We start from the raw sequence: 144,179 nt of genomic DNA on the forward strand, positions 1-144,179 counted from the left end.
GGGGGTGTTTCGCAGCATCCCTGGCCTCCACCCACTAGATGCCAGTGGAAATCCTCTCTTCTGCCGTTCATGACAACTAAAAATGTCACCAGACGTTGCTAAGTGTCTCTGGAGCACAAAATCACCCCCAGCTGAAAACCACTGAGTTAAAATAGAACTTATGCACAATAGACAAAAATAGTTTGTCCCTCCATGCATCTTAACACTGACAATTTAAAGAGAATAAAATTATTTTTGCTACCTAATTATACTGAAAACACTGTATAAATTATTAATAATACAAACATCTTGATATTGGTTATTATATATATGTAGTATATCCATTTCATTACAATTTAAACAAGGATCTGATTTATTAAAATTCTACAACATTTAGAAAATCATTGAGTAGAGCCATTTAATTAAGATATTAAAACGTCCAAAGGTGTGCGTGTGTGTGTGTGTGTGTGTTTGAGACAGAGTCTTGCTCTGTCACACAGACTGGAATGTGGTGGCACAATCATGGCTCACTGCAGCCTCAATCTCCCTGGGCTCAGGTGATCCTCCTGCCTCAGCCTCCTGAGTTGCTGGGACCACAGGTGCATGCCACCAAGCCTGGCTAATTTTTGTATTTTTTGTAGAGAGGGGGTTTCGCCATGTTGTCCAGGCCTGTCTTGAACTCTTGGACTCAAGCAATCTACTTACCTACCCCTCCCAAAGTGCTGGGATTACAGGCGTGAGCCACCACACCCGGTTGCAAAAAGTGTGAAGTTTTAAAATCTTATATGAAGTTTCTATGTTCAATTATTAAAAGTTTTAATTGATTTCTTTTAATGTGTTACAGCCAGATACATTTTTGAAAATCCAATAAAAATATACAGAATAATGTCACATTTGAGATGGTTTTACAGTTTACTAATTTTAGGAGCTATATATTTACTAAATTTCTGTTTGTGATAATGAAACAAAATAACCAGGGTCAATTTTAAAAGAAACATTTGTTATCTCCACCTCTTGCTTTATTGCAGGTGAGTGGAGCCTGCATGTGCTCACATATTTATATAAATCTAGTGAACTTAACAAGGGATCTTGCATGAATCAAAAGAACGACACGTGTTTTCTTTTCATGTGATCTCATATTCTATTTGCCCCAGAGTGGTAGATCAATAGTTATATGCTCAGAAAGTGCTTTTCAAGAGTGTTGTGGAGTATAAAAAACACGGAGAAATCAATTTCGTTTTCCCATCTCAGGAGACTCAGTGCCCTTTTGTGTGGCTCATGGCAACAGTAATCTGAACTTTTAAATCTACATGCTCTAAACTCGGAACATTTGGAAGTAAATAGTAACATATTCAGAATGATTGAAACTGCTTTATTTGTCATCATTACCATGGTTACTAATAAATTATGAAGCTCCCATATGTGAAATTGCCGAAATGAGCATTTTATGAAGCAATTTACACATATATGAAGGCTCTGGAAACTTACTACTTAAAATTTGTACATTAAGACAAGCACTATATTTGTGCAAGACTTTGAAAAGTGTAAGAAAATATGGTATGTTGAGAGGCAAGAACCCTAGTATCTAGTTGTATTTTCCATTTATTTTACTGAGATCTCCATCAAACTATTTAGCAATGAATTTGTTACAGTATGTAACCAATATAAATAAGATTTATGAATCAAAAAACAAAGAATTGCAAATTATATCCAAGATCTTCTTCTTTGATTAAACAACAAAATAGATAATATAATTGAAATGAGAAAATTAATATACGTATTAGAAAATATAAAGAGAACATAGCAACAAAAGTAGATATTTTGTGGGAAATATTCTATAAAGTCCATGAGAATACTAGAAAATCTTAACAGAATATTTTCTTGGAAATTGTGAACAGCCGAAATGGACTCAGAAAGAGGTATAAAACCTGAAATAAATGATCATGTAAGAAGTGAAAAAGTTTTGAAGAACTCTTCCTCTAAAACACACATGGTCCAGATTCTTCATCTGTAAACTCTTTATTTCTTATACATTATACGTATTTCTAAACATAGACAATGTTAGAAATCTTTCTGTATGATTTTCAAGACGGTAAAGGCTAGGAAAAAAAAACTTTCAAGAATCAGCACTTGAAAAGGAACCTACGTGATATTCTTTTAAGAAAATAGGTTTAAAAACCAGAGGGGAAAAACCAGGAATTAATTCCAGCAGCATGCTAAAAATAAATTTTTAAAATGTTTTATCTAAGAATTGAATCAATGTGAGAAATGTATTAATGTAGTACACCAAATGGTAAAAGTTTTAATAGTGTAAAGGCAGTTGATAAAATGCAACACCAATTACTGAGGAAAATAATTTTTTGTAATTACAAATATAATGCTTTTATCCCATGACACATCATTTTTAAAGCCACTTGCCAGATGCTATGGAGTAGCAGCATTCCCATTAGAGGAAAGAAGACGACAATGGTGCATCTTATTCCCATCATTATATTACTTTGTTCTGATAGTGCCACTGCAATGAGAAAAAACAACATCCCACAAGAACATAGAAAGAGATCCAAGGCTAAGGAAGGCACATTCTAACTATGAAAATATATTAGCATTGGTCATCCATTCTGGTAGTAGTATGGATGTTTTCTGCTTTTTTTTTTTGCTTCTCTATATTGTCTATACAGAATTTCTATTGCTTTTTTCAATCATTTTTAAAATGAGAAAACAAATATTGAGAAATCATAATGAAATAAGAAGAGATTATCTTCCCTTTTCAGATGAATGGCTTACATTGACTAAAACTCAATATTTCACTGTCTTCGATTCTAGTTACACAGATGACTAAAAGCTTATGAAGAAATTGGTCACTTTTAAGAAATGCAAGACTAAAGGAAAGCTGAAGCAGACTTCTATGTTTCTACTCTAGCAGCTGAGGCAGGAGGGTTGCTTGAGCCCAGGAGATCGCGGCTGCACTGAGCTAAGATGGTGCCACTGCACTCCAGCCTGGGCGTCACAGCAAGATCCTGTCTCTATAAAAACAACAATAACAAACAACAACAAAACACAGTTAAGTTCAACGAAGATGACAAAGCTGCATAATAGCATGACCCCAGTTTTGTTTTTAAGAAGAAATATACATATATTTACACACAAAAGAAAGCACAAGGCAGAAAGGTATATTCCAAATATTTAGAAAACATTAACATTGGTCATTCGTTGACACTGGTGGAATTACAGGTGATTTCTACTTTTCTCCTTGTGCTTCTTTGTATTTTCTAAAAAGAATTTCTATTGCTCTTTTTAAAAAGATGATGCAACAAACATTGAGAAACCATCATTCAAAAGAGATTGTCTTCTCAAATGAATGACTTACACTAAGACCCAGTGTTCTATTGTCTTCAACCCTAGTTACATAGATGACTAAGTAAAAGCCAAAGAAAGCCACTTGATACTTTTATGAAGTGTAAGGCTAAAGGAAAACTGAAGCAGATTTCTTATTTCTCATTTATTTGTTTATTTTTGAGATGGAGTCTCGCTCTGTTGCCCTGGCTGGAGGGCAGTGGTGCAATCTCGGCTCACTGCAGCCTCCGCCTCCCGGGTTCAAGCAGTTCTCTGCCTCAGCCTCCCGAGTAGCTGGGACTACAGGCGCCTGCCACCACGCCCGGCTGATTATTTGTACTTTTAGTAGGGATGGGATTTCACCATCTTGGCCAGGCTAGTCTTGAACTCATGACCTCATGATCCACCTGCGTTGGCCTCCCAAAGTGCTGGGATTACAGTTGTGAGCCACTGTGCCTGGCCGCTGAAGTAGGTTTCTATGTCCTTAGCATAGCTTTCTTCCTTGATGTAAGTAAAATGCTTTGTTATAATCTCTATGTGTATTGACTTTTCCTTCCCATGATGACTTTATCTAGTTTAACGTTTCCCAAGATGACTTCATCTAGTCTAGTTTTATTTTTTTCAGATATTAGCTAGGTGAACTCTTCCTTCTGGAAATTTCCACTGCACCTAATACAATGACATTGCTAGGATGGCTGCACTAACTTGTGGCTGCCTCTCCTTTTAGTACAGCTTTTCCTGACTCCGTGTCCTTGAAACTGAGGTGAAAGAGATGAGAAAAAGCTTCCTCAGCTGGATTTAGCTGATGGACGTGGGTCCTTTACAATAAAATACCACCCTTACAAGGAAGGAGAAATGATGTGTTTCTCAAAGTGCTGCAGAAGTCTCATTGTTGATATTTTCCTCATTGTTGCTTTGGAAATTCAGTGTTTCTATTTAATACCAGAGTCACCCAATCTAATTCTGCCATTCATGATTTTTGAGGAACAGGGTGGAATTTGGGGACTGAATTTATGAAGAGGCAGAACGGTAGAGAGGAAAGCCCTGACATCAACCTCTGGGCGGGGCATTGATTGGCATCTGTGGAATGCCCACCGGGGAAAGATTCTTTTACACTCTTATCTTAATTCTCAGAGCATCTCTGAGGTTTTGTTGCAACTTCAGCATTCTTTTTTAACTTTTATTTTAGGTTCAGGGGTACATGTGCAAGTGTGTTATATAGGTAAATTGTGTGTCATGGGAGTTTGGCGTACAGATTATTTTGTCACCCAGATAATAAGCATAGTATTCGATAGGTAGTTTTTCGATCCTCTCCCTCCTCCCACCCTCTACCGTCAAGTAGGTCCCTGTGTCTGTCGTTCCCTTCTTTGTGTCCATGTGTACTCAAGGTTTAGCTCCCACTTATCAGTGAGACTATGTGGTATTTGGTCAATTCCAGTTTTGACCAATGATGACCAGAGACACAGAGCAGTTGGGTGTAGTGGAGACAGGGTTCAAGTGTAAGTCAACCCAGCTGGTAAAGTGACACCCATCCCACTCATCCCATTGCTGCCAATGACTTCAACGCTGGAGCCTCAGTTCCCTCCCATGTGAGATGATGATAACAACAATTGTGAAGTGTCTGAGGATTAGAGAAATCACCCAGTGAAGGTACTTCAGAGTCGGTAACTTTTAATTACTGTTGTGTTGCTGTACTGACCAATGTAGCCAGTAGCCACTTGTGCCTACTTAAATTAAATTAAACAAAAATTCCATTTCTCAGCAACACTAGCTCCATTTCCGGTACTCAATGGCCTCCTACCTCTACTACCTATCATATTGGATGGCACAGATACAGAGCATTCCCATTGACACAGAATGTCCCTTGGACAGTGCTGCTGTGTATCATTAATTTTGATTTAATTCAAGTGCCAGACCTCAGGGGTAAACACAATCATTCCCTATGTGTGAATGTGCAGGTACATGTGCAGTTTTGTTATATAGGTAAATTGTGTGTCACGGGAGTTTGGCGTACAGATTATTTTGTCATCCAGATAACAAGCATAGTATTCCATAGGTAGTTTTTCGATCCTCTCCCTCCTCCCACCCTCTACCCTCAAGTAGGTGAGAGGAAGCTCTGAAGCTCTCCTGGGATGCTCACCCGCTGTGGTGAGAGTCAGGTGAGGCCCTTCGCTGAAGGGCACCCTTTGTTTACCAGAGAGAAAGGAGTCACGTTTGCTTCCTGAATGAAGATAGTCTGTCTATGAACCAGGTATCTCAGCCTCGAAAAGGTGAGAAGTGCATGCCAAGGAAACCTCTAGACAGGACTCAATTCTTCCCATCATACACCTAACCAGAGAATTGCAGAAGGGGTCAGGGGAGAATTCCAACTTTGAGTCAGCAAAGGAGACATTCTTTTGAGGTAGAGTCAGGGTGGGGAAAACAACTAATCCGTTTTCCAAACAGGTTTTCATAAATAACTGACAGGAGATGGGCTGTTTTTATGGAAGTATTAACCCAAATGATGGGTGTTAATCATTAAACCTTTTAGGTGGTGGCTCGCTTGTTTCTCTGATATTCTAATCCGGGTCACAGAATGGCTAAGGCAGATTTAAGTGCAGCGTGGATTTTTTTTTCTCACTTTGCCTTGTGTTTTCCACCCTGAAAGAATGTTGTGGCTGCTCTTTTTTCTGGTGACTGCTATTCATGCTGAACTCTGTCAACCAGGTATGTAGCCTTGAAACTTACAAACAGATGAACAGTTTTCTACATGTTTGACAAGTCGTTGACTGAAAGAACTCTTTATTTTTCTAAATCTGCAGACATGTTGTGGCTTGAAAGTTGGGGTGGTGAGTGTTTAATGAGTTTGAAAGAAAATATTAAACCGTCTAAGATGATTTAGGTTAAACTTCCAGGAGTATTTGGGGCAGTTTAATTGTAGTTCTGTGTTCCATTAGTTTGAGTTGCATTACATATTAGGATTTTTCAGACTCTGTTTTGGCAGATCTTAATTATCATATACTGCTCTTTCTTTTTTCTTTCTGGCAGGTGCAGCAAATGCTTTTAAAGTGAGACTTAGTATCAGAACAGCTCTGGGAGATAAAGCAGTAAGTGGAGCACCTGAGTGTTCTTTTAAAATTTTGTTTGCTAATAACACTGTGCTTTCTCTAATAATGGGCCTGTCTGCATAGTTACCTTAATCTTGAATAAATTATTTCTAAAGACCTCAAATCTGATCTTCTCTTAAAGATAGATTATAGAATAATATGAATTTTTAATAAAGTAGGTTCGCCTAAAGTATTTAATCGGTGGTGTATGCTAGACAATATGTGAAGTTTTGTGCCACACAAAACAACTTAAAAAACCAGCATCTCAACTCGGGATAGTGAAGCCAAGTGGCCTGAGTCAGTCGCTCAGGTCTAGACTGGGTCTACTCCTCACCGTTGTGGTCATTTGAATTTTGTTAGCCTCGATTTTCTACTCATTGAAAAGAAGGGATGGTTCTACCCACATAAAGTCTTTCATAGCACAAAAAATTTCCAATTCGAACATGAAGTTTCTTCAATTATTCTCAATTATCAAAGTAACATATGAAATATATGCTTATGAAATAGAAGTTTAAAAACTAGTCATAGGGCCCATGTGGCTATAGGAATGGTGAAGATCATTGAATTAAAAAGACAGTATTGTCTAATTCTAGTTTCAGTTTCCCAGTGTGGTCTGCAAAATTTTTTCCCCAATAGAAGTTGGTGTTAAGATGTCTCAGGCTGGAAACAGAAAAAAGAGTGCTAAAGAAACTTAGAGGTATTCTGTTTGCAGGCTAATTCATCAATTTGTTATTTTATTATTTACTCAATGGGTAATGATTGTTACAACAGCCAGCATTTATTGAGAACTTATCTTACTTTCTAGTTGGGGCTCTTCTAAGCACCTTACTCCTATCAAATCATGTAGCCCTCACAACAGTGCTTTGAGGAAGGTAGTAGTACAGGTATTCATATTCCCACTGAATGGATGGGAAAACTGAGGTTCAAAGAAATTAAGTGACATGCTCAATATTTCAGGTCATCAAGTGGCAGAAGTGAGATTTGAGCCCAGGCAGTCTGAGTGCAGAATACATTGTCTCTACTAGTGTGCATGGTTGGCCATCCCAGTATCCTCTAATAGCAGGTACCACGCTGAATGCTGGGATGTAATGGTGATTAAGGCTTGACTTTACCCTTGTGGAGCTTATAGTAGTAGTAGAATTGGTCATCTATTAAATATTCAGTAAACCAAATGCAAATGTGCAGTCTTGACAAGTATTACGGGAAGAAGTACAAGGGCACTTCGACTTTGTCAAGGGCCACAATACCTGGCACTTACTGTGACGTCTGAAGCATGAGTTGAAGTGAACCAGGAAATGAAAGAAGGAAAGGCAGAGGGAACAGCATTTGCAAAGGTTTATCACAGGAAGGATCTTGGTGAGAGTAAAGGTTAGAAAGAGGGCAGAAATATCTGGAATTGGGGCAATGAGGAGGAACATGGCAGGTGATAAGCTTAGAGAGAGAGGAGCGGAAGGCCAAGGAATATGTGGGCTGTGTTAGGGAGTTTCGTTTTGAGATGTAGGGAGTGTTCAAGAGCATCAAATGCTGTTGAAAGGCCAAGCCAGAAAGCGACTGAAAAATGCTGATTGTGTTAGACAACGTGGAGGTCGATGGTGATTTTAGAAAGAGCTCTTTTCATGGAGTGGAGTTGCTGGAAGACAGGTAGTGGGAAGTTAAAAAATAAATGAGTGGTGAACATGTTGAAACAGATATGTGGACAACTCCTGGGAGAATTTTGGCTGTGAAGGGCAGGAAAGAGACAGCAGTAGGTAGAAGAAAGGAAGACTGAGTAAAGTGGTTTGTTTTTGCTGTTGCGTTAATGGGAAAGCGTTGAGCTTGTTAAAAGACAATGAACAGACTCCAGTCAGAGTTAAATACACAGAAAGGAGGGGAGCTGATATTGTTTAGATCTGAGAAGGGCAGAGGAGAAGCATTCCTAATATAAGTGACGGAAATGACCACTGATAGGCATAGTTCTGTCTGGCACTTCAGGAGAGGAGGTGGCTAAGACGTGTCTATGGAGGAAGTGTTGTATCTTGATGTCAGGAGGATGGGAGAGTTGAAATTGATGAGATATATCTATAAATTATGAAGCAAAACCATTTAATGAGAGTGAGGTTTGAAGGAAAACTTTGGAAAAAATGGTAAAAAAAAAAAAAGCATTGGCCATCAGTTCTCTCTCTAGAGAGAGGTTTGAAATAGTTATGTGACCCATGAGAAAGAGAACTGGTGGTAAAACCTTAGGGATTACCAGGCAATTTGGGGATAGGTCATCATGAATTTAGAGTTCAACCAGCTAACCTTGTTTTGTAATTTTCTCTAGTTATGCCAATAACTTACCTAAAATATGAGGTTAGCCATGGTTTGAGTGTTCTTAGATGTGTGCAAAAAGCAAGGTGAGCTGGGGCATTTAAGGTCCTGGCACGTGTTATTGAAATGAGGAACCAAGGAATCTGAACTGGTAGATAAATATATGCAATTAACTTGTACCACCTGGTCTGTGAAGCCACACGTGGAATATAAAGATGTGTTCAGTTTCACATTGAGCACCTATTATGTGACATTAAAATGCAGTATTTAACATCTGCGTGTGAGAAAAGTGATTTTTCCATTTCCATTTTCTGTTGTTGTTGTTGTTGTTGTTGTTGTTGGAGACAGGGTCTCACTCTGTCATCCAGGCTGGAGTGCGGTGGCATGATCTTGGCTCACTGCAACCTCCACTTCCCAGGTTCAAGCAATCTTCCTGCCTTAGCCTCCTGAGTAGCTGGGACCACAGGCACATGCCACCACGCCCGGCTAATTTTTTTTTTGGTAGAGATGGTGTTTCACTATGTTGCCCAGGCTAGTCTTGAGCTCCTGGGCTCAAGTGATCCACCCATCTTGACCTTCAAAGTGTTACAGGCTTGAGCCTCCACTCCTGTCCCCCTTTTCTGTTCTTTATGGTAGCATCTTACAGCAGAGTTCTATAAAGTGGTACTGAAGGAGAAAACGGTGAAGTGGAAGAAGCAACTGAAGAAAGTTTAAGGTTCTATGTTACAGAGGCCAAGGCAGGAGGATCGCTTAAGGCCACACATTTGAGACCAGCCTGGACAGCAAGACCCCATCCCTCCTCCTTTCCAAAAAAAGAATATGTTATGAAAATATTTAGGAGAAAGGAAAAAGTACAGCACAGTCATAAACCTTATCCAGAGAAGATAACTGAGTAATACAGTTTTTGTTGTTGTTATTTAGGAGTCATTTGTTTTTACTTACTATCCTCACTGCCACCAAAGAGGAGAAAGGCAGTAACGGAAAAATATGTTTCCCTATCCCAGAGTGAAACTCCAATCCTGACAATGTCCTTGTGATATACCAACCCACACCATCACCAAGTTCTTCCCCTCAGCTTTTGCCACTTTCTCCCTTCCTGCTTCTGCTTTAGTTGCTACCTTCCTTGGTGGTCCTTAAACAGCTCAGTTTTGTGTTTTTTTTTTTTGCCTCACGCTTTTTGCATTTGCTGCATTAAGGAGCAGAGTGAGTCAAATATACTATATTAATTTGCTAGGGTTGCCATAACGGAGTAACACAGACTGGGTGCCTTACACAACGGAAATTTATTTTCTCTCAGTTCTGGAAGTCAAGATGTCATAGGGTTGGTTCCTTCTGAGGGCTGTGAGGGAAGGATCTGTTCCAGGCCTCTCTCTTTGGCCTGTATGTAGATGGCCGTCTTTTCTCTGTGTCTTCATATCATCTTCCCTCTGTGTCCAGATTTCCTCTTCTGAGGACATCAATCATAGTGGATTAGGGCCCACTCCAACAACTTCATTTTAACTTAATCACCACTGCAAAGACCCTGTCTCCAAATAGAGTTAAATTCTGAGGTATTGCAAGTTAGGACTTCAACATGAAATTTTTTTGGTGAGGACAAAATTCAGCCCATAATATGCACACACATTCAAGTTTCTGGCTATGAAAATTTTTTAAAAATTGTACTAATGTTAATAAAGGCAACTGGGAGGGAGTTTATGAGGGAAAAGAGAAAGGGAGGAAGGAAATGAAAATGGACTATATATGACCAGGGTGAAATGTCCAAATGCCCTATTTGTTGGCTGGCTACTGATGCTGCAGGTTCTTAGGAAGATAGTGCAACAGCAGATACACCAAACTTAGAATGTCCAAGAAACCCTACCCCAAACATCATGGGGATATAATTTATCGTGGTCTCCAGTATCTAATGTATGAGAAAGTGGTGTGTGTGTGTGTGTGTGTGTGTGTGTGTGTAGCGAGAGAGAGAGAGGGAGAACCACTGTGGGTACATTTAGAACCAGTGGACCATATTTGCCCGCATACACTTTGTTTTCCTTCTCTTTCAGTATGCCTGGGATACCAGTGAAGAATATCTCTTCAAAGCGATGGTAGCTTTCTCCATGAGAAAAGTTCCCAACAGAGAAGCAACAGAGTAAGCAAATAATGAGAAATCTTAACTGATTATTTACAGTATTATTTGAGATAGTGCATTATTTCAAACCTTGATCTTGAAAATAATTTATTAAGCTAATTTTTCGAAGGGATTCACATTTTTACTAAACTTAAAAATAACTTTTATAATCTAACTCATAGTTTATATCATGTTCCTACAATGCTCTTTGTTTGATAGGTAATATGAAGATAAATATCCCTCAAAATTGCAGGTATATATCCTAAGCTTTCTACATTCCTGTTGTGTGTGTGTATATACATATATGTATATATAATTTTTCTTGCAGATCGATACCAAAGAATTTTACTCTTATTTTGAAAATAACCTAAGTGTGTATAAGTTCTTTCCACTCTTGGTATTTATCATAGTACCTTGTTTATTTTCTTAAAAGCACTTAATATGACTTTTAATAATTTTATATTTTTGTCTATTCTTCTGGAGGAATCTTCTCTATGATGTTTCCTTCTTTCTCTATTTGTGGTGAGGGTAACATTCCTGGTCTGTCTCTATTCCCTTCTTCACTCCTCTGCTTGAGAGGTAAAATGACTTATGTGATTGGTGAGCTGCAAGGAGAACCTGGGCGTGGGTTCCTTTCTTCTTATGAGGTAGCCGTCCCCAAATGATAGCAGGCATCTCTCGTGCAACTCCCTAGCTAAGTACAGAACCAGGCCCTGCATGCACAGGTACATACACCCTAAGGCTGTACTTGCGGTTTGCAGCTGAGGAGCGTTTAGATTAGTAGGTGCCATGTTATTTGGGGGGTTAAATATTGTGTATGTTACTCCAGTACAGGACAATACCTGCCTCAGTTATGCTCTACTTGAGACAATGGAGGTGAATATATTTATTTCAGGATTTTTTTTAAATTAGGAAGAAAATTTGCCTGCTGATTAAAGTCATATCCTCCAAACTAGCCTTTTATTTTGGTCTTCCATCTGTACAATGTTTTGTCTTCATTCTATAATAATTCAAGGCCCAGTATAGATGATTACTATTAATTGGTCTCCCTCACATCCATAATATCTGATGCATGGGATATGAATATAAAGAATGAAACAGAAGAGTGGAGTTTGAGGGAGCAGAATGAACACATACATATTTGTGTATACCCACATGTGTATTTTTAATATATATATTTTAAATAGCATATTAACATGATTTAAAAAATGAAAAGAAGGTATATAATAAAACAAAGCTTTGCCCTAAGTTCTACTCCTGTTTTGTAGATCTTAAAATTATATATATTGTACTTCATGCCATTAAACTGCAGCATTCTTTCACAACTATTTATAATAACTTTTTTCAATAAAAATAAGGTGATTACATTACAAAAAATTGAACAGAAAAAAAATAAGAAGAAAAGCCACTGGTTATCTCACAATGGTAACCCTTAAATATTCTCTTTGTATTTTCTTCTAGCCCTTCTTGTAAGCAAGTTTTATACATTGCTGTGTTCATAGCACTGTTAGTTCCTTTAAATGATCACATTTCACCTAGTACATGACTAAGTTAAATTAAGTGTTTCCATTCTTAGGAAAATTTAATTTAAATATATAACATTTCAGATTGATTCTTGGGAGTTTACTTTAAAATATCTTCCTTCAGAATCTGGAGCATTGTAGGAGTCTATGAATATCTGATCTAGTTTATTTGAAAGGTTGTTTGACTTACAGCTGGGCACTGAGGCTGGGTGCAGTGGCTCACACCTCCAATCCCAAAACTTTGGGAGGCCGAGGCAGGTAGATCACTTGAGCCCAGGAGTTCGAAACCAGCCTGGGCAACATGGGCAACCTGGTGAAACCTCATCTCTACAAAAAATGCAAAAATTAGCTAAGCATGGTGGCACACACCTATAGTCCCAGCTACTTGGGAGGCTGAGATCACTTGAGCCCAGGAGTTTGAGGCTGCGGTGAACTATGATGGTGCCACTGCACTCCAGCCTGGGTGACAGAGTGAGACTCTGTCTCAAAAAAAAAAAAAAAAAAAAAAAAAAGAATTGGGTACACTGGATATATATTGGGTTGGTGCAAAAGTAATTGTAGTTTTTGCCATTGAAAGTAATGGCACCTTCAACAAAAGTAGAAGCTTTTGTTGCCAGTGTCAGTTGTAAAAATCAAAACTGCAAAACTAGACTGAGGATCTGTACACATTTTTCTGTAAAGAGTCAGGCAGTATGAGTCCTGGTGATACTGCTATCAAGGGGATGAATTGACAAGCGAGATGTGTTTAAGATGCAATTCAGCTGCTGGCCTGGATTCCACATGCACTGCCATGTTGGAAGCTGCACCCCTACATGAAGAGCTATGGAAAGGGCACCACATAATGCAAGATTGGATTGAAATAGCTTTGCGGAGAGGCTGCTTCTCTTCAGTGTGGCAGGTGGATGGAAGACACCAGTAGCTTGGCATATGGGTTAAGTTTTAAAGCTGCCTTCCAGAAATCTTTTGGTGCCAATGTGGGCAGACTGAAGGAGTGTGGCAAATATTCCTTTCCAGGATAGCTTCAGGATTCAAGTTTTGGGGACTGGCTGTTTATTGTCTCCCCCTGCCCACCATTGTTTATCCACTAATATTGCAGAAAACTGTAAAGTACAAAGAATAAACCAAATCACATGAATTAAAAACAAAGATATTCAAGTAATTAACAGAATAATGAATAGTCTCACTTTCATCCCACCTTTTACCCAGGGCGATATCTACAACATCTCTTACATCAAGTTTGATCACCACCAATGATACAAAGCTCATTGTCTCCTGAGCATGCCTCTTCCTATTTGGAAACATACAATTGGCGTATACTTACAGTAGAAGCTTGCTTGGCTATGAAAAAGGAAGTGATGTCTAGTTGGAGAGCTGATCTGGTCCAGTTACCATTACCGCAGGCAGGCAATGGAAGAGAAGCCAGGGATTCCCTAAGAGGATCAGAGAGGATTAGGGTGTGGGCTTGCAGAGAGGGCTGTGGCATTTCCACTCCCTTAGGACTTGAACAGGGCTGGAAATGGGTTCCTGTGCAGATTCCCCAGTGCAGCCAGCCAGGGTGTTGACAACTGAGTTCATGCTGATGAGTTGGTCCCCATTCCTTACGAGTGATGATGTGTTTGGAGTGATATTTTTGTTTGCATCCCTGCCCACCTCAAGTCAGGTAGAGAAGTGCTCATAGAGGATACATTTGTCTTTAAGAAGGGAGACTGGCATATTATTTTCTGGAGGGATGCTCCCCAACTTACAGACATTCTCAGGACCCCCTCAAGTTGCCACTACAGTAGCAGTAGCTGGAGTTCTAGAGAATATGATGGTGTCCCTAGCAACTGAGAGTGTGCCTGGAACAGAAACTGGTGGCTACCTCTTAGCCAGAGAAGTCTCATAGTGGAAGGCTGGCTTGAGCGCCTGTAACTGGGGAGAGAGAGAGAGCAGTTTTCTGAGCAGTCTGTACTTGAATGTATTCCTGGGGCCAAGCAGAGGCTTTGGAAGGGAACAGGATGGAGTCATTGCCTGTTAGGCCCACGTCCTTAAGTGAGACAGGGCAAAACAAGGCAGCAGAGTGAGGCTGGAGGTGTACACCCCTGGAGGCAGAGCCGAGATGGGGTGGAGGAAGTCGGTCAGAGCATGTCACCCATGTCGGGAAGATGCAGTGCAGAGGTCCTGGGAGGGGCCCCTGAAGGCCCGACAGGAGCATTCTGAGTGGAGAGCATCTGGATTCCCACCACCACAGAGGACCCTTCACAGCAGGGGGAACCACAAGGGCCCTGGTTCAGGAAGAAGAATTTGGCCTTTCCTTGTCTATCTCACACCCCCATCATCTTGCTTTCCTGTCCCTAAGCGAGGAGAATGAAGCATGGGGGAGGGGAGCACAGGCAGGGAGGGAGTGGAGCCCGGAGCAAATGGCGGGAGCCTGCCACTCAGGTCCCTGCTCTGGCCAGAACTGCTTGAAGGAGAGCAGCTGTAGGTGAGAGGCAGGAAGGCAGCTTTGGTTAGACTGGCCTGGATGCCTTAGTAGCCGGAAGTGACAGGAAAGCCACACCATCTGCCCCAGATGCTGTCAATAGGCGAGGAAGAAGGAGCTGACAGAGTGCCCAAAAGGAACAGTGTGAGCAACATCAACCTCTTCCTTCACTGCTGTCCATGAGGCCAGCCTGTGGAACTATGTTGCTGTGGCTGAAGCCACAGGATCAAGTGACTTCTGCTGAAAGCCTGCTATGTGCTGGGCACTGAGATTCGAATGAGGGCTAAGACCAGGTCCCACGCTGCACCAGGCCCACACCCAAGAACCTAGCCCTGGTAGACATTGTAGAAAGATAGACCAAATGTGACAGCAACAAGACAACTCTTTCAAAATCATCATTCACAGTTTCTGATATTAAATGCTTTTTTTGCTATTGCTGTATTTTTTTTTAGAAGCAGAATGGGAGATAGATGGAAAAATGAAGTTAAGAGAAAGCTCTGGTTTCATTAGTTGAGGTTACTTGAGGTTTTCCTGGAACTTGGATTGAAGATGGCAACCAAGTGTTTTCAACTGTTTACAATGTGATTTAGGCCAGATTTACTAAAACAGTTTCACAGGAATTTTAAAATGTTGAAAGGAATTTCTAAGGAAGCTATAATCTAATCCAAAGTTTAGTCTAATTCGCAGGTCAACTGGAAAGTTAATATGCCTAGTTTATTCAAACATCAACTTTTAGGTAATTTATCATTTTTAGCAAGAAAGGTAAAGTCTAACTCAGGCAAGGCTTTCTCTTTCTGAGTTAAATGGTGTAGGACATGTAATGGATTTCTCCTTCTGCCTAATTATTCAAGGATAAGTCTTGTGATCTAAAAAGGAACAACGTGCTGTTGTATCCACGGTAAGGGGATTAACGGTCTTGTGCTTGTAAAACAGCAGCCCAGCGCCTATTTAGTCCTTTTGATTTCCAGAAACAAGAGCCAGATTCTTACCACTCTTTGGAAGCAATGGCCTGTCTGGCGCCATTGATGGAAAATGGCAGTGGAGCCAATTCTTAGAGAAACCTTCAGACCAGGGCTTTCCACACTTGAGGAAAAAGAGTAAACATTTTTACCTCTTTTTCATGATTTGCTGAAAGAAGTCACTTATGTATGAATTAATATAATTTCTTGGTAAAAAAGTTTGGTCAAAATGATTATTAAAGTGAATTCAAATAATTCCACCAGCCCACTGGCTGCTCTGAAAAGCCATATTTGCATTGTTTCTGGGTTTGGCTTCCAACTTGCTGCAGCCACACCTGCGCTTCTTGGACTCTACATTATTGCCAGTCCCCAAACTCTCGGTTTCTTCTTAGTCCACTGCATTGGTCACTGGTGTGCCCCCACCATATCAGATGCAACTGTGGACACCAGCTGCAAGATCATCACCAAGATCTTAGAAGAGAGAAGTTGTGGAGGAGGCAGAGGAGGGAAGAGATGGTCCCGGTAGTGGGAACGCTAATGAGGAAAATGGGAAGCAGGAGGCTGACAGTGAGGTAGAAGGATAGGAAGAATATGGGGAGGAAGAGGAAGAAGAAGAAGGTGATGGTGAGGAACAGGATGAAGATAAAGATGAGGCAGCTGAGGCTGCTATGGGAAAATGGGCAGTTGAAGATGCTGAGGATGACAATGTTGATACCAAGAAGCAGAAGACTGATGAAGATGACTAGACTGCAAAAAAGGAAAAGTTAAATTTAAAAAAAAAGGAAAAAGAGAAAAGGCCACCGTGATCCATTCACCCTGTCTCAGAATCTAAGTGAAGTCATCTTTAAGTAGAGAGACCTGCCAGGCAACGCCACCTTCAGGTGACAAGCACTCTTCAGCACCCAACCCAAACCACAATAATTTGCAACAGGGGAGGAAAAAAAAGAACCCAAACTTCCAAAGCCCAGCTTTTTTCCTTAAAAGTACTTTAAGATAAAAATTTGTTCCTATTTTTTATTTACATTGTTTATTTATTTATTTATTCATTTTGAGATGGAGTCTCACTCTGTCACCCAGGGTGGAGTGCAGTGGCGCTATCTTGGCTCACTGCAACCTCCACCTCCTTGGTTAAAGCAATTCTCCTGCCTCAGCCTCCCAAGTAGCTGGGATTACAGGCGCCTGCCACAACACCTGGCTAATTTTTGTATTTTTAGTAGAGACGGGGTTTCACCATGTTGGCCAGGCTGTCTCGAACTCCTGACCTCAGGTGATCTGCCTGCCTCAGCCTTGAGAGTCCTGGGATTACAGGCGTGAGCCACTGCGCCTGGCAATACTTTTTATTTTCATTGTATATTTTTGTACATATTGTTAGGGGTCAGCCATTTTTAATGCTCTCAAATGATCAAACCAGCCTTCAGAGCTTTCTCTGTCTTACTTCTGACTTTACTTGTGGTGTGACCATGTTCATGATACGGTTCAAAATAAAAACAAACATTGAAGAAAAGCAAAAACAACAACAACAACTCTTATTCCGAGTGTTCCAGTATCTTTTTTTATGTATGAACTTAGTGGTACTATAAGTTTGTATGAGATGGTTAAAAAGACCAAAGATAAAAGGTTTCTCACTCCCCTCCCTGCCTTTTTTTTTTTTTTTTTTTTGTCTGTGAAGTTGCTGTTTATTTTTTTGGCCTCTTTGATGTATGTGTGAAACAATATGATGAACAATAAATCGGAATTTTGTTTCACTGAGTTGCTCTAACAACAACAAAAAATAATTCCATTGGACTCATTCATATTTAAAATCTTGAAAATGGAGGATTTTTATTGAGTTGTGCTAATGGAATTTCAGTTTATTTATGACATCAAAATATGCTTTAAAAAGACATGTTTAGCTCAAGAAATGCTTGTTCGTTGATCAATTTTTCATTCGGTACAAATCTTGGAGGACATTCAATGTAGTCACATTTGGAAGAAAGGCTATGGAGAAGTCACATTAGTTGCACATAATCTGTAATTGGAAGAAATTTGTGTCCTTTGGTTCCTTAATACATAAATTACAGAACCATGTGCAGTCATTCTTCATGTTACTCCCTTTTTAGCACCAGCTTTCTGCCCTCACATTTACAGTTCTTCTTGGCTACTTCCATCTACAGTATATTCGGGATTCTTCTTTTACCAGAGTTCTGTGTGCTATTTTGTTGTCTGAGTATTTGTAGGTGAGTAGACAAAGTTTTGGGAAAGTAACCTCCTTCCTTCCCTGCCTCTCTTTTCTGTTATTACAGCCCTGGACCAATTTACTTCCTCAGTTTGTCTCTCTAGGAATGATGTCAGAGCACTGAGATGTTAACCTTTTCTCATCCATCCATTTTTCTCCCCAGTCACTTACTGAATGGTCCACGTGGGCCAAGCTTCAGGAATGCAGGGGCTTACAGCACAGGACAGACTTGGGCCTCATGTCCTCATGTCCTAGGGCACAGAGAAATCTGCTGCAAATGGACAAAATATTTGATAGTCTCCCTAGTGACCCTGCAACTGATCAAATAAAACAGGTACTCTGCTTGGAGATCATGAAGTTCAAATCAGGGCAGGGATTAGAGACCCTCCTGACAAAGAATGTAGACAAGCCATGTGAAATCTAGAAGCTCTTTATCCTCCCATGTCCTGGGTTTATTCTCACACAGGGCATGGAACTATGTGCAAATTCTGCCACCGTGGGGGTTACTGGCTTCCACTTTGGTATTTAATGCTCTGGTGGGCTTAAGACTCCAGTCTTAGTTTTCAGAAGTCTTAGCATCACTAAATTCCTGCATGGGATGGGGCACGGAATCTACATGCCGCTGTAGTAGGAACTCTTTTCCTAACCATATCCCTAACCATATTGGTGAATCAAGGTTAGCTCTTAGTAAACAGCTGTGAGTGAATGAAGCATGTTTAACATCCTGGCTCTTAAACCAGCGGCCTGTCTATTGAGGTGCAGTGGACACAAGAAAACCGTGCCCCCCATCCCCCCAATTTCTTTCTCTTTTTCACCTCAGTCCCACAGGAGGATGTTCCCATGGTGGACTTGGCACACAATGGCCAGAGTAGAAGCAGTTCCCTGTTGCTTGGGTGTTAGCTCTTGCTGGACCTCAGTTTCTTACCCTTGGGGAGGCCAAGACATCAGTTAGTTTCTGAAAGCATCATCCCAGTAAGTAGGAAGCACCAGCCCAGAGTGTGTCTCCATCTTCATATACAGCCTTTGCTGCCTTCAGAGCAGGGCTAGGCTTTCCCCGGCTCCCTTCCCACAACATTGCTACTGTGGGAAGTGGGCTTATTAATTTCTAGTTCAACTGCATGTATGTGACAAAATATAACACATCTGTAGAGTTATATATCTGTTGGTGACATTTGTTGAACATTAGGTTACTTTTTTGTTTGCTTAGAATCTTAAGAGGAGTTACATATTTGGGCAGAACCATCATGTATGAAGGACACAACATTCTCCTGTTGAAGAAGACCACAAACAGCCAAAACTACCTTTTCTCTTTATATCAATCTTAGAGAAATTATGCTTAAGACACTAGTACGAGGGAAATAATCATAATAAATAATTTTACATCTGAATGTATAACAGAAAGAATTTTTTAAAATTTCAGGTAACTATTAATACCATCCTTATGCTGGTGGGTACCAGTATCTTGCATTTGAATACAGCTTTCTTAATTTCAAAAAAAATTTTTAAATCTGTTATCTCCTTACCAGTGAAGCTAGTCAAGAGCATTAAAACACTGCCTAATTTTTATTTTTCTTGTAGATACTTTTACTGTGCCTAGGCAACTTTTAAAATAACTGCTTTGCTCTTATATGTATGTATATGTCTGTGTATTTAATTAAAAAAAAAGATTTACAAATAGTTACAAAGTTAATACAGAGAGGCCCTATGTACCAGTGGTTCTCAACACTTGGTGGGGGGATTCCCCCCAATTGCTCCAAAGGATATCTGGCAATTTTGGAGACATGTTGGTTTTCACAATTGGATATGCTACTGGCATCTAGTATATAGAGGCTAGGGATGCTGCTATATATCATACAAAACATAGACAGTCCCTGACAACCTAGAATTATCCAGGCTAAAATGTTAATAGTGCTTGGGTTGAGAAACCCCATTTCCCTGATGATATCATGTTAAATAACCACGGTAGATTTATCCCAACAAAGAAATTCACGTTGGTTCAATTTTTCAACTAATGTCCTTTTTCTATTTCAGAATTTATTTCTCCTTAGTCTGATCCACTCTGTGACACCTTCTCTGTCTTTCTTTGTTTTCATGACCTTGAAACTTTTGAAGAGATTTAGAAGTGTTTCTTACTTGGTACTGACCCTCCCCGCCCCGCCACCCATGGAGTATAAGGAAATGGGATCTGTTTGGGGGTTATATCTATGACTGTAGAGTGCTGTGGCATTTAAAGGGTGGGGAAGAGAGATAATCAGTGTGGCACATGGCTCAAGACAGTTCCCCATAACATTCCCACCAAAATGCCAACAGCACACCCCCGTTGACACACTAAGAACTCAAGCCTTTCCTAGAACTCATAGACAGTGAAATGACTTGTCTGAAGACCACCATTTGGCAGGTAGTAAATTTCAAAATAAAAGCTTTGTTTTTAGAGTTTCAGTCCAGGAACTTTTTCTGTCTAACAATAACTGTCTCCATTGAAAATGTAAGGTTTAATATTTTCAGCAAAAATGTTAATCTTTTGGAAATCTTTATTTCTAAGTAGATAAAATATTTTCAATTTATTTGCTGAGGGTAATGTATTAAAGTATGAGTTGCCACCCATTGGAAACTTGAACAAATTTAAAGAACTTGAATTCATGGTATAGTTCCATAGTGATGAGGACACAGGAAAGTAGTTGGGGCCATAGTTGTGTTGATGGAGTTGTATGCCCTCCCTTTTTTTTTTTCTTTGTAGCACTTACTCCACACCTCCACAGTGTATGCATTTATTTACTTGTTTATCTTTTGTCTCCACCTCCTTAGCAAGCTCCATGAGATAAAGGACTTCGCTTTGTTTACAGCTGTATTCTATGGCTCTCTAATGGGGAATACCATGAAATTCATGTTTGAACAGTATTTAAAGAGGCTTCATATGGAAAGAGTAATACAGGCAAAGTAACCAAATGACTCTTTACCCGATTTCCGGCCTTTTATGCCTGAAATTCTATTTGGTATTTGTTTAATTTATATAAATGTTATGTACTATGCATAATATTTACTTCTTATCTTTTCACTTGATGGTGTATTTTTGAAATTTATCTTTTTTTTTTTTTTTTTTTTTTTTTTTTTTTTTTTTTTGAGGCAGAGTCTCGCTCTGTCGCCCAGACTGGAGTGCAGTGGCGCAATCTCGGCTCACTGCAAGCTCCGCCTCCCGGTTCACGCCATTCTCCTGCCTCAGCCTCCCGAGTAGCTGGGACTACAGGCGCCCGCCACCTCGCCCGGCTAGTTTTTGTATTTTTAGTAGAGACGGGGTTTCACCATGTTAGCCAGGATGGTCTCGATCTCCTGACCTCGTGATCCGCCCGTCTCGGCCTCCCAAAGTGCTGGGATTACAGGCTTGAGCCACCGCGCCCGGCCAAAATTTATTCTTTTTTTTTTTTTTGAGACAGAGTCTTGTTCTGTTGCCCTGGCTACAGTGCAGTGGCACAATCTCAGCTCATTGCAACCTCCACTTCCTGGGTTCAAGCGATTCTCCTGCCTTAGCCTCCTGAGTAGCTGGGATTACAGGTGTGCGTCACCATGCCTAGCTAATTTTTGCATTTTTCATAGAGATGGGGTTTCACCATGCTGGCCAGACTGGTCTCAAACTCCTGACCTCGTGATCCGCCCCCCTCGGCCTCCCAAAGTGCTGGGATTACAGGCGTGAGCCACCGTGCCAGGCTGAGATTTATTCTTCTATTTAAAAAAATATGTAGCTCTAGCTCAGTGGTTGCCACCAGGGGGTGATTTTGTCCTTCAGAGGATATTTGCGAACACCTGTAGCTATTTTTGATTGTCACTACTGGAAGTAGTTCTGATACCTGGTAGATAGAGCTCAGATTTGCTGCTAAACAACCTGGAAAGCACAGAGTATCCTCACAACATATCTGGCATGATCATGCTGATGTTGTGAAACCCTGGGCTATTTCTTTCCTTTAATCTGTGGAACACTATTCCCTCAACAGCATACTATATTTACTTTATTCCTGTACTGATGAACATTTGCTTGTTTCAATTCTCTGCTATGATGATGAGTGCTGCAAAGAACATCCTCACCAGTGTCAGTGTATGTGTGCCACAGGGTTTCTGGTAGCTGCATTTTCTGTTCTAGGAATCATTCCAAATGCCATTCCAGAGTGGCTGGACTCCTTGCTTCTACAGCGTCACCTGGGATTCCAATTCCATGCGTCTTTACCAGCCCTTGGTATTATTAACTTTTAAATTGTTGCCAATTTGAAAAGTTTAAAATAGTAGCTCATTTGTAACAATTTTGCATTTCCTGATTGCTAGTAAGACCAGACCACAGGAATCATTCACACCCCAAGCATTCTAGAAAACTGGTGAAAATGTTTTCTGTCCGGCATGCGCCACTTCATTTGGTTTGTCCCTGCGTCTTTGATATGTATTACAAAACCGCACATTTTGGGGGACTAGGCTTGCCTGTTTCTGCCACTAGAGGTCACTGATCCTCGGTGGTTCTCCACCAGTATGACTTCTGACCTCTGTACCCTTCCAGGGAGTATCTGGCAACGCCTGGAGCCATTGTTGATAGTCAGGACTGTGAGTGTGCTGCTGGCACCTAGAGGTGAGAGGCCAGGCATGTTGCTAAGGCCCTGCAATGCACAGGACAGCGTCCCCTCCCCCCTGCCCCCCCCACCACCAACAAGAAAGCACCATCTGGCCCAAGTAATGGTGCCAAGCTGGAGAAACCATGGTGTTGTCTTTGAAAGAAAGCATATGACAATCTCTATAATAAAGACACCTATTATTATTAACAACAACAAATATTTTATTGCAGAAACTGGGGAAACTGGGGAGAAGCATGCCTTCTGTCCCCAGGGAGAAGGCAGGGGCGAATGCGCAAGGAAAAGGGAAGGGTTTTAAAGGACAGGAGAGGTGGGCCTGGGGCTCGCTGAGTGGAGCAGTGGAAAGTGCCCTGGTGGGGCCGGTGGCTGGTGTGGGGGTGGAACCACAGTCAGTAGGGTGAAGGCGCTGAGGGCTGGAGGCTCAGGAGGTGGTGGCAGGGGCCTGACTCTTGGAGCTGGGCAGCAGGCTGGGTGTGCTCAGAGGCTCATGGCCCCCTGGCGAAGCTCCTTCCAGGTGCAGGCAAGCCTGAGGCGTCAGGGCAGTGCTGCCCGCAGGCCCAGCGCTCCTGCGGTGGCTCGGTGACCGGGCGCCTGGCAGCCGCGCATCCTGCAGCATGGCAGGCGGCCGCCAGGGAGGATTGAGACAACGCTGCCTGGGAGTGGGGGCCTCTGCTCAGCGGCCTAGACCTGGGCACAAAGGAATGGGCCACTCCGTTTCTCATCACAGGCTTGAAGGCAGATGGCCTGGGCGTCCGGCTCCTCTCTGCTCTGGAGGGGTGATTTTCACAGTCACCAGGCTGCAGACAGGCTGGGGAGTGGCGGGCGGTCCAAAGCCACCGCTTCACGTAAGCCACGCGAGCCTCGGAGAAATCAGGCTGATGTTGCTCAGCAGCGGCGGCCTGTTGGGAAAGCACCTCCAGGCCTGGGGGACCATCTCCGGAGGTGGATGCGGGTGGGGACCATCTCTCTCCGGATGCGGATGCGGGGGTAGTCCCAGCTGGGAGGAGCGGTGGGGGGGGCCGGGTGCGGACCCAGTGCTTCCCTTGGAAGTAGGTGACCTTGCAGTTCTCCTGGACCTGGGGGCTGAGGAAGGGCCTGGACCGCAGGGCCCAGTGCTTCTGGGCGGGGCGCAGCTTTCTGGCCCAGAGCCAGCCCAGGAAGCAGCTCAGGTAGCTGCCTATGAGAGCAGGGCAGTGGGTGGGGCCTTTCAGTAGACACTGGGGTGCTAGAAATTTCCAAAATCTGCGGTCACGGTCCGAGATCAAATGTCAGTGCTCAGTGACCAGCGACCCTTGGCATCAAAATGTCGGAAAGTGCACGAGGCGCCGTGTGCTGGGTATGGTCTGGCCACCAAGTGTTGCATGGGGCGGGAAGCCACGGCCAGGCCAGAGCTTTGCGGCGCGCAGCTGCGGAACGGGTGGGTAGTGCCCCATGCTGTCTGGTGGACCAAGGAGGCTCAAGCCTCAATCCTTCCCACTCATGGTCCCAGACACTTAGCTCTGCGCAAAGGGGCCTGGCAGCTGCCTCTACTTTTTTGTACCTGACCTTTAAAGGCAGAACGTAGAAGAATTTCTGCCAGGTCCTGAAAACTGGAGATACCTGTTGACAGAAGGGTGCTCTCTTTGATCAGTGTGAAAATGATCACAATACACATGGATGCTCTAAACAAATCCTTTACTCATATCAGATCTTCTAGGATGGATGTTAATGTTGCTTTTTGCAATTTTGCTCTTAAGTAAACTGGGAAAGCCATCAGGTTTTGTTTTAGCACTGGCAATGTTGATTTTATGTGGACTTTCCTATAATTTCCAGCCTGAGTACATCCATGTATAGATTGTCTCTCTCTGAACACTGTCATTTCTCCCCTTTCACTTTTAATGGTAATACAGAGGAGAGTGAGTCACATTTCCAATTTGCAGTTGAAAAGTGTGTAACTGCCAAACAAAGAGTTCAAAGACTGCTGGTGAATTGATTATAGTGCTTAAGTTTGGAGGTTCGTTCAAGGCAATGTAAAATAAAGTGTTTTTGAGAACTTTTTCTTCAAAAGTACACACAGAAGGTGTCTTTTGTCTTGGCCCGGATGCTGGGGTGGAAGAGAGACAGTAGATGCAGATAGAGCAAGTATTGATCATAAGGGGAAGCAGATCCTCTCTGGGTCCGAGAGGTGAAAGACTGAATGGGCAGGGTACTAAAAAGAGTTTAACGAGAAAATACCAAAGGTTTCTATGATTCAGAGAGGGCCAAGCATTGGGGAAACAGGGGCTGACACCAACCGGTGATGGAGAATGAGATCCCTAATACTCTCCACTGACTATTATTTTTGGCAGATTCCCTATTATTCCCTATAAGGAATGATCCCCAAGTATAGGATTTTGAAACAATGGGAATTTCCTTTATAATTTTCTTCTTACTGAGATCATTCTTCTAATGGTAGAAATGACTTTTAAACATAGCTAAAATGTCTCTTAAGATAATAATAGCATCAGAGTGAATGGTTTAATACCATTTGTTGTGATATTCTTCTAATATATTTTTTCTTTCCACTGTCTGCAGAATTTCCCATGTCCTACTTTGCAATGTAACCCAGAGGGTATCATTCTGGTTTGTGGTTACAGACCCTTCAAAAAATCACACCCTTCCTGCTGTTGAGGTGCAAACAGCCATAAGGTAATCACCCTTAAATATACCTTCTATTGGTCGATCAACTTGCTGATTAATTCAACTGTTTTTAAAAGTAGATATTGTAGAGTTTTATCTGTTTCACACATGAATTATTTATTAAAATGTAAAAGATTTCATTTTGTTAATTTCTGTTAAAGATGAGTATAGATCAGTAGTTCTCATCCAGGGGCAATTTTGCTTCAAGGAGACATTTGGCAATATCTGGAGACATTTGGCAATGTCTGGAGACATTTTTATTGTCACAGCTGGAGGGGGTGGTGGTACCACCAGCAATGAGTAAGCAGAAGTTAGGGACCCAATGGCTTACCTTTTTCAGTCAATATATAGTCTTTACTTTAAAAAGATAATTTTTTTTTTTAAAAAAAAGGTAAAAACATGACTCTGATGCAAACTAAACATTATTACTATCAAAAATTTTATTATCTCATTAGTTAATGAGGGCACTAGTAAGATGTTAAAACCTTTTTCAAGGAGACTTCGAGGAACCACCCATATGTAGAAAATGAGGAATGGCAAAGTGCGTCTACAGAAAGATGCATCAGTCTGCTTTTCAGGCAGTAACCAATTATGTTCCACTAGACACAGTTCATTTGATTTTCTATGGACAAGAATCATTTACATTATGTTAGTTTTCAAGAACTTATGGATTTGCAAAATAGCTCAAAGACCATAAGAGATGGAATTGCCTAGAACAGTGCTTTCAGCAGGACAATCAGGAAAAAGTCCAGTACTCTGTTTTGCCCATTTCAAGTATTTTACTATTTTTCCCGACTTCTCGACAGTTTTTTTTTGTTGTTGTTGAGATGGAGTCTCGCTCTGTCCCCCAGACTGGAGTGCAGTGGCCGGATTTCAGCTCACTGCAAGCTCCGCCTCCCAGGTTTACGCCATTCTCCTGCCTCAGCCTCCCGAGTAGCTGGGACTACAGGCACCCGCCACCTCGCCCGGCTAGTTTTTTTTTTTTTTGTATTTTTTAGTAGAGACGGGATTTCACCGGGTTAGGCAGGATGGTCTCGATCTCCTGACCTCGTGATCCACCTGTCTCGGCTTCCCAAAGTGCTGGGATTACAGGCTTGAGCCACCGTGCCCAGCCTACTTCCTGACAGTTTTACTCCTTCCCTCTTATGATCGTAAGAAACTCAAAAGTGAAATGAATTCATGACTTTCAAGAATTAGTAGGATGCAACTTGTATTTCTTTCAATTACTGTGCATTTAGTATGTGTCAAAACTTCAAATACCACATTTGATTGATGTTGGGGAAAGGTCTACTCAAAAAATGAGCTCAGGAAATAAACTAGAACAAAACAAAGTAGCTCTCCCACAAAAGATTTACAAGTTACTGAAATACATATTATTATTTTTACCAAGGATAAATACCTACTGGAATAACTCATTAGCTCTCTGTAAAATGTTAACACTTAAGAAAATGAGTATATAATCAAATGTCAAAGGTTTTTGTGAACATGATCTGTTTCTTTTGCTGAAGCAAAGGCACTGAGGATTTATACCAATGGGAAATGATTGAATCTGCCCTAACAAGAAAGTTTGAACTAAATTGCTTCTTCACTTTTGCCACTAAGAATGCTGTTAAGACTCTCACCACTTAGGGAGTAAGAATTTAAAATATCATACTTCATGTGAAAAAAGATTTTATTCATGTCTTGTGATCTGTGAGGGCTACAAGGAAAAGGAAGGCACTGGGTTAAACCAGGCCTTCAGTTGATAGGAGAAGGAAGAGTGAGTGCTTAGGGTGAAGGTCCAGGAAGTATTAATACATGAATATGTTCACAACAAAATGTCTGTTTCAAGGGTCCTAGCAAGAGAATCTGTTAGGAAGTGGGGATAGCCAAGAGAATGAGAATTTATGTTAGGGAATTAGTAGGGCACATCAGGATTGGATGAAAATAAAGGAAACTATACTACAAGGAAGGATAGAGTGAAAAAAAGGAGATGGTGTTTAGAGAGCAAATAATAGGAATTTCAAGGCTGAAGAATCTAAGTGACTGGACAAAATAGTACTAGTTCCACCTAATATTTGCATACCACTTTTTGGTTCACAAGGAATGTTCTTATACATCTGTGGCATTTAATAATGACACCAACAATTTTTTTGTTTTCTTTTTAAGAGACTGGCTTTAAAGTCTGGCTTTGTTGCCCAGGCTAGAGTACAGTACCATGATAGTAGCTCACGCAGCCTTGAACTCCTGGGGTTCAAGTGATCCTCTTGTCTCAGCTTCCTGAGTAGCCAGGACTAGGGGGATGTGCCACTATGCCTGGCTAATTTTAATTTTTTTTTTTTTTTGTAGAGACAGGGTCTCACTATGTTGTCCAGGCTGCCCTTGAACTGGCCTCAGGCAATCCTCCTGTCTCAGACTCCCAAAGTGCTGGGATTACAGGCATGAACCACTGCACCCAGCCAACACCAATAATTTTTGAGTAATTATTATTATCTTTCCTTTATAAATGAAGAAACTGAGGCTCAGGGAGATTAATTTATTTGTTAAGGCCACCATGCTAGAAAGAGAAAGAGTGAGGACTTGAACCTAGGCATGCTGCCACCACATCCAGTGATTTTTCCTGTTTTCCAGAGTACACAAAGAACTAAAACAGACATCTCAGAATTGGTTGGTCATTCCTTTACACAAAGTGCGTAGGGTGAAGGTCCAGGAAGTACATGAATTTGTTCACAAAATGTCTATTTCAAAGGTCCTAGCAGGATAAACTATTTAGGAAGTGGGAATAGCCAACAGAATGAGAATTACAGAATTCTCATTTCAAGTAAGATAGTTGATATGGGCAAAACAGAGTACTGGACTTTTTACCAATACAGAGTATACATGGTATGAGGTAAAGAAGTGACCAACTAATTCCAAGATGTCTGTTTTAGTTCTTTTGTGAGGGCCTGGCCTAATTCAGCACCACTCTTAGCTGAAAGATATACATGATGCTTGATGCCAATTGGTGATTCCAGTGGTGTAGCAGATTTAATATGTGCCTGAGCTAGAACTTCCAGTCGGTCTGCGAGGTGATAGAATACATTCCAAGCCTAGAGTAAGCAAGTAACAAAGGGTTAACCAACTAGGAAGTTAGAATGAGAATGCAGAGCAACCTTTCATTTTTCTCTGAGTTATATCTTAGCAGTGGGTTTCATTATTTTGTGGAAAAGTTTGTGCTCTCAGATGATCAGTATTGGTTTATGACAAAATAAAATATTCCATTGTTGGATAAAAATCCCTTGTTGTAGATTATCTGGCTAGAGTTCACTTTCTCATCCATGAGTAATCATGCCTCAGCATAGATGTTTATTTACTAAAGGAGTCTTTCCTGATAGCCTGGTGCTGGCCTGCAGAGATTCTCAAGCCATACTATCAGGCTGTAGACTTGAGCTGTCCAGTACCGTAGCCACCAGCCAAATGTGGTTATTAAGCACCTGAAATGTGACTAATCCAAAGTTAGGTGTGCTCACAGTGTAAAACATAAACCAAATTTCAAAGACATTGTACAAAATAAAATGTGAAGCCCCAGCCTGAGCAATATAGCGAGACCCTGTCTACACACACACACACACACACACACACACACACACACAGAGCCAGGTGTGATGGCACACACCTGTAGTCCTAGCTACTCGGGAGGTTGATGCAGGAGGATTGCTTGAGCCCAGGAGTTTGAGGCTGCAAAGAGCCATGATTGTTCCTGTCTCAAAAAACAAACAAACAAAATGCAAAGTCAACTTGATACTGATTACATGTTGAAATTATGTTTTCTTGGATATATTGGACAAAAAATACATTGTTAAAATTAGTTTCATCTGTTTATTTTAGTGCAGCTACTAGAAACTTTTAAGTCACATGAAGCTCGCATTATGTTTCTGTTTTCCAAGGCTGCTCTAGAGGTAGACAAAAGCAGCTTGCGTAATGTGAATTCAGTAAAGGTCATAAAATATCTCCAAGGACTCTCCAGTTTACAGTTAGAAATTCACTTATTTGGTTTCAATTAAATAAGTCTTTGCTACCAACCTCTCCTTAACTGCCACCACCACTAAAAATGCAGATATTTCCTAGGAAAAGTAACGTTTTTCTAAGCTTTTGAACTCCTAAATCATTACTTGTCTTTAGTCCTATGGAACTACTTAAAGTTTGCTGAACAAGTCTTACTTTACCCTGTCTCCATTCCTGTGCTCACTACATACTTTGGTCTATAAACTCCTACTTGTCCCTCAAAACAGAGCTCAAAAATGGCCTCTACAGCAAAGCAGCTCTGACTTCTCACAGTGGTGTACTTGGCCCTTCCCTCTGCTCACACTGTGCCCATATTTGCCTCTTTCACAGAACATTTTGCACTGCACCGTGGTTGTGGATCTACTAATCTGTCACCCTTCTAGACCGTAAGCTCCTTGATATTTTAATTTCACGTTGTATCTCCAGCATCTAGTACAGTATTTGATATTTAGTAAGTTTTTGGCAAATGTTTGTTGAATTAAGGAAAAAAAAGATCAAGATCAAGTTGATGAATTTGAAGCCACTCCTGGTTCATGTTTTCTTTTTTGCTTCTGGTTTTCTTTACTTCTCCTATTCATCACCCATATTTTACATGTAATTTTACTTTTGGGTGCTGTGATATTTATGTAAGCCACCTTAAATAGAGCTTTGTCATTCTAATCTAGATGCTACTCACACAGGACAGGTGAAACCCAATTGGGGCTTAGCCCATGAGGATTTTGGGCTTTGCCCAGGAAAGAATCCAAGAGAGAGCCAGAAGTAGAAGAAAACAACTTTATTGAAGAGGCAGTATTACAGCTCCGGTGATGTTACTGCTCTGTGACTGCTCCTGCAGAGCAGGACTACCCTGTAGGCAGAGACTGGCAGCTCTGGGCAGTTTTGCAGTCATATTTATACCCATTTTTAATTACATGTAGATTAAGGAGCAATTTATGCAGAAATTTATAGGGAAGGGTAATAACTTTGGGGTCATCACGTCATTGCCATGGAAAGGGGTGGTAACTCCCAGGTGTTGCCATGGCAATGGTAAACTGACATGGCACACTGGTGGGCGTGTCTGATGGAAAGCTGCTTCCCCCACCCCCCGCCGGCTCTGTTTTAGTTCGTCCTCAATTTGGTCCAGGGCCAGAGCCCTACCTCCAGAGACGAATCCCTACTCCTACCTTACTACCTCTCAGGAAATAAAACATGGTGGACAGAGCTCAAAGCTCAGGACTTCTGGACATTCACAACATGGGGGCAGCAGTGGATACATGGGTATCCCTCTGGCAGCTAGCGTTGTAACTTAAGAGAAACTGTGGCATGATTGCCCTCAGCAAACTTTCTAGTCAACTTGAAGTCTCCTGCCAAGAGGATGCTTTGTTTATAGAGATGTTTATAATCATGGAGAAACAGGTTTGTACTTTGTCTTAATAGTTTTTTTTTTCTGTCTTACTTTGTTTATTTTTAATTATCATTGCATTTTAGAATGAACAAGAACCGGATCAACGGTGCTTTCTTTCTAAATGACCAAACTCTGGAATTTTTAAAAATCCCTTCCACACTTGCACCACCCATGGACCCATCTGTGCCCATCTGGATTATTATATTTGGTGTGATATTTTGCATCGTCATAGTTGCAATTACACTACTGATTTTATCAGGGATCCGGCAACGTAGAAGGTAAGATATTTAAAAGGAGTGATTGAAAGAGCATTTTCTTATTTCCTCATGACTTGGACAAGTCAGGAGAAGATTTTCCTCTGGCTGAAGATGATGCCTTAAATTTGAAACTTTGAAAAAATTGGTGATTTTCAAAAATATCACTGATGCGCTTGTCTTTAGATATATTTTAGAGTCCAATGTCCCTTACTTAACTAGGCTCCTTCCATGACTACCTTTCCCTCTATTCTGTACCACATAAATGTTTCATATCCAGGCTTGATTTTAATATCTGTGTTGTGATTTTGTAAGCTGGATATAAGGAGCTAAACAGACTTTTTGGGTAGGCAGAGTTAATCTTTGGTAGTCATCCATATCCAAATGCCGGCAGTTTCATAGTTCCATGCCTCCCTACCTTGGCTTACCTCTTGTTAGCCCAGTGCATGCAGACTACCATCTTGTCCCCGATGCCTCCCTCCCTTTGATGGACACTCATCCCTTGTGTGCCTATGATATTGAATAGAGCTGTGTTGCTCATGGCCTTAAATCAACTCGCAGCACCAGAATCACCTGGAATACTCGTTTAACATGTAGGTTCCTTGGCCCTATTGCAAACCCACTAAATTAGAATCTCTGAAGGGATGCATTTTAATAAATACTCAGGTTATTCTAATTCATTGAGTTTGAGAGCTTTCAATTTAATAATTTATAGGTAGAGTTTCACTTCTTGAGTTCATTTACCTAGATTCTGGGGGCACTTGCAAACTGCAATGCCTAAATTATTGATACTGCTTCAGGAGGGAATTTAAGACCTGTGGGGAAGTTACTGAGGTAGTGGAGAAGAAGAGAGACAGGATTTCTCAGCATGATTTTGTTAACCAGTACCTCTAATCCAGGGGGGAAGATGGAAAAATCCTCAGCTTTTCACTAGACTTTAATGCTTGTAAACCTTCCTTTCTGATACTAAGGAAGAAGAATTCTGGTAAGTGGTAATTACAGTGACATGCATTTGAAAGTAACAGGGACATGGTTTTTAAAAGTGTCGGTTCCTACATGGGACATGTGGGATGTGTTTGGCTAAGTATGTGTTTGACTAAATGCTTCTCTTGAAGTTTACTGCTTTCCGTATGTTTCACCGTAGTAACTAACAGAAGGTATAATTTTAAATATTGGGCTTTGTAATTTTATTCACAATGATAAGTAAAACGCTATGAATAAATATGGTTTATGTCTAGTCCTCAAATTAAATTCAAAGATTAGGATCCAGTTACACTTACCTGATTTTCTTTCTTTTTTTTTTTTTTTTTTTTGAGACGGAGTCTCGCCCTGTCGCCCAGGCTGGAGTGCTGTGGCCGGATCTCGGCTCACTGCAAGCTCCGCCTCCTGGGTTCACGCCATTCTCCTGCCTCAGCCTCCCGAGCAGCTGGGACTACAGGCGCCCACCACCTCGCCCGGCTAGTTTTTTGTATTTTTTAGTAGAGACGGGGTTTCACCGTGTTAGCCAGGATGGTCTCGATCTCCTGACCTCGTGATCCACCCGACTCGGCCTCCCAAAGTGCTGGGATTACAGGCTTGAGCCACCGCGCCCGGCCCTGATTTTCTTGATGATCTTGGCATGACATGTAATGTAAAGAGACTTGGTACAAGATGTTCGTTTTGGTTTTTCTTTTGAAAATATTGAGAAGTATTCTCATGCAATGCTTGAATACCTGTGTTTAATATTTTTGTTTTATATTAATCTTGAGATGCTGTGATTCTGTGTTCTAACAACTGTAACGTTAGCGAATTCATTCCGTCTACTTGGTTTCTAATTTCCTCACTAGTACAATGTAGGAGTTAGAAGAATGGACTCTGGAGATAGATTGCTTAGACCCAATGTATTTATCTCTTAGATTCTGCCCTTGTATATAATCCATTAACTGTATGGATAGCAGGAAGCACAATGAGTCAGGGAAACTGAGCTTAGGAGAATATAATTTGTGGTGCTAGAGTCAAGCTGGTCAAGTTTATCTTTACTGTTTGCGAATAGGTAACTTTTCTAGAGTGACAGTGAGGCGTACTGGAAATAATTAACTTGGTGGGATAAAAAGAGTTAATACATAGAGTGATTAGAGTGGTATCTGGCACACAGTGAGTGCTCAGTAAGTGTTAGCTGTTACTGTTATTTTATGATCTTGCCATTTGCTGGTCTTTCAGCTAGTTTGTGCTGGGATTAGCTATCTCTTTCCTTCTGAGCAGATTCTGCAGTAATATAATAGTTGAGTGTGTAGCATCATAATTTGTTGCCTGGGAGAAGTGAAGCTGTTGTCACAAACTTGCCTTCACAAATTTATTTCATGTTCAAACTGGGAAGCAGATGGACAAATCTCTTGTGTAAACCGGGAGAGCGTCAATAATTAGCAAATATAATCAGGAAAATTATGACAACCTTCTGAAGATAAATTGTTTGTTGTGTTTTAAGTTTGACACAATTTGTGGTGGGTTTCTCCTGGACAAAATGTTGTTTCAAATGTGAGGAGAAGGTGCAGTCTGAAGTGGGGAGAGCCCTGAAAATTGCGATGAAAGCCCTTTCTAATCATGGAAAAGATAGGAGTTGCCCCCAAAGCCTTTAGTTTCGAGGAAGATGGTCAAAGGAATGTTCAACAATCTAACCCATACATTAGATAATAATGACATAGCTTTTGTGGTACAGAATCTTTATTATTATTATTATTATTATACATTAAGTTCTAGGGTACATGTGCATAACGTGCAGGTTTGTTACATATGTATACTTGTGCCATGTTGGTGTGCTGCACCCATCAACTCGTCAGCACCCATCAACTCGTCATTTACATCAGGTAAAACTCAGAATGCAAACCCTCCCCCCTCCCCCCTCCCCATAATAGGCCCCAGTGTGTGATGTTCCCCTTCCCGAGTCCAAGTGATCTCATTGTTCAGTTCCCACCTATGAGTGAGACATGCGGTGTTTGGTTTTCTGTTCTTGCGATAGTTTGATGAGAATGATGGTTTCCAGCTGCATCCATGTCCCTACAAAGGACACAAACTCATCCCTTTTACGGCTGCATAGTATTCCATGGTGTATATGTGTGTGGTACAGAATCTTAAACTTAGAAGACCTGGAGGGACCATGGGATTATCTAAGTCACCATTCTGCTTCTATGGAGAAGAGTGCCAGAGTCATCTAATACACATATATATATTTAAACTTACTGTTGAGGAAATTTCTCAGCAAAGCTTTAAGAATTCTGTTATCTTTGCCAATAACACCATTATATTAGTTATTCAGGGACACTGAGCGGCAAGTATGCAACCAATGGAGCCCAGACTAGGTAAACTCAAATACCATCTATTCCCTTTACCTGTATAATCTAAGTTGAGTCACCTGATTTCCAGGGATCTCAGTTTCTCCATCTGCAACAGGGAGATGATGTTTCACAGGGCTTTCATGAGGACTGACTGACATAAATGTGTATAAAGTACCTAGGATATAGTGTGCAGTAAATAAACAGTAATTATTATTATCCAAGATCAGCTTAACCTATTGCTATGATTAAGAGGTGCTGGAAAGGATCTCTTTTCCACCAACATATTGTGGAAAATATCTTGGTATTTTCCATCATACTGTAGAAACTTCTCCAATTCACCAACTCATTGCTTGGATTTTATTAAATGCTTGTTTTATTTTATTAAGGTGTTATTAACAAATAAAAGTTGTATATATTTATGGCATATAAGGTGATGTTTTGATATATGTGTATATTATGAAATGGCTAAATCAAATAATTAACATATTCATCACTTCACATACTTATTTTAGGGGAGGAGATCACATACTTAATTTAGGGGGCAAGCATTTAAGACCTACTCTCTTAGCAGTTTTCAAGTATGCAGTACATAATTATTAACTATAGTCATCATGCTGTACAGTACATTGCCCAAACTTATTCCTTTTGTCTAAGAGAAACTTTGTGTCTTTGACCAACATCTCCCCCCACCCACGCCAGCTCCTGGCAACCACCATTCTACTCTCTGCTTGTATAAAGTCAACTTTTTTAGATTCCACAAATAAATGAGACCATGTGACATTTGTCTTTCTGTGCCTGGCTTACTTCATTTAGCATACTGTTCTTCAGGTTCATCCGTATTGTCACAAATGTCAGGATTTCCTTCTTTTTGAAGGCTGAATAGTATTTCATCATACCACATTTTCTTTATCCATTCATTCATTGATGGACACTTAGGTTGATTCCATACCTTGTTGTGAATAGTGCTGGGTTGAACGTAAAAGTGCAGAAATTTCTTTGATGTAATGGTTTCAATTCTTTTGGGTATATACTCAGAGTGGGATTGCTGGATCATATGGTAGTTTATTTTTTATTTTTTGAGGACTGCCATACTGTTTTCCATAATGGCTGTACTAATTTACATTCCCTGCAGTAGTGTACCAGGGTTCCCTTTCCTCCACATCCTCACCAACGCTTGCTATGTTTCGTCTTTTTGATAATAGGTATTCTAACAGCTATGAGGTGGTATCTTATTGTGGTTTTGATTTGCATTTCCCTGATGATAGTGGTGTTGAGCATTCTTTCATGTACCCATTGGCCATTTGTATGTCTTCTTTTGAAAATTTTCTATTCACATCCTTGCCCATTTTTAAATTGGGTTATTTGTTTTCTTGTTATTGAGTTGTTTGAGCTTCGTAGGTATTTTTGGATATTAACTCTTTTGCTGTGCAGAAACGTTTTATTTTGATGTAAATCCCATTTGTCTATTTTTGAATTTGTTTTTGTGCTTTTGGGGTCATTACCCAGACCAATGTCATGGAGCTTTTCTCCTATGTTTTCTTCTAGTAGTTTTACAGTTCAGGTCTTATGTTTAATTCTTTAATCTATTTTGAGTTAATTTTTGTATTTGGTGTGAGACAACAATCCAGTTTCATTCTTTTGCATCTAGATATCCAGTTTTCCTAACACCTTTTATTGAAGAGATTGTTCTTTCCTCATTGTGTGTTCTTGCCACCTTTGTTGAAGATCTGCTGGCCATAAATGCATGGATTTATTTCTATCCTTGCTGTTCTGTTCCATTGGTCTATGTGTCTGTTTTGATGCCACTACCATGCTGAATAAACACTTTTTTAAAATGCAAGTAATCCTATGAGGTCTACTGGTCACCACAATAGTAGTGAATTGGTTAACCAGCTCTCTGTCTAAAAAATACCCTGATTTGTAGCATTTGCCAGTTTCCCATCAAGGCTGAAAAATTCTGAATAAATACTCTGATTTGTAGCATTTGCCATTTTCCCATCAAGGCTGAAAAATTCTGAATATTTAGCAGTCAGCCCTTGAAAACCCATACCAGCCAGATCTAGCACACCATTACAGCTGCCACCTCTTCGTGAAATACCTACAAGAGGTTGCTTCTCTATTGCCCTCTAGTTGAGAATAGCAGTTTGTGGAAATGAGAGATTCGTTGAAGGAAAAAGCTTGGAAACGTGATTTTTAAAATTTGGGGCAACTATCAGGGAGCAGAACAAGTGGGAAGGCAACCAAGATGACCTGCATATACTTCACAATAATGTCTCTACTAGATTTAGTGTCTAGCCACAGCCTAGAAGTAGATGTGTTAGTTATATGGTCAGTTTTATGATGGTAGTGATAATGATGATGGTGATAGTGATAGTGATGGTGATGATGGTGATGGTGATGGTGATGAAGTTGATAATGTGATGTGTGTTTTAATAGAGCACTAAACTAAGACTCTTGGTTTTGGTTTCCAGTCTCTGGCATTTGTTAGCTGTGTCTTTGAGCAGGTCACATAAGGAAAATGATGACAATATTTTCTTAAATAGTGTAGTGATGAGAAGACAAAATCAGAGAATATACCTAGTGGTTTACATGCTAGAAAGTGCTATATCTATTAAAGTTACTAGCATGATCATAAAAAGCAGTTACAAAGTGCTAATTTTATATAACCTGAAACTTTGTGGTTTATAAGGAGAGTCATGGACACAGCACAATTTCAGATTTACATGTACATACTAGAATTGATATTGAATCCAGTATATAATAGACTGTTATAATGTTAGACCTTAGTTGGATCTAAGATCACAACTGGGTCTTAGGAAGGGACCTTAACAATGATTCAAATCCAACCCTCCAGAAACCAGAGCCCAGATAAGTAAAAATATTTTATTGTTTTATTGACCATCCATTCTGTGATAGGAGCTATAGTATGTATTGTAGATGAGACAAACATAAATAACATGGGTGGTCCTTGCCTAGAAGGAGATTATAATCTTATAGTAACAAAGCCAGGTCAAAGACTTAGGACATAGAACCCTAGCTAATGCTCCCAGCTGAGTAGAGTCATTACTACATTTGCGTGGTTTGTTTCTAGTCATACTTCTATTCTCATAAGGTCAATAGTAAATAAAAATGCATTTGGATTTCCACAAATCTTGTTTTTCACACAAGGGGATGTGGCTCAGTCAACACTTTTATATCCTGAAACTTCACATTCTTACAAAGTCTTAATTAAATGAATAGTCTTAAAAATAGAGCTGTAAATAAAATGAGAATGTCATAGCGAATATAGCAAGTGTTTTTCTTTGCTGTTCTTAAATATACATACCTGATAAAAATCTAATGTAAGTGTGTTGAGTAAAGCCTGGGGAGAGTAAATAGAGTTCTAGGTCAACTCCTTTCACCAATCTTGTTTCATTCTGAAAGACAAGTTACTCTACATATTTGAGTGTCAGTTCCTTCATCTGAAAAACAGGGATGAGGCACATAGTCGTGGTTGAGTGGTTAAAACAATGGATTTCAAAAACAGTGATAATAAACTATGCATAATATCGCAGTAAGAATTAAGTGAGATGATGTATACAAAACGCCTAGTCTGATTTCTACCATGTAATAAATACTTAATATTATCATTAGCATTATCATTGCTATTATATGGCACATGTAAAGCAACTTGCCTACAGTCACATGGTTAAAAAGTAATAGTAACAGGATTTAAAACCAGATAGGTTTGATTTCAAAGTCCATCAATCTCACTGTGCTACAATGCCCACTCAAATCATTCCAGTAACCCTATTTTCCCCCAGAATCATCCAGAGCGATTCTGAGGACAGTCTCAATTCCCCGGTAATTGATTCTGTCCCATTTGAAAATCATATTTGTCTGTCTTTTATTGTCTTTCTGGCTATTCTTGGATCTTGGCTCTTTAGCTTTATTTACTTATTTATTTATTGAGACAGAGTCTCGCTCTGTCACCCAGGCTGGAGTGCAGTGGCGCGATCTTGGCTCACTGCAAGCTCCACCTCCCAGGTTCACGCCATCCTCCTGCCTTAGCCTCCCGAGTTGCTGGGACTACAGGCGCCCGCCAACATGCCTGGCTAATTTTTTTGTATTTTTAGTAGAGACGGGGTTTCACCATGTCAGCCAGGATGATCTTGATTTCCTGACCTTGTGATCTGCCCACCTCAGCCTCCCAAGTGCTGGATTACAGGCGTGAGCCACCATGCCCGGCCTCTTTAGGTCTATTTTTTTTTTTTTTTTTTTTGAGACAGAGTCTTGCTCTCTTGCCCAGGCTGGAGTGCATTGGTGAGAACTCTGCTTACTGCAGCCTCCACCTCCCGGGTTCAAGCAATTCTGTTGCCTCAGCCTCCCGAGTATCTGGGACTATCCGAGATCTGCGCGGGCATGTGCCACCGCGCCCGGATAATTTTTGTATTTTTAGTAGAGATGGGGTTTCACCATATTGGCCAGCCTGGCCTCGAACTCCTGACCTCAGGTGATCCGCCCATCTCAGCCTTCCAAAGTGCTGGGATTACACGTGTGAGCCCCCATGCCCGGCGGTCAGCTCTATTTTGTTTGAAGGAGGACAGAAATACTCTTTCTGCTTTTGGCACCTTTACTTTATCTTATAACAGAGCAAACCCTGTTCCTCAACATCCCCTAGCTCTGAGGGCCACACCTGATACTTCTTTTCTCCCCTCTTTTGCCCCTCTTCTCTCTATATTTATGAGATATATGAGAGATATTCACTCTCAGGGCTCCTAGGAGCTCGTTCCAGGTATTTTAATCAGTTTTTTCATCCTCTTCCTGAATCCTCTGACATTGCAGGAATAGCATAAGTAATTAACACTTGATTTTAGTTTTCAGGAAAAAGAACTCATGTTTTTAGCAGAACATCAAATCAGTATGATCCAGAAAGATAGTTAAGTTTTATTATTCTTAGTAAAAGCAACGCACAGGTAGTGAATCAGTTTATTACAGCAAACACTATGAAACGTGACAAAGTGATACATTACTGTTAGATAACCTTTGAGCTGCTTATCATGTCCACCAAGCAGCAAGTTCCTGACACTGCAATTTGTGAAGTCCAGCAATGCCAGGACTCTGCAACTGCATCTAAGGTTGTAAAAGAACAATATGCACCTAATTTGTCACTGACACAGCTCAGTTTGATAAATTTCCACAGCAATTCCCCTTGGAATCTTTTTGTTTGAGATATTGTTGTTCTTCTAAAGAAGAAAAACTTGTCCTCATTTGTTTATATCTTCCTTTTTCGTTTTTCCCCATTCATTTGTGATGCCTGATGAATCATTTTTCCTTGTTGCTGGGAAGGGGGAAGCGAGATTCCTTGTAATGATCACGTACGTCTAGCTCTTTTGTCATTTTTCTTCTGACTCCATAAATACTTTTTTTTATTAACTGAAGAAACTGGACAATAGGCACCGGCAATCATTATTTCGAAGACTACTGTTGCATTGCCACCTACTTCAGAATGCTTCCTTTACTAAAATGTTTGTAATACAGGTTTCATACTTAACATATACAAATATCAGGGTAAAATTTGGCTGTCCACAATCTATTTATTGTTGTGGAAAATTATTCACTCCAAGCCCAGTGAGGAGTGATTTTGGGGGAATTTACGTGAGATAGCCATTTTTAATGATAATTTATAGACATTTGCTACTTACAGTTTCATCTTTAGAAGAAACATTCCTCTGTCTTATAAAGCATTAAAATGGGGGGAGGGAGGATGAGTGTATATGGCATTTTTCTGTTTCATTGAATTCATTTTAGGACAAGAACTGTATCTCTTCCATACACATAGTAGACACTCAAAATGTAGCTGTTAGTGAATGTTGGATAGTATGAATGGAAGTGATGTGATTGGTGGTTATAGAATGTCGACGTCCTTTGCTTTCTGGAGGATGTGGAAAATGACAATACACCTATCTACAGGAAGAGGAACCAAAGTGTTCTAATCCTCTGGTGGGTAATTTCACCTGGGAGGATCCTCTCATCACATTAAAATCTATGTCCACCCCAACCCATGCTGATTGCTGATTGCTGATGCTTGGCATGGCCGGTGCTGTGTCTTCACCCCAAGGATGGAAAAATATAGCAGCCTGTCTTTCACTAGGTCTCTAGGACCACAACTCCTGACTTTCAACCCAGCATTGGGCCAGAAGTTTTATTAATAAATGTTTAAAATGTGGCATCTGCAATTCAGTGATTGCCTGTTGTGTCTAATTGTGATATTTAATGGTGGCATCTGCAATGATAAAATACTTTCAAATGATGACATTGGGATCTACAGAATTGGAATTCTACTTTACCTTTGTTTTAAATGAACAACTATTTGAAATTATTTAATAAACCATCAGCAAAGCCTAAAATACAAGAGATATAAGAAATTTCTTGTGTGTAAAATTCCCTTCCTTCCTTCCTTCTTTCCTTCCTTCCTTCCTTCCTTCCTTCCTTCCTTATTTCTTGTGGTAAAGCCCATTCAAGGTCTACCTAGGGTTACTGCCTGAGTAACTTTACCTACAACGTTAGTCCATACATACATACATCTAATTGTTCAATCTACCATCTATCATCTGTCCATCCATCCATCCATCCATCCAGTCAGCCAGCCATTAATTTATCATCCAGCCAACCAGCAATTGAACTACATTCATTGATTATTTTATCCATCTGTCCATCTATCCTTCATCATTTGTTCAGCCACCCACCCATCTTCTACCCACCCATGTATTTATTATCCAGCCAGTCAGCCATTAATCTACTTTCATTGATTCATCCACCCATAGAGTTGAATGCCTACTCTGTGCTGAGTCCAGATCAGCTGTTTTGCAAAACATTTTTAAATTTGGATTTTTCTGATTAGGCTCCTCATTATGAGATTTAGGTCAAAACAAATCGGAGGGGTGGGGCTGGAACACAGGAAAAACATATATGTGATTTACTCAGTGTATGACATCAGGACAGACTTGTCAGTTTTTTTCATTGTTGGAAATTTTCACTAGATTTCTCTTTTGGCAAAATACAAGTGTCTTTTTAGAATTAATATGTTGCTTATGGGGGTGATATCTTGAGACCATGTGAATATCCTGTTCTCCAACCATCCCTCACGTAATGGTTTAGTATCCATTGATAATCCTCATCAGAATCAATTATTATTACAGTGGTGAGTTTCTGTTGCTATTACTCTTTCTATATTCATTGGCATTCTTCTATAAAAAAAGGGCTTTCTCTTTTCTCCCCTTTCTTCCACCATCTTCTTTAAAGCACATTCTCATGCAGGACTAATAAGAATTCCATCTCAGTCATCACTGGGGCATCTTCACCATCTCCTCACCTGTTAGAGACTCACCAAGGTCCTGAGGGACTCCCATAGTGGTGGGACTTTACCCTGGTCACCACTGCAGTGCCTAACATCTCAGCCAGATGATCTCTTTGTTTCTGCTATTTGGCATTTCCACAAATTCGTGGGACAAGAGAATCCTTTGCAAGTCCAGGAGCCTCATGCCTAACATCATTCCTCCATGGTGTCACCATGGAGTGGTGCTCCAGCATCCAACCTGTGATAAGCCTTAGGGAAACCCCTCCTTCTTTTGGTTGCCTAGAGGCACCCACCTCTCTTTTTTCTTTTTTTTTTTTTTTTTTTTTTTTTTCTTTGAGGCAGAGTCTTGCTCTGTCGCCCAGGCTGGAGTGCAGTGGCTGGAACTCAGCTCACTGCAAGCTCCGCCTCCCGGTTCCCACCATTCTCCTGCCTCAGCCTCCGGAGTAGCTGGGACTACAGGCGCCCGCCACCTCGCCCGGCTAGTTTTTTGCATTTTTTAGTAGAGACGGGGTTTCACAGTGTTAGCCAGGATGGTCTCGATCTCCTGACCTCATGATCCGCCCGTCTCGGCCTCCCAAAGTGCTGGGATTACAGGCTTGAGCCACCGCGCCCGGCCCTCTCTTTTTTCTTTTACTGCATGATATCAAGCATAATTGTCTCATTGTTTTAGTCTTTCACAAAAGACAGGAAAACCCTTTGAATTTGAGTCTACAGTTTTCCACACTCCAAAGAAATATTACAGATCTGCATATTACTTGGGTTGGAGTCAGCAAGGTCTACAAAGGGTGAAACTATGAGAAACTCAAAAATTTTTCCTGTCATATGGAATTTTTGGAGTGACCTGGAATTATAACTACAAGTTGTAAAGTAGTTAGGGAAAATGTGCTCTGAGTTCCAAAATTGTGACTTGCAAATTAACACAATTATTTTGTAATGAGTAGAGCCAAGCAGCAATTTCTGAAGTTTATGGTACCTATTTTCTACAAAGTAATGTTAATTTGCTTTCTGATAGCTCATTTCTATTTGTTTTTCACTCAACATTTTCAGACCATTAATTTGTCAAATCCCATGAGAAGAATTTATTACTTTTAACAATTCAATTGTTATTAAGTTGTTCTCCTAGAGATGGATTTTAAACTTGTGAATTTACTATACATTTTCTTCACATTACTTCATGCAATTTGTGTGTGTGAATGTCTGTGTATATATGTGCATATACACTCATATTCATTCATATACATATTCATCTATATTGATTTTAGTATTCTAAATAAGACCACTTGTTTTGATCACTATGTATATGTCATCTATACAGACTTCTCATCTTGATAGTATCTTTTCACCTCACCAACTCTTTATGGTCTTTGAAATTCGTTTGAAAATTACACAATATCATTAATTATTTCATTGTTCTAAATTTCCTATTCCCTTCCTGTTCTCCATGTTCGTACAGAAGACCATATGCAACCATGCTTATGGTCCTTCTAGAAGCCAATCACTCTTTTTTATGTGCTTTTAGAAAGAACAAAGAACCATCTGAAGTGGATGACGCTGAAGATAAGTGTGAAAACATGAACACAATTGAAAATGGCATCCCCTGTGATCCCCTGGACATGAAGGGAGGGCACATTAATGATGCCTTCATGACAGAGGATGAGAGGCTCACCCCTCTCTGAAGGGCTGTTGTTCTGCTTCCTCAAGAAATGAAACATTTGTTTCTGTGTGACTGCTGAGCGTCCTGAAATACCAAGAGCAGATCATATATTTTGTTTCACCATTCTTCTTTTGTAATAAATTTTGAATGTGCTTGAAACCGAAAAGCAATCAATTATACCCATGAACACCACTGAAATCATAAGCTATTGACGACTCAAAATATTCTAAAATATTTTTCTGGCAATATAGTGTATAAATGTGGTCATGTGGTTTTTGTAGTTACTGATTTAAGCATTTTTAGAAATAAGATCAGGACTATATATATATTTTCACACTTCCAAGACCTAAGGAAAAATAAATTTTCCAGTGGAGAATACGTATAACATGGTGTAGAAATCATTGAAAATGGATCCTTTTTGATGATCACTTATATCACTCTGTATATGACTAAGTAAACAAAAGTGAGAAGTAATTATTGTAAATGGATGGCTAAAAATGAAAGTATTGATATACAGGGTAGAATTTTATCCTGTTATCACACCAACAGTTGCTTATATATTTTCTGAATCTCAGCCCCTAATAGGATAATTCTATTTGTTGACCATTTCTACAATTTGTAAAAGTCCAATCTGTGCTAACTTAATAAAGTAATAATCATCTCTTTTTGATTGTATGACTGATTGCGGTCTGAAATTTATTTTCACACTGTGGAACATAGTCTTGTTTTTATTGGTTATCTTTAGTCTGCTCTACAGCCCTAGAAATGAATTATTTTTGTTATGTGTATCCTTGTTTGAAGACACCTTCTAGTTTTTAGGTTGATTCTATTTCCAGATAGGCCATGATAATTCTAAATTCTAAGAACAATGATTATACATTTATTAATGAAAATAAAATTTGCTACTCAATTTCCCACCACTATCACCCATAGTTAAAGTTACAGCAGTAGTCTCTAACTCACCTCCCTGCCTCCAGTGTGCCTCCTTGCATACAAACTCTAAGATAGGTAGCTGCATACAGCAGGTTTATTGGGGCATGTGCTCAGGAGGTACACCTTTAAGAAGTGAGGAAGGCAAAGTGTGGTGGACAGATGTTAAGGTGGCCCCCATCATTCCCATCTCTTGGTATTCATGCCTTCATATAATCCCCTCCCCTTCAGTGAGTATGGTACCTGTGGCTTGCTTCTAATGAATAGAATACAATAAAGGTGATGAGATGTCACACTCTTGCAGTTACTTTATATTATATCTGAGTCTGTCTTGCTAGCAGATTTGTTTTTGAGATCTTCTTGCTGTCTTGATTCACTAAGTGGCCATGTTGGGAAGCCCATGTGAAAGAAACTGTGGTCAGCTTCTAGGACAGAGGTGTCCAATCTTTTGGCTTCCCTGGGCCAAATTTGAAGAAGAATTGTCTGGGTCACACAAAATACACGAACACGATACCTGATGAGCTAAACAAAATTCGCCAAAAATGTTTACGAATCTGTGTTGTTCTACATTCAAAGCTGCCCTGGGCTGCAGGCAGCCCGCAGGCCACAGGTTAGACAAGCTTGCTCTAGGAATTGCTGGTGACCTCTAGGCACCAAGGACAGCCTCCAACCAACAGCCATCAAGAAGCTGGAGTCCTCAGTCTTACAACAAGGAAATGATTCTGACAACTGGAGTAAGCTTGGAAGCAGATTTTTCCCCATTCAAATCTCCGGATGAGAATGCAGTCTGACCTATGCTTTGCAGCCTGAGCAGAAGAACCAGTTAGGCTGTACCCAGACTCTTGACCATGGACACTGTGAGATGATAAACGTGTATTTTTTTAAGCTGTTAGGTTTGTGGCAGCAACAGGTAACAAATAGAGTAGGATTAGGCAGAGGGAGAAACAACCAGAAACATGGTTACACTAGAAGCCTCAGCTAATCTTTCTGGAAGCTCAGGAGCTGGGGCTATTCCTGATTGAGTTAAGGGAGCAGGGTCTTTGTATCTCCACATTGGCCAGGCATGCCTGTGGGTGCCTTCTGGGAGAGAGTCTATCCTTGAAAAAGGCAGTTCACTGTGGCTGGATGCAATTCCCATCGAAGGACTCAGCTGTGAGCCTTCAATAACCAATATTCTTAGCTGCTAGGAATGGGTGTTGGCTTAGAAGAGGGAGCCTAGAGGTCCCCCTAGAATATCTACCGGTCCATTGTCTGTGATACAGCCTGAATGAATGCCCCAAATGTAAACCTGGTCCTGTTAATTCCTAATACAGATACTTTTAAATGGCTTATCATTATCCTTAGGCTAAAGCCACACCCCTTAACACAGGGCCTGCTAAAGTTTGACACCCCCTCCACCTCCACCTCCCTCCCTATCTTCATCTCTCACAAGTTCTCTCTCTTTTCCATCCAGTCATACATAGATCTCTCACTTCCCAGCTTTTGAACAGGCTGTTTTCTCTACCCTACCTCTCAGCCACTCTTGTACCTTGTTCTTAGGGTCTTTCTTACGTAAACGTTTTGATCTCAGGAAGTCTTTGCCAGACGTCCAGGATATGTGCTGCTAGAACACCCGGATAATTATACTCATCTCACTGAACTATAATTATTATTTTTAAATATGTTTTCTATGGAGGAAGGGGACCACAAAGGCAAGAGTGTTTTAGGGCCCACAGAAGTCCTAATGCAGTCTTGTCTCCATAAACATTTTTGTAACCCACTTCACTTTGCCCTTGACCTCCAACCAGATATAATTAACTATTGCTTTGTAATTTATGTCTACACATTTTTGTTTATAATGATTATAACACTTCATTTTATTTATTTGTTTATATGTTTGTATCTTCACACTAAATATAATATTCTTAGAGGTAGTGTTCAAGTCACTTAGCATAGTGCCTTGTCTGTTTCCTTATTTTCTCCCTTCCTTCTTTCTTTCCTTTATCCTACAATGTTGAGCAAAACCAAACACAATTCATGCCCTTGTGCAGCTGAAAGTCTGTGTAGTCAGAGCTCAATGAATGTGTGCTAATAAACAAGCACATGAAGTGGTAGCTGTTGCAAGCTCATAGTTTTATCCCTTCTGGGAGCAAAGCCTGCCCCTCTCTCTGTAAGTGGAAGAGTTTGAATATGTGGGTAGAAGATTTTTGACTTGAACACCATTTTGACTTGGGAACCATATGCTATTTAATATTAGTAGGCTTCCTTATTGTTAGAAAAGGAATGAGATTTGACCTGTTGCTTGACAAGATGTGACTTACTAAATAATTATTCTCTATCTTACGCTCTTTTGAGTGGTATACTTAAGAAGAATAATTTGACTTTGCATAGAGAAGTCTTTAACTGGTGAAACATCAGCTGAATTCAATCAGTGTGTGCTAGGCAGCATAATCCAAGATATGCATTCTCAACAGGGTGTAAATTGTTCTTGGCCGGGAGAAAAAATTTGAGATATTACAGTGGTTTGCAGTTATATTCATTCATTCCCGCAATGCTGTAAAGAAATACCTGAGACTGGGTAATTTATAAAGAAAAGAGGCTTAATTGGCTCACAGCTCTGCAGGCTGTAAAGGAAGCATAGCCACTTCTGCTTCTGGGGAGGCCTCAGGAAGCTTCCAATCATGGTAGAAGGCAAAGGGGGAGCCAGGTGTCTCAAATGGCCGGAGCAGGAGAAAGAGAAACCAAGTGGGGAGGTGTTGCACACTTTTAAACAATCAGATCTCATGCTAACTCACTATCACGAGAACAGGACCAAGAGAATGGTGCTAATGATTTATGAGATATCCACTCTGATGTTCCAAGCACCTCCCACTAGGCTTCACCTCCAACATTGGAGACTACAATTCAATATGAAATTTGATGAGGACACAGGTCCAGATGATATCAGTAGTCCTCCAAATGATCACAGTATGTAAGCAGGTAAACAGTATATCTAAGATATTAAAATTTCATGGGATAACCATTAAGAAAAAGGTCTAAAAGGCCACAATAACAAAAAGAAGATTGAGAAACACTGATTCTAGATGTTTCTTATTTTGAAGGCATGAGACAAACCCATTTTGATCATGAGACCATTTTCTTCACTGTTTATTCTGGTGGGGAGGGAATTTATTCCACTGGGGGAAGGTCTGTTCCACTAAGTATCCTTATTGGAGAAGTTTTCTATGCTAGCAGAGACGTTCTGTAACCTTGACAATCAATGTAACAGCAAAATAGAGCTTATATCTCCTGCCTACTGCCTTTGACAAACACTCTGGGTAATTAGAGAGCAGTCAATCATCAACCACACCTCTCACTTTTAATTTACTGATCCTGTAATGTGCCATGAGGGAACACATTGTGAGGTGATATGTACTGGAAACAAAATGTTGTAAAGGAAGTGGAAATATAGCTGTCATTCCAGTTTCCAAGTTCCTAGCAAAAACTACTTGATGAAACTGGAAGGACAGAAATGTCTGAAAATCAATTCACTACAGAAAGAAAATGCACTGGGATGGTGATACCTGGACTTGCTTCACAGAAGAAATGCAAATGCAGATAACTTTTTTTGGTGTAGTTTCATCATCTATGTTTTTCACAAGAACTAACCATTAGAAAATATAATATAAAAGAATTAAGCAAGTTATTGCAATATAGAATGATAATGATCAGATTCCAGATACGAGTACCACTACACAGATTATGCACATTTATCATCATTCCTGGATGAGAAATAGGGAATAGGAGAGGACACAGATTAAAAACCAAAGAGCAAAAAGAAACGCAAAGTCCAAATTCTCAGTCCTTATTTCAATTCATGGGGTCCCTTAACATATATTTTGTTTCCCATTTTACATCTTATTTTCCTGTATAAAATATTCTCAAGTTTAGTTACCTCAATTACATAAGCAAATGCATGTTTTCTTTCCTTCCTTCTTCCCTTCCTTAAAAATGTATTGAATGTCCCACCACTTTACTGAAGACACCATGCTAGATTCAGATAATATAAATAGAGAAAGAATGTCCTATAAGGGACCAATTCATTAATTATGATAAAATTAAGTTGATTACTAAGAATATCATTATTTTAAAAAAATTTTGGCTTGAACGAATGAATAATTTTTAGCTGTTATTTATTGAGTCATTCTGCTCTTTATTTTCATAACATTGTTCTAAAAGGACTTTTATTCTGGGCACAGAATAAGAGCCGATTTATAATACATGACACTCATCTTTAAAAAATTATTATAACACAGTAGGGCCAGTAGGGGGATGCAAGTAGTTGGTGCAAGTCTTTATAGTGGTACTGGCCAGTAGGGGAGAGTTTGGCCAATAAAAAAATGACAATTGTGTCTCTAGATGTAATTTTTCCATAATTACCCCTTGATGTCACTTATATTTTTTGAAAACTGGTGAATACATAAATATGTGTGTGGGGTGTTGGATGAAAGAAGACATTTAATCAGATCCAGAGAAGGTACATTTTTCAACTGTCTGATGTCTTGTGACCCAATCTGGCAGTAGGATCCCAGAACAACAGAGCTAGGTCATACCCAAGGCCTTTGGAAAGGGTGGAACAAGAACTCTTGGGCATGGCATAGAGCAGAGGTGACCGACCACTAGCCACCACAGGCAAGCAAGCCTGGAAGGTGCCACTGTCCAGTGCCTTGCTACAGTGAACAGGTGGCCCTTATTTGCAAAATTTAGCAAAAGTTTAATTAAGATTCATGTCTTAATGGTTCTTGGAGTCCCCTGGACTCCATTTGTCATCCTAAGCCATTGGCTCATAGCCTGCCACATTTAATGATTTATGAAGTATTTGGCAATATTCAGTTTGTATCAAGGTTGCATTTGAAAACTTGTGAGGTAGAACCATGTAAAGTTACTGCTATGTAATCATTTTGACCCACAAAATGGCAATTTTGTATACTTCAAGCGATTAGTTTGCTGGTCAATCCTTTGGAATTTAGGAAAGATATTTCCCTATATAAATAGATTTATGCTGATACAGCCATCAGGCCAAATCACAGTAGCATATTATCTCACAATATATCTGAAATTTTGCACATCTATACATAAAATATTAGAATGCAAACTGTTATAATGCCAGCATAATGAAAACAAGCAGAAGAGAACACAATAAGAATCAGCTTTTATTGTATTTTGTCAGTGCTTAGGAAAAGCAGCATTTTAAATTTTTTTCATACTCTTCTGCCAAGAATCCAGATTTTTATGGGAAAACAAGAAAGTACATGGAACTAGTAAAGGAAACTTATAGGCATTCTGAAGACTTTTAAAGGATATTGACCCTGGTTAATTAAAAAATAGATCTACATTTGCTATTGGCTTCACCACCATCCACTTGCTCCTCAACTCTTTGCATTCTGACTTCCATTTCCACACCTTGAGAAAACTGTTTCCTCAAAGGTCACTGTAAATTTCTGGTTGTCAAGGTCACAGCTTTTTGGTCCTTATCTCCTAAATCTCTTTGAAGCATTGTACAGTGTAGGGCGCCCTGTCACCCTCTTTGACAGAATCTGCCTGTTTGGCTTCGGGGATATGACCTCATCCTTTTACTACTTCTTCAGTCTCTCGGACCATTTCTAAAGAAGCTAGGGAAAATGTTCAAAGAGAAAGAAGAAACAGGTGAAAAATTAGGAGTAACATTGTGTAAAGTGTAGTTGAGCTCTCAGTAGTGAAAGAAAGAACAGAATTGCATTTTGTGCATAATGAAGACAATAAAAAAAATATTTGGGGTTAATGGTTCTGTCTGCTGACTACCAATAGCTTGATTGCTATCCAGAGAAGCTTCGAAGTAAGAGAAAAAAAGTATGTAGGTAGTTATTTGAATATTAAATGACGGGTGCCTTCACATAGTGAAAAAGAGCATGAAGACCAGAGGAAAACATATCCACAATCCCTTATATGCAACTCTAAAATCCAAAAACCTCTAAAAACGATTTGGTGGCAACACTTGACCTGAGCAGACATAATGCTCTTTATCATCTTTGTTTATTATGTGTAATGGTCTTTATTTATTGTACTAAATGAGACCATCATATTATTGAATGCAGAAATATTCAAGTGTTTGGTGATAGGATGCTATCCCAGATCCCACTGGGAGTAGATGAGTATACAGCATATGTACAGCACTACCTTGCACTGCCTGAATTCTAATCCTAACACTACCATTTACTAACTGAGTGGCCCCAGGTGAGCAAGGCTTCATAAAAGTGGAGAGGAGGCAATCCAGTGAAAAGAACTAGCTCCCATTTGATATCAATAGACTATCTTTAGAAAGGAACTAATAGTTGTTCTATATGCCCAAAGAGTTATTGGGAGAATAGGATGCAATAATATTAAACCATAAAATTAGTAAAGAAAATGTGGTCTGTAAGTGAAATTTTTCTTTATTAAAATTGTTATTGGAAGTATTCAACCCGAGGCCATAAAGAAGTAAGGAAAGGGTTTACTTAAGGGAAATACTTTGCTATATGAATATATAATTGTTCCTGTGATGACTAAATATTAAGAAGTAGGATAATCTATCCATCTGGAAAAATGCAACCACACATTGATCTACTCTGCTAGGGAGTGTACACAATGTATCTATCTATTTGAATTTTCAACACAAAGAAATTAAACAAGACACTGCAAAACTCTACTAGTATAGTTGCAAAAACAAACTGCAGAGAGAGAGAGAGAGAGAGCACGTGCGAGAGAGATTGAAAAGCTAATTATACCAGTATTAACCTCCATCCAATCAGGTAATGATGACCATATTTTAAAATGATTACTTTTTTTTTCTGACCATGACTATCATTGTACCAGTTGACATTTATTGAATCAACTGGCTTCCCAATCAATTCAGTTAAAAAAAGTTTATCTGATGGATGGACAAACTATTTTGTTAAATTAACTAGTCAATATGGTAAATCTTTGTGGATTGGTCAAATTCTAATGCTACTTAGACTCTCTTATACTGAGGATTGGTGCCTCTGACTTATCTGCCAGGTATGTGGGGGATGAGTCACCTGTTCTATTTCTTCATTGCTTGGGGCTCCTGCAAGCAAGAACTCAAAGGTCCTTGAGAAGACAGGGCCATAAGCCAGCAGGGGAACAATCTATTGCTCTGATAAGCCTTTTGGCTTTCATCTGGGACAATTCCAGGTGACATAATGTGCTCTTGTGAGAGCTAAAGAAAATTTAAACCAATGAATGTAAGAACTAAAATCTGCTTGCTCAAAAGTGGTAGAGGTTTGCCAAAGTTAATATCTCTGCCGTCATTGCAAGAGCGATCAAGGCCCTTATTAAATTCCCATCACATATTATATTTATTTGCTAGATTATCATCTGCACAGCTATAAAGGGGGAATACCAAGGTTCATTTTAGTAGTGCAATGATTGCAGAAAGCCTCAGGTTACAGTTTTGAACACATTGCTTTGACACAGCACATTTCAATAGATCAGTAAACAAAACACAATTTACAAAACCTCCCCAGGATTATGCTAGAGTCCTTTTGTGGGGAGAGAGGTGGGAAGTTGAGGGTGTTGTGGAGGGTTAGAAATCAATGTACTTGGCAGTTTTTTTTCATAGTTTCACAGTTCTTTTTATCTTTGTGCTAAGAATTCAAATAGATACCTAATATATCTACTTATTGCCTTCTACCACCTTCCTGTGAGATCTATGTGTCTTCCCAGAAGGATAGGTTATCTAACGTCCAAGGTTTAGTCATTGAGGTATGAATATTTATATATAAAATAAAATATTTTTCCTAAATAAATCTTTTTTTTTTTCCTGTAGTTTGTGGACTCGGGTAGTTTCAATATTACTTTGTATAAATAACATAAAAATTGTGTTCATAGGTCTTATTTTATTCATTAATTCTTACTGTTTTTCATTATTTCATTTAACTCACTACAATTAGTAATACTTGCCTTATCCCTTTGGATGGATCCATCCAAAGGGATAAGGCAAGTATTACTAATTGCATTCAACAAAAGAAGAAACAGAGGCTAAGCGAATTTAAATATGTTGCCTGAAATCATACAGCATTTAAAAATGTTCACAGGTTGTGTTATAAGATTCGTAGTGATAGATTGTTTTTGTTCCTATTTGAAATTATGATTGTTTTATTTTTCCTTATGCCCATTTAAAAAATACTTTGTCATTGACATGATTTGGATGCTTGTCCCTTCCAAATATCATGTTGAAATATGATCCTCAGTGTTGGAAGTAGGACTTAGTAGGAGCTGTTTGGGTCATGGGGTCAGATCCCTCATGAATGGCTCGGTGCCTTCCCGCACGGTAATGAGTTCACGCAAGATCTGGTTATTAAAAAGAGCCTGGCACCTCTCCTCCTCCTCTTTCTTGCTCCCTCTCTTGCCATGTGACTCTCCTGCTCACCCTTCCCCTTCCACCATTTGGGTCGGGATCCAAAAAGCTTTTACTTCCTGAGATTCTGGCCAGAAGCAGATGCTGTTGCCATGCTTGCACAGTCTGCAGAACCATGAGCCAACAAAACCTCTTTTCTTTATAAATTACCCCGCCTCAGGTATTCCTTTATAGACATACAAAATGGACTAAGGCAGTCATCAACTCCTCTTCCTGGAATAACTTGAAGATATCATCTTCACCATAACAGGTGTATACTCAATGGAGAATAAGAACTGGGATTGGAACGTCTGCAAAACTTATGGCTGAATAATGTGCAGTGTGGTCGCCAGAGTGAGTATTGATCCAAACCAAACACAGAACCATGGACAATGGCATAGAGGGAAATCAGAATCTTAGACAATTTGGGTGTATTTCACAACTGGACATTTTAAAATGCGGATTATAGTTGTGCTTTAGCATTTACGTAGCACTCTGGTCAATTGTTTGTTGGCTACTCCTGTGCTATACCTTGATTTAAGCCATTTGTTGTTTATGCTTTTCTTTTCTTTTTTTCTTTTCTTTCATTTTTTTAAAATTTGAGTCAGAGTTTTGCTCTGGTTTCCCAGGCTAGAGTGCAATGGTGCAATCTCAGCTCATTGCACCCGCTTCCCGGATTCAAGTGATTCTCCTGCCTCAGCCTCCTGAGTAGCTGGGATTACAGGCACATGACACTATGCCCGGCTAATTTTTGTATTTTTAGTAGAGATGGGGTTTCACCATGTTGGCCAGGCTGGTCTTGAACTCCTGACCTCAGGTGATCCACCTGCCTCAGCCTGCCAAAGTGCTGGGATTACAGGCATGAGCCACAGTGCTCGGCTATTTATGCTTTTCTTGTGATTAACGCAGGGCATATTTCAGAGCCTCTGGCAAAACTATGTCTAGAACTACAACACTCCTTATCCTCCCGGTATTGAGCCAGGTTTCAGTAGAGAAAGAAAGCCCTGACATATCATGTTAAAACAGAAAAGCAGATCATATCATTCCTTTACTCAAACTTCTCCGTATCTCCTCATCTCTCCCAGGGTAGAAGCCAAAGTCTTTAAATGGTAACCAGCCCCCACACAATCTTTTCTCAACCCCTGTGAACCCCCTACTATTTTTCATTATAAAAGTTGTCATACATAAAGAGAAGTTGGATGAATAGTACGATGAATACCCATCTATCTACCAATTTGATCTAACAATTCAAAACTAACATTATAAAGGGCTTGGAGAGATTGGAGTCCTGGGAGGGTTGGGAATGAAAAGAGAGAGGACCTACCAGATCAGACTGTTGGAGATGGAATGCAAGGTGGGCTAGACTGCCTACTGAACTGAGTTGCTCACAAAGTGGGAGTGGGCATGGTGGAGGGGCGGGGGAGCAGGCCACACTGGGCTGTGCTCAGGGGTTATTCCCAGAGAAGCAGTTGAGTGGAGTCCTGGCAGCCCATGTCCTTGCCCTTGGTCAGGGCCAAACTCAAACCCTCCCCAGCAGAGCATCTATTCTACAAACCCTCCAGTGACGCAGATTACACAACATCCTTCAATAGTCTGCGTCAATGTTTCAAACTGTGAAGTGATTCTCCCTGAAGACTAAACATGAGGTTTCACTGTGTTCTTTCAGTACATGTCCTCCTGTTCTTTTCTTGTGAGAAACAGCTGTCTGGGCAATACCTCCTGTGTGTTGACATCAACAAATTTCAAGGCAAAAGTACTCTGTCATTTTCATCTATTTTTTAAAATGATAATTATTTTCTTCTTTAATAACCTTACTAGTTCTTCTGAACCTTTACCGCATCCCATAGAAAGAGGCAGGGGTTGCAATCGGAAACACACTGACAGATTAAACCCCAGTTCTCTTACTGGATGACACAGAGCTAGTTACTAACTTTGCTGAGGATTTGAAAAATAACTTCCTATAAGGTGGTTGTGAGCACTCAGTGAGGTAAGGTATATTTGTGCCCTAGACATAGTAAGTACTTGAAGTTTTAGTTATCCCCACTGTGTTGTTCTAGTCAGAGCTAATTACCTGGACTGATATTTTATGTTTTATTTATTTATTTCTGATTTCTTTTCTTTTCTTTTTTTTTTTTTTTGAGATGGAGTCTCACTCTGTCACCCAGGCTGGAGTGCAGTGGTGCAATCTCAGCTGACTGCAACCTCCGCCTCCCAGGTTCAAAGCGATTCTCGTGCCTCAGCCTCCCGAGTAGCTAGGATTACAGGTGTGCGCCACCATGCCTGGCTAATTTTTGTATTTTTAGTATATAGGGTTTCACCATATTGGCCAGGCTGGTTTCAAACTCTTGACGTCAAGTGATCTGCCCGCCTCAGCCTCTCAGAGTGCTGGGATTACAGGTGTGAGCCACTGTGCCTGGCCTATTTCTGGTTTCTTCTACTTGTTATGGAGACCACAGCTTATACATGCATATACGTGTCCCAAAGGACTAGATATTTTGTGCTTGAATGCCTTGGGAGCTTTGCTACTAGGAATAGGTGATTTACTATTCTCCTTGGCACCGACTGAGATGTGGGGAGGTGGAATCATGCACACATGTTAGTTCCTGAGAACACTATGTTCATAGCACTACGTAGATCAGAGCTCCTCAATCTTGGTACTTGACATTTGGGGCCAAATAATTCTTGGTTGTGGGAGGCTGTCATGCATACTGTATAATGTTTAGTAGTATCCCTGGTCTCTACCAACTAGATGCAGTAGTACCCTCCCCTCAGTGTGACAACCAAACATGTCTCCTGGGAGACAAAATCACCCTGGTTGAGAACCACTGTTCTATATCTCTGATATAGTGCTTTGAAGAGCACAAATTACTGCTATACCAACTGAGGTTGTCATCTGTGAGTCTGTGATCTCTAATTACTCTCTATCCTGAATATTCTGACCCTACTGAGAAAAACATGGCCTGTTACCAAGATAGAAGAGAGCACCAGTTGTCTCCTTTCAGTGAAAATCAAGAAGAAAAATGCAGTATAAGAAATTTAAGGGCAAACTATGTTTGTAATTCATGCCAGTTTGATGTCATCGTGGAACCAATGATTTTTATGCTTCCTTATGCTTTAACTGTCCCTCTCTTTCATGCCTCTGATCAGAATTCTCTCAAAAAGCCCTTTCTGACTACAAAGATTCTGGGCCTGAGGACAGATTGCTAAGGTTCAAATCCCAGTCCCATTGATTTCCAGCTGTGTGACCTTGATTCTGTGCCATGGTTTCCTCATCTAAAAAATGGGAATGATGCTATTACTCACCTCATAGGGTTTTGTGAGGATTTAGTAAGGGAGCACATATAAAGCAGTTAAACTCTGTTTGGCACATAATAAGCACTCAACAAAGTTTGGATATTATTATTGCGAGAAGTAGTAGTAGTCTCTATAATTCAGAGTCTCATCTCCATCAGAAAGCCTGCCGGACTCCTTGAGCCCACTTTGACCTCTTATATCTCTGAAACCATAAAAGGTCTTATGATTTTATAGATCAAAATTTATTCATATTATCTTTTATCTGAGCCATCTGAATAAAATGTCCCAATAACACAAGGATGTTTTAGCCATAAATTACATGTTCTACATGATTTGCATTTTCTCATCCACCTCATAACTCTACTGACTACATATGAAATAACCAGATAAGAGAGGACAAGAGGAGGAGGAAATTCTGATAAGAGAGGAGAGAGTTCCCTAAACCACTATCCAATTTTGTACACATATATAGACCCCCCCCAAATGGTGTTAACAACTACTTACCCAATTTATGAGGTGGTTCTATGACCTCTCATATCTTCCTCCACATCTCCCTTACTAACCACTTGCTTAGGTTCTATATACAGAGAAAACAAAGGAGTCCTTCAATCAAATAAACATTAGCATCCTTGGGTAAGGGACCAGTCTTACAGAATAACCTAGAGCAAAACGTCAAAGCCCCAATTAAGATCCCTTTTCTTACTATAGACCAGACCAGCAAGCTTCCCTCTGAGCCTCACCCTGGTCCTTCTACCTTTCCAGAGATCTGATGTCTCCAAAGTAGTTCCTAGCCTTGAAGCTTACAATTTCTCATGCACCACTGGTGTTAATAAGTTCTTATCTGGGATATTGTGTGTCATAGAGGGGCACAAATGGAAAGATAATTTTATACCTTGTAGAATAACTATCATATATTCTGCCATGCCATTCTGTCTTTGCAATCATTATTTTTTTCTCTCTCAGGACTTTAGGCATATTATTTTTGTGATGTCCTAATGTGATAACTTGTTAACAGGTGTGGCATGTCTAAGAACTCCCAGTCATAATCATCTTATCCTAATTCTCTTGATACATTGTTTGGGAAAAAATGCATCCAATATGGCTGCCAAAACAGCTTCTTGGTTTAGCCAGCATTCTGGCCTCTTTGCATGTGTCTGTGACTACTTGGCTATCTCATCTTTGCTGAAGTTAATAGCTGGTTATTAGGACCACACTTAATAAATAGCAGCTCCTCAAGGAATGGCATGGACTCTTGATAGCATTCTAACCTCTTGAGTTCAGAGCCCTCCAGATTGTGGAATAAATTAGTAATGCTAGAATTACCAGCCCTATGTTTTGCTGACCCACTTTAAAGAGTGTTTACATCTCCTGAATCTTGATCTATAATACTTATTTTTATAAGCCATTTTATATTTATATCCTAGAATACTATTATTTTATGGAATATTCCACTTTGATATCCCAATTAGAACAATATCCTACATCTCACCATCTAGGGATTCTGATAACTGCAGCTATGGGAAAATCAGTGCTAGCTTATGGCCACAGATGGGCCAGCATTGGGTAGGAGTGAAGAATTAATGTCATATTAAAATAAAAAGTAGAAGAATAAATTTCAGCATACATTTTTATAAAATAAAAATTATTAATGAAACCAACTGGAGGATTTCCATTGCTGTTACCTCGTTCCTTGACACCCACTTTCAGTCATCAATGAGCTTTGGCATCATGGTAGTTGCAACGTAAATATGGTTTTTTCATACAATGCTAGAGTGTCCTCATTTCTCTTGTTGCCTAAAACATTAATTGTGGGCTGAGATATCTGGCTCAGGGAAAAGACTAACCAGTGTTCAACACTTGGCTTGGCTACTTAGTAAATAATAGCATGACCTTGGGAGAAGCAGCAGCTTGATTGAGGTGAATTTCATTTATGCCCTCCCCATGCCCCCCCCCGTTTTTTTTTTTTTTTTTGAGATGGAGTCTCGCTCTGTCACCCAGGCTGGAGTGCAGTGGCGCGATCTTGGCTCACTGCAACCTCCACCTCCCGGTACAAGTGATTCTTCTGCCTCAGCCTCCTGAGTAGCTGGAACTAAGGGCGTGCACTACCATGCCTGGCTAATTTTTGTATGTTTAGTAGAGACAGGGTTTCACCATATTGTCCAGGCTGGTCTCAAACTCCTGACCTCAGGTGATCCACCCACCTCAGCCTCCCAAAGTGCTGGAATTACAAGCCTGAGCCACCGCCTGGGCCTTTCATTTTCTTTTTTCTTTCTTTTTTTTTTTTTTTTTTTGAGACGGAGTCTTGCTCTGTCGCCCAGGCTGGAGTGCAGTGGCCAGATCTCAGCTCACTGCAAGCTGCGCCTCCCGGGTTTACGCCATTCTCCTGCCTCAGCCTCCCGAGTAGCTGGGACTACAGGCACCCGCCACCTCACCCGGCTAGCTTTTTGTATTTTTTAGTAGAGACGGGGTTTCACCGTGTTAGCCAGGATGGTCTTGATCTCCTGACCTCGTGATCCGCCCGTCTCGGGCTCCCAAAGTGCTGGGATTACAGGCTTGAGCCACCGCGCCGGGCCTTTCATTTTCTTCATCTATAAGAAGGTAGTAACGATGCCGTTTTTACAGGGTCATTTGGTGGATTCAGTGACAACACATGTAAGGCATTTAGCCCAATGCCTGACTTATAGTAATCATGCTGTTTTTCTCTCACGTCTTTTACCAAAGTAACCTGAATCATAGCTTCCAAATCTCATTTTGTTCTAGAAAACTTTTCTACCTTTTTTTCAGTTGATACTAATCTCTATCCATCACATTCTGTGGATGGGCAAAAAAACAGACGAAGTATGCCATATGAAAATGAATTATGCTACACACAGGGTAGACAACTGAGCTTCTTTCCCTCTTCTTCCTCCTTACTGCTGAGTTGCTGAACAATGTTTGTATTCAATAAATATTTATTGTGTGTATCTGTTATGCACCAGCCACTTTTCTAAGCAGCTGAAGATACAGCAGTGAACAAAATAGAGAAAAGTTCCTGCCCTCTTGGAGCTTATATTTTAGTGGAGAGAGACAGATAATAAAGGAATACATTAGTAAAACATGTCATTATCAGTACAGTGTAGCAGATGGTGGTGTCATGAAAAAAAATAAAGGATGGATGTTGTATAATAGTGCCACTATATGTGTATGTAGTGGTGATAGGGAGGATAAATTTTAATTAGGTGATTGGGTAGCTTGAGCTTTACTCCTTGGCTCATTAAAAAAAAGAATCATAATATTTAAAAAAAAATTCAAGTCATCAGATTGGCAGGAGGCAAAAACAGTGTTTAGTAAAATTGGGACTTTATATCCTTGACCAGCATTCCTGGGACCACTGCTGGATTTAGTAAAGCTGGCTCTATTGAGTTATTGTTCCGTTAGTTCTCTGTGAGGTCTCTTCTTCCAACTTAATAGAAGGGACTCTATGAGTGAATAGGAAGGTTGAGGTTGGAGTCTGTAACTAGCTTTGACCAAGCCCCAATGATGGCTCAGACCAGACAAATCCCTTAGAAGATGAGGAGGGAGGCCGGGCGCGGTGGCTCAAGCCTGTAATCCCAGCACTTTGGGAGGCCGAGACGGGCGGATCACGAGGTCAGGAGATCGAGACCATCCTGGCTAATACGGTGAACCCTGTCTCTACTTAAAAATACAAAAAACTAGCCGCGACGAGGCGGGCGCCTGTAGTCCCAGCTACTCGGGAGGCTGAGGCAGGAGAAGGAGTAACCCGGGAGGCGGAGCTTGCAGTGAGCTGAGATCCGGCACTGCACTCCAGCCTGGGTGGCAGAGCAAGACTCCGTCTCAAAAAAAAAAAAAGAAGATGAGGAGGGAGGAATACAATGAGGTCTCCAAGATGAGCCTGCTAGCCTCAAGAAGACAACTACTGTTGAACATTTCCAGTTGGATCAGAAAACATGACTCTTATACACAATCCATAGACTGAGGTGGAGGCCAAGAAAATAAAGGTGTATTTTAAGATATTTAGAGTCAATTAGGAAGCATTGACCAAAGTATAAAATTCTTCGGTCACCCTCAGACTCTAGCTGAGATGCCAGAGCTGGTTCCACAATAAGTCTTCTATGCCTTAAATGCCCACCAATGTTGCAGCCTTGACCTGGATTGGGTCTAAGCCCTTGACTTTGACTATCTGTCATGTCAGCTGACTTTCCTGAACTGGCACCTGTCTCAATTTAACCACCCTATGCTTCTGAGATGTTTCTACTTCGCCATAAACCAGTGAGACTACGATGCTCTGGCCAAGATCCTGAAACTCCCGTTTCTCTTTACTGTTCATTCCACAGGTGGCTTTTTTTTTTTTTTTTTTAGTCCTGGGATACATGTGCAGAACGTGCAGGTTTGTTACATAGATATACATGTTCCATGGTGGTTTGCTGCACCTATCAACCCATTACCTAGGTTTTAAGGCCCACATGCATTAGGTATTTGTCCTAATGCTCTCCCTCCCCTTACCCCCCTACCTCCCGACAGGCCCCGGAGTGTGATACTCCCCTCCCTGTGTGCATGTGTTCTCATTGTTCAACATCCACTTATGAGTGAGAACATGTGGTGTTTTTTTTTGTTGTTGTTCCTGTGTTAGTTTTCTAAGAATGATGGCTTCCAGCTTCATCCATGTCCCTGCAAAGGACATGAACTCATTCTTTTTCATGGCTGCATAGTATTCCATGGTATATATGTGCCACATTTTCTTTATCCATTCTATCATTGATGGGAATTTGGGTTGGTTCCAAGTCTTTGCTATTGTGAATAGTGCTGCAGTAAACATACATGTGCATGTGTCTTTATAGTAGAATGATTTATAATCCTTTGGGTATATACCCAGTAATGGGATTGCTGGGTCAAATGGTATTTCTGGTTCTAGATCCTTGAGGAATTGCCACACTGTCTTTCACAATGGTTGAACTAATTTACACTCCCACCAGCGTGTAAAAGCGTTCCTATTTCTCCACAGCCTTGCTAGCACCTGTTGTTTCCTGACTTTTTAATGATCGCCATTCTAACTGGTGTGAAATGATATCGTATTGTGGTTTTGATTTGCATTTCTCTAATGACCAGTGATGATGAGCTTTTTTTCATATGTTTGTTGGCCACATAAATGTCTTCTTTTGAGAAGTGTCTGTTCATATCCTTTGCCCACTTTTTGATGGGGTTGTTTGTTTTTTCTTATAAATTTGTTTAGGCTCCTTGTAGATTCTGGATATTAGACCTTTGTCAGATGGATAGATTGGGAAAATTTTCTCCCATTCGGTAGATGCCTGTTCACTCTGAGGATGGTTTCTTTTGCTGTGCAGAAGCTCTTTAATTAGTTCTCATTTGTTGAGCTGGGCATGGTGGCTCACGCTTGTAATCCCAGCACTTTGGTAGGCTGAGGCGGGTGGATCACCTGAGGTCAGGAGTTTGAGACCAGCCTGGCCAACATAGTGAAACCCCATCTCTACTAAAAACATACAAAAAATTAGTTGGGCTTGGTGGTGGACACCTGTAATCCCAGCTACTAGGAGGCTGAGGCATTAGAATCGCTTGAACCTGGGAGGCGGAGGTTGCAGTGAGTCGAGATCGTGTCATTGGACTCCAGCCTGGGCAACAAGAGTGGAATTCCATCTCAAAAAGAAAAAAAAAATAGATCCCGTTTGTCAATTTTGGCTTTTGTTGCAATTGCTTTTGGTGTTTTAGTCATGAAATATTTTGCCATGCCTAAGACCTGAATGGTGTTGCCTAGGTTTTCTTCTAGGGTTTTTATGGTTTTGGGTTTTACATTTAAGTCTTTAATCCATCTTGAGTTAATTTTTGTAAAAGGTGTAAGGAAGGGGTTGGCTTTCTGTTTTCTGCATATGGCTAGTCAGTTTTCCCAGCACCATTTATTAAATAGGGAATCCTTTCCCCACTGCTTGTTTTTATCAGGTTTGTCAAAGATCAGATGGTTGTAGATGTGTGGTTTTATTTCTGAGGTCTCTGTTCACAGATGGCTCTTCTAAGGAGAGTTGTTTCAAGTAACTTTCCCCCCTATTTATCCTTCCAATTTCCCTCCTGAGGTCTAGACTTCAATAATTTTCAGTACACTGGGATTTTGAAGAGGTAAGATCTTTTCTTTTTAGTTTAGCTGAGAGACAATATTTGACTAACCATCTCTAGCTGAGAATTCTCAAATTTGTATCTCCATCCTTGACCTCTCTGCCAAACTCCAGATTTGCCTTCTCAACATCTACACTTGGGTTGCCAATAGATATCATAAACTTAACTAAACTTCCAGTCTTCCCTTTAAGCCTATTTTACCAGCAACCTCCTTCTAGTTGTTCAATCCAAAAACCCTAGAGTGTCTTTTACTCTTTCTTTCATAGCCTACATCCAATTCACCAGCAAATCTTGTTTGCTCTACTTTTAAAATGTTTTAAAAATCCAATCACGTCTCATCAACTCTACTGTTACCACCAAGCCACCATTATATTTCATTTGGATTATTGCAATAGCTTCCTCAGTGGTCTTTCTGCCTGTAGTCTTGTCCCACATGTGGTTTGTTTTTCATATAGTGGCCAGAGGGATTCCTTTTTTTTTTTTTTTGAGGCAGGGTCTCACTCCTGTCGCCCAGGCTGCAGTTCCATGGTGTGATCACGGCTCACTGCAACCTCAACTTCCTGGTTTCACATGATCCTACCACCTCAGCCTCCCAAGTAGCTGGGACTACAGCACATACCACCACACCTGGCTAATTTTTTGTAGTTTTAGTAGAGACGGGGTTTTGCCATGTTGCCCAGGCTGGTCTTGAACTCTTGGGTTCAAGAGACCCTCCCGCCGTGGCCTCCCAAAGTGTTGGGATTACAGGTGTGAGCCACTGTGCCTGGCCCAGGATTTCTTTTAAATGTAAGTGGTATTGTGTAACTCTTCTGTTCAAATTCTACCATGCATCCCATCTCACTTAGGATAAATGCTCATGTTTTGCTTCTAAAGTCTTAGATGTAAATTTATACTAGTGATTTCCTTGCTCTAGTGCTGCCTGATATTATGTACAGTGTAGGTATCAAAATAAATTAGGGTTACTGTGGCAAACACTGTACTATCATAAATTCAGGCCAGTAACAATCAGTATAACCTTCTTGGAATGCAATGTTTATTCTTACAGATTTGAACTCTGTCTATTGAAACTATTTATCAATTTGGTTAATGAAGATTATCTTTGCTGTATCTTTAGTGTTTGAAATGTTTGTTTTCTGGTGCCGTAAAGAAATAGTATTTGAACATAGATTTAATTTTTTTAGTAAGGCTATTTTTATACTTTCTGTAGAAAGGGTCCGCTTGCCAGTAGTTTTGTTACGAGAGTATACCGAACAAAGGAGATAGGGTTATAAATAACTTGACGCGTTTACCCTACTGTTGTGTCTGGTTTTTATTGGCTGGAACGGGACCTCACATTTTGTGTTTGTCTTGATTGGCTAGCAACTTAGAACTTTTTCAAAGAGGCAAAGGCAGAGGAGAACAAAGGAAGGAGGAAGTAACTTGTGGAATGTTGAGAAAGGTAAAAACCCCTTCAAATAAGGAACAGGAACAGGCTATGACCTAATGCTTGTTTGGAGCAGTATTAAGGATGCCAGGGCAAATAATTAGGTAAATTGTGGGAGCTAAGAGCATAAAGTACATTGATTTTTTTTTATTATGGCTAGCAGATATTTAAGAATGTTAACACAGGTTTTTGAATGAATTTTGCTTCTAAGAGAAGTTATTATTTATTCCTAATTAGACAGGGAGGAAAGTCTTTGAAGAGGAACCTCTACTTTTTACATTTAGGAAAAAAGGGACTGCTATGCAACTAAAAATGTAAACAGGAAAGAGCTTTAGCTTTTCTTTGGGCTGAAAGGCCAGCTTGTTATTTATTTTCTGTAAAGCACTTATAAATTCACTTTGTGTGATAAACATGTGGTCAAAATCAATTGTACTGAATGTAAATAGTTCTTGACCATGCAAAGTTTTGAATTTCTCTGTGCATTGTATTCCTAATACCCTTCCTTGTTCTGTCAGCAGTATTAATCAATAAGAAATTGAACAAAACATCCTTTCTTTTCTGATGTTTACCAAAGTTATCCACCCAACTTGGGGAACTGGAAGAGGTTTCTCCTATAGCTATTTGGCAACCTCACCATTTTGACTCAGTTGGAAGGATATAAAAAGTTGAACAGTAAGGGAAATATGGATTTCAAAGTCTATGTACTTTGCTCTAGCAGAATAAAGACCCACCCTCAGATTTCAGCCTATGAAAAGGGAGGTTTCTAGTTGAACTCCATGGTTATCTAGTTTCCATTTAGGTTTTAGCAGATAGCAGATCAGAAACAGGGAGGGGACTTGTGGAGGGCAGGGCTACTAAAAGTTGATACTGTGACTGTGAACTCAGAATGTGCAGAAACAGCAGAATTAATAGCAATAAAGCTGTTGAGCCATTTAATGTAAAGCCTTGAAGACATTGTCACATTATAGCTTAGCCAGTAAATATTATTTAAGATGATGACACTGAGTCATCTGAAAAATAACCCTAAAATAATGTCCAGGCAACATCCCGATCAGGATGGAATATATTGAAGAAAAATTTCTACCTAAAATGGTTTAAAAATGTATAACTGGTGTAATCAAAGCAGTACATTTTAATTTTGCTTATGCGGGCCTGCCTTTTCTCAGACTATGACAGATTGATGAGGACTTATTAGACATACATGAAGTTAGCAGATAACTGAACCCATGACTCTGTGGAGAGAAAAGGTCTCTTAAGAAATCTGGGATCGGCCGGGCGCGGTGGCTCAAGCCTGTAATCCCAGCACTTTGGGAGGCTGAGACGGGTGGATCACGAGGTCAGGAGATCGAGACCATCCTGGTCTACATGGTGAAACCCCGTCTCTACTAAAAAATACAAAAAACTAGCCGGGTGAGATGGCGGGCGCCTGTAGTCCCAGCTATTGGAGGCTGAGGCAGGAGAATGGCGTAAACCCGGGAGGCGGAGCTTGCAGTGAGCCGAGATCGCGCCACTGCACTCCAGCCTGGGCGACAGAGCTAGACTCTGTCTCAAAAAAAAAAAAAAAAAAAAAAAAGAAATCTGGATCAAAATGCAGCCCCATTGCCTATCAGTTGTGGAAGTTTGAATTAATCATAGGAACATTTGGTTTCCTTAATTATAAAATGGATATCACTATTTCTACCTGTAAAGTTGTTGTGAAGAGTTTATGTACCAGACCAGTACAAGCATATGCGACCAACAGATACAACATCTGTAAATATTGAGAGGGAGTCATTTACCTTTATGACTTTCCCCTTCTTCCTCAAGATAGCGTGACAGACTCAAGTTTTCTCTTCTCTGTATGTAGGAAGTTTTATACCAGGACCTGACCATGATTGGGTGATGAAAGCACACTGAGAGGTTCTCCATGGCTGGGCTCACATAGACTACTGGCTGACTCCCCTTTCCTTTCATGTATGACTCTACTTATTCCATTGGTGAGCTCCTCCATCCTGCTGTTTCAGCACAGACTAGCAGAATTCTCCTACAATGCAGGATCCTACAGTCCAAATAGACCTTTGAGTCAAACTCCCAGCCAATCTCTGTCTGCTGCAGTGTCTTTGAAAGATGACCTTGCAGAAGGCTTGATTAAACATTCCAGTGTGGAAGTTCCCTAATTATTACACAGCTCGTTTCATTTTCAGTGGCTTTTATTACTAGGCTTACAGCATCACTCTCTGTGTTCTTATGTATTAATTCATATAATATGACATCCCTATGAAATGGATATAAAACTATCATTGGCTTTGAAATAAATTAGGTGCAGGGACGATATTACCTGCCTAAAGTCACACAGCTAACAAGTGGCAGAGTAAATCCACCATGCTAAGTCTTCTTCTAAATGACAGTACCATGATAGAGGAAAGCTGTCTACCCTGTCTTCTCTTCCATATCTAAACCATTCTCCAAATTATATTATTTTAGATCCATCTGCTCTCTTATTTATTTTCCTCTGGATACTCTCTTGTGTGCCTCTAAAATTGTGGTTCACAGAAATGAATGTGATAGTCTAGATTATTTTGTATCTAATGCTTGTATTAACAAAGTCTAATATAGTATAAGATGTACTATAGGCCCAGTACTTTTTACTGGGCCTCCTAGTTGGATCTTGAAGCTCATACTAAGCTTTTATTCAACCAGCTAGACTGGGCTGCTACAGTAGCTCACTAACTAGTCTCCCTGTTTCCATCCTTACCCCTTTAGTGTCTGTTCTCTAAGCAGCAGCCAAAGCGACCCTGCTAAAGCTTCTACTAGATCACTTCTCTGCTTGAAGCCTTCCAGTGTCTTCCCATGTTGCTGAGAGTAAAGCTAAAGCCTCACAGTTAATTGTCTTTAAGACCCTCCTGGTGCGACCCTAGCTTCTTCCTGGACCTCACCTCCTGCCACTTTCCCCTGCACACTGAGCTCCAGTCACAAAGATCTCTGATGTTCTTGAAATCTGCCTGCATCCTTTACACTTGCTGCTCCCTCTGTCTAGGAAAACGTCTTCACCCAGAGATCCGCACAGCTTTCATCACTTCTCTCGGGTCTCTGCTCAAATGTCACCTTCTCAGAGAGGCCCTCCTTATAGAAAATCCCTCTCCCCACCCCATGATTCTCTATCCTCCATTTCTTACTTATAATAAGTCATGGCATTTATCACTCACTATTTTTGTCTTCCCTCTATTCTCACCTCATAATACAATATTTATTAGCTTATGTTCAATATCTAGAATAGTGTTTGGCATATAGTAGGTAGTCAATAAACAATGATTGAAGCAAGATTCTTTTTGTTTTGGACATGAATTGTTGTTTGTCAGAGGACTGCCTAATCCTGTACTGTGTGATTGTTTCAGGAGACATTTGGATCTAGTCATGACATTTTACATTTTGTTAAATCCCTTATTGAAAAGGAAGATACACTATGTCTCTGGATAAATTTTTTTTACTATTATATTCTATCAGAGAGGAGATAGGGCAGGCAGCATCTGACTTATTCCTAGTGAATTCCTAATGGACCAGAGATATATTTTTCCAAGTGCAAACCACATTCTAAAAATTTTACTTTATAGCTTTACTAGGTGTTAAAGTCAAACTTTCCTTTACCATTATGATATCCACCCCCTCCCCCAATCTTTTGAAACATAGAACATCTTTCCTGCATCTTTGGTCTTCTAATTTTTTCTGATTCTCCATTTTTTTCTCAAAGACAATACTTTCCTTTAGGCCAATTGTCTTTCTGGTCTCATCCCCTGGGTCTTCAGTGAATTCTTTCCATTCTTTTTTTTTTTTTTTTTTTTTTTTTTGAGACGGAGTCTCACTCTGTCGCCGGGGCTGGAGTGCAGTGGCCGGATCTCAGCTCACTGCAAGCTCTGCCTCCCGGTTTATGCCATTCTCCTGCCTCAGCCTCCCGGGTAGCTGGGACTACAGGCGCCCGCCACCTCGCCCGGCTAGTTTTTTTTTGTATTTTTTAGTAGAGACGGGGTTTCACAGTGTTAGCCAGGATGGTCTCGATCTCCTGACCTCGTGATCCGCCCGTCTCGGCCTCCCAAAGTGCTGGGATTACAGGCTTGAGCCACCGCGCCCGGCCGAATTCTTTCCATTCTCAGAATGGGCTCAGAGAGAATGCTTCTGGGGAACTATCAGAACATTGACATCTTCTCAAAAAAGTGTGAACAAAAATTCCAGTAATTCAGTCAGTGCTTGCAGTTGGCCATTCTGGGCTAGTTTTTCTACAGAATCACTGTAGACAATTCTCCCTTTTCCCTTGCTTCTCAAAGTTTCTTGGCTTCTAGCATTTTCCTGCCTCATTGCTATCCCAGGCTCCTTGTTCATTTATTCTTAGCTTTCAGATTTTATATCTTGCTTTCTCCATTTCAGTTTGATCAAGTTAATCGTATTTTCTGCCTCAGTGAATTGAATTTGGACTACTCCCATTTTTTCCACTAAATCCACGTGTTTCATTCGGGAACTTACCTGTGTAGAAATTTATTTCCGCTTTTATTACAGTAACATTTCAACTTTTTGTTCAGACACTCGTGTGCTGTCCTCTTTCTTGCCTGTTTTCTCTCCTAATATGTGCAAGAAGTGAGTGGATCTAGGCTTCCTGGAATGTGGGAGGAGCCTTTCTGAAATTTCTGCACTGATTTTTTTTTACCCTCATCTCACTTTCATTTAAAATTCTTTATTATTATTACTTGTATTTGTGAACTGCTTTATTTCTTAAAAGGAGAGTATATTTTGACACATCAAGGGAAGTAAGAGTCCACCTCTTTTTGATGCAGCATATCTAAATCTATCATCTTCACTGAGGCACAAGGCCCTCTGTCACACTTTATCTATGCCTCCATTATTGCTTTTAGACTGTTGACCACAACTTCGTTTAGAGCCTATACTCTAGAATCAGAGTACACAGAGCCATGTTCTGATTCCATCATTTGTTAGCTGAGTGAGATATAGCAATTTACTTAAACTTAGTTTCATAATTCATAAAATGGTGATAAATATTTGCCTATAGGTTTCTTGTCATGCTCAAATGAGATATTATAATGCAAAGCACTTTGAATAGTTACTTATAATTGTTTTTTTCCTATTCTACAATAATACACACAACTTTGGAATAAGGAAAAGCAATGGACATTTTTTTAAAGGCTTGATTATTGCAATGTCACCTGAACCTGGAAGACTTGTTTTTCTGGGTGAAGAAATATTTTCTCTGTGTCAAAGTTTCACAATCATCGTCAAGTAGGCCCTTGAACCCTGCCATTTAAAGTGCTCCTCTCTTTGATCTGTGGCACTCATACATACACTCTAGTAATGAGGACACTGAGCTCGCTTCTGAAATTTAACAAGATAACCACTAAAATCTCTTTGAATTCTATATTGTTGTGATCCCATGGCTACAGAGGATCAGGAGTTGACATAGACACTCTTTGGATTTCACACCGTATGGAGGCTTTCTTACTTCCACGTGACCTTGACTGAGTTTTGAATAGGTAAGTGAAAGAGAAGGAGGCACTCAAAGAAGTCAGCTATAGAACCAGTGTGAGAAACAGGAAATGAGCTTTTTTAAGTTTTGCAAAGGCAGATCAGGAGAGTTGACCTGCGGAGTGGAGAATAGTCATAATTTTAAAAAATGGCCATGGAAATTAAAACTGATCAGAAATATGAATTCCATAAAGACAAGGGCAAAGTCTTGTATTTGGAAGGGAAAATATTAGCCAAGTAGAGAGTCTGTGAATATGATCTTGAAATAAAAATAAATGAGAGATAACTGACTATTAATGAAATTGTCTGAAAACCATACAAACACCAACATTATTTTCATGATCCCTAATTCTAGACTCTTTGGTCACTGTAAAATTATAACATTTCCCATGTATCTTTAACAGCTTTCTAGGAAAACTAACCAAAAGTACCGGTTTTGATTTGGTCATAAAGTGACAGGAGAGGTAAGGTTCTCTAGGATTAAAGAATAACGTTTTCTTATTTGATTTACTTTAAAAAATTATTCTGAAATCTGTTACATATCTGTCCTCTCCAGGATGAACTTTATATTGGTTCAGCAGATTGTTTACTGTGCTCTTCTCTTTCTTTTTTTGGTCTTTCCTGCTCAGTGCCCAACCCAAGTTCAAAGGCTGATAAGAGAGAAAATCTCATGAGGAGGTTTTAGTCTAGGGAAAGTCATTCAGTGGATGTGATCTTGGCTCACAGGGGACGATGTCAGGCTCTTCCTGGCTCCTTCTCAGCCTGTTGCTGTAACTGCTGCTCAGTCCACCATGAGGAGCAGGCCAAGACATTTTGGACAAGTTTAACCACGAAGCCGAAGACCTGTTCTATCAAAGTTCACTTGCTTCTTGGAATTATAACACCAATATTACTGAAGAGAATGTCCAAAACATGGTGAGTTCTCATGGCTCTATTGGGCTATTTGTTGCCTCTTAAAAATTAGATTACTGCCCATGAAACTGAAAAGGGATGTCAAAGAAATGCTCTGATTGTGAGATTGGATGTTTGCCTCCATATTCCTGATTTTGGAGTCCCAGATAACTAAACTTAATTCACCCTGGGGTTCATTCAGAAAATTGTTGCAAAATAATTCACTGGTCTCAATCCAGATGCTTGGAAACAAGTGAATATTCTTTATAAAATTACCGCCATAATTCTCATCACAGTCAGGATTTCAAAGCATTTCATGGAAATTCCATAAGTTATTGAGTTAATAATTTTCTTTAGTCTACAATATCAATAGGAATATCTAAAGATTCTCTATAAATGATATATTAACTGAAAAATGCAACTGGAGGCTTAGTGAAAAACTAACCAGTAATTAAGCTAATCAGGGCTTGGGTGAGGCTGGACTTGGGAATTCCTTTTCTCTTTGTCACGGACCTCCAAGGGACTCCCAAAGGTCACAGAATCCAGGCAGAGCCCTCCAAAACAAAAACAAAACGAACAACAAAAAAACCATGATTAAACCAGTTCTGACAAATATCAGAATGCTCTGGGAAAGTCAGATGCTTTGTTAAACAAGTGCAAAGACTTAGGAATTTCTTCTCTCACAGATCCCAAAACAGTATCCTTACATATTTAAGTGCTGAGAAATAAACAACTTTATTTAAGAAAAGATTATATGTACTGACTCACTAAATTAAACACAGCATAGATTTATTTAATGAGACTTTCTGATGATCAAGTTTATCTTCTTTGGGGTTAACAATAAATGAACTTCTTAGAGTAAATAACTTGCTCTGTAATCCCCAGTTTTGGATATTTGCTGATGAATAACCCACTCTTAACTGAAAATAAGTAAAATATTTGAAATTACTGGCTGGGTGCGGTGGCTCACACTTGTAATCCCAGCACTTTGAGAGACTGAGGTGGGTGAATCATTTGAGCTTGGGAGTTTGAGACCAGCCTGGGCAACATAGCAAAACCCTGTCTCTACAAAAAATGCAAAAATTAGTTGGATGTGGTGGCACACGTGTATACTCCCAGCTACTCGGGAGGCAGAGGCAGGAGGATCACTTGAGTCCGTGAGGCAGAGGTTGTACTGAGCTGAAATCTTGACACTGCCTGGGAGACAGAGTGAGGCCCTATCAGAAAAAAAAAGAGAGAGAGAGAGAAAAAAATTACCATTAATATTTCTAAGACCACTTAATGCTTCAAATCTTGTGTTTGTGATATACTTTTTACCTCAAACAAGGTTTGCAAAATCTGAAAAAATTTCTTCCATAAAATAAATATTATAATATCCCATAAAGTAAATTTTGGCAGCTCAATATACAGACTAGTATTTGGAAAACGATTCAAACTATAACCAAAGCAGAATTTTGCCACCCAAAATATTGTTTCTAGTGGTAAACAATAACCGCTTAAGCCACTGAGGTTTGTTATTTGTTATTTAGTGTTACATAACAGAAGGTTATTTGTTATGTACTAAATAACAAACACAGTTGCTTGTTATGTAGTATTACATAACAAAAAACAAACAAAGTTGTTATGTAGTATTAGTGTAGCAATAAATAACTGATACGGGAACGGAAATTTGGGCTGCATGACATGTGAATGTTCATATCCTATCAGAGTAACATGATTGAGGATAATCTACCATTCCCATATTGTCCTATGGTGTAACTTTCAGAAGTCAGAATATCCTTGTCAGCCTATGGATTTGACCTAATGTGGTGATCCTTATGTCAAGCTCTGAGAATATACCTCAATAATAGAAGGCATCAAAACTTGATCAGTATAGTGTCATAAAGCTGCTGATGTAGAAGTGTGGAGAGGTCTATCAGATAGCGATATGGGAAAAAAAAGGCTTGGTTAAAACAGGTTTCCAAAGCTCTGTCCCTTTCTCTGCCATTGTGGTATGTGTGGTTGACTCCATTTCTCATGTTTTCTTATAAGACTTTCAGGATCAAGCAATTCCTGGCCAAAAAACAAAAGCAAAGATATGTTGTAGCTATTTCTTGGTGAGTTATCAGAAGCCATGAAGAGAGAGCATGAAGCCCATACTTTTTTTTTTTTTGAAGGGTCTCACTGTGTTGTCCAGGCTGGAATGGAGTGGCATGATCATGATTCATTGCAGCTTGACCTCCTGGGCTCAAATAATCCTCCCACCTCATTTAAATTTTTTTTTTTTTGTAGAGAAGAGACCTCACTTTGTCTCCCAGTCTGGTCTTGAACTCCTGGGCTCAAGCGATCCTCTTGCCTCAGCCTCCCAAAGTGCTGGGATGACAGGCATGAGCCACTGCACTTAGCCTACCACACTTACCCTTTGCGTGGTCTCCAGAGCTTCTTCAGCCCCCTGCTGCCAGGGCCCCTGGGGTCTTGGGCATGCCCCATTTCTGAACCTATTCCTGTCTCCAGGGATAGAGTCACAGTGAACTCAGCAGGATGATTCTAAACCGCTCTTCTGTATATACCCAAGGAAATTTCATCCCTGTCTTTAATGAGTCTGTCCCATGCCCCTTAATACACATGAACACCTACCCACAGGTACAAGTGGGGGAAGATCACTGTGCAGCACATAAAATAAAATTCAGGGGTGAGCCCTGTTTTTTCCCATGAGATAAAATTAGGAAAAAATTAAAATGTTCATACAGATGAAAAATTGTAAATGTTAAAATATTAAACCTCCCATCTAAAATAAAGAAAAAATAATTTCTTAAATTCCAAGCTTGAGTTATGGAATTCACATTCTTATAATTTACATTACCTATTTTGTTAAATGAAATGCGTTTTTTTTTTGTTTGTTGTTGTTTGTTTTTTTTTTAATATGCAAGTACCTGGCATATTTAGAAAGTAACCAAGGCAGTTTTTGTCTTTGAACCCAATGTGGTTTTGACAGCTCTATCTGGAAATTGAGCCAGCATATGGGAGCCAAAGGTGAAGGTTTTCCTGGGAGATTTTTGGGCTCGAAGGTACTGGATAGATGCTAAAGATTCCATTCAGGTTTTCATTTTCTGTCTTCATGGAACTCTCACACCTACAGGGGAAGAAATGGTTTAGAGGTTACCAAAAGTATATAGCCTGGTTTAGGCGATAGTGAGCTATAGAAAAAGAGAAAATAAGTTGTCAATACTTTAAATCTCAAACAACTTCTTACAAAAGGATTTTAATAGTTTAAATACAATTATCACAAGTTTGGTAAAGACCACCAGACCTATGGCCTAAGAATCATGTATTAATTTGTGCATATAGTTAGGGCCAAAAAGAGCAGAGTATCTTTTTGAATGTTTTAAAATATAATTTAGGATTTTACACCTCCAGTCCTTGAAATTACAAAGGATCTCTTTCAAGTTGGGAAAATGCTATCCATTGCAGTTATAGATGGGTTTAGAGAGTGTTTTAATTCCTTGTGATTATCTCAAACAGTGTGTGCCTTACTCCCGAAACTCCCTTGTATGGCTACAGAAATTGTTGCAGTTTTAGTTGCTTCTCTCCTGCTTTTGCCCAGAGGTAGTATGGAATGTCACCAGTTTTATCTGTAATGGTTTCTTTCAAGCCTGGGGCTATGTAAACTGCTATATATGTTTCATTCCATTCATCATTCAGCCTACATATAGCTATCAACAGCTAAATTATCTGATAGATATGCATGAACTGACTGATTCTTTGCATAACTGCTGAGCTGTCTGTTTTATTTAGGCTTGGGAGCTGTAGGGTAAGGATATGGAATAAATTGTAAATAATATTAAAAGAATAGCTTGGCAAGGAATAAAAACATCCTCAGGGGCCAAAATGCAAGGCAACACAAAGTGATTTTTTTGGTGTTATAATTATAACACATGTAGGATGATAGTGATAAATAAAATATAATTGGATAGCCTCAAAATTCCCACATGTTGTATGATAAACAATGTTCTAAGACTGAGGCCTTTGGGAGGTTGTGAGTTATTTCTTGTAGATAGAGAGTAAAATTATTCCTATAATTTGGTATGAAAGTTTTACCAGAAATTTTGCTTCACAGTAAATCATCTGGATTGGGTGAAACCAGGTAGGGATTGAGAAGTGAGTCAGGTGGGTTGCATAGATGAGTCTGTGCTGCAGACCAAATTCCTCTTCCCATAGCTCACGTCTTCCCACTCCTGCATGTTAGAGAGAAGACTAGACTGTGTCAAATACAATCTGTAGGATAATAGTTCAGAGCATTAGCTTCGGAAAGAAACACTGGGTTGATGCCCTGGTTCTTCTAATTTCTAGCTGTGTGACCTAGGGAAAGTTACCTGCTGTGTGCCTGATTTCCCTTATTTGCAAAGTTGAGACAATAACAACTCCCTCACAAGGTTGGTTGTTGTGAAGATTAATCAAAAAGCAGTTTCTGAGAGGTTGTGAGTGTTCAGTAAAGAGAGAAATTGCTTTCCTTTTTTTTTTTTTTTTGTTTTGAGACAGATTCTCATTCTGTCATTCAGGCTGGAGTGCAGTGGCACAATCATGGCTTACTGCGCCTCGACTTCCCCAAGCTCAGGCAGTCTTCCCACCTCAGCCTCCTGTGTATCTGGGACTACGCGTGCGAGCCACCACACCTGGCTGATTTTTGTATTATTCACAGAGATGGGGTCTCGCCATGTTGCCCAGACTTGTCTCAAACTTCTGGGCTCAAGCGATCTTCCGACCTCAACCTCTCAAAGTGCTGGGATTACAGGCATGAACCATCACACACAGCCTATTTTCCATTTTCACTGCCACTATTTTCTTTATCTCTTGTGTGGTTAATTACTGCCACTTCCGTGCATCACTTCCATCATGTCACATGTGTAGTCAAAACGCTCAGTGACCGCTTAATTCTCAGAGGGTAAAAGTGAAATTCCTTGGCCTGGAAAGTGCAATCATGCCTGAAGTTCTACCTGTGGGAGCTATACTAGTTGTCTATTGTGCAAAAAGTTACCACAAGCTTAGCAGATTAAAACAACACATATTTATTATCCCACATTATCTGTGGGCTAGGCGTCCAGGCACAGTTCAGCCGGATCTTCTGCTTCTAAGTCTCATATGGTTGCATTGAAGGTGCTGGCTAGAGCTATGGTCTCTTCTGAGGCTTGACTGGGGATGGATCTACTTCCACGCCAATGCAATTACTCAGAGGCCGTCTTTAATTATTTGCCATGTGGCCTTTTCCATAGGGTAGCTCACAACATGGCATCTTGCTGCAACAAGTCAGCAAAGGAGAGAGTCTTCTATCAAGATTAAAGTTAAAATCTTATGTAACATAAACATGAACATCCTGTCACCTGTGTTGCATGCTATTGGTTGAAAGTAAATCACAGGTCTGCTCATACTTATGGGGAGGGGATCACACAAGGGTGTGACCACCAAAGGCAGAGATCATGGGAGCATTCTTAGAGTCTGTCTGCCACAGGGCCAGGATCAAATGCTGGTGGCTGATTGCCAGCTCCACTGTTTATTTCTTTCAGCCCCCTTTCTGTATGTATAAAAAAGGAGAGAGAGTGATTTTCTACCTCATAGTGTTGTTAAGAAAATCAAATGAGGTAAATTATTTTGCAAAGTATTCTTTACTCATCTGACTCCTACCTACTTTCAGGTCTGTCTTAAGTTGCAACTTCTGCATGAGGGCTTGGCCAAATATAGTCACCTGCATGAATTTCCTCTTTTTTGTAACAGAAACTGCTTGGCCCACTCATGATTTATACATTACTAAATACTCTTATGTTTCATTAATGAAACATTTATAATGCCTATCTTACCTGTCTGATAAAATTGAAAGCAATCTAAGGACAAGAACTTTCCCCCTAACATAAAATATAAAATAAATCATAACATAATAATAAATAACAAATAAATAATAAATAACTAACATTTGTTGAATGATTAGGATGTGTTAGGCACTCTTGTAAGCATTTCATTTTTTGTTACTTCTTCGAATCCTTACAACAGTCCTTTGAGGTAAGTCCTATTATTACTTCCATTTTGCAGATAAGACAACTGTGGCTCAGAGAGGCTAAGGTACTTGAGTCCAGGAGCGGAATTCTTACTTTCCTCACACATTATCTCTGTTGTGTGGTCTAGAGCCGTACACTGTACCAAGTAGTTGCTCATTTTGGTCTTTGGTAAATGGAAATGAATTTGTACACTGAGAAAAGACTACACTAGAGTAGTTTGGAGAAGTACACTTTCCAACTGATGTTCAAGATTGGCAGCGGGAGGAGAGGGGGTGGGAAATGTGTCCTGGCATCATCACCTGCTTGATGATTCTTTTGCTGGTAGAAAATCACCATGGCTACCAATGGCCGTTTTCTGGGAAGCCTTTTTTGGGAATCCTAACTTAGATCAAAATCCCTGGGCTAAGTTATGGCAGCTAGGAGGTTACTGTGAACTGGTTCTCATTTCTTATGGCTTCCATTGTTATTAGGGGTCTGTATTCTCATTAAGTCCACTCTGAGCTCTACTGGATTCTCCTTTTAGAGCACTCATCTTTGAATCCTGGCCAACTCACCTACGTCACAGCACTAAGGCTACAAATTCCAGGGCCCCACAATGTGGATTATCTGTGAGAATTCACTTCCAGTTCTAGGGACAGGACCCTTGGGAAAACCAGGCAATAGGCCAGAGAGAGAGAGAGAGTGGTCAAAAGTGGCCTGGTCACTCTTAACCTAAACCTTGACCTTCAGCGGAGTAGAGGACTAAATCACTCAGGAAATATTAAATGTTTCACCAGATATTCTTTGGACTATATCTTCTGTTCTATCTGTTCAAGCAATGCCATTCCGACTTCAATTTTCTTTCATGTCATTTCAGAATGATGCTGGGGACAAATGGTCTGCCTTTTTAAAAGAACAGTCCACACTTGCCCAAATGTATCCACTACAAGAAATTCAGAATCTCACAGTCAAGCTTCAGTTGCAGGCTCTTCAGCAAAATGGGTCTTCAGTGCTCTCAGAAGACAAGAGCAAACGGGTATGTTTGTGAACATTTTAGCATTGATCCCAAGAGTTGAAATATTTGGGAAATATTAACCATAATATCACCCACAGCAGCTTCCTTTATTTGAAAAGGTAGTAATGCTGATGTTAGAAGAAGTTCTCTCTATGCCTAGGTAAGGTGACCATACAATTTATTATTCAAACTGGAATCTTTTTGAGAGTGAAAGACACTGGTAATAATTATATTTAAACACAGAGTTAAACTGAGATTGTCCCTGGCACTGTGGTGTGTATGGACACCCCCTAGTGTTAGGTCACCTTCCTGAAGGATCAGGCAGCCTGAAGAATACAGTTAGTTTGTGTCAGTGGTTCTCAACTGGGGATGCTTTAGCCCTCCGGGGAAATTTGACAATGTCTGGAGACGTTTTTGGTTGCCACAAATGTGGGATACTATTGACATCTAGTGGGTAGGGATGCTGCGGAACAGTTCACAATGCATGGGGTGGCCCCCAACAACAAAGAATGATCTTGTCCACAATGTCAACAGCAAACTTTTTTTCTATAAAGGAACAGATAAGAGTAAATATTTTCGGTTTTGTGTATTTAGGTATTGTCTGTGTTACAACTAGTCAACTGTGCTGTTGTATCAGGAAATCAGCTGTAGCTAATATGTAAATGAACAAGTATGGCTGTGTTCAAATAAAACTTTACAAAAACAAGCAGCAGACAGGATTTGGTCTGCAGAACATAGTTTGCAGACCTCTGATATAGCCTACTGAAATATTTTTAATCTAAAATATTTAGCTATTTAAAAAGAAAGTCTTCTTTCTCAGTTGCTTGTCCTCTGGAACTTTGTATGTTCTAATCTGTGTATATAAAAATAAAAGTGTATCAAAAAGGCAAAGATAAAACCATGTGAAATGTATCTTTCTACAAGTTAACATTTATTTTTCTGCATTCTTTTGATCCAATTATCCAACTAATTATCAATCCACTCTACCTCATCCATTCTGTTTCTCCATTTATCCCCCCACAAGGACACTGTGAGAAACCTTGCCTATTCACATATAGACAGCCTGGTCTAGCCTAGGTGGAACCTGGAAATTTTATTTTTTAAAAAATCCCCAGATAATTCTAATGTGCAGTCAGTACTGAAAACCACTGAAATTCATGTAAGAGCTTAAAGTGTTTGGGAAGAGGAGGGACTCAAGGGTGCTTAGATTCGATGGAGAGGAAGCAGTGGAGATTGAAGAAGAGGTAGAGAGAGACCATGAGGGGTTTTGTGCCTTGGTAAGGAATTTAGGTTTATTCCTTTGGACTATGGGATCGTGTGAAAGTTTTAAGCATAAGATCTATTTCATGTTTTAGGATGACTCTCAAGGCATAACCAAAGAGAAACAGGAGAAGGAGAAACAGATCCTTTAATCCAGTGCTTCTTAAATCAATCTGAGAGAGAGAACCGTTTCCTTCCTTCCTTCCTTCCTTCCTTCCTTCCTTCCTTCTTTCCTTCCTTCCTTCTCTTCCTCCTTCCCTCTTTCTCTCCTCCCTCCCGTCTTTCCTTTCTCCCTCCTTTATTCCTTTATTTCCAATACATTGCAGATCAATACTTGCTTAAGTTCACTGATTACAAGCTTAGATGTCATGGAAATATCAAATTGTTTTCCAAAGTTATAAACTTTTATTCTCTTAATTCCTATACTTATCACAAAATGGAAACAAACTATTTGCTCATGTGCACTGGTCCACAGATTACACCTGGAGTATCACTGCTTCACTCTGTCACCTTCACTTTACCTACAGGGTAAAGTTTAACAACTTTAATATGGCATAGATGGTCCCTCATGATCTGGCCCCTGCTTATCTCTCCATTCTCATGTCTTTCATTTCCCTTAATGAACACCGTCACTCCAGTTTCATTCAACGTCTCACTGTCCCCTGGGAATGCCTTGTCTTTTCCAACCTCCTTTAAGACTCCTTTCCTTTTATTTGTGTTTATTTTTTTTTTTTTTTGAGATGGAGTCTCGCTCTGTCACCCAGGCTGGAGTGCAGTGGCCAGATCTCAGCTCACTGCAAGCTCCGCCTCCCGGGTTCACGCCATTCTCCTGCCTCAGCCTCCCGAGTAGCTGGGACTACAGGCGCCGCCACCTCGCCCGGCTAGTTTTTTGTATTTTTTTTTTTTTTTAGTAGAGACGGGATTTCACCGTGTTAGCCAGGATGGTCTCGATCTCCTGACCTTGTGATCCGCCCGTCTCGGCCTCCCAAAGTGCTGGGATTACAGGCTTGAGCCACCGCGCCCGGCCGACTCCTTTCCTTTTAGACTCTTCCCTCTACCTCCCTTCTCTACATGACCAATGCCTACTTCTTCTCCAAGACACAGCTCTTATCTTCCCTTCTCTTTGGACCCATTCTTGAATCTCCAGGTTATTAGTTATTAATTTCTCCCTGCTTCTATACTACTGCATCACTTTTTGGTGACAGTTATAGCACTTGTCATTCTGTTATGTATTAATAGTTACTGATTTCATGGCTGCCTCACTGTCCTGTGACTTTACGGTCTTTGACTTGTTCATTTCAGAACTGTCAGAGTGTAGGACATATTACAGGTTCAATAAATGCTGAACGAAACAAAAAATGCACTTCTCTGTGTTAATTCTTTGGGTTTTGGTAGATCTGGTTATTTCAGTTACTCCATATATATTTATTATGTGCTCATAGCACTTTGTGCTAGTTGACAGTGGGAAAACCTAACTGAGCTATTCCTTCTCTACATGGCAAAGAAGTAAATTGCTGTATTTTGAGGTAAATACACGGCAGAAAGATACATGGCAAAGAAGTAAATTGCTGTATTTTGAGGAATCAAAAAATCATGTGGCCAAAAGGGTATGTTTATATTAGCATTCTCTTCAGCAAAATTTCCATTGTTAACATTGTTTATTATCTTAAATTTGCAGTTGAACACAATTCTAAATACAATGAGCACCATCTACAGTACTGGAAAAGTTTGTAACCCAAATAATCCCCAGGAATGCTTATTACTTGATCCAGGTAGGCTACTAATTTTGAATAGTGATTATGAAATTTACTTTTCTCCCGAGTTTTAAAAATGATTGCAAATATGTGTGTTTCAACACATACATGGTCTTTTAACTTTCTTGTAAATTTTATCACATTTACTTCATTTAATCAAGTCAATAAGTAAGTTATTTCAGTGGTTTATTTTCTCTGCAGACATATTTTGGAACTATAAGGGCAAGGACATGAATGAATCATGAGATTTTATTTAACCACTTTATGACCTGATGTCTGCCAACCTTACTTTTAATTCTTTAAAGTTCATGTAGTTGCTTACAAATAAAATGTTTACAAATGCATCTTTTCTTGTCTTTGTGTGCTTTGGGATAACAGGTTTGAATGAAATCATGGAAAAGAGTTTAGACTACAATGAGAGGCTCTGGGCTTGGGAAGGCTGGAGATCTGAGGTCAGCAAGCAGCTGAGGCCATTCTATGAAGAGTATGTGGTCTTGAAAAATGAGATGGCAAGAGCAAATCGTAAGTTTGCTGATCCGTAGAGGTCCTGAAGCTCTCTGTGTGGCTACGGGGCTATTTCTGCTGCATTACCAAGCCTGCCCTTTGATATCAGGGATACCCCTCAATTAACAATCATCTCCTGAACAATTCAGATGACCTGTGTTAAAAAGAAATTACTGGGGAAAAAGAAAAGGTGCACTGGCATTCTACAATTCAAGAAGCTCAAGAATGAGACTCAACTACAAGGCCTAAAATAAATTATCCAGGAATTATGAATATAGTAATCTAGGAAGATCTCAGACCCCTAAAAGTTCCTGAGGGAGTCTGGGGATTAAGGAGGGATCCCATTTCTCAGGATGAGAGACAGAGTCACTGTCTTTTGTCTAAAGCCCCCACAGTTCACTTTCAAAGGTCATTTGTGTGTCTACCTTAGGGCGATACCCCAGAAAGAAAAAAAATCAGATTAGTTTAGGCTGGAAATGTATTATTTTCTGCAGTTGTAATTATATCTCAAATTATGTGCTCATAAAAAATCTTAACATAGGAAGGAATTTCCATATCTCTTAACTTATTCTCTTCCCTGCATAGTGAGCTGAAGTCATGGAATCATTATTCACACTGTGCTTTGATGATTTACTGCCCGCTGAGGTTGAGTGAGGAAGAATTTTTTCCCCCATTTGTTGTTTTAAAATTTCCTTCACTGCCACTTAAATTCAATATTCTTAAGCCTTAGGCAAGCTGGAGACAATAGCTTATCATCATTTTTTTTTTTTTTTTTTTTTGAGGCGGAGTCTTGCTCTGTCGCCCAGGCTGGAGTGCTGTGGCGCGATCTCGGCTCACTGCAAGCTCCGCCTCCCAGGTTCACGCCATTCTCCTGCCTCAGCCTCCCGAGTATAGCTGGGACTACAGGCCCCTGCCACCACGACCGGCTAATTTTTTGTATTTTTAGTAGAGATGGGGTTTCACCGTGTTAGCCAGGATGGTCTTGATCTCCTGACCTTGTGATCCACCCACCTCGGCTCCCAAAGTGCCGGAATTATAAGCGTGAGCCACCGCGCCCGGCCTGCTTATCACCATTTTTACAACAATATCCTGCATGTCCTTTCATCCAAATATTTATTTCTCTCCTCATCTTCCTGGTCATTAATTGCTAATGTGAATGTGAAAATAAAAAGTATTAAATTATGTGTACACACTTTATTAGCTAATATCCTAACACAAGCTTGTGTTTCCTAATGGTGAGATACTAAAGGAAGCACATAGAAACATGCATTGATACATATAATTTGCAAACAAACACAGGTTCACTGTGGCAAAGTCTAAGATGAGTTGGGTCTGATCTAAAAATACAAGGCCATGAACAAAAGAAGAATTTAAAAACTTAGAGATCCAGTCACATATTTTATTTTATTTTATTTTATTTTATTTTGAGGAGGAGTCTCCCTCTGTCGCCCGGACTGGAGTGCAGTGGCCGGGTCTCAGCTCACTGCAAGCTCCGCCTCCTGGGTTTACGCCATTCTCCTGCCTCAGCCTCTGGAGTAGCTCGGACTACAGGCGCCCGCCACCTCGCCCGGCTAGTTTTTGTATTTTTAGTAGAGACGGGGTTTCACCGTGTTAGCCAGGATGGTCTCGATCTCCTGATCTCGTGATCCGCCCGTCTCGGCCTCCCAAAGTGCTGGGATTACAGGCTTGAGCCACCGCGCCCGGCCCCAGTCACATATTTTAAAGCTAAAGATACAAACTGATGTATCAAGAGAGTACACACCCAGGATTGAGAGACTAGGAGTGTGCTGCTTTCACTTACCAGCTGTGTGATCTTGGAGAAGCGATGTTACCACTCTAAGCACAGGTTGTTGGTGGGAATATAAACTGGTGAAGCTGTTATGGAAAAATAGTATGAGAATCCCTAAATAAATCAAAAATAGAATTACCATATGATCCAGCAATCCCTCTCCTGGGTATATACCTTAATTAGATGAAATTAACACTTCATAAGGATATCTACACTGCCATGTTCACTGCAGCATTAATCGCAATAGCCAAGATAGGGAAACAACCTAAATGTTTGTCAAGGGGTGAATGAATAAAGAAACTGTGGTAGGTATATGGAGTGGAATATTATTCAGCCTTAAAAAAGAGGAGATCCTGTCATTTGCCTCAACATGGATAGACCTGGAGGACATTATGCTAAGTGAAATAATCCAGACATAAAAGAAAAATACGGCATCATCTCACTCAAACGTGGATTCTACAAAAAAATCAAATATACAGAGAGAGAGTAATAGTGATTACCAGAGGTGAGGTGGAGCGGGGTGGAATATGGGGAGAAGTGGGTTAAAGGATACAAAGTAGCAGACATGTAGGATGAACTAGTCTAAAGATCTAATGTACAACATAAGGACTATAGTTAATAATAATGTTTTGTATTCAGGATTTTTGCAAAATGAGTAGATTTTAGCTGCTCTTCCATGGGGGTACAATGCTCAACTATGTGAGATGATAGATATGTTGACTTTATTTACTATAGTAACCATTTTATTATATATATCTCATAACATCATGGTGTACACCTTAAATATACACAATAAAATTTATTTTAAAATAAACATAGGCTGTTACTCTGCATAGTGGGAGTTATAATAATGACAATATTGTATGGTTCTTGTGCTTATTAAATAAAATAATACATTTAAACTCCTGGCACAGAGCAAGTGCTTAAACAGAGATTACTTAATGTTATTATTCGTTTGCATCCCTTTGAGTTGATGTTTATCACAATAAAAATGTGATAAGCCTTTAAATTTCTTTTAACCTCCCAGCAAGGCTAATCTATGTATATTGTGCTCTCTCTCTTTCTTTCCCTTATGTTCTTCCCTTTCTCTTAAAAAAAAAAAAAAAAAAAAAACAGATTATAAGGACTATGGGGATTATTGGAGAGGAGACTATGAAGTAAACGGGGTAGATGGCTATGACTACAACCGCGACCAGTTGATTGAAGATGTGGAACATACCTTGAAGAGGTAAGCAAGGAACCGTACACAGAAACAGCTGTGGGGCAGTGTATGGGAAAGAGGGGCAGTGACTAAAGGCATTCTGGCTCATTCTTAACACATTGGTCAGCCATTCCCAGGCCTCATAAAGTTATGGAATATTAGAGTTTGAAAAGATTTTAGAGAATAATAGGACAGTCCTACAGCTGATCAGAATTGCTCTGCTTTCCTCCTTCTTTCAGTCACTGACCATTAATTACCAACAGAAAGACTATAGGAATGAAATATTATAAGAAGAAATGGTCCTTTAGCTTATAAGTAGGAATGATCTTCTTGAGTTACCCGGGGCTGGTACTGTCTTCCTGTGTTAGCAGAGCTATAGACTTTGCTTCCTTCCTCAGGACAATTGATACTATTACTTTGAGTAAGCTAGTCTTCATCAGGAAGAGAGAGTTTTGTGAACAGAAATGTCCCATGGATGTTTTTCCTTCATTTTGGCCCCATGCCTCCCCTTTACCTGCACCTTCAAACTTCTAATGTGAGTTACCTTGTCACAGCCATAGTTTGGCAGAGCTATCAAAAATGGAAGTAAGATAAACAACTCCCCAAAAAGGAAATGGAGAGAAGACTTGAATAAGTATATCATCAATCAAAGAAATGACATAAATGGCAAATAAGAAAATAAAAAGTTATTAGGGAAATGCAAATTAAAGCCATGATGAAAATCCCCTCCACACCCACCAGAATAGCTATGATTAAAAAGACGGACAATACCAAGTACTGGGGAAAATGTGAGATGCTGGAGCCCTCTTACACTGTGGGAAGAAATGTAAAATGGGGCAGTCACTTTGGAAAACAGTTTGGCAATTTCTTAAAAAGTTAAGCACACACTTACCATGACTCTTAAGTTTCTATATGAAATAAATGAAAACATATATCCTTATCCATAGAAAGACATACACAAATGTTCATAGCAACAATATTCATAATGGCCCCAAACTGGAAAACCCAGCTGTCCTTCAACTAGTGAACAGATAAACAGACTCTGATATACTCAGAGTGGCCAGAGATAGGAGTGGAACTGACTACAGGAAACCTTTTGTGGTTATAGAAATGTTAAAAATCTAGATAGTGGTGATAGTTTCCCAGTAGTTTTAATTTATTGAAACTCATGGAACTACACTCTTGAAAATGGGTGAATTTTATAATATGTAAATTATACCTCAAACTAAAACAAAGGAAGGAGGTAACAATCTTAAAAATGAATATATATTTTTCACATCTGCTTTTATTTTGGGACCTGTGTTCTCCCAAGTATGTTTATTGACTTATGCAATGGAGTTATCATCAATATCTAGGAAGAAGGAATACTTTTAAATTTTCCAGAAATTTGAGAGAAGAAGAATTATAATTTGGGGAAATTCTACTTGTTTAAAGAATCTTCTATTTCTAGTGTTGTTGAATGGATATTAGAATTGGTTACTCTTGGTTTTAAACTTTCTTCCTGGGCTTTTCAGATTAAACCATTATATGAACATCTTCATGCCTATGTGAGGGCAAAGTTGATGAATGCCTACCCTTCCTATATTAGTCCAACTGGATGCCTCCCTGCTCATTTGCTTGGTAAGAAGCCCATGAATTCTTTATGTACTTGGCTCTTTGTTATTTCTAACAATAAAATTGCCTTTTTGAGTGAGCCTTAACATAAAACTTTTGAAAAATTCTGTAAGTGGTAACATTGTAGAAATCACATTTTGAAAGCATTTTCTTCAACCAAAAGTCTATTTTAAACAATTCTTTATTATATTACTTTTTTATACATAAAGAGTTATTATTTTGGCTGCAATTCAAATGATAAAGGGGTTATTTAAGATAACTAGAGAAAGAATTACAGGCTCAAATGAGAGTGGAAATGGGGAAAATAATTTTTAGTATTTAAGTTGGTTGGCTAAGCTCTTAAGGTGGAATTTGAGATTTTAGTATCATATCGTCAGAGGAAAAAAGCTTGGTTGGCTGGGGGTGGTCGGGTAACAGAAAGATATAGCTTGGGTGAAAGCTTCCTAACTTCATTCTAGACCTCACCAATTACTTTTGCTGAAAAGTGCTTGGCTTGGAATCGCATGAGTGAAGAATAAAAGTGACCATCTTCTCCTCTCCCACCACAGCAACTGAGGCCAAATAAAATATAAATATTTGAAAATTTCATGCCATGCATACATAGCATTTCTACTGTAGTCAAACTAAATTGCAGGAAGCTCATCTTCACAGCCAAACCTTGTATCTGTCAGCAGGAGAGAATGCGGAGAAAGGACCTATGGAGACTTTTAACTCTAAAGTAATATGGAAATCCTTTCTACAAAGTCAATGGCAAGCATTATTTAGTAATTCAGTTTCTGCTTAAACCTGTCTGGTGTGATGGGATCATTTCTTCATTCCAATGCAGACTAATTTACTGCTACCTGGAACCAATGTAACACAATTCTACCTTATGTGGAACTTAAGCAACACCCCTCTGATGCTTGCCATTCATTAGTCTTATTTCCATGCTATGAGGTTACCCAGAATGTCAATTCCTATTCTACAAGATGACCTTCCAGTTATTCATAAAGAACCATCATATAAGATACAGCATAGTACCTGGTGCAATACATTTTAGTGACTATTATTGTCATTGTCATGTTTACATGTTTACACTGTTTTCTTTTGTCAAGTTAAATATCTTATACATTATCGACCATTCCTTAAAACCTCACTTTTCTATAATTGTTCTCATTTTGATGAACTGTACTTTGTCAATGTGCCTCCTCAATTATCATGCTCAGAGATGAACAGTTACTCCAGATGAGGTTTGACCAACATAAAGAAAGACGTGGTACCATGACTACCTTTGTTCTAGACACTATACGTCTATTGATTTAGCTCAAGGTCACATTTATGCTTTAGAAGCCAGGCCATACTGTTTGTTGGCTCATTTTTGGTCTTTTAGGTGTGCACTGTGCTTTAGCCTGATGCCACATATATGTTTTTATGATGGTTAAGTTTTTCTTTAAAATTTAAGCATAGGACTTCACATGTATCACTACTAAATTTTATCTTTTAAAATATAAGTTTATAGAGTTTTTTTTTTTTTTTTCAGATAGAGTCTCGCTCTGTCACCCAGGCTGGAGTGCAGTGGCTGATCTCAGCTCACCGCAACCTCTGCCTCCTGGGTTCAAGCGATTCTCCTGCCTCAGCCTCCCAAGTAGCTGGGATTACAGGCTTAAGCCCCCACACCCAGCTAATTTTTGTATTTTTAGTAGAGACAGGTCTCTACTATGTTGACCAGGCTGGTCTTAAACTCCTGATCTCAAGTGATCTGCCTGCCTCAGCTCTGCAAAGTGCTGGGATTACAGGAGTATTCTTCATGAAGTTTGTTGCCCCATTTCTTTGGCACCAGGATTCTGGTCCTGCTCTTAGATTGACTTTTTCTAGATACATCTTCTTTTTCATGATCTCTGGCCTTGGAATACAACTTAACATTTGTTTGAGATGTTTACAAAGTCACCAAGTTAAGTACACGAATATAGGAATAAAAGTGGAATTTAGTTACCAGTTAGTAGAAGTTCCTGAATGATGATCTGATACGGCCTCTTTTGAAGCCAACACTGGGAATTACTAACAGCTTAATTTGTAATATTTTGTACCATGGATGGTGGATTATAGAAATCTCTTTCTAATTTATAGTATCAGTGATGGTCCATATATTTAATAAATTATGTCTACATTTCTGCTGCTTTGTCATATACTAACAGTTTTTTTTTTTTTTTAAATAGGTGATATGTGGGGTAGATTTTGGACAAATCTGTACTCTTTGACAGTTCCCTTTGGACAGAAACCAAACATAGATGTTACTGATGCAATGGTGAACCAGGTAGGAAAAAGAGCCCTTAAAAACTAAATCTAAATTCTCAACTTCATTTATTTTTATGTCATCCTTCTATTTTTATTTTTATGTGAAACCATGTAAATAAAAAATTTAAGCTAATTGAAATTTATTTCTTACATCGCTATATTTTCAATGAAAAATAGTTTACAATGGCCTCAGATACCTTGAATTGCAGGTGTAGTATTGATCTCATTGAAAGGTATTTAAAATGGAGATTACCTGAGTTTTCTGTTAAGCAGTAAGATGTAGAATTGTCAACTGGTTGGTATCACTCTTTCCAAAGTTTGTCATTGCTAAGTAACCAGCCAGTAATCTCTATGGATAGTAAAAACAAGAATATTATGAGGGGATTTTTGCATATTAAAAATTATTAGTGTTAAAAATATTACAAGAATCTTTAAAACAATTTTAAGTAACACCTTTATTACTACTTTGGTTTAATTATTTAAATGTGCTGGGTTCCTCAAAACACAAGTAAGTACATAGCCCACAGACCCAATAAAGCAACTACACAATCGAGACTACAGAGCAACCAGCTAACAACAGCATGACAGGAACGCTTCACCTAACAGATGGAGAGTGGCAATTGGAGAGAAAAACAAGACCTAACCTTCTACTGTCTTTGAGACCCATCTCATGTGTAATGACACCCATGGGCTCAAAGTAAAGGGATGCAGAAAGATCTATCATGCAAATAGAAAACAAAAAAGAGCAGGGGTTGCTATTCTTATATCAGATAAAACAGACTTTAAACCAGCAACAGTAAAAAAGGACAAAGAGGGTCATTACATAATGATAAAGGGTTCAATTTGACAAGAAGACTTAACTATCCTAAATATATATGCACCCAACATTGGAGTACCCAGATTCATAAACATAGCACTTTTAAACCTACGGAAAGACTTAGACATCCAGAAAATAATAGTGGGGGACTTCATCACCCCACTGACAGTGTTATACAGATCATTGAGGCAGAAAACTAACAAAGACATTCTGGAAATTCCGGACTTAAACTTAACACTTGACCAGTTGAACCTAAGAGACATCTATAGAATATTCCACCCAACAACTATGGAATATACATTATTCTCATCTGTATACGAAACATACTCTAAGACTGGCAACTTGCTCAGTCATAAAGCAAGTCTCAATACATTCAAAAAATTAAAATTATACCAAGCATATTCTCAGACTGCAGTAGAATAAAAATAGAAATCAATACCAAGAGGAGCTCTCAAAACCATGAAATAACCTGGAAACTAAACAACTTATTTCTGAATGACTTTTGAGTAAACAATGAAATTAAGGCAGATATCAAAAATTATTGAAACAAATGAAAACAGAGACACAGCATACCAACAACAGATCTGGGATGTGGCAAAAGCAATGTTAAGAGGAATGTTTATAGTGCTAAATGCCTACATCAAGAACCTAGAAAGATATCAAATTAATAATCTAACACCACACTTTAAGGAACTAGGAAAACAAGAACAAACTAATTCCAAAGCTAGAAAAAAAAGAGATAACTAAAATCAGGGCAGAATTAATGAAATTGAGACCTAAAAAATCATACAAAGGATCAACAAAATGAAAAGTCAGTTTTTTAAAAGGATAAACAAGATGGAAAGACCTCTAGCTAGATTAACAGAGAAAGAGAGAAGATCCAAATAAGCACAATCAGAAATGACAAAGGTGACATTGCAACTGATCCCACAGAAATACAAAGGATCCTCAGAGACTATTACAAACACCTCCATGCACATGAACTAGAAAATCTAGGGAAAACAGATGAATTCCTGGAAACACACAACCTCCCAAGACTGAATCAGGAAGAAACTGAAACCCTGAACAGACCAATAATTAGTTCTGATATTGAATCAATAATTTAAAAACCTACCAACCAAAAAAACAAAAAAAGCCCCAGACCAGATAGATTCACAGCTGAATTCTACCAGATGTAAAAAGAAGAGCTGGTACTAATTCTACTGAAACTATTCAAAAAATTGAGGAGGAAGTTTTCCTCCCTAACTCTTCTATGTGACAAGTATCATCCTGATACCAAAATCTGGCAAAGACACAATGGAAAAACAAACTACAGGCCAATATATTTGATGAATATAGACACAAAAATCCTCAATAAAATACTAGCAAACTGAATCCAGCAGCACATCAAAAAGTTAATTCACCATAATCAAATAGGCTTTATTCCTGGGATGCAATGTTGGTTCAATATACGCAAATCAATAAATGTGATTCACCATATAAATATAATTAAAAGCAAAAACCATATGATTATCTCAATAGATGCAGAAGAAGCATTTGATAAAATCTAACATCCTTTCATAATAAAAATCCTCAACAAACTAGGCACTGAAGGAACATACTTCAGAATAATAAGAGCCATCTATGATAAACCCACAGCCAACATCATACTGAATCAGCAGAAGCTAGAACCATTCCCTTTGAGAACTGGAAAAAGTCAAGGATGCCCACTTCACCACCCATATTCAACATAGTACTGGAAGTTCTAGCCAGAGCAATCATTTAAGAGAAAGAAACAAAAATCATCCAAATAAGGAAAGAGGAAGTCAAATTAGCTCTCTTTGCTGATGATATGATTCTTTACCTAGAAAACTTTAAAGACTCCTAGATGTGATAAATGACTTCAGTAAGCGGGGGCATACAAAAATGAATGCACAGAAATCAGTAGCATTTCTATATACCAAAAACTGAGAGCCAAATCAAGAACACAATCTCATTTACAATAGCCACAAAAATTAAAACATGTATGAATACATCTAATCAAAGAGATGAAAAATCTCTACAAAGAGAAGTACAAAAAACTGCTGAAAGAAATCATAGGTGACAAAAACAAATGGAAAAACATCCCATGCTCATCGATTTGGAAGAATCAATATCATTAAAATGGCTATACTGCTCAATGCAATCTACAGATTCAATGTTATTCTTATCAAGTTATCATTATTTTTCACAGAAATGGAAAAAGCTATTCAAAAATCCATATGGAACCAAAAAAGAGCCTGAATTGCCAAAGCAATCCTAAGCAAAAAGAACAAAGCCAGAGGCATCACATTACCTGACTTCAAACTATACTACAAGGCTACAGTAACCCAAACAGCATGGTACTAGTACAAAAACAGACACATAGACCAATGGAACAGAATAGAGAACCCAGAAATAAAGCCACACACTTAACAGCCATCTGATCTTTGACAAAGTCAACAAAAATAAGCAATGGGGAAAGGACTCCCTATTCAATAAATGGTGCTGGGAAAACTGGCTAACCATATATGGTTATGCAGCTTCACTTTTTATTCTGCAGTGGACTTTTCCCAGGAGTATGTTATGTATGCTAAAATGTTCATTGCATTGCTTCTTACAGATTTAAAACTATTAACAAGCAAAGGTTCAGCAATGCATAAACAGTAAATTATGGTGCAGTTGTCTGAAGAAATTTTATAAGGCAAATAGAAGTATGATGCAGAAGAGTGAAACTAGAGCCCTACCAATCATCATATACAAAAATTAACTCAAGATGGAATAAAGACCTAAATACAAGACTTCAAACTATAAAAATCCCAGAAGAAAATCTAGGAAAAACTCTTCTGGACATTGGCATGGGCAAAGAATTTGTAAGTCTTCAAAACCAATTGCAACAGAAACAAAAATTGACAAGTGAGACCTAATTAAACTAAAAAACTGCTGTACAGCAATTTGAAACAAATGGAAACAGAGACACAGCATACCAACAACATATCTGGGATGTGGCAAAAGCAATGTTAAGAGGAATGTTTATAGTGCTAAATGCCTACATCAAGAACCTAGAAAGATATCAAATTAATAATATAACACCAGACTTAAAGGAACTAGAAAAACAAGAACAAACTAATTCGAAAGCTAGAAAAAAAGAGATAACTAAAATCAGGGCAGAATTAATGAAACTGAGACTTAAAAACTCATACAAAGGTTCAACAAAATAAAAATTCAGTTTTTTAAAAGGATAAACAAGATGGAAAGACCTCTAGCTAGATTAACAGAGAAAGAGAGAAGATCCAAATAAGCACAATCAGAATTGCAGTAAACAGACAACCTACAGAATGCAGTGAACAGACAACCTACAGAATGGGAGAAAATATTTTCAAAACATCAGAGAAATGCAAATCAAAACCCATAATGAGATACCATCTCACACCAGTGAGAGTGGCCACTATTAAAAAGTAAAAAAATAACATGTTGGTGAGGCTGCTGAGAAAAGGGAACACTTACTCACTGTTGGTGAGAATGTAAATTAGATCATCCACTATGGAAAGCAGTTTGGAGATTTCTCAAAGGACTACAAATAGAACTACCATTCAACCCAGCAATACCGTTACTGTGTATATACCCAAAGGAAAATAAATTGTTCTACCAAAAAGACACCTGCACTCGGGTGTTTATTGTAGCACTATTCACAATAGCAAAGACATGGAATCAACCTAAAGAAATAAATAAAGAAAATGTGGTACATATATACCATGGAATACTATACAGTCATAAAAATAATGAAATTATGTCTTTTGCAGCAACATGGATGCAGCTGAAGACTGTCATCCTAAGTAAATTAATGCAGAAACAGAAAACCAAGTATGACATGTTCTCACTTATAAGCTGACCTTGGGTATATACAGACATAAAGATGGGAACAATAGACACTGGGGACTCCAAAAGGAGGGAGGGAGAGAAGGGCAGCAAGGGCTGAAAACCTTCCTATTGAGTACTATGTTCATATCTGGTTGATAGGACCAATAGAAGCCCAAACGTCAGTATCATGCAACATACCCTTGTAACAAACCTGCACGTGAATTCCCTGAATTTAAAATTTAAAATTTAAATTAAAAAATTCTCAGGCCAGGCGCGGTGGCTCACACCTGTAATCCCAGCACTTTGGGAGGCTGAGGCAGGTGGATCACGAGGTCAGGAGCTGGACACCAGCCTGGCCAACATGGTGAAACTCCGTCTCTACTAAAAATAAAAAATAAAATAAAATAAAAATTAGCTGGGCATAGTGGTGTGCGCCTGTAGTCTCAGCTATTTAGGAGGCTGAGGCAGGAGAATCACTTGAACTCGGGAGGCGGAGGTTGCAGTGAGCCGAGATCACACCACTGCACTCCAGCCTGGGCGACAGAGTGAGACTCCATCTAAAAAAAAAAAAAAAAAAAAAAATTCTCTGTGTTCCCTTCTGTTGATGAAATGATATTATAGTTATAAATTATGTATTTTTGTTCATTCAACTAAAATTCTACATTTCTGAGTAGAATACCTAATGATACTTCTATTTGCCTTATAAAATTTCTTCAGATAATTGCACCATAATTTGCTATTTGTGCATTGCTGAACCTTTGCTTGTTAATAGTTTTAAATCGGTAAGAAGCAATGCAATGAACATCTTCACATACATAACATACTCCTGGGAAAAGTCCACTGCAGAATAAAAAGTGAAGCTGCAAGGGCCTCTAAACTCTTGTAGCTGTTCTAGCTCCACTTTGAAGTTGAACGGCAGTATAGGGCCATCTGGATGTAGATTTTTAGTCTTTCTAAAGGGTTTTCACACTCATCTCTTCTATTGTCATCTCTAAGACTCAGGATAGGTATTGTGACAGCTCCATGCTATAGGTGAGGAAACTGAGGCTCAGGTAAATGATTTGCCCAAAGTCACAAAGACAGTCAGTCATTGGCAACTAAGGACTGAACTCAGAACTCCTAATAATTTCAGCCTGATTTTCTATTCATTCATTCATTGTTCATTCAACAGATGTTAACCGTATTTCCTAATCGACACTATTTTGGTATAGGTTCATTCTACTTAAGAATGTCATGCTCATCAATACCAATTGCCTGACAATAAGTCCTTAATTTTTAAACCATCTATAGGCTCATATCCTGTTTCTTATTCCCAGGGCTGGCAAAGGAGAAAAACCAGACTTGACTGGTCTTTGGGATCAGAGGAAGTTTTCTGTTACTAAAAGTGATTCATAGACTAGCTGCCAATTACACAAACTTAGCTCACCTAATGTAGGCCTTACCTCCTAAGCAGGCTTGGCCAGCTCCTGAGACTTGTTCCCAGAAGAGTTTTCTGGGTGGCAGATGCCTACTGCTGCCTCTTTTTAGTCCCAGAACATTGTGAAAATTTGGACTTCATACAGATCATGAAGCCAAGGCCCAACTACCCATTGGCTGCTAGGCCACATCTGGGCCTTTTTGATTCCAAAAGCCTATGCCTTCAGATCCACCTTATAGTTTATGTCTTCCACCAAGTCTAATACAGGGCCTTTCCCCTTGAAGGAGATCAATCAACGATTGTTGGCTTGAGTAGGAAAGTTGTGTTTTTACTTGGAATATAAAAAATAAAACCAAGAAAACATTATCAATAATCATACTCAGTCTACTGTTAACATTTTCATGTACTACCTCATTAAGTCGCTCATATATTCTACTTTTTTACTTACTATTAAATTGTATTTTATAATATCAATTAAAATTCTCAGATTGAAAAATTTTATGGATGCATACTAGGTATGTGGGATACATGAGATGTTTTGATACAGGCATGCAACATATAATAATCATATCATGGGGAATGGGGGCATCCACCCCCTTAAGCATTTTTCCTTTGAGTTACAAATGATCCAATTATACTCTTTTTTTGTTGTTGTTGTTGAGACGGAGTCTCGCTCTGTCGCCCAGGCTGGAGTGCAGTGGCCGGATCTCAGCTCACTGCAAGCTCCGCCTCCCGGGTTTACGCCATTCTCCTGCCTCAGCCTCCCGAGTAGCTGGGACTACAGGCGCCCGCCACCTCGCCCGGCTAGTTTTTTGTATTTTTAGTAGAGACGGGGTTTCACCATGTTAGCCAGGATGGTCTCGATCTCCTGACCTCGTGATCCACCCGCCTCGGCCTCCCAAAGTGCTGGGATTACAGGCTTGAGCCACTGTGCCCGGCCCCCAATTATACTCTTTTAGTTATTTTTAAATGTACAATTAAATTATTATTAACTATAGTCACCCTGTTGTGCTATCAAATAGTAGACTTTATTTTGACAGGATCTCACTCTGTCACCCAGGCTGGAGTGCAGTGGCACGGTCTCAGCTCACTGCAACCTCTACCTCCTGGGTTCAAGCAATTCTCCCACCTCAGCCTCCCAAGTAGGTGGGATTAGAGGTGTGCCCCTCCACGCCTGGCTAATTTTTGTATCTTTAGTAGAGACAGGGTTTTGCCATGTTGGCTGGGTTGGTCTCGAACTCCTGGTGTCAAGCAATCTGCCCGCCTTGGCCTCCCAAAGTGCTGAGCCACCACACACAGCCTCATTCTTTCTAATTTTTGTACCAATTAACCATCCTAACCTGTCCCTGCCACCTTCCCACTACTCTTTCCAGCCTCTGGTAACCATCCTTCCACTCTGTATGTCCATGAGTTCAATTCTTTTGGTTTTTTAGATCCCACAAATAAGTAAGAACATGTAATGTTTGTCTTTCTGTGCCTGGCTTATTTCACTTAATATAATGACCTTCTGTTCCATCTATGTTGTTGCAAATGACAGGATTTCATTTTTTTAATGGCTGAATAGTATTCCATTGTGTATGTGTACCACATTTTCTTTATCCATTCATCTATTGATGGACACTTAGGTTGTTTCCAAATCTTGGCTATTGTGAATAGTGCGACAAACATGCAAATAGTGCAAGAAACATCTCTCTTCAAAATACTGATTTCCTTTCTTTTGGGTATATACTCAGCAGTGGGATTGTTGGATCATATGGTAGCTCTATTTTTACTTTTTTGAGGAACCTCCAAACTGTTTTCCATAGTGGTTGTACTAACTTACATTCCTACCAACAGTGTAGGAGGGTTCCCTTTTCTCCACACCCTCACCAGCATTTGTTATTGCCTGTCTTTTGGATATAAACCAAAACATTTTTCATAAACATAATTTGGGTGGCTGCACATTATTCTGTTTTTCAAAGGTATCATTATTTAACCATTCTGATGGTCGTTTCAACTTTTTTCAACTTTTTTCTCTATTAAAAATAATTCTCAGTGTAATTGTTGAATCTAATTTCTGATAATTTTTTAGGTTAGTTCCTTAGAGACAGCATTACTGAGACAAAGAAAAAAATTTCAAATGCTAGCCATATGTGTTATCAAATTGCCTTTTGGAAAGGTTATGCCAATGTATATATCCAACAGAAATAATGCTGCTATTTTAAAAATTACATTAGCACTTTTTCCATTTTAAAATTTTATTGTAAATTGACAATTTATTATTGTCAATTTATATATTTATGGGGTACAAGGTGATTTCATGATTTATGAATACAATGAAAAATAGTTAAATAAAGCTAATTAACGTATCAGTTACTTAACATACTTTTTTTTGCAGTGAGAACATTTGAAATTTACTCTCTTAGCATTTCAAAATGTACAATGTTCTATTATTAACTATATTTACTATGCTGTGCAATAGATCTCAAAAAAATAAAACCAACTTATTCATCCTGTTTGAGACTTTGTACGCTTTGACCATCATCTCCCCATTGCCCCCACCCCATAGCCTCTGTAACCACCATTCTACTCTCTGCTTCTACCAGTTCCATTGTTTTAGATTCCACGCATAAGTGAGAACATGTGGTGTTTGTTTTTCTGTGCCTGGCTTATTTAATTTAAGAATGTGGTTGTTTTGATGCTGGAATTAATACTGTTCTCTTTTCCCAGGCCTGGAATGCACAGAGAATATTCAAGGAGGCCGAGAAGTTCTTTGTATCTGTTGGTCTTCCTAATATGACTCGAGGATTCTGGGAAAATTCCATGCTAACTGATCCAGGAAATGTTCAGAAAGTAGTCTGCCACCCCACAGCTTGGGACCTGGGGAAGGGCGACTTCAGGTAGTGGGGCTGATACTTACACAACTGATACTAAATGGGAGACAACAGAGGCAGGCTGAAGTTTAACTTGAATTCTTTCTCTGCTTTTCTGAGCACAGAAAAGATAAGTTAACTCTCCTTGAACTAAGGCTGGGAGTCCAGGAGAGCACATTTGGGTTTTCCCAGGAAAAGAGGATTGCCAACAGTCTCTGACTTGAACCTTTGGACCATCTGCTTTCTTTGAAATATTATGCATCCATTGACATTGTATGGTAATGGGGATGGTTGCATCCATATCAGGAAAGATTTGGTGCTAAGATTTTTGTAAGATGGACATGTGAATCACACATTGATCTTCCCCTCCATGTTTCACTCTTGTGAGTGAGACAGAATAGGTGAATAAATAAGCTTGGATGGAAGGGAGAAAGTGGTACATGTCGTAAGAGAGACACAGGGCATGCCCTATGGAGAATCAGAAGAAAACTGACCACACTTGCAATAGGAGATAGGATCAGACCGTGCTTTACAAGTGGGATTTGAATTAGGTTTGGAAAGACAAGAAGGATTCAGATACACAGAGTCAGGAGGAGGACCCAAGCTGTGAGAACAGCAGGATCAAATACGGAGAGGCAGGACCCAACCTGTGTATTGAAGTCGGCAAGTTAGGCTAGAATGAGAAATAAGTTAAGGAGAGTTTGTGTAAGGTGGCAGAATGAGCACAGGCTTCGGAATCCTAGGTGTGTCACTTAATGACTATGCAACCTTGGACTAGGTATTTAACTTTCTTTGGTTTCAGTTTCCTTATTTTATAAAGTAGGATAGTAACTCCCAGGTTGCAGGTTTGTGAGAGCCTTAGGTTGGATTCCCTAGCTTGAAAGGGAGATCGTTTCACAAATGCTTCATTGAGGAGAGCTCTGAGGCAGAGGGGAATGAGGGAAGCAGGCTGGGACAAAGGAGGGAGGTAAGTAAGGATATGGTCTTTACTGGAAACTTGGCCTCAGCCTTATCCCATGAAGCTCTGTGGAGCATAACTTGAGCCACAGACTAGGCCACACCTCAAGACAAGGGGACTAGCCTTTTGTATTAGGCAGTCTTTGACTGTGGACTGCTCCAGAGTATGGGGGAGCATAACCCCCATTTGGTCAAAGGCAGTGAAGGGAGCAGCTGTTGGCCCTTATCAGCTGTGACTCAGGCAGCTAGGGGATGGTGGATAAAGTCTCAGCAGGCCCCCACCAGCATTGACTAGGGCAGGGAATGGATCTACAATCCTTTTCTGTAAAGGGCCAGATAGTAAATAGTTTAAGCTTTGCAGATCTCTGTTGCAACTACTCAGCTCTGCCCTTGTGACATGAAAGCAGCCATAGACAATACACAAACAAATGGATGTGGCTGTGTGCCAATAAAAATGTATTTATAAAAACAGATGGCTGGCCAGCAGGCCATAGTTTACTGATACCAGTGAGGCTTAAAAATGAGAAAGTATAAGTAAGTTTTCAAGCGCAAAATCTTACATACAGTAGGCAGTAAATATATAGTAGTTATTTTTATAATTATTTCAGAGGAGAATAGAGAGAAACCAAATTAGAAAAGTAGGTGGGGTTGTGAAAGGAAAGTAGATTTACTGAGCATAGATGAATACATAATTGAATATTCCTTACCTTCCCCCTTTCTCTTGCAATGCGTGGATTACCATGCCCTCCCATTATCCCCTCCAGCTCACTTTTCTCCTATAAATATTGAAGCCCTCAAAATTATTTCTGGAGAAAGGCACAAACCACAGACTGTTCTCTAAATTCTGTGTTCTTCTGGGCATGTTCTTAACCTTGGCAAAATAAACTTGTGAATTGATTGAGACCTATCTCAAATAGTTTTTGGTTTACAGGGTCATATTGGTATATAAAAGGTGGCTGAGTCTATTCTTGAGCAATGAGGAGGCCTCACAGGATATTGGACGGGGTGGTGACATGATCCAAGTGGTATGAAATAAATTTGGGAATCTACTGAAATATGACCCCTACACCCACCTGAATGAAAATGCTCTTGCTAAGTTAAAAAGACACCACCATCTCATTGCCAAATGCAGTTCTTATCCCATTGGGCTATAGCAGCATTAGACAAGATTTACGAGTTGTCTTTCAAATGCTATTTTTTTTTTTTTAACCAACTTCCACATTGTCATTCTTTTCCAGATTTCCTTGAACCTCTCTGATTGTACTTTCTCCATCTCCCCTGAATAATCTTCCTCTCCCCACTCCTTAGGTACTTGGGCCTTCTGTAGGTTTATCTTTGGTCCTCTTTTCTTGCACTCTATCCCTGCTCCATGACCCATCATATCTACTTCCCAGCTTACATGCTAATGATTCCCAAGTTTCAATTTGCAGCTCCTTCTACTATTTCTCTATCCTGGCAATAGCAAATAGCTTGCAGCGTCCTGAATGCCACGTTTCCACCCCTCTGCCCCTAAGGCTTTCTCATTGAGCACTAGGAACGTCAACCTGTGTGCCTTCTACCGGGCAAACTCCTGCACATTGATTAAGGTCCATATTGCTCATTGCATCTTCAGTCATGCCCTTCTTGGTGCTTCTAGAGGACTGTGCCTATGTTCACTCATTTTTATGCTCAAGGCTGTGTGTACTGATCATTTATAGAGTACTTGCCTCAGAGTTCTTATAGCAGAGAACTCTGCTTATCTGTCTTCCTGGTAGTCTATGAGCAAGAGAACAGGATTCAGCTGTGCCTATTGCTTTATATTGAGCAACTAGTACTGTTTCTAGGACATAAAGGTGGGTACTCAAGATTCACTGGTGAATAAATCTTGGAAAGATGATTCATGCTACCAAAACCCCATACAACTCCACTGTAATTGTTAAATGAAAGTCAGTGAGATTCATTTTCATCTTGTCCATTTTCATGCAGGATCATTATGTGCACAAAGGTGACAATGGATGACTTCCTGACAGCTCATCATGAGATGGGGCATATCCAATATGATATGGCATATGCTGCACAACCTTTTCTGCTAAGAAATGGAGCTAATGAAGGATTCCATGAAGCTGTTGGGGAAATCATGTCACTTTCTGCAGCCACACCTAAGCATTTAAAATCCATTGGTCTTCTGTCACCTGATTTTCAAGAAGACAATGGTATGGACATTTTCTCATGGCTTGTTTTGGAGGTTCTTTAATCTGATACGGGCAAAGGTATCTATTATCTTATGTAGGAAATATTTACTTTTTGCCGCATAAGGTATAAGGTATTTATGGGTAACTGGAAATTACTACTGGTGAAAAATTTTAAGTATATATCAGAACATGTCAACTTTCGGTTTTGTATTATTGAAAAGGGAATAAGAGAGGTAACTGAATGAATGGACTTGGGATCCTGTGAAACATCTAACAGAAGTTTTTTTTTTTTCTTAAAGATGATGAAACAGTCTCATAGAACTGAATGGCTTGTCCAATTAGTGTCAGTGTTCTAACTAGACCCCTCTGGTTGTAGGTAAAAACTTCCCAAAACTTTAGACTTGGAATAGATTCTAAAAACGATTCTATAGAGAAGTAAACTGAAGACAAGAGAGGGAAAGTAGCCTGAAGTCAAAATGCAATGTAGTGGCGGAACCAAAACAAGAGCCTTAATCTGAAGCCTTTTCCATAACACTATGCAAAGCAAAGTATAGCTTTAAATTTTGAATTCTTAAAGAACAGGTGGTTTAATATCAACATTAGAAGGGATTGAAACATTTTGTTCATCCTGCTGAAGCGTGAATTTCCCCTGTAACATCCCCTTAAATCTGTGCTATCCTTCAACATTTCTGCCTGAGGCAGCCCATTTCCTTTTATATGGCTTGGACTTGATGGAACATGACAAATGTTCAGGAGATCTAATTTCTTCAGTGAGGATGCCATGGCTTTTGCTTCTTCCTCATAAAAGGAGGACAAATAAAGCCTAATAGCTTCTTCTCTTCCATGTATTCTCTCCTCTAATTTTAGTTATTTGGACATAAAGATCAGCTCCTCTGTCTGGAGCATTTGGTCGATGAGATCAAGGTCATGAGCTCCATCCTTGAGTAGAGAATTCACTTTACCTTGATCTCTGGTTCCAGATCCTTGGTGACCCCACAAGGGCCTGGGAGCAGGCCAGCGTAAAGCCTGTCATCATGTTGGAAATAGTTACTGTAAGCATAGTCCTAGTGGCTTACAGACCAGTAGCAGCATCCTCCCATGAAGAGAGTAACAAAGGTAGTTAACAGTAACCACACCTGCTTCCTAATTTTAAAATATCATTAATTCAAGTCAATGAACAGATATTTTATTATTTTAAAATATTCCCTGACAGCAGGTAAAAATGGTTGATGACTGTTTCTTAAGATGGTATTAGATCAGTGATGAAATAATCTGTACAATAAACCCTGTAAGATGAGTTTACTTATGTAACAAACCTGCACACATACCCCTGAACCTAAAATAATAGTTTTTTTTTTTTAAAGATGGTATTAGACATGATTAAACCACTGGTTTGGAAAACTCCTGCTTTTTTTCTTGACTCTGCCCCGATTTGTGAATAATGTTAAATAAATTCCTTTATTCCTTCCATTCCTCCCTCCCTCTTTCTCTTTCTTTCTTCTTCCAAACATATTTATTAAGCACATACTGTGTGCAAGACATTTTTCTAGACACTAGAGACACAGTGATGTGAAAAGTAGATAACATCCCCTGCTTACATTTCAATACATTTCCTTTGTACACTAGAGATTGACTCCACTGCCTCTTTATGTCACTAATAAAGGATAAAATGAAATAACATGATTTGTTAAAGCCTTTTAAATTCTTGGTAAGGAAGATATCCTTACATTTAAAGTACATTGTACTTTCCACCATCCAGTGGATAGTGCCCTCCAGGGGCGCTCTTTTGTTTTCTTTCCCCTCTCCGATTTACAGGCTTTTCACTGAATCTGTTTAGCATTTGTTTATTTAACAGAGACTCACAGAAAGCATCACATAGCAGACGTGGGAGTAGGTTATACAGTCTTAAATGAGACATTAACAGTCACTGACTTCATGGAGCTTTCCAGAATAAACAGTGTGACTGGGAAAGTGGATGAAAGAGCTCTAATGAACTCTGATAAGAGGTATTTAAGGGAGGAAACCGAAACTAATGAAGAAAATGAGGATTAGAAGTAACTTTGGGTTTTTATTTACCTGTTCTGTTCCAGGGCTTCAACCTACTCCAAATCCCTTAGCTGAGAAAATAAATATATACATATTATTATGTATACTGTCCATTTTTCTCATGTATCCTTATAGTAAGTATATCTTGAGGAATAATATTTTGAGGTTAGGAAAATTATCTTTAACATAAAACATCCACTGTCATCTTCATCGTAATATTTATCCGTTTCCATTCTACTTTCAGAAACAGAAATAAACTTCCTGCTCAAACAAGCACTCACGATTGTTGGGACTCTGCCATTTACTTACATGTTAGAGAAGTGGAGGTGGATGGTCTTTAAAGGTGAAATTCCCAAAGACCAGTGGATGAAAAAGTGGTGGGAGATGAAGTAAGTCGATGAATATGTAATCAGTAAAATGTTTTCTAATGAGTTTGCTATGTATTTAAAAGCATTTGACTGGCGTGTACACACACACACACACACACACACACACACACACACAGAGGCACACATTAACTAACTCCTTTTGGTATTTTTAGTTTGTTATATTTTACGTTTTAGTCTCCATTTGGATGCCATCTCCTCAGATAAAATTTCCTTGGGTCAGGTGACACTACTTCATACTCTATATTCTTAAGTATTGGCTTACTCATTAAACTATGATATTATGTTGAAAGTGATCAATTTATCCATTTTACATATTCTTTTATCCAGCCTTTTAAACAAAATGGTGACCCCACATTTTAGGCAAAGCACTGGGGATACAATGCTAATAATTTCAGGTATGGTCCTCAACGCAATAAAACGTTTAGTTTATGGCAGGGTGTGGAAAATTAAACCACTGCAATGTGTAGTGTTGTGATGGAAGGGTACAGGGTCCGTTAATGTCCAGGGGAGATCCAAAGCCCAACTGGGGGTGTCAGATGAGGAGAGGCACTTAAGCCCTGAGAAAGATGTGGGGAACACAGAGAATTCCAAGCTAGAGAGAACCTGACACATTTGGGCAACAGTGACCATTTCCGTAGTTGTAGCACTATATTACTCATTGCTGTGTCACAAGTGCCTCACACTGTGCCTGTCACATGCAAGTATGAAATAAATAGGTTTTTGGATGAAAGAATTTTAAGAGAAAAAGAAAAGGAAAGAAAGAAAGGAGAGAGGGAGGGAGAGAATGGAAGAAAGAAAGAAAGAAATCTATCTTCTTTTTACCATCTTAGACCCTCATCAATTATTTCTTTCTTTGTTTTTCTTATATTTTCTTTTTGAAATGAAGATCTCATGTGTAACAAGCAGTTCCACATGCACAGGTTTAAAACAGTACACTTCTTCTGTCAAGATTCTCTCTGTTAACATACATCTTACTTGGGAGGAAATATGCAGCACCTATAAGAACTGTTTCTAGTATTTAAATATTACTGAAGTTATGTCTACAGTGATCCTGCAGTTTTAAAGGGAAAATGTATTCCATTTAATCAAGGTCAAATACATGATTTTGCTACCTTTTTTTCTGGCTAGATTAATCTTTTGATCCCTCTTAGCTTATTTTAAAGGCACATGGAATCAGATCCTTAGAGTGATTCATTAATGCATCAATTGTTCCTTTGTTCAATAAATATAAATGAATTCTTTCCGTAGTGACAGGCACCATGTTTGACACTGAAATTAGAGAGAAGACCAAGACACAGCCCCACCCTCTAGGTACTCAAGTCTCTAGGGCAAGAAGTTACTATAGGTGAATAACAACAAAACAGGAGATAAATGGCAAAGGAGGCACAACTAGAGAAGGCTAAAGGAGATTGGGGGTTAATTCTGCCAGAAGGTGGATGGGATCAGGGCCAGGCTTCACAGAGGAGGGAATGCTTGAGCTGGGTAGGCGTGGAGAGTAAGAAAGATTTCAATTTTATTAAATTCTCTCTGCCAGGAGCACATGAAGTGTGGTGCCTGAGAGGAATTATTAGGGCTTTCACAGTACACTTTTGGCCATGCAATGCACTTTATGAATTTTATTAAATTAGTCTTTTGAAGACATAGCTAGTTTCCAAGGGTATATTCTGGCTGAATTAAAACTAAGAGATAACCATATAATGAGCTTTACTGTCTGATTTTTAAAAAGTTTTATTTATTTTTTATTTTTGTAGGTGATTTTTTTTACCTTGTTTCTATTTCACCCGACAACCATTCTAATATAAATACCATTGATTGACTGGACACGGTGGCGCTTGTAATTCCAGCATTTTGGGAGGCTGAGGCGAGTGGATCACTTGAGGCCAGGAGTTCGAGACCAGCCTGGCCAACATGGTGAAACCGTGTCTCTATTAAAAATACACAAATTAGTTAGATGTGGTAGTGCACACCTATAATCCCAGCTACTTGGGAGGCTGAGATGGGAGAATCGCTTGAACACGAGAGGCGGAGGTTGCAGTGAGCCAAGATCGTGCCACTGTACTACAGCCTGGGTGACAGAGTGAGACTCTGTCTCAAAAAAAAAAAAAATGATTGATGAAACTGCACTAGTTATGCCCACCTGCTTGTGATGGGTGATCCACAGCTAATGTATTGTTTTCTTTTCTCCCCAAAGGCGAGAGATAGTTGGGGTGGTGGAACCTGTGCCCCATGATGAAACATACTGTGACCCTGCATCTCTGTTCCATGTTTCTAATGATTACTCATTCATTCGGTAAATTACAGTTTTCTTGTTTCTGTTTAACTTCTAGGGTTTGTGGACAGCTGTACTAATAATGACAAAAAGTAGGGATAAATGAAGTGATAATTATAATTTTTCTACCCATAACTACCAAGCTCAATACAGATGCTCCTTGCTTTCCAATGGGGTTATGTCCCAATACACTCATCATAAGTTGAAAATACCTTAAGAATGCACTGAATACACCTAACCTATGGAACACCAAAGCATAGCCTAGTCTACCTTAAATGTGCTCAGAACACTCACATTAGCCTACTGTTGGGCAAAATCATCTAACACAAACCTTATTTTATAATAAAGCGTTCAATATCTCATGTAATTATTTAATACTGCCCTGAAAGGGAAAACCTTTGGGTACTTACCATTAGCATACACAACTGAAAGCACTATTGTAAAGTCGAAAAATCAAAAGTCCAACCATTGTAAGTTGGGGACTGTCTGTATAGATGATCAATTTCAATTCAATTTAAATTAACACAATTTATTGGGTTCAATGAAATTTGTGTGAGATCTTGTCCCTGTCATCAAGCAATCAATAGTATCATTGGGAGAAATAAAAAGTAGTTTTGTTTGTCTTCTTGTTACTGGCAGTTTACTGTGCATTGTAACAGAAAGAGAATTTTTAACTTGAAGTCCAGAAACATATGTTCTTCAGCTAGTAACCCCAGTCCTTGAATTTGCTGGAGCTCAGTTTATTTGTAAAATGAAAATAATATTATTGACCTGTTATGAGGATGGATTTGCATCATTTATATGAAAGGGTTATTAATCTGTAAACACAAAACAAATGTTAGCTAACATTTACCAGAGTAATATTGCCATGTTTATCAACGGATACATAAAATGCAAATAGGTTATGATGAGTGAAGAGTTCATGTCTGGAGAAAGAGATTTGATCAGTATCTCTTTGGTTACTTGGGCCCCAGATTTAAATATATGCTCCAATCTATAACTCTAAGACAGTAAGTAAACATGGTACTGCTTTTTTGTTTTTGTCTCTTGTGCAGATATTACACAAGGACCCTTTACCAATTCCAGTTTCAAGAAGCACTTTGTCAAGCAGCTAAACACGAAGGCCCTCTGCACAAATGTGACATCTCAAACTCTACAGAAGCTGGACAGAAACTGCTGTAAGAAATACCTCAAAATGTTGAACCTCTCCTAGTATTCAATATTACTCATTTCCATGCCTAGGTTTGAATTTGATTTCTTTGTTCTAAAAAGAAAATTTTATGGCCTCAAAATGTCCTCATTTACAAACCAAACATTTAATTTGTGGTCACACAGGAACCTAGACCGTACAACAATTGGATGGGCCACCTCTTCCTCCCTATTATAACTACAGCCCTCTCTTTGTGGTAATTGGAAGGAAAGAGCGGTTGAGGGAGGAATATATCCGTTAATATGCATTATTTTCTTATCTGCCAGAAGCAAATTTAGTCAAGTCAAAGAGAAGAAACCATAGATCATAGATGTAATATATGTACAGCTGGAACCCCTCAAAAGGCCCTGAACCCCCTCTTTTTTGTGTAGCAATATGCTGAAGCTTGGAAAATCAGAACCCTGGACTCTAGCATTGGAAAATGTTGTAGGAGCAAAGAACATGAATGTAAGACCACTGCTCAACTACTTTGAGCCCTTGTTTACCTGGCTGAAAGACCAGAACAAGAATTCTTTTGTGGGATGGAGTACCGACTGGAGTCCATGTGAGTACACCCAGTTGACAAGTTTCACACCCATTCCTTGTCTACTTCTTCTAGTCTCCTTTGGCCCCAGTCTCATGAGGACTTGTGACACAGCTGAGAATGTTTTCTTTCTCTATAGTACCTGCTTCTTTCTCTGCTATGACGACAGCTGCCGTTTTATGGCAGAAAAATCACAACTGTCGAGCACCTATGTATGAGACATAGTGAAAGTAACTGTACAAACACACACAGATGCATACACATACAAGAGTGTGTACTCTTTCAAGTCTGTTTTATTAACCTCATCTTTAAAATACATATTATAACTTTCTCCAACCAATTGTACTTGAATCCTGCTTTCCAAAGACAAATACTTTTTTTAAAAAACAATTTTAATGCTATATCTCTTCTTTCTGGCAGTCACTTTCATATTTCTAAATAATTTTCTTACATTGCTATTTTGTCATTGCTCAGTTTTAAACCTTCACTTTGGTCTACTCTTCCACTTCCATTTCTTGCTCTTCCAATAAGGCCTTATAATGATTTTTAGTAAAACAGTTATCAGTGTTTACATCACTATGCCTGAAGAGCCAAGTAATATACTATTTTGTATCCTTTCTTATGTGGCTTGTTGTCTAAAAGTTTCTACCTGCCTAAATTTTTTGGCCTACCTAATTTGCTATCTACATTGTATTTGTTTTTCTCCCAAATATTTCAATGTATCTATTCTTTTCAGTCTCATTTTTTTCCCCTAGAGACTTCCCTCTTGGAGTCTTACATCCTCCTGTCCCAACATTTGTTGTTCTCCTGGGTTGAATCCACTGCTTCCTAGATTCCATGTCTTCTTTCTTGGATTACCTCTTGTTTTTCTGGAGCACAACCTCCAACTGAGTGTCTAAGCAAGGGCACAAGGGGTAGGAGGATCAACTGTTCTCCAAAGTGGTTTTAGCCACACCCTGACTTCCATCCCTCTTCTTTTCAGCCCAGTATTATTTTCCCACCCTCACCTGTGCTTGAATTCCAAACCTCTTTTGGATTTTTTGGCTCTTTGTGGGTCTGTGCTCCCTCTGTGTACAAATTAGGTCACGGCTTCCTGTCCCTGAGAAAGCAATTACCCCCTCTCATCATTTCTCATTTTCCAAAAGTCTGTCGATACCTTTAAAAGATCCCTTTACTATCACTTTAGTGGGATCTTGGGAGGAAAAGGAATAAGCACATGTGGGCAGTCTGTCATCTATAACCAGCGGTCTGCGATTTCTCTTTAATCAGATGCTGACCAAAGCATCAAAGTGAGGATAAGCCTAAAATCAGCTCTTGGAGATAAAGCCGTGAGTATTCTGGACCGTGAATTCATTATTTTTGAGTGCACAGTCTTCACATTAAATAGGACACAATAAACCCTTTTCAGTGTGATCTGAAAGAGGAGAGGCCGTGTGGTTCTTTTCAAAACTGTAAGTTCCAGATTCTGGCCTTTGGCTTTGGGTTTTTAAAGTAACACATTCCTTATTGGATAAGCTATTCCTACTTTTTATTGCCTTGAAGGTGTTGTGAACTTCAATGAGAAAACATCTGTATCAATCCTTAAATATCAAACACCAATCCTTTCAATTGACTCTTGTCACCATTACTTTTATTCTAGAAAGATAACATGGTTATATTTTGAAAGATAGTTTTTAGAAGCAGTACAGTTAGGTGTTTTTTAGTTTGTTTTGTTTTAGTCAATCATCTGTATCCTGGCTTCACTCAGGGTGTGGCCCATGGACCAGCAGCATTTGAATCACCTGGAAGCTTGTTAAAAATGCGTAATTTCAAGCCTAGCCCTGGACCACTTAATCAGAATCTGCAGTTTAGCAAGCCTCCAGGTGATTTGTACATACAATCAAGACTGGGAAGCTCTAATTTAGCACACTGCTTCTCAAACTTGGCTGCACAGTGGAATCACATGGGAAGTTTAAAAAATATTAATGCCTGGGTTATATATCTCCAGAGATTCTGATTTAATTGTTCTGGGGCATGGACTCAAGAGTTGGGCATCAAGAGTGTTTAAAGCTCCCCAGGTGATTCTAGTCGCAGCAAAGTTTGAGAACCACTTATTTAGAGAAATGCATGGCCGGGCGCGGTGGCTCAAGCCTGTAATCCCAGCACTTTGGGAGGCCGAGACGGGCGGATCACGAGGTCAGGAGATCGAGACCATCCTGGCTAACATGGTGAAACCCCGTCTCTACTAAAAATACAAAAAACTAGCCGGGCGACATGGCGGGCGCCTGTAGTCCCAGCTACTCGGGAGGCTGAGGCAGGAGAATGGCGTGAACCCGGGAGGCGGAGCTTGCAGTGAGCTGAGATCTGGCCACTGCACTCCAGCCTGGGCGACAGAGCGAGACTCTGTCTCAAAAAAAAAAAAAAAAAAAAAAGAGAAATGCATTTTGGGGGTAACAAAATATTTTATAGGAAATTATGTTATTTACCCCTTTATGTGAATTATTTACTTAGCTATTGCTCTCTCCTTAACACCTGTCTCAGGTGATCCAGTCTGAGGAAGTAGTAGCTTTGATTGGGAAAGAGGAGAGGAAAGAGTAGTCTCGGGTACATGGGGCTCAAAAGCCTGAGAGTGGGCATGACACCCTGAAGGTTTTGCAGGGTTAGAAGTCAATCTGGGGCTATTATAAAATGGTCCAAGATGCTACAGCAAATTGTTGTCTGCATCGGATAGATGCAAAGATTGTGTTTCTACCCCCTTACCTTTCCTGCAAAGTTACACATTGTCCAAGATTCAACAACACTTTTAGTATAATTTTCATAGATAACACATCAAACCATAAATAACTCAGGAGTAAAAAGATGAACATTCAAGAAGGAAAAATGAAAATGGAAGTGCATTTCTTTCCAATCATTAAGAGTTCAAGTTCCTATTTCTTAATAATCATTGGGTGATTGTGGGACTATTTCTCTGTCATATTTTTATTAGCTCTTCCTTGGCTTAATAAATTTTAATTAGTCTCGGCAGATCAGGACATTTTTCAATTATCTTTTTTTCTTGACATTTATACTCATCCTCTTTCCATGCAGTGAGGGTTAGTAAATAGTGTTCAGTAGGTTTGATGCTGTAATGTTCTGAAGCCAATTCACCAAGCAACAATCTGTTTTGATGAAACAAGATAATATATTTAGTGCATATACACATCAGGGTCAGAATATCTGCTCAGTTCAAGCTATTTCATGGTGAATTCCAATCGGATCTATGGCATTATTTTGAGAACTCAGCCTTTAAAATATTTTATATTTATAGAAATAGTAGCCAGACTGTTATTAGTAACAATATTAATAATGCTACTATTAAAGGAACTCCTCCAAACCTGGGTGAAACCAAGCTGAAGTGAATGTAACAATTCTTTTGTGAAATATAATCTTTTTAAAGGGAAAGGAGAAACATACAACTAGTGCCATTCATTGATTCCTACTGCCAGCTACTGGAGGAAAGAGTGAATGCTTTCTTTTAAGTCTTTAAAAGCTATGCAAACATAAGCTATTTGTTTAACACTGGAAAACAAGAACAAACAGAGTAGTTTGCTGTTTACAAAGTGTTATTTTTTATTTGAACTTCAAGTTTTTCTTTTACACTTATAGATAAGTACATTTCTGAGAACTTACTGTAAAAATAGTAAAAACTGATTTTATCCACAACGTACAGACATTTTGCTACAAAACCCACAACTTTTGTTTGACTCCCGTGGGTAAACCTACACTGAAAGTGTTAGTTTCAGTTTACATCAAACTAAAGAAAAAGGACCCGTGCACCCAATGGTTCCTAAAGCATGGTCGCCTGACCAGCAGCATTACCACCACCTGGGAGTTTGTTAGAGATGTAAATTACTGGGTTTCATCTCAGGCTTCCTGAGTCAGATGCTCTAGGGTTGGACCCAGCACTCGGTGTTTTAACTAACCCTTCAGGTGATATGGATGCACACTTACGCTGACGGTCACTGACATAATAGCAGGAATCTCTGGAATATTAAGAATCATTCTTGAGGAGTATCAGATTATAAATGTGTCTTATGAGTCCAGCTGAGCAGTGTCTTTCTTCTGAATTTGCAGTATGAATGGAACGACAATGAAATGTACCTGTTCCGATCATCTGTTGCATATGCCATGAGGAAGTACTTTTTAGAAATCAAACATCAGACGATTCTTTTTGGGTGAGTTGATTTGCTGGGTTCTCAAGTTACTCTAACTAGGATTTCTCTTGAGTCTGAGGAGATACTCTGCCTAAACTTTTCTTCAAGTGAAATTGATAAAAATCTCCTAGTAACTTATACTTACTTGGTGTCGTGGAATTTGGGCGACTCCACAGAGGGCTGATTGTGCCTTACTTGACTTGTAGATTGCAAGAGTATCGTTCTTACTAAACAGCTGTCACTCTCTTCTTAGAATGCTGTCACACACCCTCAGCACTGAAAGAAAAAAAGGCAGAACTTCCTGCCTTCATTGACCTATATTCTAGTATGTATGTTGTGTGTGTGTCTATGTGTGTAATATGTAAGTGAAATATAGTAGAATTACAAGGTACTAAGTGCTAGGGAGAAAAATATAAGAGAAAAGGGTCTGGGGAGGGTTGGTATGTGTGTGTGTGTGTGTCTGTGTGTGTTGGGCAGGGGGTATGTCAATTTTAACCAAAATGGTCAGAAAAGACGTCACTATTATTTGAACAAGTATATGAAGCAGGAGAGAGAGAGCGAAAGAGAGAGCGAGAGAGCGTGAGAGAAATGCAGACAATGGGGAAAGTGTCTCAGCTGGGGGAAACAGCAGGTGCAGACCCTGAGGAAGGAATAACCTCGGCCTGTTAAAGGAACAGCAAGGAGGCCAGTGTGGCTGGAGCAGATTAGCAGACAAGTGGAGACGTGGCCAGGATGATGTTAGGGCATAGAGGAAGAAGGGAGAGACAAAAGGTCATGTGGGCCTTGAGGGCCATTCTAAGGACTTTGGCTTTTATTCTGAGTTAGATGGGTAGTCACTCAAGGGCTATGAGCCACATGATCTACCTTATTTTGTGCTAGGATCACTTGACAGCTATGAGAGCACAGTCTTGTCACATCATATGGTAGACCCCACTCATTACCTTCACCCATGGGTGCAACACGATGTTTTCTGCTGGAGAGGACCAGGCTGTGTGTGTAAATCTCTGTGTGTGGTACTGAGCCATCTCTGCCCACCACATTGTTTGCCACAATCCTGGGCCACCAATTATTCCTTGTTGATTCTCCTGCTGTTTTCAGTTTGAAAATTTTCTACCATTGAAAAAGATGTGGGTTTTATATGAAGGCAAATAAATAGTGTCAAGACTTGATATCACATTTTTATGTAGTTGATTTCATGTGCTTTGGGCAGCATTAATTTTTTTTTGACAATTACATCCTCCCATTGTTTGCCCTCCCCCATGTCTCTCTACCCTGTGATCCTTTCTCTAATCTCCTTTTCACCCTCCCCCATGCCTCTCTACCCTGTGATCCTCTCTCTAATCTCCTTTTCACCAGCAGGGGAAGTCTTCATTCTCTTTATTGTGTCCTCTGTGCCACAAGTGAAGATGTTTGTTTTGTTTCTCTACAGGGAGGAGGATGTGCGAGTTGCTGATTTGAAACCAAGAATCTCCTTTAATTTCTATGTCACTGCACCTAAAAATGTGTCTGACATCATTCCTAGAACTGAAGTTGAAGAGGCCATCAGGTGACATTTTACTTTCATCTAAGGGCGAGGGGGTTAACAAATACAACAATAACCAGTATTTTGTGCGTTCTTCCTGTGTGCCAAGCATTGTTCCGAGTCATTTACATGTGTTACTTCATGCTACAAACTCCATGTAATTCCAGAAGGATCCCACAGCAAGAGAATAATCTTGATTTGAGTTCCCCCAGATGTAGGCCCTTACAAAAGGAAAGGAAAACTGTAGATTACATGTTATCAAGCAAGTTACCACTACGGGCAACTAGAGCTCAGTCCTGCTGGGAAGTCTGGAGAGACTGTGTAGAATGTGCACCTGAATTGTCCCATCAGAGGGCTGAGGAAGCTGGGGTATTTACCACCTCCCATCAGTTATTGGCTGAGAACTGCTTCCAGGTGGCATTAATTCCCCAGCATTTCAGCCCTGCAGGCATGTGGTCTGAGAATGCTCTCTGGTAAAGGGGAGCAGGTGCTGGTTAAAGAAAGTCTGGCTAGAACTCATGGAAAATAGTAAGTGCAGAAGGGACATGGACAGGTATTGCCATCATTTGCTCTAGGGACTTTGATGTAGGATTCATTTAACTGCCCAAAGCCTGACACAAGTTAGGCAAGTAGAGCATTCCTTACATATTGCTTGGCCTCTACGCTAGGTGAGGGGCTTGCAATGAATGTTTAGAAGATACAGTTTGTCCAATTTGCCTCAATTGTTTCCCACAACAGACAGCAGGAGTGAAAAATGGATCGACCTTGCAGATGGTTTCCTGTCATTATAAAAAGGCATAATATACCTACTGCTTCTGGGCAGCTCACTAGGTGGCCCTCTCGAGCTGCATCAGAGTCCTGTTTAACTTTGGAAGCAGATCTAAGACCTGCTGGGCAGGGTGTGCCTAGAAAAATCTGGCTTGGTTGGAATGTATGACCCAGCTGTGCCCAGAGACTCACTTACTGCCTCCAGAAGACTTGTGTCTGTCTTAGGGAAAACTTCTAGCTGAGATCTTTATGAAAAAGCTCAGCCTTCCTGGATACTCAGCTGCAAGCTACAGGGGACCTCAAACTCTGTTTCCAGGATGACTCTTTTCAGATATTTTCTGGCTGAGGTTGCCAGGGGTTACCTGACTAATTCTGCGTTGCTCTCTCTCCCTCTCTGGTGGACTCTGACCTCCTGACCTGGGCTATACCCAAGGGTAGGAAGATGAGATGCCAGACACTTTGATCTTTGATCCCCAGAATGTTCTCCATATCACTGTTTTTTTTTTTTCTTTAAACAATCTTTATCCTTTTGCCTCCATAAAAGTCAGCCATTTCCCATCCCAGTGCTGAAGAAACTGGCAAAGTTCCCTTTCTTATGTGCCTCCCCAGTGCTACCTCCAAATGCCAATACCTTTTATTTGGAAAATATTACTATAGGGACTTGGTCACAGGACCTGATTCGTTTGTATAATAGAAGAAGTATATCCAATTATCCGTTTCCATTATTTGATATAAAGTCATTGTAGATGTATTTTGACAGAAGGGAAATTCTTGCCAAATCTGCTAACTTTGCCCTTAAACACAGCAGTCACAAATGAATAAATGCCAACCATTTATACATTTCCACACTTGCAACTCAATTTTCCAATGGAGCTGTTGATGAACCTGATCTAGGTTGCAAGGCATGAAAGATGCATAATTGTCAAAGACTTATATATTTAATTAGACCTTATTTACTTTGCTCCTATTATGATTTTAGGTGTATATTCCTTTTTTTTTTTTTTGGAGACAGAGTCTTGTTGCTCTGTCACCCAGACTAGAGTGCACTGGCGCAATCTCGGGTCACTGCCACCTCTGCCTCCTGGGTTCAAGCGATTCTCCTACCTCAGTCTCCCAAGTAGCTGGGACTATAGGCACGTGCCGCCACGCCTGGCTAGGTGTATATTCTTATGATTAGTTCTATTAAGTCCTTTCAGGAACAATGATATAAGAGTAAATAACGGCCAGGCGCGGTGGCTCAAGCCTGTAATCCCAGCACTTTGGGAGGCCGAGACGGGTGGATCACGAGGTCAGGAGATCGAGACCATCCTGGCTAACACTGTGAAACCCCGTCTCTACTAAAAAATACAAAAAACTAGCCGGGCGAGGTGGCGGGCGCCTGTAGTCCCAGCTACTCGGGAGGCTGAGGCAGGAGAATGGCGTAAACCCAGGAGGCGGAGCTTGCAGTGAGCTGAGATCCGGCCACTGCACTCCAGCCCGGGAGACAGAGCGAGACTCTGTCTCAACAACAACAACAACAAAAAAGAGTAAATAACTACATGCAATTTTATTTTGTCTAAGTGTCCTCTTTGCTATGTTTTGCTTTTGCAAATAGGATCTCCAGGAGCCGTATCAATGATGCTTTCCGTCTGAATGACAACAGCCTGGAGTTTCTGGGGATACAGCCAACACTTGCACCTCCTTACCAGCCCCCCGTTACCATATGGCTAATTGTTTTTGGAGTTGTGATGGGAGTGATAGTGGCTGGCATTGTCGTCCTGATCTTCACTGGGATCAGAGATCGAAAGAAGTAAGTGGCCTTTCCTAGACTTAACTATCTGAAAATAGAAAGATTTAGAGAACAGTAACTGGAAAATTTTCAGTAAGTGGTAGATTGTATAGGCCAATTACTCAGTTGGACAATTTTGCACCTAAATACTCTGATGCATTCCCTAGAAATTTACTAGATGTCATCAGCAGTTCACCTTCCTGGTAAGCCCACACAGTAAGTATCTGGCCTGGGATTTATTAGCATGCCCTAGTAAACTCCATCCCAGCCACAGTGTCATTTCCCTCCTACAAAGAGGCACTGCAAACTCAGCAGGTATGGTTGGGCTCAGGGAATGGTTCTCACTGCTCTCACTGCTGAATCCTTTTCAGTCTAAAAGTGGGGACTGGATTGTTGGAGACTGGATTGCTGATGGGTTTGAACCGTGAAACTGTTCAAGAATGGGCTGTGAGATTTCTTTCAAACTGCTACTCTTGTGTGTGTTTTTTAATTTTTAATTTTTTTTTTTTTTTTTTTTTTTGAGACAGTCTTTTGCTCTGTCACCCAGGCTGGAGTGCAGTGGTGCAGTCATAGTTCACTGCAGCCTCGATCTCCCAGGCTCAAGTGATTGTCCCACCTCAGCTTCCTGAGTAGCTGGGACTACCGGGGTGCGCCACCACACCCAGCTAATTTTTGTATTTTTTGTGGAGACAAGGTTTTGTCATGTTGCCCAAGCTGTTCTTGAACTCCTGAGTTCAAGCAATCCGCCTGCCTCGCCCTCCAGTGCTGGGATTACAGGCGTGAGCCACCGTGCCCTGCCCAAACTGCTACTCTTTACTCACCTTTATTTCTCATGGGGTAGCTCAGACTCCATATCATTCTCTCAGTTCATGGTTAGGCATGCTCTAATTTGTTCCTGAACTGAATATCAAAGCTCATTGAGGATTTAAATTACTAGAGACCTGATTTCTAGTCTTGCTTTGCTACTAGATGTTTTTCTTCTGTCCTTAAGAAATTGACTCTTGCTGGGCTTATGAAATGAAGGTTAATATTTTATAGCACCTAACAAAACTCTATGCACACCTCAGGTTGTTTAAACATATTCTTGATTGAATCTCTGTATGTGCTAGTCTATTTTGCTCAATTTTCTTCACTATAGAGATTTTTCGGTTACCCAAAATAGCTTCATCTAAAAAATTAGGCATTGAATGTGTAATACATTCATGTAGTTAAAATTAAAAAATACAAATGTGAACATGAAGAGTCTTCCTTATCGCCTTTTGCCTCCAAGTTCTCTTCCCAAAGCCAAACAAAATTATCAGTTCCTTGGAGATACACACACACACACACACACACACACACAAACACAAACACACACACATATATATATATAGAGAGAGATATATATATATAGAAAGAGTTATATATATAGTCTTTTTTTCTTTTTTCTCGGATATATATATATATCTCCTTTTTAGTATACAATATATACTTTTTTAGTGTATATATGTGTATATATGCATATGTATATCTTATTTTTTAGTATACAAATGTTAGCAGGCTATAAATAATGTTCTGCATATTTTGTTTTCCACTTAATGGTTTTTTAACATTTTTATTTATATAGGTGTGATCCACCACACCCAGCCCACTTAATGTGTTTTAGAGATCATTACACATTAGTTGCACAAAAAACTTCTCCTTTTTTCTGGCAGTATAATTTCCCACTTCACGAATGGATTGTAATTTTGTTAAACAGTCATCTATTGATGAACTTTTATGTTGTTTCCAAATATTTATGTTTACTTAAAAAAGAGTTGTGATGGCTTCATATAGGTAATTTCCTGTGTGTGCCAATATACCCATAAGATGAATCCTAGCAGCGGGAAAGCTGCGGCAAAGCACACGTGCAATTGCTGATTTTGATAAATATTGCCACATTGCCCTCAATAGCGGCTGTACCAATTTATACTCACATCAACAGTTTATGAAACTTCCTGTTCCTCCCACCCAGCCTCCTTAACACAGAGTGCTGTCAAACTTTTTGATCTTCATCAATCCGATTGATTTTAACATAGGTATATTAAGGCAACCTTGCTCTATTTAACAGGAAAAATCAAGCAACAAGTGAAGAAAATCCTTATGCCTCCATCGATATTAGCCAAGGAGAAAATAATCCAGGATTCCAAAACACTGATGATGCTCAGACCTCCTTTTAGAAAAATCTATGTTTTTCCTCTTGAGGTGATTTTGTTGTAGGTAAATGTTAGTTTCATGGTATAGAACATATGAGATGATAAAGATATCATTAAATGTCAAAACTATGAATCTGTTCAGAAAAAAATTGTCCAAAGACAACATGGTCAAGGAGAGAGCATCTTCATTGACATTGCTTTCAGTATTTATTTCTGTCTCTGGATTTGACTTCTGTTTCCTAATAAGGATTTTGTGTTAGAGTGTATTAGGGAAAGTGTGTATTTGGTCTCACAGGCTGTTCAGGGATAATCTAAATGTAAATGTGTGTTGAATTTCTGAAGTTGAAAACAAGGATATATCATGGGAGCAAGTATTGGACCTTGTATGGAATATGGATGGAACACTTGTAAGGACAGTGCCTGGGAACTGGTGCAGCTGCAAGGATTGAGAATGGCATGCACTAGGTCACTTTCATTTAATCCATTGTCAAGGATGACATGCTTTCTTCACATTAACTTAATCCAAGTACTATGGTGATTTGCCTACAGTGATGTTTGGAACAGATCATGCTTTCTTCAAGGTGACAGGTCTAAAGAGAGAAGAATCCAGGGAACAGGTAGAGGACATTGCTTTTTCACTTCCAAGCTGCTTGATCAACACCTCCCTGACAACACAAAACTAGCACCAGGAGCCTCCGTGAACTCCCAGAGCATGCCTGATAGAAACTCATTTCCACTGTTCTCTAACTGTGGAGTGAATGGAAATTCCAATTGTATGTTCACCCTCTGAAGTGGATATCTAGTCTCTTAAATCTTTTGTATTTGCCCACAGTGTTTGAGTAGTGCTGAGCACAAAGCAGACACTCAATAAATGCTAGATTTGCACACTCCTTATGCTTACTTATGTGCTGGGGCTTCTTTACGCTTTGTCTGCTTTTCACTTCTATGAACAAAGTTATCATCTGAATGTCTGGGGCTCCTGACCTCCCAAATGTCTCGTGATACATTGCAAATTCTCAGATCGCTTTATTGTACAAAGCAATTGTAAAATTAGTCCCAAAAAAGTTGTGTACAGAGTGTATACACCATCAGGTTGGGAACCAAACCTGATGCTGCTTTTATATTTCTCACAGTCACTATCCCAGTGTAAGCACAGAATTTCTTAGATACCTGAAGATTGATTAAAACTAGATTAAATAGATTAACATATCCAAACTCTACCCATTAACTCATTCTATGTGGTGACCAGCATAGTGTTAGAATGACTTTGTATTTCATAAATTCTCTGTGGTAATGGTGGATCAATTAGCCAAGTCAGGGGAAGATGACTTTCATAATCTATAAAATAGCCTCAAAATGAGGATCATTTGAGGCTCTTTGATGTCTTAATTATCTGACACCCAGGTAGCAGAGATAGAGTTCTTTGTTATTTTGTGAGATACAATCAACATTTCACATAGCCATCTGCATCATCCTGCCATTCATTGGGCCCACAGCATAATTTACTCCTTGGCAAAGCAACCATTTCATAGACAGTTTTTTTCTTTTATCTTGCATATGTCCCATCTTCTGTAATATATCATGAAAATCTTCTGTCAAGCTACTGCTATCTAAACATCCTTTGTAGTTACCACATGGTCTTTATGAAGTTCTCAGTCCTTGTCTTGGTTCAACACAGTGCAAGAATAATTTCTGCAGGAACCACTTTCATCACCTAACACCTTCAAAAGAGCCTCCCCAGACATGGCAAAGGAGCCATGGTCATGTCACATAGTGTCCAACTGTAACACAGAAAGAAAAACCTGCTTATTTCCATAACTTAATTTTGGGGTTTTCTCTAGAACAGTCCTCACTCTGCCCACCAGGTAAAGCTTGTGGTCCTTTTCCTGTGTAGGAGCATCCTCTGAAAGGATGGAGACTCTACAAAGAGGGACCAGTGCCTGGGCCTAGGATGGAAGTTGGCAAACTGACCCATGGGCCAAATCCTGCCCACCACCTTTTTTGTGTTGTTTTGTTTTGTTCTCTTTTGAGATGGAGTCTTGCTCTGTCACCCAGGCTGGAGTGCAGTGGCACAATCTCGGCTCCCTGCAACCTCTGCCTCCCGGGTTCAAGTGATTCTCCTGCCTCAGCCTCCTGAGTAGCTGGGACTACAGGTGTGTGCCACCACACCCAGCTAATTTTTTGTAGTTTTTAGTAGAGATGGAGTTTCACCATTTGGCCAGGCTGGTCTCGAACTCCTGACCAAGGTGATCTACCTGACTCGGCCTCCCAAAGTGCTGAGATTACAGGTGTGAGTCATTGCACCCGGCCACCCCACCACCTGTTTTTGTCTGGTCTGTGAACTAAGAGTGATTTTTACATTTTTAAGTGGTTGAAAAAAATTAAGATTTCATGATAAATGAAAATGATATGAAATTCAAATTTCAGTGTCCATAAATAAAGTTTTATTGGAACCCAGCCACACCCATTCATTTTCATATTGTCTAGAGTTCCTTTCATGCTACGGAGCAGAACTGAGTAGTTGAAGTAGAGACGGCATGGCCCACAAAGCCCTTTACAAACAAACTTTGCCAAACCCTGGGCTATAAGGAAGCAAGGATTAAATGAAACTGCAAATGCAAAAGGGCCATTGTGAAGCTCACAGACCAGAGAAACGTAGTGATCAGGCCAGAAAGGGCAGGTGCTAGCTTCCTCTTCTCTGGTGTCTCTCAGTGAACTATTCTTCCTCATTTGAGACCCTCCTCCCTCCACATTTAGGTAAAGATGGGGCCGTAGGTCCAATCTCTCTTCCTCATAAACCCACTCCCGAGATAGAATACAAACTGAGAAACTCAACTTGCTAAATCTACTGTGTTGGAATCTTAATGAACTCAAGTAGATGTGAGGTGAGTTTTGCCAGACCCTCTTGACTTTGTGTTTGACTTCTGGCGGGTCAGAAAATGCTCAGCAAGACTGGGGAGCATCTGTTGGATTTTACCTAGCAAGTGACTTATCTGAACTTGCTCTGCAGCCTGCCCTTTGGAAAGTTTCTTACCACATAGTCTTCCTTTTTCTTCACTGCCAAAAGAGCGTAGGCAGACTCTTGGTTTAAGATAACAATAATAAATTCTGGATATCACCACTAAACACAGTTATACAGCATTAAAAAAATCGTTATACACGTTTGAAATACTATGAATAGTGTTCTTTTACTTGGCTCCTCCTAGCATCACTGGACTTGTTTTCTGATAAACCTCTAGTGGTACCTTAAATTGTTGCCTGACTTGATTTTTGCAGCTAGGCTTCTAAGCAGGCCTTTGGCCTCTTTTCATAGTAAACAATTCTGTATTGTTTGAATTTTTGCTACAAGCGTGTATTTTGTTATAAAGAGGATTATTTTTAAAAGGTAAATATACAAAAATAAGAAGAAGAGAGGAAAAAAATCTTCAAGAGGGAGACCAGAAAGACCCAGCTTGTGCATGAGCTCATCCTCTGAGTGGGGAAACAGTCTGTGGTGCAGGAAAGGCTGGCACCCCCATCGGACTGTGGGTCCATTGAGACAGAGGGTTTGGGTCACCTGTTCTTTCTTTTCTCTTGGGTAGGAAAGAACCTAGGATATAGTCAACACTACAAAAAAAATTACAAAAATAAAATATACAAATGCCCTAGTGATTATTTTGAGTTACATTTCATTATAAATTGAGATTTGTGTGCCTCTGTAAAAAATAGAAGACTTAACGAGTGTCAATTCTCTGTTGAAATGAAGGAATTACTAATGAAATGTCAAGAAACAAATAAGCAAGAGGGAGCATTGAAATTAGCTGGTGGCTGAAGGACAGAGTGGGATGAGAGAGGATATAAATGTCTCTGAGAGATTATTGACTGATCTCTGGAAAATAGCAGCAGGGTGTAATTCGGGTGTCTCTTCATTGTAATGGTGCCCTCTACAGAATCGGTATCCCCCTTCTTGACGTTATAGAAAAGACAAGGGAATACTCGGAAAGAGGTTAAAACCAGTGGGTTCAGTAGCAGGCCGTGAAGAAGGGCATCCCCAGGTACAGTTTTAAAGCTGAAATACTATTTAGTAATAGCCATGAGAAGCTAAAATAGTACTTCTGTATTTTTATGTTAAGATAGCAGACTGATAACTTCAGTTATCAAACTAGCCAGAAGCCCCAGATCCCCAAATTCAAGGATTTAAAATGATTAGAAAGCAACAATGTAATTAATTCTAGAAATCGTACCTTAGCATCTTAAAAACTTGCTTTATGTGCAACATATTTAATATATTATTTAATATGATTTAACTTTAGTTTTATACATGACATTAAGAGTCATTGTACTTATCTGGATATTAGGAGAGAATTGTGCCATTTGGATTGAATAATGGACCACCTAATGATACCCCACCATGTAATGAGGTCCCGTAGGGCAGTTCAGAACAACTGCTTCAGTAACATCTGGGAGTTTGCTAAAAATACAAATTCACAGGCTGCACTCAGACCTCCTCCGCCAGGTTTTATGGAGGTAGTTTCTAGGAATCTTTTCATAAACTCTGCATTTGATTATCATCATGCCTACTGAAGTTTGAAAACCTTGAAATATGAAGACAAATGTCCACATTTCTGTACTTGGTAGTATATTTAATTGTTGTGACAGTGACAATATAAAGAAAAGAATGACTATCCAATAAGTAATTTTTCAGTTCTGCTCAGTCTTTACACATGAACGCAGTCTCTATATTGCAATCTGAAAATGTGCTTTTGCTATAGGCTGGAAAGTGTTATATCAGGAGCAGCATAAACAAAATTACTAATTTGATCTAATTTCAAGGAAATCTTTTGTTTCCTGCCTTGTTCATTTCTAAATAATATAAAATACAGAGAACACTATTAAAAACTAGCTAAATTACATTATGCCTTGCTACTTTCCTTAAAATGAATGAAAATGCTGGCCAACATCTATATTCATTCTTATCAGCACTCCTAGTTTCTTCTTCAAGGCTTGTCTTTTTCCCGAAGTGGTTCAATGGAAGACAGGAGTTGCTGAAATGTGGGACGCTTTTCTGGAAGCTAAACAAAAACAACAAAAAACCCAGTGTTTTAGATGATGAAAGTTATGATCAAAGATAAAATATATAAAGATTTATGCCTAAGAAAGCTAGCAACTTTTAAAATGTGGAAACACAGTAGGCATTTCAATGAGGTCAGAAATAAGGCAAGGACGCTCACTATAATAACCACTCTTAACATTATGTTGAAGGTGTTAACCAATGCAAAACAATTAGAGCCCCAATAATTGGAAAAGAAAAAGTCTCTTTATTTGCAAGCGTTTTAGTGTATACCTGGAAAATCTGAGCGTATCAATGTTAGAATCAACTTAAAGAATAAAGGAATTCACTAGGACAGCAGGATATAAAATGAACATACAAAATCAATAGCCTTCACATATACCTACAGTAACCAGTTAGAAGTTATCATGGAAGAGAAAACCCCATTTATAATAACACCACCACCAAAATAAAACACTAAAAAGTCTCCCCCTCTAAAATGAGGACGACTTTGAAACACTGATGAAAAATGCAAATGTAGACTGGACTATATAAAAAAGCATCCCTGGTCAGGCACAGTGGCTCATGCCTGTAATCCCAGCACTTTGGGATGCTGAGATGGGCGGATCACTTGAGGCCAGGAGTTTGAGACCATCCTGACCAACATGGTGAAACCCTGTCTCTACTAAAAATACAAATATTAGCCAGCTGTGGTTGTGCACAACTGTAGTCCAAGCTACGTGGGAGGCTGGGACATGAAAATCACTTAAGCCTGGAAGGTGGAGGTTGCAGTAAGCCTAGTTCATACCACTGCACTCCAGCCTGAGTGATAGAGCAAGACTCTGTCTAAGAAAACCCAACCAAACAAACAAACAAACAAAAACAAAAATAAAAACTTCCTTCGTCCTAGACTAGGACAAGTCAGTATCATAAAGATGTCAAATTTTCCAACTTAAAATATAAACTAAATACAATCTCCTCAAAAATATGAATGAGTTTGTTTCAAGCTAAACAAATTGATTCTTTATAGAATTAAAAAATATGTAAAAATGGCTAAGAAATTATAAAATAAGGTGAGCAATACGGGGTGCTAGCCTACCTAGTATTCAAACATATTATAAAGTCTCTACAGAATCAGAGCAGTGTGGTGCTAGCACATGAACAAAGAGACCAAAGAACAGAAGAGGAAGTCTCCAAATAGATTCAAGTACATATGGAAATTTAGTATAATATTAGGGTGGCATTTCACCACCATTAAGGTGGTATCTCATTCCTGGTGATAAGATGGTCTTTTAATAAATAGGGCTGACAACAACAGAATAGTCACACAAGATTATATATTTGGAGCCGTATTTGATACCATATACCATAACAAACACAAACTATATCAGAAACATAAATGAAAAATAATGCAATCATAAAAGTACTAGAGGAAAATCCAGGTGAAAGTCATTGTAATTTGGGCATGAGAAAGCCTATCTATGACAATTTCCAGAAGCAATAAAAACAAATATTGATATATTCAGCTATATTAAGAAAAACTTCTGCATGGTCAAAAAAAAAACCTACCCACCCTCAATCAAATAAAGCTGATAACTTAAAGTATTACTCTCCCTAATTTGTAAAGAGATCTTTAAAACCTGATAGAAAAAAGAAAAAAGACATGGTCTACTAGAAAGTTTCTGTTAATCACAACACTTACGTCTTCATCTCAGGACAGTCTTCAGATAACCACAGCGGAAAGAACATTATTCAAAAGTGTGGTAGAAACCTCAGTTAACAGGGAGAAGATGAAACCTTAAGAGCATAGAATACATCTACAAATTGGGGAAGAGGGTGACCCTGGCTGGCTCTTTATAAAGGACCGCAGTTTCTCCCTATGGACCAATACTCTCTACAAAATCAACTGTGCCTTAATTATTATTTATTTTAAATTACATTTTTATAGAGCTAGGTAGTACCTGATGCAGAAAAGCAATCACATAAGGAAGCATTTATTTGAAGTTTAACATGAAATCATACAAATAAAATGTGTATAAACAAATCCACATTGAGTCATAACACAGATAGCAAAGGACAGAGTAAAAACAAAGAAAACTAATTGGCAGCTATATACAGTTGGACACAATTGTGTAATTGTGTCTTGTACACTAGAAAGTCTTCTACAAAATAATCACCGTAGATCAACAGAAGACCAATCTCCAATGTCGTCCTGCAAGATGGGTTACTGTAACATCTCATCCTATTTCTCCAATGTTCTCCTTTAGTATGGCTGGTAATTGTTTTGGTGATTGCCACCCCCTCAAGATGCCTTGCCATAAGTGCTCTGTTGGCCACTGTAGTCTGCATATCCCTGTCCATATCCATGGTTCCCATAGTCAACATTTGGGGAAAAAAAAGGTGGGGAAATCTGATATACTGTTCCAAATGCCATGGGGTGGGAAATTACAGAGTGCTCATATTCCAGGTGATAATTTAAGGCTAAACAAAAAATAATGTTATGTGATGCAATCAGCAACTCTTCCAAAGTGGGACTATAGGCTCCGGTACAAGAGATTAGAAACTATTTAAGTTGTGTGTGACAATTTATTCTTAGCACCAAGCATACTGCCTGGTGCATAGGTGCTTTGTAAATACATATATATACACACACAATATTAATAACAGACAAACAGAACTGTGTACTGGGCACTGTCCTAAGGACTTTATAATGTTAATTCATTCAATCCACACAAAAATCCTATGAGGTAAGTATTACATTACAGGTAAGTATTACAGTACAGTGAAGCACAGAGATAATAGGAGGTTTGTACAAGGTCATATAACTAGTAAGTGATCAAGACAGGATTCAACCCAGGTATTCTGATGCCAGAACCCATAGGCTTAACCATTACACCAATCTGCCTTTTACTAGTGAATGAATGAATGCAGCATTAGGCCCTTTGTCATTGAGGAAGTACCATTTAATGATTATGAACATGGGCTCTTAGATTAATGTTCTCAAAAGCCTCCTTTTATCATGTTACTGCTCAAAAGTCTTCAGTGGCTCCTCATTGCCTATAACAACCAAAACTCGCACTTGTAGAACCTGAACCAGACCTACTCTTCCAAACTTATCTCCAGCCCTTCCAGCGATAGCACCAACCAACCTACCATGCCATGCTCGTTCCTGCCGCCACACCTTTGCTTGTGCTGTTCTCACCTGGACACCCTTTTACAATGTCTCCACTCACAGACTTAGGACATTTTGTAGAGATTTCCTGCTTCAGCTCAGGTACCAATGCATTGAGGAAGCTGCTTTATCTCAGGAAGCTGGTTTCTCATTCCTCTGAGCTCTTCTTGTGTTAGATTGGTGCAAAAGTAATCACGTTTTTTGCCATTGAAAGTTATGGCAAAAACCTTGTCTTTCTAATTCTGGCACATAATTATAAACTGCTAGGTGTTTTCAGTCCCATTGTTATGTGTGTGTGTGTGTGTGTGTGTGTGTGGTGTGTGTGTGTGTGTATGTGTGTGTGTACGCGCCCGTGTGTGTGTGTAAAGACTTTGAGTTCAGTAAGGGCACACATGGAGCCTCATACTTCCTTAACAACCTCCATTAGTTCTATGAAGTTAGTGGATGCTTTGCAAATTAATCCCCTGAAACTTCAGCTCCATGTCTTCCCCATAAGATACCCTTATCTTCTACCTGAATGGAATGCTTTTATTCGGTGTTTGGGAGGCAGGGGAGAGAAGATGGGATAGTGTCCATTATGTGTTCTCTACGTGTGGTTAGATGTTTTCTGCTACTCATTTTCTACTTGAGGAGCTCCATAGTGTTGCAGTTAAGAACAGGGACCCTGGCACTAGCTAGCCTACCTCTTACTAGCTATGTGACCTTGGGCAAGTCACTTAACCTTCCTGAGTCTTTGTTTACTCTTCTGTTAGTTTTAGCAATGATAATACTTACCTCAGTGTGTTTCCTGATGCATAAGTAAGTTAATATTTATAGTGTTCTTAGAACACAGCTGGATATAAGTTGTTCAGTAAATTGTTTGGCACCTGCATGTTTTAGATTACAAACAGGGCAGGGGCTGAGAGCCATTTTCTCCTGCTCTGTGCCAGGGGCTTTCCCTCAAAAAAGCTTCGTCCCAGTGGTGATGCAGTAATCATCCCGGATGTGCTTGAGACCCCTTCCAGCCCACCCAGAGGATACACTTGCCTCGTGCCAGCAGCTGTACATGATCTGGTAGATGGTGTCCGATGCCAGGTAGGGCCGGTAGAGCCTGTGGCCCTGGGAGACCTTCAGAACCACCTGGGAGTTGTCATACAAGTCATAGGGCTGCTTCCCCAGGCTGAACACCTCCCACATCAGGATCCCTGCACCGCACCAAGAGGTGGCCCAGATGAAAAAGGAAGAGAGCTGTTATTAGAAAGTACAGGGTTTGTGGAGTGAGTTTCACACAACAGGTCAGGAAGGCTATGGGTCAGAGCGAGGGATCCCTGGGAAATGAGTCCCAGCGAAATGAGCAGAGCTTGGAAGGTGAGCCCGTGCCATCGCTTCTGGAGCCTGGGGTTTCTTCCCCATGTTCCCTGATACCTGTACATCTGTGCTTGCTGGAAAAGGGGTGAATGGCAAGGGCGGCCCCAGAGGAACCGCTTGGGGCCAAGACATCATTCTTGAGCTACTCCTGGGAAGTGGCTGAGATTTCATTCAGCCTCACACAGCCTCACTACAACTACCTGTGTAGTGAGCCCCTGCCCCAACCCTTATGAATGAGTGGTTGATGTCCTCACCCTTCTCTCTCTCTGCTTTGGCAGCTGCGTGCAACAATTTCATTGCACAATCAGATTACCTTTCAGTGGAAATTTAAAGAGAAAGTCATTGACAACATTCTCCTTTCTATTGCTGCAGTGGCTCCTAATCTTATATGGGTCGGGGCCCTTTTGGGAATCTGAGGAAAGCCACTGGCCGCCTTTTGGAAAAGTGAATACACAGCATGTTTTGTGTTCAGTTTCAGGATGCTCACAGTCCCCCAAAACTCATCCAGGAAACTGCAGTCCCCAGGTTAAGAAATCTCGGTTCTGGTCATGGTGGTCAGGAGGGTGGCATTTGGGGTCAGTTAGACATGGCCTTTGAAGTTGACTTCTGTCATTTACAGGCAGGATAAGTTTCTCAAGCCCTCTCAGCCTCAGGTTCTCTGTCTATAAAATGGAGTATTTGCACCTCATGGACTTGCTGTGAGGATGAAATAGGATAAAACACATAGAACACTTAAAAGAGCACTGAGATGTTTCAAGTTCTCTCTAAATGGCGGCAATTGTGCTGTGCTGGCCAAGGTCAGAGAATGTCAACAATCAGCTACCTTCAAATATTTATAATAAAGCAACCTTACAAATTTTATGGCTGCTTTTTTCTTTTAAAACACACAATCTAAAACAACCTTCCAAAAGAATGCAGTTTCCTCATAACTTTCTCTTTGGAAGGCTACACACTTATTTCAAACTATCTGTGGGGTTCTTTTTTGGGAATTGCTATCAGAGGCCTTGATTCATTTTTGGGTATCCTCACTGGGATATACGGTTTAAGAATGAATTTAGTGTTTATAAACAGCTGGAAAATATCTGGGGCCAACTTCTATGGCATACAGTAAATAATCAAGCTGGGTAATACTATTTTTTGGTCAAAAACAAGCTGTAATTATTAAATAAGGGCATTGATTTTTTGGTATCATTTATAATTGATGTATGATTATCAAAACTAATTTTTTTTTTTTTTAAGACAGTCTCTTGCTGTGTCGCCAAGGCTGGAGTACAGTGGCACAATCTCAGCTCATTGTAACCTCTGCCTCCCAGGTTTAAGCGATTCTTGTGACTCAGCCTCTCAAGTAGCTGGGGTTACAGGCATGCACCACCATGCCGGACTAATTTTTGTGTTTTTAGTAGAGACAAGTTTTTGCCATGTTGGCTGGGCTGGTCTTGAACTCCTGGCCTCAAGTGATCCGCCCGCCTCGGCTTCTTGAAGTGTTGCGATTACAGGCGTGAGCCACTGCACTCAGCCTCAAAACTAATTTTGATAACAGGTACAAAAGTTAATCAGCACAACATGGCATCAAGTATTCACCAAAATGCTATCTTTGTGATTTTTTTTTCTTTTTCTATGTGTATTTGATTATCTTTTTTCTTTCTTTTTTTTTTTTTTTAACAATGAACAATGCCACTTTTACAAAGGGAATAATTTTAAAAATTGTGTCACATAGAGAAATAAATGACTAATTTTCCCCTTTTCAAAGGCAATCTTGTAGGTGACAAGCAGTAAATCAAATTACACTTCTGAACTAAGGCATGAAATAAGTCTCAGTCACATTTGGATTACTTCTCCTGGGTCCATCCAACAGTGATTGAAAATAGCCTTGATATTCTCACAACATAGAAAAAATATCAGAAAATGTAGTCACAATTTAAGAATTGTTTCCCTTTTCTAATGACCTTTACTAAATTTTAATATAGATATTTTAGTAAAATAAGAGTCAGCAAACTTATCCTATAAAGGGCCACATAGCATTTTAGACTTTTTGGGACATGCAGTATCTGTGGCAACTACTCTACTCTGCTGTTGTAGCACAAAATGAGCCATAGACAATACATAAATGAATGGGCATGACTGTGTTCCAATAAAACTTTATTTACAAAAACCAACTGACCTGGTCCTGGGCTGTGGCTTGCCAATCCCAATCTAAAATGTAAATTTTAACAGAGAGGAGACTGCTTGAAACTAGGCAGGAGTCAAGGAAAATACCAAGTCATGTGTGGTATTTACACTAAGAATTGGTCAGTGCAGAAGGGAATGGCTATCACATTATTTTCATGCAGACGATCAATGTCTTTTCCACTTTTTGGGCTTAGCAAAAACTGAGATTTAGCTTTCAATGACTCCTTTTAAAAAACTATTTGAAATCTTCACTGGAAAAACTTTCACCCCCTTTGATATTTCTAAAGGCAGGGTCTTAACTGTGTTGCGCCGGCTGGACTTGAACTCCTGGGCTCAAACAATCCTTCCACCTCAACCTCTGAGTAGATTTGTCCCCTTTGATTTTATGAAAAAGTGCTAGCAGGATGTACGTTACAAAATGTGTAGGAGACATCCTAATACCAAACCCAAGAAAATAAATCACCTTCTTCAACCGCTTGCTTGTCTCAGGGTATATGTGTAACTTTTTAAGTGTTCAAGGGCCCTTTTAAAATGGACGTTGCTACTCTTGTGGTTTCCTGTTGTGGAAGTCAGTTTACGAAACAGGACCAGGTCGTATGTGGCCATATCCTTACCAAATGCCCATACGTCTGACTTGCTGCTGTATTTGAAGTAATGAAACACCTCTGGAGATGACCACTTGACTGGAAACTTTGTTCCAACGGAACTGACATACTGGTCATCAAGAACATACCTGCGAGGGAAAACACATCAACACAGACCTTAAGCCGTGGTGGTACAGGCCGATGAAGGACACAGAAGCCACCCAGAGTCTCAGTCGATTGCCTCAGTTTTCTGGAACTTTTGCTTCCTTTCAATGTGTGGGCTTAGCTGGAGGCTGCTTATGGTTTGTAATCCCAGCACTTTGGGAGGCCGAGACGGGTGGATCGCGAGGTCAGGAGATCGAGACCAACCTAGCTAACACGGCGAAACCCCGTCTCTACTAAAAAATACAAAAAACTAGCCGGGCGAGTTGGCGGGCGCCTGTAGTCCCAGCTACTTGGGAGGCTGAGGCAGGAGAATGGCGTAAACCCGGGAGGCGGAGCTTGCAGTGAGCTGAGATCCGGCCACTGCACTCCAGCCTGGGCTACAGAGCGAGACTCCGTCTCAAAAAAAAAAAAAAAAAAAAAAAAATAATATCTAACTGAATATAGCAAACCTCAATGTAAAATGTTTGGTAAATATAGACAAACACAGGAGAGGGTGTGGAGAAATAGGAACACTTTTACACTGTTGGTGGAGTTGTAAACTAGTTCAACCATTATGGAAAACAGTATGGCGATTCCTCAAGGATCTAGAACTAGAAGTACCATATGACTCAGCCATCCCATTACTGGGTATATACCCAAAGGATTATAAATCATGCTGCTATAAAGACACATGCACACGTATGTTCATTGCGGCACTATTCACAATAGCAAAGACTTGGAATCAACCCAAATGTCCATCAGTGACAGACTGGATTAAGAAAATGTGGCACATGTACACCATGGAATACTATGCAGCCATCAAAAAGGATGAGTTTGCGTCCTTTGTAGGGACATGGATGCAGCTGGAAACCATCATTCTCAGCAAACTATCGCAAGAACAGAAAACCAAACCCTGCATGTTCTCACTTATAGGTGAGAACTGAACAATGAGATCACCTGGACTCGGGAAGGGGAACATCACACACCGGGGCCTATTATGGGGAAGGGGCAAGGGGGAAGGATTGCATTGGGAGTTATACCTGATATAAATGACAAGTTGATGGGTGCTGATGAGTTGATGGGTGCAGCACACCAACATGGCACAAGTATACAAGTATACATATGTAACCTGCATGTTATGCACATGTACCCTAGAACTTAAAGTATAATAATAAAAAATAAAAAAATTAAAAAAATAGAAAAACACAAAAAAGCAAAAATAAAATTACTCAGAAACCCACCCTAAAGATAGCCTGTAATTCTATCACTCAAAATACATTTTCGTTCGTACTTTCTGATCTTATTTCCCACATATATAAGTTGAATAAAATAGGGTTCCTGTTATATTGAGATTTGCTTTTATTTTTCCTTTAATAGTATATCACGAGCATTTCCCCATATGGTAACATTTCTACTGCAGCATCATGTTTAATGGCTGAATACTGTTCCCTCTTATTATTTCTTCTTATGGAAGGAATTAAACATAATTTGTTTAACCAGGTAAATGGCTTCTCATCTTCTGCTGTTATGAATAATGATGAACAAAAATATCCTATGGAGATATCAAAACCAAAATACATGTTGAAGGATGTTCACTAAACTCTTTGTTTGTAATAATGATAGAATGAAAGCAACCTCAATGTTCCCAATGTTGAGGAGTAATTAAATATATTATGGCACACTAATACAATAGAATAGCATGTAGCCATTAAAAAATGAGATAACTCTTTACCAAAATAAAAAGGTGCTCATGGTATATGGTTATGCGCAAAAGCAAGTGTGTATAATGTGATTTCACTTTTTTGTGTGTGGGAACAAATAGTAAACGTGCATATTTGTGTATATGATTGGATACACTTAAGAATGAGGTCTGAAAGGATACCCACCAAACATCTGAGCAGTGGTTACTACTAGCACTGAAAATGAGGGACGGATTCTGTCAGAGTAGGTAGCTAGGCAGACATGAGCAGGGCAGGAGAGGTCCCCCACCCCAACCCAGGAATGTTAGGTGACCGTCAGGTAATAGGCAGTTGTTAACCGTCTCTCTAAAATAATAATTGATCACAGCTGGTGCCAGGGAAAGGCAGTCTCCCAATAGATAGAAAATACTTGAAGCTGATGATCAACAGCTTCCTGATATGATCTCAGGAGTTGGGCAACTGGGGTCAAACATGCGCACTAAGAAGCAAAATGATGGAGTTTAACTGGTGTATGACCTTCCTCTAGGAATACCCAACTGGTAAAGAAAAATGCCTCAAATGAGCATGAGCACAACCTAACTAAACACACTGTGCGTGCGGCCCTTACCAAGTGCTGGCAGGCTACTGCTCATGCAGACAGCTCACCCCAAGGGAAGAATCAGGGGAGAAAAGATGCAAACCTTGGAATTATGCCAAGGTATGAAACCCTAAGTCAAGAACCAAACAGGGCAGTTGGATCTCTCAAGTTGCCCTTTTGGCCCTCTTCCAAGTGTACTTTACTTCCTTTCCTTCCTGCTCTAAAACTTTTTAATAAACTCTCACTCCTGCTCAAAAACTTGCCTCAGTCTCTCTCTCTGCCCTATGCCCCTCAGATGAATCCTTTCCTTTGAGGAGGCAAGAATTTGAGTTGCTGCAGACCTTTATAGATTCACTGCTGCTAACAATTCTACTTTTTGCTTTATACACTACTGCTATTTTTCTTATAGTAAGTACATATTATTTATGGTATTGATAAAAGAGAACATCATATATTTGCCCACAAAAAACACAACAACAACAAACACATAATGACTCTTAATTAGAGAAAATAAAACAACAGGAGTTATGGCAATTGGAATTTTGGATATAATTTACACACCAAATGTTTTAGAGATCTCACTGTAATTTAAAACAGCTGATTGGGAAGATCATTCTTCTAAATATTAACAATAATATTAATAAACTACACTTTCATAGGATTACATACAGTACATTCCATACTTTTCTTCCTAGAACCCCTCAGTTCCCCAGACATTACCAGACACCCAGACACTACTCTGGCACTCCTGGTTTGGGGATGCTTGTGGCTTAAACCTTCCTTCAAGCTAGTAGGAGCAAATGAAGTCACAGGCATCTAATTGATGTGGCCACAGAGCTTCATAACCAACAGGGCTGGTACATGGCTTCCAGGATCTCTTACTCAGAGCAAGATCTCTTGTCTCCCTTTTCCAAAGCTACAGAGAACGTGACAGCATGTTCCCTGGATGCTGACATAACATTCAATATTCCTGCTTTTAGAGTAAAGTTCCCTTGACCTGGGAGCTTCTCCCTGCTTTAAGAACCTGTCAGCAGATTATTTTTTCTTGCCCTTGAGAAAGCTACATGTTTGGAGTGTCAGTGTAGGGGACTCAGTGTATGGTGGTTGGAGTGATGGTAACTAGTACACAGCTAAAAGGACATCTTGCCAATATTTAGGGCTCCCAGAGGAATTACCGTATCTTCCATGGTATGTGCCACAGGGGTCAAAAGGCATCCCCCAACACTGAATTTTGGAGAAGACATTAAAAAAACAGATCTTCCTATGGCATTTTAGGGCTATATTTGCTAATTATTAACCTGGCCTTGGTCAACTCTTCAGATCTCTTTTAAACTGCATTATTCACCTTCAGAATTACATGTTGAGTCAGCACAACTTTATAGTTGTATCTTGTCTCAATGTCAGGGATATCTACTTACCCTCTAGACTAAACTGTGGTCATTTTGAGGGCAGGGACTATCCTATTCATACCAGTATCTCCTGCAGGACTGAGGTATTCAGTAGGCACTCAATAAATGTTGAATAGAAAGGTCAATGTATATGTCTTCATTTTCTATGTAAAACTATGAAAATTTGCTCTGAGGCTTAAATAGTATTAGGATTCAGGATAAAGGTAAAAGACGACTTTTAAAAAACTATCGTAATCAAAATAATTGTTCCAAATCATCAAGTGGTGGTAGAATGCCCATCAAGAGAATCTCAGAGTCTAGTTTTATACCTTACTTTGTGATGCAGAGAATCTAATGATGTGACAACAAAAATTTTCCTAGTGTGAATGCTCTACCCATTTGAACATCAGGTTTTTTTAAAATAACAAACAAAAAGAGCTAGCAGATCCTTGATTGAGTTAAAAAATTATAAATATTTATCCATTCTTTTTTAATGGCTGAGTAGTACTCCAAAGTACTTGAGGGGCTGGATACCCCATTCTCCATGATGTGATTATTTCACATTGCATGCCTGTATCAAAACATCACATGTACCCCATAAATATATACACCTACTATGTATCCACAAAAATTAAAAATAAAAAATTTAAAAGAAATTTTAAAAATCCAATAATGTGGCTGTAACATACTGTATTTAAATTTAGGATCTTTTTTTTTTTTTTTTTTTTTTTTTTTTTTTTTTTTTTGAGACGGAGTCTTGCTCTGCCGCCCAGGCTGGAGTGCAGTGGCCAGATCTCAGCTCACTGCAAGCTCCGCCTCCGGGTTCACGCCATTCTCCTGCCTCAGCCTCCCGAGTAGCTGGGACTACAGGCACCCACCACCTCGCCCGGCTAGTTTTTTATATTTTTTAGTAGAGACGGGGTTTCACCGTGTTAGCCAGGATGGTCTCGATCTCCTGACCTCGTGATCCGCCCGTCTCGGCCTCCCAAAGTGCTGGGATTACAGGCTTGAGCCACCGCGCCCGGCCTAAATTTAGGATCTTTCATGGAATTTATTTAGAAGTTTAGAAAGTATCGGATTGTTGAAGGAACTAAAAGTGACTTCAGATAATTTCTGAAGAACAATCCCATCTTATAAGCGAAGGAATGAGGTGAAACGTGTTTCACAGGTAGTTAGAGGCAGTATGGAGGGACTTAGGTTTCTAAGTCCCCAGTTCAGGGCACCTTCTATATCCCCACAAGGCCTTCAATTATGATGGTGTTCCAATGTGAATGGAAATCCCCCTTTCACTGGTTGCCCTTTTGGAATTGGCTTACCTTGTCATTCCAAAGTCAGATACTTTCACACAGAGATCGCTGTCCACCAAGCAGTTACGAGCAGCCTTTAAAGGAAAAACAAAGTCACCAAGTAGTGAAAGTGACCAAGAATCTCCTGACATTTTCCTCCTCTTCAGTAGAATTCTCAGCAAAATCTAAGATTACCTAGCACAACCCCCAAATGCTCTAAAGTTGTCTTTTCTTTCCTTTGCAATTTTCAATTTTTCAAAATAAAAATGTTCTCCCGTGAGTACTTTCAACCAAGCATTCATCCTTGTCAAACGACATGAAAAGGTATTACACTTTAAACACAGAACCTTAGCTTATCAAGGAAAGATGAGAAATTTCTAGAAGCTCCCTTTCCACCACCAGATACTGTGTGTGCATTCACAGATACTTTGAAGGCATAAACGCTGCACCTGTGACTTAGGGAACACACGGGCCTAGTGTGAATGCAGGTCTAATGTTGAGTGCAAGAAAATCTCTAAAGATAAATCCCAGCGAATACCAAGCACAGCACTCCCCACTCTCATTCTGATCCAAAGACACACAAATTCCGTTTCCTTTTTTTTTTTCATTTTCAGTTATTGTATCAAATGCCTGCTTTAGCACTAAGCCCTTCCTGAAATAAAGGTCAACTTGGGTTTAATGGTTTTGAGAAACACTAAATTGGCCAAAGTCTTTCCTTTCCATCTGTTCTCCTTCATACCACAACACAGCTATGTAGACCTTAACAGCTTATGCTATTCTCACTGTTCTTTCCATACTTCAAATATTTTTACATTGATTTTTGTAAAAATGTCATTTGCTTAAACAAGTCACAAGCACAAGTGAGCAAAGCAAAAGGGATGGTGCCCTTCTTGCCTTCCCCACCAGTGAGAAGTGGGAGCCATGGACTGCTTTCCTTTCTTTGAAATTCCAATGGCTTTGCTTACCAAGTCCCGATGTATGAATTGGTGGCTCTCCAAGAAGGCCATGCCTTCACAGACGTCGTAGCACATTTCTAAGAGCTGGGAAGGTTCAAGTCCTTTTCCATGACTTCTCAGGTAATTCAGCAAGCAGCCATTGCTTATATATTCAGTCACTATGTATATGGGGTATTCCTTTGAACACACTCCATAGAATTTAACCAGCTTGGGATGGCTGAGTTTTCTGGAAATAACAGATTTTCAAAGTTCAATGCTCCACACTCCATTTTCTACATGTACTGAAAAAGAGTTGCTTTCAGATTTCTGTTTGTTTTAATTTCTCCCCTTTCACTTGAACAGAGAAAGAGAGGGAAAAGTTTAGGATCTTATATTGCAAGCACAATTATCTTTGGAGACAAAAAAAAAAATTCTGCCTCATATCAGACATTGGTGACTTCAGCAGCAATTTAGCAGTTTGTGAATGCTGTATTCAACTTTCCTACAGAGAATCAGGGTAGCAATGGTCTGTTGCACTGGAAACCCTGTTTAGTCTCATGGCATCTTGGGAACGTCGATGACTTATTTAGAGGAAGTCACACCCTAAGAACAATCATTTCCCTTTTATTAACTTTCACATCTAAATATTTCATTCTAAAAATGTATATCAGAATATGAAGGATGCAGGTTAAATGAAGTCAGATGAGGTTTGATTTTTTAAAAATTATTTTACATTATTATTTTCATTATTTTTGATTAACAAATTTATAAAATACTAACCATACGATGTAGCACTTCTGGTAGGTCGTGATGGTATGGACACTCAGATTTTTTTTAATGAGATAATTTTCATTTTATTATGGCGGATGGTTTTACCATACCTCTTCCCAGCACCCTTTTTAAAATGAGAAAGTTAAGTAGAAGAAAACGGAGCATAATGTGGCTATGGGCTATTTATTTAGTAATCAGATGTTCCAGATGGAAGTGTTTAATCTTGCAGTTGAAGAGTTCTTTAGTGTTTCTTATTAATTTAAGTAATATCAACCTTAAATTTTGTACTAGCCTAGAGCTTAAAAGAAATCAAGCAAACCTTCTTGTAAAGTGTGGTTCTCCTACCCTAATTACCTTTCTCATGATGTCTTTTCTCACCTATCTTGATTTATTTTTCCATTTGTGAGATGCATAGGTTAGGCTAAATTTCTAACGTAATCTCTAGCAGTGTGCTGCCATATCACCTTCACTTCTCCAAACAGGCTCCCGAACTACTGCTTTACTCTTCTTACTGTCTTCACGGTTAAGCATAAAGCTTTTGAAAGTACTTAGTAACTCCAATTACTCTTTATTCTCTGTTCTACATTGTATTTCAGTGAATTTGGACACATTTTTGGATTGGCATGTACTTTACCCTCAGATTCTGAGCTGACTCTGAGTGATCCATTGTACAAACAAACAGTGCATTAGTGTAGTTGTTAATGAGTTTGGAAGTATTAGCCTTGTTGGGGAGATTAGTCTTTTGTCTGTAATATGAATTACAAATAATTTTGCCCAGTTTGTCATTTGTCTTTTAGTTTGCATAGGGTTTTTATTTTGTTTTCTTGCCACGCAGAAGTTGATTTTTAAGTTTTATTTTTTTTTTATTGTACTTTAAGTTCTGGGATACATGGGCAGAGCGTGCGGGTTTGTTATATAGGTATACATGTGCCATGGTGGTTTGCTGCACCCATCAACCCGTCATCTTCATTAGGTATTTCTCCTAATGCTATCTTTCCCCTAGCCCCCCACCCCCCAACAGGCCCCAGTGTGTGATGTCCGCCTCCCTGTGTCCATGTGTTCTCATTGTTCAACTCCCACTTATGAGTGAGAACATGTGGTGTTTGGTTTTCTGTTCCTGTGTTAGTTTGCTGAGAATGGTGGTTTCCAGCTTCATCCATGTCCCTGCAAAGGACATGAACTCATTCTTTTTCAGGGCTGCATAGTATTCCATGGTGTATATGTGCCACATTTTCTTTATTCAGTCTAACATTGATGGACATTTGGGTTGGTTCCAAGTCTTTGCTATTGTGAATAGTGCTGCAATACACATACGTGTGTATGTGTCTTTATAGTAGAATGATTTATAATCCTTTGAATATATACCCAGTAATGGGATTGCTGGGTCAAATGATATTTCTGGTTCTAGATCCTTGAGGAATCGCCACACTGTCTTCCACAATGGTTGAACTAATTTACACTCCCACCAACAGTGTAAAAGCATTCCTATTTCTTCACATCCTCTCCAGCATCTGTTGTTTCCTGACTTTTTAATGACTGCCATTCTAACTGGCGTGAAATGGTATCTCATTGTGGTTTTGATTTGCATTTCTCTAATGACAAGTGATGATGGACTTTTTTCATATGTTTCTTGGCCACATAAATGTCTTCTTTTGAGAAGGGACATTCAGTTTTTACAAGCTCATTAACTTGTTCGTATATGATTAATCTAATTTTAACAATTTACAGGATTATTCTGTAATGTTCAAATGTGTAAAGAAGTCTAAATTTAACATGTGAAGTCTTAATATTTTAATAAGAATTTATTAAATTTTAAGTTATTTTCTTCCTTCTTAGTTTAACTATACAGACAATGCTTATCATGTCACTCAAGGTGATGAGCTTGGGAGTATTCATCTTTTAGCAGTTTTGGAGACTTGCATGGTACTCAACACTGCTCCCTTCAAAGGGAAGGCTTGCGATGGCACAAAGGTCCATCACCCAGTAAAGGAATATTCCTTGAACAAATTCAGTCACTGCCCAGGCAGCTCAAGGTGGGGCACCATATTAACTGATACTCCTCACATGATAGGCTTCAGTTTGACCCCTACATTTGGGATTAGACTTTGTCCCATTGTGGCACAGTTTGACATCTTTCTTTATGATTAGGTGATGTTTTTAAATGACTTCTTGTGTGTTTTTTTATGGATACCAGCTTGGTAATGGTAAAAATATGTTTTAAAGTTATACCAAGACACAGAGGTTACACCATGAGCCTGTAACCATGAGAAAAATCTGGCAGAAAGTTCCTATCTGGCAGAAATCTGTCTTACAAAAGGAGAATATCAGGGGCCCCCTTCCCAGTTTTATGACAGTCTAATCGCTGAAGGCAGAACCAGTTACATAACTGCAGGCACCAATGCAAAATGAAAATGCAGGAATCCTTGTTTAAAAATCATGAAGTATTATTTCAAGATGGCAACAGCAGAGCATTAAACCAAGCACAGGGCCCTTCTAGGTACTGGGGGCCCTTGCAACTGTGCGGATCTCATATGCTCACGAAGTCAGCTGGGGCGAAAGGCCTATATCACATAGCATCTCTGCTTCCCAATAATTGTGCAATTATGGTAAAAGTGATTGTTCTGACTTTCCTGGTTCCTTTGGTCTTCATAAAAGAATGACTAAAGAAATGGACACGAGAATGTCTGCCTGGGTTTGTATCTCTGCTTTTCCACTTTTACTAGCTTGCTGACTCCGGACAAGTTATTCAACAGTTCTGTGCTTCAGCTTCCTGTAAATCTAAGATAACAATGGTACAACCCTCATAGGTTTCTTATGGGAATTAAGTGAGTTAATATTTATAAAGTGCTTAGAGAAATGCCTGTAAACACTGTACAGTATAATTGTTTAAGTAAAAATTTTAAAAATGCTCTCAATCTCTAGCAGGCTAGGAATTTTTTTATTTCAACTATTTTTTGACCAGAAACCTACTATAACATCATTTTTCATACCATACTGATAGATTCTCTAAAAGTAGAGTGACCAACTGTCCTGGTTTGCCTGTGGCTGAGAGATTTCCTAGGACACAGGACTTTCAGTGCTAAAACCTCCCAGACCTCGGCAAACCTGAACGGTGGTCACTCTGCAAAGTCTGATTTACTATGTTGACAAGAAGAGGGAGAATTATATATAACTGAAAGAGAGAGGGAGAGAGAGGGATAGAGAGAGAAAGTGAGAGAGAGAGAGAGAGAGAAGACACAGATGGAAAGAGAACACATATGTATTGGCAAGAATTGAAGGCTGTTGTGCTGGGAGCTGAGACACATTAGGAAGAGTATTAGACTGTATTGAAGGTACCAAGATGGAAAAGGATATTGTTGGTAGAGCATTAGTTTTCAGTACTGCATTAGTTCTGGGTGGTAGCACTCTGTTCTTCATCCCACCATGCACCTCCCCACAGGGCAAGGAGGCCACAGGGCCAAGGAGGCATGCCTACTCAATTCCTATATATCCCTTTCTCAGCCACCCTTAGAGCACCAGGACTCTGAAATCACACATCCATGTAGTCCTGAGTCCTCTTTCAAGACCTGTGCTGACTCTTCCTTGAGGGGTCTGTCTGCTTAAGGGTAAAGCACGCTACCCCAGCCAAGATTATTAGCCACTAGATAACTGTTTGCAGGAGACAGAGAGGGAGCTTGTGTGTACTGAATGTTCTGTCTACACATAACTACTGAGGCCCCTTATAGTGCAGGACGGAGTTGGGTGTTGGGGGAGAGGGGCAGGGGTGGAGTTTGGAAGACCACAGGCCAGAGGCTGGTTTCTTTGTAGAGTCTTGGAATTCTAAGTTTGAATATGGCCTTTCAGGTTGTTATGAAGGTATATTTGTCAAAGTAGGAGCATAAGACTGATTTGATTTAAGTGTGTTAGTCCGATTTATAACTTCTAAATATTTATGTCAAATTTATGCAAAGTTAAGAGCAGGCCTATTAGTGCTAATGCCCTCCCATGATGAGGGCTAAAGAGCCATTCCTTGGGAAAAACTTACGTCATAGTCTGGGCCTCCTGAAAGAATTCGTCTTCTGACATGGAGCCCTCCTTGATCATCTTAACAGCAACGTCATACTGCCCCTTCCACTTGCCCAGCTGGACCACTCCAAACTGGCCACTTCCCAGCTCCTTCAACAAGGTAATCTCTTCTCTTTTCAGTTCCCAGATTCCTAACAAGGCAAGATGGACATTCTTTAGGATGAGCATAGAAAGTTTTGGGGCTAACAGCTTCCCAAATGATTTCTTCTCCAATGGGAGTTTCACAGTGACAATATAAACAAGACTTTTTATTTTAAGTTGATAAATTAAAAATATAAAACCCTTAGTGATGTGGTCTTGTGACTACTTGACAATGGCACCAGGACAACACTATTCTCGAAGTAGCTACAGTTATTTGACAAGAAGGCTCAGAGCAAAAACAATTTGCCAACCAGAGGCATCTTGGAGAGGCTCAGCATCAAAATGTACTCGATGTCCTTAGGTGGTAAAACATTGTTAGATTTTTTAAATAAAAAAATTAAACTGTGATCGGGGTGGATGTGATCGTCCTAAAACATAAGGTTGGATACTAGCTTTGCTGAGTGGGCACAAAATCCAGGAAAAAAAAAGGATAGACAGTGGGGTGTTGGAGGCTAATAATGGGGTCTAATAAGAGAAAACAAATTGATGATCTTTTTGGTGATGCTAGAAGCTTACAGATTTATGTTGAGAGGACAGAATTTTTTTTTTTTTTTGGGGTGGAGTCTCGATCTGTCGCCCAGGCTGGAGTGCAGTGGCCTGATCTCAGCTCACTGCAAGCTCCGCCTCCCGGGTGTTACGCCATTCTCCTCTCTCAGCCTCCCAAGTAGCTGGGACTACAGGCATCCGCCACCACGCCCAGCTAGTTGGTTTTTTTTTTTTTTTGTATTTTTTAGTAGAGACGGGGTTTCACCGGGTTAGCCAGGATGGTCTCCATCTCCTGACCTTGTGATCCGCCCGTCTCGGCCTCCCAAAGTGCTGGGATTACAGGCTTGAGCCACCACGCCCGGCCAAGGACAGAATTTTTTTTAAAGAAAATCCTTCCTGATACAATCTGAGCAGAGGCCTCCTTCCTGTCTTTCCTCCTTTTTTTTTTTTTTTGTCAGTAAATTAACCATATATTTCAATCAAAAATGATGGAAAATGGAGTTTAAGAGCCCAAGAATGTATCCATACCATTTCCCAGGGACACAGAGTCTGGGACCTTGTTGGCCTTTGTTGACACAGGGTGGCGGAGCCGTGTGATCATGCCTGCAATGGAATCAGCATCATATCACATCATTACATCATATCCCATCACATTATGTAACATTGGTTCACAACTAGTCTCTCTCCAAAGTGGCTGAAAAAGCAAAGAGTTCAGAATGTTGTAATGCAGAGAGAGAATCCATTCATGTTGTAGTTGTGCTTAACTTGACTAATTAGCTCAATGCAAAGCAAAAATTAGATGAATAAAACACTGTATGTGATTTTTTAAAATCCCATAGAAATTAATTGCATGATGGAATCTTTAAAAATTCTCTCCCTTCTTTTTTGCTATGTCTTTACAATCTTACGCTTAAATATGTATACACAAAGCACATACATTTGACAAAAAATTCAAACAATACAGAAGGATAAAAAATAATAAGCCATCTGAATTTTTAAAAACTGAACCTATTACTAAGTTTCATTAAGTGGTCAAGTCATTTTAATTGTTTATATTTAGTTATGGTAAAGCTGGGTTAAAATAATTATAAAATTTAATAGTTGCTTGAAAGAACCCATTACAAATATATGTATATATGTTTTTTGCTTTAAATGTGGAATGCTGTCCAAGTCAAGGAACCTATCACACATGTACTTTTCCCCTCCTTCCTTTTTCTGTATATTTGTCTGGTTTTTATATGAGTGGTCTCCAACCTTTTAAAATCCTTCACTTTTATGTTTTTTTCTTATTTCTCTGCTTGATAAAAATCCTTCACCTTTAATCAGCTAAATTAATTAATTAATTAAAATATAAAAATTAGTACATTTCTATGAAATATATATTTGGTGTGAATTATAAAAATACAACCACAAACAGAAAATGTAAGAGAATGAGATAAAAATCCAAATCTAAATAAACATCTTAATATTTCCTACTGATATCCTGTGAAGTTTCCTGTGCATCCTCTGCAGTGGAATCATTTCACTTAGAGATGTCTGTTTGTCCAATACCTTTTCCAAAAGGCACTTCTGAGGTACTACAGGTTAAAATAAACAATTGAGGAAATTGGGGCAAAGGAAACACAACAGTAGAAACCAAAATGAAAGCCAGAAGTGAGGCCAATTTACCAACATGCATGCAATCAAGTCATATAAAGTAGCACAAATTTAGTGCTGAGCTTATGGCTTATTTTTACTCACTGTTGGAAATTCACTCAGCCACTGCTCTTAAGTGGCACTATTCTAGAAAACAGAGGGTATTTCTAGATGGATTTCCACCAGTTGATTAGGCAAAAATTTAGAAGATTAATAACACCCAGTGTTGGTGAGGATGAGAGAAAATGCTGGTAGGATTGTATATTTCTGAAAAGCAGTTGGCAATCTGTACATTGTAAGTATTCTTAGCCTTTGTCTCAGAAATTCCATTTCTAGGGATTTGGCTAAAGAACCACTCATATAGATGGACAGAGCTATGCATGCAGAATTGTGCACTGAAACATCCATTATAATGTGAAAATATTGGACATGATCCAACTGCTAATCAACAGAGGGCTAGGTGAATAAATTATGGGGTAACTATGGTAGAATTCTACGCAGCTGTTAAATAGACCAGAGTAAACTCTTTGTATTCGCATGGAAAAACCTCTAAGACATGTGAGTAAAGAATGCAAGCTAAGCAATATGTTAGAATGATCTCATCTCTCTAAAAATGGAATGTATATGCATAATATATAATTTCTGTTTATATATGTAATGATTAGTAAGTGCTAGTGTCAGCATGCAAAAAACCCTGTCATAATAGACAATTGGTCCATGATCCAATGATATATATGTATATTTCTATAATATTTTAAATTTATAATCCTCTTGCTTCTATACACAGAAAAATCCTACAAATATTTTTATAAAGAGAATTTCTCTTTCTAAGTCACCTAGTTTACTCAATTTCATTCTTTCTGGCATTAAGGAGACAATCATGTTATATTCCTAGGAATGTAAGTTAAAGATTATGATAGGCAAAAGACTTGAGAGGATTTTTTCCTACTTTCATGGTTCCCTATATAATTAAGAATATTAGGAGGATCAGTATTATCCAAGAAAATTAATATTTAAGAACAAGGGCCCATAAAAGAAAAAACTAAAATAAGTTACCTGCTGAATTGTGTTGGTGATAATGAATAAGCTTTGGAATGGAATCAAAACAGTAGTTTTCTGCCAGGTATAACTTGTTCTCAGCATTTGTATGCACATGGTAATGTTTGACAGTTCCTTTTTTATCACTAATAACAGAGAGAATGTTAGAACGTTTTAAATAAACAATTAAAACTTGATTAAGCAGGGTTAAATAATTATTTTAGATGCATTTGCAAATTTTGGAGAGGGAAGTCAGGGAGGGTTTCTCAGTCTTGGCATCTGATGTTTTTCTCAGTCTTGACATCTGGTGTAACTATAAAAGTAATTATGGAAGAGAGTTCTTCACTGAACCCAATGTATCTTTTGGTGCACGTATAGAATTCATGTACAGTAAAATTCCAACTTTCCAGACTTCTCCTCCCTTAGTAAGTGTATAAAACTGGAATCTTTCTTTGATGATCGAGAGGCTTACAGTTCTTCAGGATCATTATTCTGAGCATAAATTATCTTATAGGATAATAACAGAGGTGGAAATGAGGGAGGTAAAGGTGATTAGGCTGTGAGTATCCTCACCCCAAAACATGGGAGGAGGCTCTTTTGGGGCATGCAGAATGAAGTAGGTGGGGATGTCCTTTAATTCCTCATGTGAACTTGTACCCTCTCCACATAAAACACTTTTTTCTTTTCCTCTGCTTTTATACAATAATGCTGAATTGATGCATGTTGATTTAAGCTAATCAGGAATAATACACCTGTCTTAGATTGTAGACAATTACATAGTGGTCAAGAGCCAGGCTTTCATTTTAGTTCTATCACTCACTAGCTACCCTATATGGTTATGCCTGGCATATAAGAAACAGTTAATAAATTGTTGCTGTATAGAAAACTAACACAGGGACAGAAAACCAAATACCACATGTTCTTACTTGTAAGTGGGAGCTAAATGATGAGAACACATGGACACATAGAGGAAAACAGTGGACACTGAGGCCTACTTGAGTGTGGAGGATGGGAGGAGGGAGAGGAGCAGAAAAAATAACTATTGAATACTAGGCTTAGTACCTGGGTGATGAAATAATCTCTACAAGAAAGCCCCATGACAAGAGTTCACCTTTATAACAAACCTGCACATGTACCCATCAACTTAAAATAAAAGCTAAAAAAATTTAAAAATTCTTGCTGTAACATCAACCGAGTAAAAATTGCAAGTACTAAAGGAGAAAGGGTTCTTCTCTTTGCTGCAAATGTTTAATCAGCTTTTGGTGTCAGCATACAATTCACTCAAGGCCATTGATGAGGTTTCATAAAAGAGGGCTTCTGTATTCATTTGATTCTTTATCTATTTGTTTATTTATCTACCTGGCTACCTTAAAAAATGAATCTGGAGTCAGGAAACTCGACTAGGAAGATATCTGATACCAGGTTTGGCTGAAACTGCAGGGCCAGAGGACCACAAAGCTTTTGATACTCAGTCAACAAAGTCTTCTCCTAATTCTTACTGGGTTGGCTTTAGACAGCATCCAGGTATTACCATGTGAAAAATAATATATGAGATACACTGGGGACGTGGATTCTGGCATTGGAAAGTGCTGTGGGACAATTCAGGGTACATCCTATTATCTCAAGTGTAGGTAGGCACTCTG

At 39.5% G+C, this 144,179-nt stretch overlaps 3 protein-coding genes and 1 pseudogene across 6 annotated transcripts in view; 3 read left to right on the forward strand and 1 right to left on the reverse strand.

Moving 5' to 3' along the window:
• The first annotated feature begins 5,710 nt into the window (after positions 1-5,710).
• On the forward strand, positions 5,711-43,856 carry CLTRN (collectrin, amino acid transport regulator). The gene is made up of 6 exons (XM_033200913.1): positions 5,711-6,018; positions 6,340-6,398; positions 10,730-10,815; positions 25,113-25,226; positions 30,708-30,902; positions 43,048-43,856. Exons 1-6 carry the CDS (start codon positions 5,961-5,963, stop codon positions 43,202-43,204), a joined length of 669 nt encoding a protein of 222 aa, XP_033056804.1. The 5' UTR covers positions 5,711-5,960; the 3' UTR covers positions 43,205-43,856.
• On the forward strand, positions 15,110-16,532 carry LOC117077262 (annotated as a pseudogene).
• Positions 43,857-68,687: 24,831 nt separating the features above from the next.
• On the forward strand, positions 68,688-116,959 carry ACE2 (angiotensin I converting enzyme 2). Its single transcript, XM_033200918.1, is given in 21 exon segments — positions 68,688-68,857; positions 69,479-69,609; positions 69,612-69,657; positions 69,659-69,764; positions 76,623-76,781; positions 79,699-79,792; positions 80,153-80,296; positions 83,184-83,289; positions 84,776-84,888; positions 87,078-87,175; positions 95,958-96,127; positions 99,023-99,249; positions 101,519-101,663; positions 103,855-103,953; positions 104,988-105,110; positions 105,514-105,686; positions 106,935-106,993; positions 109,758-109,858; positions 111,267-111,383; positions 113,722-113,916; positions 115,985-116,959. Coding segments are annotated over 20 exon segments (2,412 nt in total). The 5' UTR covers positions 68,688-68,857; positions 69,479-69,581; the 3' UTR covers positions 116,094-116,959.
• A 1,531-nt stretch (positions 116,960-118,490) lies between these two features.
• The window catches only part of BMX (BMX non-receptor tyrosine kinase), a 63,314-nt gene continuing 37,625 nt past the window's right edge, over positions 118,491-144,179 (reverse strand). The window contains exons 12-19 of one of the 4 annotated variants that reach the window (XM_033200914.1): positions 142,555-142,682; positions 140,392-140,466; positions 139,196-139,367; positions 134,431-134,647; positions 133,496-133,560; positions 128,401-128,519; positions 125,297-125,454; positions 118,491-121,120 (exon numbers count right to left, since the gene is read on the reverse strand). In XM_033200914.1, the coding sequence (XP_033056805.1) occupies positions 121,046-121,120; positions 125,297-125,454; positions 128,401-128,519; positions 133,496-133,560; positions 134,431-134,647; positions 139,196-139,367; positions 140,392-140,466; positions 142,555-142,682 (1,009 nt within the window). In that variant the 3' untranslated portion in view covers positions 118,491-121,045. The remainder of the gene's footprint in view (positions 121,121-125,296; positions 125,455-128,400; positions 128,520-133,495; positions 133,561-134,430; positions 134,648-139,195; positions 139,368-140,391; positions 140,467-142,554; positions 142,683-144,179) is intronic. The other 3 variants (XM_033200915.1, XM_033200916.1, XM_033200917.1) reach the window with 3 other exon arrangements.

This window comes from Trachypithecus francoisi, unplaced genomic scaffold (assembly GCF_009764315.1).
Source record: "Trachypithecus francoisi isolate TF-2019V2 unplaced genomic scaffold, Tfra_2.0 Lachesis_group6, whole genome shotgun sequence".
In the NCBI taxonomy this organism is placed as follows: domain Eukaryota; kingdom Metazoa; phylum Chordata; class Mammalia; order Primates; family Cercopithecidae; genus Trachypithecus; species Trachypithecus francoisi.

What these genes read in the sequence shown, in the direction of transcription:
- CLTRN (XM_033200913.1), top strand. Translation starts at nt 5,961, where the DNA reads ATGTTGTGGCTGCTCTTTTTTCTGGTGACTGCTATTCATGCTGAACTC. An exon ending in CAGCTCTGGGAGATAAAGCA is followed by an intron (nt 6,399 to 10,729) that starts GTAAGTGGAGCA and finishes CTTCTCTTTCAG; the next exon opens with TATGCCTGGGATACCAGTGA. An exon ending in GGGATCCGGCAACGTAGAAG is followed by an intron (nt 30,903 to 43,047) that starts GTAAGATATTTA and finishes ATGTGCTTTTAG; the next exon opens with AAAGAACAAAGAACCATCTG.